The following is a 144179-nucleotide window of genomic DNA, read 5'->3' on the forward strand; positions in this document are numbered from 1 at the left end:
TACTCAAGATTTAAACCAATTTCTCAAGTATGATAATGCTGGTATCCAGGATACTTTACTGGTCTACTTATAGGACTCAGAAATGAACTTGAGGGAGAGTCTAAAAAACTCTCTGCTTTGCCACTATGCGTTGGAAATTGGAATGACGTCGCATAACTTCTACATCCGGGTTTCTGAACACCGTGGCAGGAGCTATCGTTCTAACTTGCCTCTCGCCAAGCCTCCTCATTCTTCCGTGCGCCTCCATGCTGAACACCAGTGAACAAAGCGACGTGGCTGTATCTGAGAGTGATTTCAGGATACTCGGTTCCACTTCTGGCTGCTCGGATTTGAGAATTTTGGAGTCTCTACATTAGTACATATCTTCAAACGAAAACCATGTCTCAATAATGCGTTTAGCTCATATAATCTGGAAATAGTAAATTGCTAGGATTTTATATTCTTGTCGTACCCCTAGGACTAAGTTGTTCATAACTAGTCCTGTTTATTTCGATATAATGTTAGGTCTTGTTTAGGTTTTATGTCTGTCTTTGAATTTTGACTTTTAAAGTGATTTTATTCATTTTTAGTTTAGTCGAACTGATGATGGAGCTGGACTCCGAAACGTTTTCAAAATCGATATGGTGAATTTTCTTGGCGTTTTCTTTGCTGTTAAATTCCTTGTGAACTTGCGATATAAGCAGACTAATGATATAAGTACTTATATGAGAACAAAACTCTGACAACCTCAACCTGTGCTATCTCAGATGCAACTGAAGTTATCGTAAATATACCACCGTCGCAACAGGAGAATAGCATGATTAGCATCGATATTGGTCGATGGTCGTCGCCGTACACGTAACACAGTGGTGAGTGGTGACCCACCGGGTCACTTTGCAGGAAACGTGTTAAACGTTTAAAAATTTGGTAGAGGGTTTATTGCAGCTTCCAATAACCCCCCTACCAATTTGTAGCCAAGCGGCCCAAGCCCCGCCGTTCGGAAATCGGAACAACAGTAAACGCCCCGAAAGGCGGAACGTCACAAATCGAGCCGAAAGCCTAGGTAAAAATCCTCCCCGCGCTTACCTAATCACTTTCCGGCGGTAATTGAAATTTGGATTTGGGGCGTGGTAACTCTGGGAACAAATACATTTCAGGGTCAGGCCTTTGCAACGGTCATCAGCGACGCATCGCATATTCATTTGTTAGTAGGAAGGAAAAAGGGAGAGCAAGTCAGGTGTAAGCAACATTAAATAAGAAGAGGCTAGACGTGGTTAGTTCAACCTAGGAAGCTAGAGGGGTGTGAAAGTTTGTGTTAAGGGTGAGATGAAAACAAGAGGAAATTCGTTTGGTTTATTATTGCTATATCCCAATTATTGCACTGTATAGTTTACATTTATATTAGCTATGGGGCCTCTTAGGCCATGAATGATTATTTATGTTATATAAAATTATTATGGTTTGGTTATTCTAATTTTATTACAGCTTTTTTATTGCACCCTTCCCGCCACGGGACGCCTGTCGGAGACCACCACTGCCGTGCTTCGAATGGACTATCATGATCTCTTCCCTGAAGAACGTAGCCTACAACACATCTTGACCGTACGTTATCAGCCGCACGCCACCAGACAGATCACATCCATTGAATTAGATCAATCAGCCCACAGGAAAATAAGCCTGGAGTCGTATGGCCCAGCGTCGTCTGCCAACACGCAAAAAAAATTTACACCACCCGGACAGAGCGCGCCGGAGCCGTCCGTATCTGTCCCGTGTGTCGAATCAGCCCACGGTCGAACGGCCACGCGCCGTACGACGATAAATTTTGGAACAGAACTATGCTATCTGGAACCTAACCCCAGATGCTGTGAGCTAAAAGTTACGTAATTTAGCGAAGCTGCGGAAGTCGCTCGTCGAAGGACGATAGATTTTGGAACAGAACTATGCTTTCTGAACCTAACCCCGGATGTTGTGAGCTAAAAGTGACGGTCTGGTGGTGCACGGCAGGATGCATGGGGAGCGCAACCGTGCACCACCAATTTTGTGCACCAATAAGCCCTGAATCGAACGCCTTGGATCTCTCCGGACCTACACCAATCAGCCGTGCACCACTTGGCTTTGTCCTCTTCCGGCCTTGACCACCACCTGCCGTGCACCACCAGGCCGCGGATCGAATCTGACTTCCGGGCATCGTTAAATTACGTAATTTTACGTTCACCGCATCTGAGGTTAGGTTTCAGATAGCATAGTTCTGTTCCAAAATTTATCGTCCTTCGACTAGTGACCGTTCGACCGAGGGCTGGTTCGACCCACGGCCTAGATACGGACGGCCTGAAGTGTTGAAGGCTACGTTCCTGAAGGCAGGAATCATGATGGTCCATTACATCCAGGGCAGTGGTGGTCTTTGGCAGGCGACCCGATGCATGCAGTTTCACTGGCGACCTGGGCTGGTTGGTCGCAGTCCGTTGTCCGCAAGTTACAGTTCGAGCTAAAGTCAGGGTATGAAGTGATGATTCGACGCAACGTTCAGTGGTGCATAACCATTACTCTCTGGGCTATTCGCTTCAGAATGTGGTGGCGTAAAGCTCCTAATATTTAAAGCAAGATGATGTCACGGGCTGGTTACCGACGGATGGCTTAATCCGCGGCTGATTGGTGGTCATCCGTAAATGTGCTAGGCGTTCCTTTCAAGGCTGATTGGTGCACAAATTTAGTGGTGCACGGCTGCGTACCCCCCGCCACCACTCATGCCAACCTCCTCCTCTCCCTCACCCTCCATGCACTCTTCAAAAATCGCTTCCCACTCTCAGTCAAAGCAGCAGCCACCCCCCTTGATAGGCCTAATATCATTGCAATCTATTCGTCTCCTGTTCGCTGATACCTCACATCATCACCCTCATCCCTCTCATCCAGTATCACTCTCATCATTTCCAGTCTCTCCCGCTCATATGCATCACACTATATCATCAGGTGCTCCACATTCTCCCTCTCACCTCTGTCACACATAAAACAAATATCCTCTCTTCTTTCATCCCACCTGTATGTTTGTGCATTCACACTGAAAACATTTGCTCTCACACAGAATATTTGGTCTCCACCTCTACTTCCGTCATATATATACTCATACCATGGCATCTCTTTCATAACATAACATAGTGTTCTCGACGCTGAAGTGTAGGCCTGATGTCGCCTGTCGCCGATTCTTTTCCTTTTCGTGCCTTGTTCACAGATCTAAAATTGTGTCATTTGACCGGGTCTTTTCATGACTGACGACAGTTTGAAATCAAATAGCTACTTGACTTCCACCGGGTTCGATATGGTGCTAGGCATTTCAAATCTGAACATATATTTTTCCATAGCTTTATCTATCTGTTCTTGAACGCGTTCATACTTGGAGCGCCAACCATGTCATCGGGGTGGCTGTTCCACATGTCGGCGATTCGAAGCGAGAAGAAATGTTGGCGCGTAGAGAAGTTGCAGCGCAGTTTTTTTAGTTAATAGCCGTGGCCCCTGGTGTTGGTTCTTGTTTCAAATTCTAGTAATCCTTCGGGGACCTTGTACAAACCATGAGTAAACTATTATACTTCAATGAGGTCCACACATCATAGCAGGTAGTACATCTTTCATCTGGTACAATCTCAGGCTGTCCATTCTTTCCATTCCTTGCTTCCAATCTCTTAAACCACACAATTTCACTCTCTCATCTATTTCTTTCTTCCATTCTTTGACATCCCATTCGATCCGTTACACCCTGTGACTGTTTTCATCCATACCTCTCTTGGTCTTTCATCTCCCACGTTTCGTGTAACTCACTCTTTTGTGCTATTGCACGACACTTACCCATTTGCTCACTCTTAAGTTCCACAGGTACGTCTTACCCGTGCCCAACGTACATCATCCATTCTTTCCAGTCGTTCTTTATATCTCAATGCTCTCTAAACGTACTCCATCCCATATCTCCTCTTAAAAGTTAAAGCCCCCACTGCAGTCCATCTGGCACCTCCAAGAGCCAGTCTAGCTTTCCTATTCTGTATAACCTCCAATTGATTCCATTCACCATCATTCCATGCAATAGCGTCCATTCCATACATAATCCCAATTCCCAGATACCGCCACACTTTTCCATACTTCTCGTAGAACGTTATATTTATTTGCTCTCACTCTTGCTGCACTGCCCAGTATTCCTAACCACTTATTTTCTTTACCAGGACTCAACGCTTTAGTTCTCTCACATCTTTTTTGGTCAAGTCATTCCCAAGTACCTGAAAGGCGAGATCTCCGTTCAAGTAATATGTATTAGACATTATTATAACTTAGCAAGTTGGCCAATTTTTTTTTTTTTGCATAACCAAGATTACAGCTGCAATTGAGATTGTAGTTTCGCGCCTACCTTCCTAGCGGCGTAGTTGCTAAATTAGTTCGGTGGCTAGCCGATCAGGACGGGCTAGCCGATTATCACATAATTTAGTCTTCTGCTGTTAAGTGAAATGCGAGAATGACGTGATAACTTCTCTATTGGCCCACAGTACCCCACACTCCAGTTACCATTTCATATAAGTCGACGCGCCCGCTCAATTTTGACACCAAGTGATGGTTAGCAGAATGGCTATTGCATTGTTCAACATTGTTACGTAGACGGGAGAGATTGTCGTATTAATTCCCGTCTTAAAAGTTGGATAAAAGCACTGCACTACCGCACAACAGGTTTTTTCTACATCTGCCTTTGCTACGTCGCTCAGTTCAACTAGTGCAGAATTCCAAAAAATACCCCCCACCCTCATGCAACGTCTTTTCTTCAAAAAAAGCCAGTTATGCAATATTTGACGCAGAGAGAACGTCCGCCGAGTGAAAATATAAAATACAATGCAAGTACAGAAACCTGCCAATTAACTTCATGAAACTAAATGGCTCAAGGTTAAAAAATGGAGGTTGCATACTCGCATCGGGCGATGTCGATTGTACGAGTACTGTATCCACCCTAGCACATTTTCCCAGAATGTACATTGTGTCGCTCCCATCGCATGCCTGATGGACAGTGGCAAGATTAATTGGTCGCAAAGGCTGAGTCTACCTTTTGCGACTTGATGGACGAGTTCAAATTAACAAAATTTGAGAGCTGCAATAAGATCTTGTTTCACAAGACATCCATGAACGTTTTATCCAACGTCTGATGGCCACTCTGACGCTGGTCATTTCAGTGCGTCAGACAATCTGCCATCATCAAGAGACATTGTGTTGCGAGTGGGGCTCTACGAATGAACGTTCTTAACCAGAAAATCTTTCCTAAAAAGTTGCTCATAGCACGTTGTGATATTCGTTTTCCAACAGGCCATCTCTAGTTCAATGGACTTCTAAAGCTCAAACTACCGTGTGTACAAAAAAAAAAACTATATATACAAGGGTAAATTAGAACGAGATACCAATGTATAATTTATTATAACGAAGTTCATACCAAACCAGTCATCCTGATTCGTTACCTAGAGGCTTGAACGCCTAATGCCGCATCTATCACTATTCATTAGCTGCAACTTAAGCAATGCTCAGACACTTTTTCCTTCTCCAGAAGCTGAACGAGGACGCACAAGGCTACACGATACGTGCAACAGTCTAAAATGCAATGTTTAATCATGAAAATTAAGGGATTCAGATGAGAGAAATATAAGCGCAGGGATGTCCTTAACTAGCTTAAAACAAGTCTACGGTCATTTCCTATAATTGCAAATTCAAACTACTCGACAAAAATCATGATATTCACATAGAAGATATAATACAAATTTTTTGAAACCCCCCAGTTTGAGGAAGCGAGATACCGGTTAACACAGCTGAATCAAACCACATAATCTTCAGAATTTTGGCAACAATTCAAATGGCAAAGATTGAAGAAAATGCACTCAAGCGAAGTTACTCCGTTTACCGTATCTGAAGTTGATGCATCAAGCTAGTAGTAATCCGAAAGCTACGACGAATCAGAGCAATGTCTAACCTTAAGCAGGAATGATATGACAAAAAGCCTGTTCCTTCCAATGAGATCCCACTAAATTTTCACAATCAAGTTCTGGGCTATAAATCTACAGTATTGAATATTTAACAAGATTTTTGCTCCTCCTACCATTACTAGCATATCATTAAAATAAGTTCTCGTATCAGATTAAAATGGTTAAGAATTAAGGCAGGTCTTAAGCTCGAGTTAGAGGGCCACCCCACCTCATTTCGGAGTATCAAGGCCGACAGTCATCCATTACACAAAAGAGCTTAGATGCAACAGATCTGCTGATTGATTTAGAGATATAAATAATTGGAATATCCTTTATCATTAACAAATGCTAATACTTCACTTTATAGGCTTAATGAGAGGTTAAAATACGAGGAACCCTGATCGATGAAGTAATCAAGAGCTTTGAAGCAGCGAGTCCTGACATCACAGCGTTGGCTTCCGCAAGTCGGGAGTGTACCCTATTCTACTCCTTGGGAGATTCCGTGGTTGTTTCCTCCTGCAAGAAATATTTCGAATATACAGATATTATAGAGGAAAGAGAAAGCACGGGCAAATTCAAGTTCGTGCAAAAACTTGACATACCACAATCACCTGGGAGTGGGAGTGGCATGAAGCGATTAGTACTTTTAGCGCAACACTATAAGCGTGATAGTATTACTTCTTGTACCAATAGTCATGTTCGAAACGGGGGCAAATTTACAAGCAACCATTTATAGCTTTGGGACCCTACCTCACTACTTGCTAAATATCGCATTTGACCAAGCTATCTTCTACCTCCTTGCATCAATACCAAGTTGAAGTAACAGGCAGGTGGAATTTCTGTACATTTTTGAAAAGAAAATCAACTATAACTTCAACGATTGTTATAGCAAGTTTATTGGCAAAATTATGCAAGATAATTACGCAAGATAAAATGAACGTTGAGAATTTTACTGGAAACTTTGCACTTCTAAATGACAGAACCTCAACCCAATCATTAGATACGTTCCAGAGAACTGATGTCTTCAGACAGGATTATCTACAGAGCCTCTTGGCAGCTCGGAATCAAAGGAAAGCACTCACAGACTTCTCTTCTGACTTAGCAGCTTCCTCCGACTTTGTTTCCGGAAGAGATGTGGCGACCTCTTCAACTGCAGCTTCCTTGACAGAATCAGACGCAGACTCTGCTTCGGCAGAAACCTGAAAGATTAGGATTGGCAACCTTCAAAAATAAATTGTCAGTGGAAAAAAAATGACTGGAAACGACTGAGGTGAGAGTTCGAATCTTCATAAGAAGATAGTCGCAAATTCATAGTAGATTATAGACACTTGAGAGTGGAGATACATGTCTATTCAAAGAGAAGCGGCTACCTGAAGACTGTTCAAGAATTAAGGGTGAATCGCAGGCAAGCAGAAAAAATGCTGAATAATTTTACAAGCAATTCGCCATTCCGTCCACAATATTCATCCAATATTTCCTGTCGTGAAGAAACTACCGCTAACGTTTCACTCGGCACGGCACTCCCAAGATTTTCATCATGAGAATCATTGTCTCACCTCAGGAACGGACACGGAAGACAGCTCAGGTGCAGGAGCCTCAACGGACGCAGGTTCGTCCACCTAAATAGTAAACGGCATTTAGAAACATGACACACTTCAAGTGTGTCATTTTAATGTAAATTTTAATGTAAATTTCAAGTAAATGTTGATTCATTTAATGAATTAACATTACGTACCGTACACATACTGTACGTTGAAATAGCTTATCGCCGAAAATCTTGGGCAAGCTATCAACGAGATGAGTACAAATTAGGCTCTAAGAAACTATCACGTCTTCAATAAGTCAGCATCTATCAAATCTTCGTGTACATGCAATGCATTGCAAGGTCCGTGCGAAATACATTTAGTATTGTCATCTCTACGACTGAATGCACGACATGAAATTTTAATATGGAAAGGTCTCTCTCTAAACCAATGAGCCCTTCAGTATACGAAAAAATTCAATCCACAAGTTCGTTAACCTAAGTTTGACACTTCATCATTGCACGACTCATTTACTTCGTGTTATTCGAATCTCACCTGTTCAGGTTCAGCGGGGGTGTCAGTGGTGGTCTTCGTTTCAGCTGCTTCCTGTTAGTGGTGTTCGAAAAAATTAGGAACTCGAGAATGGGTACGTCATTGATTTCGCATATAAATATAATCACTAACTTCTGATAGAGTAGCCAAGCATGCCAAGCGAAGAACCAAAAAGCCCCACAGAAATCAGATCAACATGAAATTTAAACGTCAATAGAGGAAGAATAATGTAGAGAAGTAACTGACCAATGCATCTGCGGGGAGGAAAGAATCGATGGCGGGTGCAACTTCGGGGACGGAGGCCACTTCGACGACGGGTGCAACTTCGGGAACGGAGGCCACTTCGACGACGGGTGCAACTTCGGGGACGGAGGCCGCTTCGACGACGGGTGCAACTTCGGGGACGGAGGCCGCTTCGACGACGGGTGCAACTTCGGGGACGGAGGCCGCTTCGACGACGGGTGAACTGAGACCGCTTCGACAACGGGTGCAACTTCGGGGACTGACGTCACTTGGACAACGGGGGCAACTTCAGGGACGGAGGTCGCTTCTATTACAGGCGTTACTTCGGGTAGGGGTGAAGATTCAATGACGCAAGTTCTTTCCGATTCCTCATGTTTCGATACGACGCAAGCACCACTTTCTAACGAAGTCTGCTCTAGATGTTCAGCCACGGTTCCATTCTGCAAAAGTCAAAGCCTTGTACTGCCTTCCGCAAAACGTAGGCAACGACGTGTTAGTAACGAAGTCACACCAACACAATTTCTGAAATGTTGAACGAAAGCCACATGTACAGCCAGCAAAATAAAACCGAAAATAAGCTACGGAAGAATTCGGCGAACGAAGTTTCTGCTTCAGATCTGTTCGTAGGCACTCGAAGTATGATCGTCGAGTCACGTTCACGCTTCTTCGGTCGAGTCGAGATGGCAATGGAGTATTTACAGGCGAGGTTGTTTATAACCTGGCTCACTCAACGGGCCGGAAATGAATACGCATGCAAGTTATTGGAAAAATAAATGAAAAGCAGGTAAACTGATAACCCAGGGACAGCAAGAGGATTAGTGCAAAGAAAAGCATGCAGAAGCAGAAGTAAATTATAAATGCATGACGAAATAAAGGCGGTTTTACGGCCAAGTCAGTTATAAAACAAATTCTAACCTATTGCATAATAAAATAGAACACCGAGTTGGGAAAATCTTCCAAGAGCTCGAACACGAGAATGTCAATTGCCACTCAATACTTAAATATTTCATTGACACGCACAGGTGAATAGTGCCAAACCATAATCGGTAAAAAAGCGCATACCTCCTTTGCGGGCTCTGGCGAGGCAGGTGTCTCCGTTTGAGAATTCTCCACATCGGCCTTTTCGGTGGCGACTTCGACCTTCTCTTCATCGTGTTTTGGTTCTTCGCTTTTGGCCTGAAAGAAAAGGTCAATATGTAATGATAAATTAAAGAAATCAAGCGCAAACACGATAATAAAAGTTTACACCTGGAAAGTCAAGCAGGTGCACATTTGCACCCAGTTCAAGCAAGGCCAAAAATTTAACCTCATTACGGTCACACCGACCATAAGGTCGTATTAATATTAGCTTGAGCAAGAATATGCAAGTAACAATTTCATCCACAGTTGCGATAAAAGCTCCTGGGTGTAACCTTTGAAGCTATACTTGACAATTTATAACCCAGAAATAACTTGCAAGATAATCAATGAAGGGATCCTTATCATGTACAAACGAGTTATCGAGAGACCTTATCGGCCATCAAATTTAAATAACCAAAATTGCACATTCTGAATATACACATTACAAGTGGAACCTGAAATTAATTCTCATTAAACAGTAAATAAAAAAGCATTTCCAGCACGTAGAAAAGGCGATTTCTAGCACAGCTCAACTGGAGAAAATTTTCGTGTATAGTTAATTCTAAGTTTCTTTCGAGTTGAAGGCAAATTAGGTTCTCGACAAGGTCACAATAGATCAATTACATTAAAATCTTCACATTCAGACTAGTCAGAGAACTTATGGGTATTAGACGTGTTGAGCGAGTCCCGCCTCGTCTTTCCAAATAACCTGAGGAATTGACTAACTAGGAATGTTCGTACAACCCATCACGCGAATCATCATATCGGGATTTTACTTGGCAAATCTAAGGCGCCAAAGTGTCGTGAAAATGAGTGAAGAAAGTATTCCTTGTATTAATGTAACAATGGACCTGCGTGCAAGGTGAGATGATGGCAGCCATGTCTGCTGAGGCAACAAGACAAGAGACTAGAGAGGTTAGACTTCTAGCACGCTCAGCGAGTGAATGGTTAAGGCGGAAGAGTTTTGCCCCCTGCCAGCGAGTCACGCTTAAATAGCTTTACCCAATGTAACCCACCGGTACCTGCGTACGCAGCGGAAACTCCAACCGATTCGCCTTGGCAAAACCGAGTGCATCAAGCATTGAAACCCAGCTGATATCAATGGAGCAAAAGCCGTGTCGCAAATGTGCACGTCTCATTGGAATAGTATAGACTTGAAAATGAGTCGAACTTATGACCCTAATGAATGACTTCTCAAATCCGCTCAATGGAAGTCATTTATGTTCAGCAATCAAGAATTCACGGTTAACAGAAGCTCTCCGGCTGTTCAATATTGATCGATTTTCAAATTTGATTGTAGATTTCGACGAATGGAGTTAGGACTCGGGGAGCTACGGAAGGAACGGCAGAAGCAGTTTACCAGAAGCCCAGCAGGTCTGCCGTAAAGCGCTTCCACTAATAAGCAAGCACGTCTAAGCGAGAATACAGTACACAGATTCCCTCTCGCCTAAAACCCCTGCACGTAAACGCACGGGGAAACTCAACTAAACAAAGTAAAACGAGGAGGCGTAGCAGCCGACAACATTTCATCAATCCAGTCCAATTCGTGCCATAATCAAGCAGGCATTCTATTTCGATTCATATAAATTTCGGTGATCGAAATTAGATATGATAAGTTTTGTAAATCTCAACTGTCAACTGAAACTTTAGCTTGACGCTGGCATCTCTCAGTCGATTCAATCAAGTGGACAAGCGTCATTTCTGATACAAAAGCAAGTAATAGAAATCATCAACAGTGAATGAGAAATCGTCAACAACAGTGGTTCAGAAATGAGAGTGGCTAGAGAGAAACGTTCTGCACAGGGAATAATTGTTATATTGAAGGATACACCGTGTCGGAACTCCAACTCCAATATCAAGACCTTGCTATTTAAATAAATGCAACAAAAGTTCCTTCGAAGCAAGACCTTCCTTGCGCAACTTGTATCCCGAATTGAAAGCAGTAATTGTTGAGGATCGGTTTGATTTCACTTATTGGCTCTCAGTAAAATTTATTAGTGCCTTGCATCGCATCACATGCTTGAAGTTATAAGTCATGTTGGTCTGAGTGACGTAATAGTTGGCCTCGCAACCGGTACGTGGTCTAATCAACTCTTGAAATATCAGTTGAAGATTCGCCTCCAACACAACTGGTACATAAAATTATCAATAACAAAGCCCTCTTACTAATCGGGAATGGTAAATTGACAAGACATGCAAGCATCATAACCAAGAATGCACAAAGTAATTGAGGAATTTCAACGATCGCGAAGACAGCCAAGATTAATCTCCACATCGACAAAACAATTGAACTGTCATCCGTATCATTCGAATGAAAGGCCCGGTAAATCGAGTTACAGTCTTCAGACACAGTTCAACTTGTCCACATCTCTCAATTGTAAATGGGGCAAGTGCATAAAACTAACTCCAGCTCAACTCGAGTTGGCGAGAAAGTTTCCCCATCTATCAAATGGAGGTAGAAGAATTTTTCGCTAATTTTTGTTCAGATCAAATGACTAATTTTCATACAGAACGATTCTCAACTTCAACTATAAACATCCAATTCAAATGTTTCTGTTCGCTCATCAGAGTCAACTACATTACTGCAATACTAATCAAGATGACAATTCCATTCAATGTAGCCGAATTCCATTGCAGTTTTTAGGTCGAATTGACAAGTCTCTGATCAAAACCATCGCTACCAAGATGCAACTAATTAAATATTTGGACGGGATCCAAGGGCGTGGGTCAGTTAAACCGTTAAATACGAGTGCACCGATGCCTGGCAAGAAACCATTACGCCAAACCTAGGCGGGACCAAAAGTCTGCTGCTCCAACGTACGAGTATTTTAAAAGATATCGATTCCAATGAACTCAACATCGCACTGAGGAACTTTGAGAACAGAAATTTACTCGCTCAAGTTAGGCTGTGCGGCCATAAGCTCTTCAGGACAATTGAGTAAATTCTTTTCGGATGCGAGTCAAGTCTAGCAAGATGACGCAAGGTAGTTATAATTCACGAGTGTCTGAAATGCGCGATGGCTATCTTCATTCTGCTCTTCATTTTTACCGAAACCTCGCCGAGCTTGAGACGATTAGCCCACCGTTAATTGAGCAATGAAATCCAATATTAGAAATCATCGATGGTGCCAGTAAGTAGCAATGAGAACGCTCAAACCGGCAGATGTGAAACGCAGTTGGGCGCAACTTCTGCCGAAACGATCATCTCTCGAATCCTATTCATAGCTGCGTATATCTTGGGTGGCGCCAGCAAGGTGACGTGCATTGCGCACAAGGTAGGCGAATGCATTTGCGCCAACAAGCTCGGCGAAAAAAAACTATATTAGTGCCAAAGCGAAGTTCTAAGCGGTGACCATAAGATCAGCAAAAAAGAACTAGGTCACTGAGTACCTACGTGTATAACGCAGCTAGTTGCGGTTCATAATGCAAAGTGACCGCTGAAATCGCTACCATTACAAATCACATCCTGCAAGTTCGAACAGTCAATACAGTGGAGGGGAGGGAGTTTAAAAGTTAATCGGGCTTCCGGCTAAATTACGTTCCCAGTTGATAAGACATGCTTACATCAAACGATTACATAGACTGCACGAGAACGGGCTTACATGTACCGAGGTCTCGCCAACATGGCACTTGCAAGATGAGCTGAGCTTGCAGGAGCCATCCCACGCACGCATTGATACTGCTTTATTGAACGTTGGTTGGGTTGAGCAACTGAATACCGTACGTATGTACATTCGTACCATCAATGATTACTCAATCAATTACTCAATCAATGATTACTCAATATCTGTTATAACATGCACGAATTCAAAGAACTTGTTTCAGGCGCTATCTAATTTTACTAGTTGAAACCATTGACATTTATCGTCCGATGAAGTCGGCAAGCCAAAATAGCTACCGATATAGATTATCCTCCGACTAGTAACCGTTCACCATAAATGCATCGCTTAAATCGTGGAATTTTCCGCGCACAAAAATTTAGCAAGTAAATGAAATTTCTAATACTTTCGAAGATGCAGGTATTCGGAAATTTTGAAATTTTTTCGCCGCATCAACAATTCTCTGGTATTACAGTGAATGAAATCAAGATTATCAATTCATGACAGAACTAAATATTGTGCTAAATTATACAGATTCGAAAAATTTACAATTGCAAGACGAGTTGCATCTCCCGAGAACATCACGAGCCGTATACGATGAAAAAAGTACGACTCGCTACCATCAACTTGGCCGGTGTATCTACAAATGCTTCAGTAAAATTCATTCAGAGCAAAGATAACTAAAGACAATTTGTCAATTTTGCATCGGCTGGTGACGCTGAGATCCCGGAGAAAAGCAGGAAATCCATCTTCAGATAAATTTCGTCTTCAACTACAAGAGGGCAACAACAATTCAGTTCTCAATGCTAACGTCGGAACTACCACCCCCCGATTCATAATACGAATATCAAGTTTAAGTTCTCCGGGCAGTCTTCAAATAATCTTCCAGGCAATTTTGAGCACATGCTGAATTCAGTGGCCAACTTTTGCACAAGGAAATGGTCATGACGAACATTGGCAGTTTGGCACATATCCGAGTGTTCTAATCAAAACAGGTTAATGCATAATTAATTCCGCCTGCGTTAGCGTGATAAATTCTTAGCTCACGGTTTTCGACCTTTCAATTCAATACAAATCGTATATGCGACGTTGCGAGATGGAGGCTAACTGTTCTCCATTATTAGAGTCCGTCAGGGCGCCGGTGAAATTCTATTTTCGGTACGATCGAGGCAGAACCAACAGCGGCATAACCACGAGTTTCCGTTGCGCACGCTATCGAAGTTTTCAGGAGTTCTTCAATGTCGGGTGTATCTATGATTTAAATTGTCAAATTACAGCAAGTCTAATTGCTTTGAGAGAGAATAAATACTACAAGCGAATCGCGTTGGTTGGTCAATTTACCCAACTCGAATGTCCTCATTAAATCGTTAAGTAGAGATGTCAAAAATTTACGTCAAACCAGAGTTCGTTTTCAGTAGCTATATATAACTTCTTTAGCGGAAGTTTGTTTCATGCCAATAAAATTCAATATAAATTAGGTCACAATTAATCAAAATCAAATGCTTACCTCAATAACGGGTACAGTTTTGCCTACAAGAAGGCCTATGATCCATCTTATACAATCCATCACGTTCTTTATTCTGTTCGTTAAGAATTATATTTTCCTTCAGAGGCTTGAAAAAAAAAATTCGGTATCTCGAAACGGTTACACGGAACAATCTTGCGCAAGAGACTGCGAGATATATTTGCTCAAAACTTTTGCAGGACATGCAAATAGGAGTCTTTCCTAAGTTGGCACCTGTGTGAAGACTGAGCGCGTAGTGCCTTCAGCCAGCTTCTTGGCTGGCATCTGAGAGTGGCTCAGCCACCGGCACATGCCACAGACAACAAGCAGCCTCTTAGGTCGGTTTATCGGTCAGTGTATGTCTTGAGATTAATGAAGAGCGAGATGACGCGTTTCACCACTGTCAGGGTTGAATCGAGACCCGCGTTTAATAACTCCGCGATTCAAAGCATTTTCACGCCCTGATATAGCACGTTACGAGCTCCGATCACGAATTATGAACCTACTGGAAAAGGTAGTCTTCTACGATCGCAAGTAACAGGTGCTCGTATGACGCCGAGAGCGGAATGCATTTTTCAGTCGGCCAGTGTATCGCGGCCTCGTCAGTCATTGGTTTCGTTCTGCACCTAGCACGGATGCAACTATACAAAGAATCTTCGACGACTGAGACAATATTGTTATAATATTTGTCGGTTATCCTCGTTATCCGGATCATTTCTCTCCACGAGAGCATAACAGGAGTTATAAATTCAATTAAAAGAATTGTTACGAAGTGTCAGGCTCATTTCACAGCACATTTTACGACTCCTAAACCTTTTTCAGGGGCCAAGCCAAGCCATTTTGTAAACAAATTCATCAATTAAATTTGCGAAAAAATTTCAATTCATCAGGTCGCTTGGTTCTCATCCTATTTTAATTGAGAGCAGGTATTGTGTTTAAAAGAGAAAAGCGTTAACGGCGATCTTACCAGTACACCTAGCTACCACAATGGCTTCATTTTCGTTTCAGAACTGGCCAAAACAATATCCCCTACCTCAATTTTATTCTCCCAGCCATTTGAATACAAGTTATTCCCTGTCTCCCGCGAAGAAAAACGGTACTCCTAATACGTGATACCCGAGGTCCCCAAACTTGTTCAAGCGATCGTCTCCTCACTAAAGCTTCAAAATGCTCTTCTCTATCAAAAAAATATTAAAATTAAAGGTATTACATAGCATATTTACTTAAATTTGGCATTTTCTCTAAAATTTTGAGCCAAAATAATGTGGGATTTGGCTATTTTGCGCGTTAAAAAAATATAAACGAAATTAAAAATACATAGCGTATTTACTTAAAAGAGAGATCACCAGTTATGTATGCATCAGAAAGTATAAACAGAAGTGTCTTTTCAAAACAGTTGAAAATTCAAAAAACCTTTGCTTATCTCGCAAATAGATAGGTAGGTACTCCACTTTCTCTAGTCTCCGAAGTCAAGTACTTCGCGAGACTAAGAGGCCAGTTTCTCGTTAAAGGTTTTCCTTTCGGGAAGAAAATTTCATATTCGACGCTAACTCTTGTAAATCGAATTCAGCTCGACGCGGACAAGATCCAGATGTCAAAAGTTTTATATTCGGATAAATTTGGGTTTGATTCGTGTTAATGCCGAACTTCCAACAAATGAAACTTATGCTATCTAGAATGCATCCCGTTGAATCCTTTCCAATTAGAAAGTGGCAGCGCGGCAGTAGTTCATGAAAAATTCCCAATTCATCTGGAGTTCTATGATAGCCACCGATTCAAAATATTTGAACTGCGCATAGAATGCTTGGTGAACTGGGGCAAGACCATTCTCAAAAGGTCTAATCGTTCATATAATTCAATTTATTACACGATCTCAAAGTAGTGCAATCCAGCCATGCTTAGCTTCAGATTTTACACGCTGACGCAAATACGTAGTCAACACTTGTCAGTCTGCGCAATAGCTCTGAGTGCGCATGCACTCCGCGACAGAAACCAGACTCGTTGACTGAACAAAAGGGTACACAGTGAACCTTACATCCGACGACTGTTACCCAACAATCCCATCACTGCCAACAACTTGTGAGCTAAAACGGTTTACAAGCAGGATGAAACTTCGTCATTACCCAGAAAAAGCCATTCGCAAGTTGGAACTCTTCCTCTTTTGGAAGAAAACTATCGTCTTCATTAATGCGCATATTAGACAAATTAACCAGCAGAGGTGGGCAGTAGCGCGCTACATGTAGCGGCCGCTACATTTAGAGCATGTAGGTAGCGGCAGCGGCCGCTACATTACAAATAGAGCCGCCACCTATGTTAACCAGACATGGGGACATGAACGTTCCATCTCCAAGTTATCTTTCCCTGCCATGGAAATTAAATGGTAGTTATATTCTAGTAGTTTTACATTTCGATGTTCTATTTTCTATCCTATTCCTCACATTAATGCCCATTTCTATATTTCACGGGATTTTAAACTAGCATCCATTATTCAATTCCGCAATGAAGGCCAGGCTACAAGTCCACAACATTAATTCAATCGTCTAATCTAAAGAAAAGAACCGAGCCAGCCATCCATTTTCTGTGCCGCGGAGCCGAGTTTACCGAGCCCGCTGGTCAGACAAACATGGAAGCCGCAGTTGAGCAGCTTGCCGGACGCTGGCCAACCGAGGATCAGATCATCGACCGGCTATAGTAGAATAGCGAGAACAGGAAGACAAGGCCGGTCTTAATCAACCAGTGTATGATCGAAAATAGTGTCATTATCAACCCCTGAAAAGAAAGTTCATGTCTTGTTTTCTACCCGAGCAAAATATCTACAGCGTTAATGGTCATAAACAAACTCGTGTATGGTTTAGCGTTTAGTAATGCCTACACAATTGCCAGCAGCAGGATGAAAAATTAGACAAACCCATCGCATTCTTCGATATAGATCCTAAGTCTCGCGCAATATGTTTTGCCTGGCCAACAGTTGTCGAAAGTCGACCGATCCGGGAAATAGAGATAAAATCTTGAAAGGCCAGATTCGCCTCAGGTTTGGATAAACACTTTCAAGACCACGACTTCCTCGTAAGACAAGTTCGTCATTCTTAAAATTCTAGCATGCAATAAATTTGTTTATTGAGAATATTTCAAGGATTGGCAACATAGCTAAGCATTCACTCTTGTCATCGTGAACCATGTTAGTTTGTAGGAAGAGGACCACCGCACTGAGCAACCCTAGGCCTCTGAGAATAAGTTGATGGATGACACGACGCACAATAGTAGTCACGCCCAAGTCGACTTCCATATAGGGACGAAAGGAGGTTTTGCGCGTCTACTTTCGCGACACTTCTCGTTAAGATATTCTTCTGGTAAACAAGTCATGTTAATAATCTGGTAATAGAAAAAGTCGTAATTCGACAACTAGAGTCGTTGAGCTGTAATTGGAGGTTACGGATTGATTAAATCGTCCGCTCAAAGAAAGTCAAACACTTTCACAAAAAACTACTCGTATTCTAAGTGTAAAATCTTTGCATGTGCGCGGCATCTGCTACAGCAACGCACAACGGCCAATAATGGCGAGTAGCTGCGGCAATGGCTGCTACTCTCCACTGCCTGAGGCATTTCCTGCAGCGTTGGTCAGAACGCTCCACCCGAGCGGCGGCTGCTGCGTGCAGCTGTTCTCTACTTCGTCCGTGTTATTAGAGCTCTTCTTCAACGCAAGTATCAGCGCAACATGCGGACGATGCACCTCTGCATACAACATCCTCACGCCACGCCAACACGCACAACTACACGTCACTTCGGTGTAGTTTCATGTACAGCTTCTACAGCAGAGCAGCACGCACCAATAGACGACACTTCTCAACGGCCATGAAACTGATAGCATTGACTGACTAATCTCACACGCTATTCAATGCAGTACGTATAGATTCCTGGTTTACCGTAAATTTAAATTTGCTTCAGGCCATTCCGGCGCTGCACACAATTGAAATATGTACGATTCAGCATCCAAGTTAATTTAAATTTTCAATCTTTAATTTCGAAGTGGACTTGACAATATCAGAATCTTTGTGACAAAGGCAGCAAAGGCGCATGTAAGTGCACAGAGCGAGCGAGGGCTGTGGAAGAAAGGGGAGGTAGGAACATTTAGGCCTACCCTTCAATGTTGCTGTAAGGATCAATGGCTACACACAGGCAGACAAGAAAAATTACTCTCCTCGCACATGAGGGCACCTCCATGTTCTACCACTCCAGTGGTCTTGAACTCGAGGCACTCGGAATGCTTAATTTCATCCTATGGAATAATAATGGATGCTTAATTGAAGCATGGAAGCACACTGTGTTGAAGACAAGATCAGCGAAAAATTGCTAGTGAGAACTGCCTTTAGATGGCTCTTCATAAATCTCGTTAAAAGCTCAGTACCAACTAATCACGCAAACTTAGACTGCAGTTAACTCGAAACTGCAGAGTCGGCAAATCAGACACGAAGATATCTTTGCTCGCGGAACGGGAATGTTTTGGAACTTCGTAATCGATTCTGCTCGGCAAAATCGTAGTTAAGTGCGGAAATTAGAGTTGCAGCTGCGTTAAACAGCAGTCGCGTCCTTCAAGTTACCAAGTCAACTGTTGGACGTTCAAGTTCATGATAACAAAAAACGTCAAAAATCTGGTTAAAAGTTATTGACCGATACTTCAACCCTAAATCTTCAAAATAAACACCAACAGCTTAAAAATGATTAAAAATCAATCTGCTAATTATCAAACCAATGTTAGGAGTTGAATTCGTAAAGCTGGAGCCTGTTTAACGAGTAATAGTTGAACAGATCTCATTCTCGAGAAAATGTTAACGGAACACTTGTGTTACTCAACACACCTGCAACAACTGTCAAGTCACGCAGGTAGCAGCTGGTTTTGTTCTGGTTCTGTAGGATTAACGTGCAATATTTCAAGAAGGCTTCCTCTTGGTATGGCATTCTTATTCTTCCATCACGAAGCAATGCACAGAATTTTGAAACAGGAGAAATTTAGTTCTCTACTATGGGGAAAAAAACGTCCCGCGAATTATTCTAGAGTTTCTTCGCCTTCGTTTAAATGTCAATTGTTTACGGATATAAAAATAAGTGTCCACCAATAAATAAAAACCAGATTCCAAACTTCACACCTACCCAGGGGGCAACTTCCCGATTTTCAAAATTGAACCAATTTTAATACCTCTGAGAAAATTGATTATTGGCGAGTATGAATCGTCAGTTCAAGCATGGAAACTTGAAACTACAAACTTTTCAGTTTCTAATACCAGGAATAAAATCTTCAAATTCATCTCTTCAGAAAAACCTCTATTCTCTATACCTTTCTTGTCAGATCATAATGGAAAGTTATCGACTTCCACAAACTATCAGGCCACACAACCACATCAAGTTAAACTGGCTACGAAAAGTTACGGTAGGCCTCGGTGAAACCTAGACAAATACTTTGAATGGAGGCAAAGCCTGAGATTGGACAAATATTCAATGTCAGGGGTACAAGAAATGTCTTTGCCTGCCAATTAATAACGCGGTCAAAAGAATAAGTATCAAAGAGCGGCCATAAAGCGGGTACTGGTCAGGGAGCTTCCCATTGGCATAATCGCCTCTGAAATAGCAGCTTATGTCGGGAGAAACACAGCCTCTCGCTCCCAGAAACTAGCTACTTTACATCGCTGCTGTTTACGGACAGTTACTCAGTTCAATCAAGCGCATCCCAAGTATCTCTGGGAAGTAAATATTTCGAGCTGGGGCATTTTTAATCCGGACACCTCTACTCCACTCTAGTCCAGATAATTTGTACAGACAAATGTAGCCGTGTTATGAAAGGCTTCGAACGTCGTCGGCTCACGATTCAAGTCCTAAAGTACTAAACCAATCATACTGGTGCGCAACATTCTTGCCTCATAGCATTAATGTTCGATAGAAGTTGCATAGGATAAACATAAATTAACATTTCAATAAAGCTAACGCCATGCTTCTACTAACGAAATCAATTACGAATGAAGATTACATCTTGTTTAGTTAGGGATTCAACCACCTGTCACAATTTTAGCAAAAGAACCTCTGCGCACAAGCTGAGGAGCGGCGCGATTCTAGCTAAAATCGTGTTCGATGGTTGAACGAAAGTAAGAAATTATGTGTCGGGCTAAGAGACATCTAGGGCCCCGGGATCAAATTTAAGATATCAATTAACAATTCCTTTTTCATTATAGCGGTTGTTGACGAGAGCTATCTTCGTATATCAAAGAGACGAGAGTGAGAGCGTCACCAAATTTTTCACTTTTTCGGCACAACAGTCTAGCTATTCATGGCCTAACTGGCACACACAGACCGAGACGGCTGATGCCGACCTTTGGCAGGTCCTGAACCACATACCACAGTACAATAGTCGCCTCCAACAGCTAGTGCCTCAGGCTAGCCTCGAGCCTGATGGACTGCCAGATTAAAACTTCTACGCAATACCAATTCATAGCAGCAACTGACTGCCAAGCGCAGCATCGACTAGCCAGTACTTACATAAATGGAATACGCGTACAGGTGTAAAGTGTAATAAAAATCCTCTAGAAAGCAGATCTTCAGTTTGGAGTTAACTGAAATTTAAATAATGCTATCGAGTGCAATTTCTGTCATTAGCGATAATTCAAAAAAATTGAAGCGAGCAAAAAATTCAGATTTGCGTTACGGCTAGGGAAAATAGTAAAAATAACTAATGATAGAACTAATCGAATAAATGCTTTCGATTAAAATCACGTACTGGTGAAACCCGAATAACTTCAAAAATAGTGAAGTTATTCGATTGGCAGCTCTAATGTTGCGAGGCTTATACATCGATCCCACGAAGGGAAGGCAGGAAGCCCTGCACGCGTACACCAATTATAATAAATAGCATTAGGAGTTCTATCAGAGAGCCATCTTCTACTCAGAAGAGTAAGTGTAAATTTAACAATTGTACCAATAGGATCCATAGACAGTTCTTTAATCTGACAAGAGTTTTATCCACACTATTAAGAAATGGGAGCGAGAAACTAGATCGTGTTGCACGAGTGACACGATAAGGAATTTCAGAACTGCATGGATATTAGAAAGTTGTTAAATTCTGTTAATTATATGGATCTTCCCAAACGCAAGGCTGTCAAAACTGATTTTCGAACGATTAGACGGCAAGGAGACAACATGGTGTTCTAGCTTGCAATGCATTAGCAGAAATTGCGCACCTTTCTTACAATGCAAGTAATGATCAACTAATTGCACTTTCAAACGTATAATGAAGCAAGCTTCTCGTTGTCACTGGTAAAGTTGCAGTTTTAAGTTGACACACTACAAAACATTCTGCTCGAGTTGAAGAATCCAAATGGTCACACTTAATGCTAATCCTTTTATCTAATCCAATCTGAAATTTTATCAAATGAAGGGTAGGTACTCACATCGTCCTTTGCAACTTCGCCGTTTGCGGTCTCCTGGCATTTTGCTGCTTTCTTCTCCCGTCGGAGGAACGAGAAGCTCCTGTTGTAACGTCAAAGATTGAATATTAAAAAAATTTAGCATCCAGATATTCAATTTCACAGTGCAATTGGTTATAAGGAGAAATAATTTTAAAAAACTACCAAGTATAATTGGATTGGACACCACCGTTGCCAAAATACGTAGTAAAATGATCAAGTTTCACATAATCTTCCCAAACTTTACACATCCTATTTAGAAACCTCAATACAATGAGAGCTAATACAAATCTAATTGTTTCAAACCTGCAATACAATATGGCAAAACATTTTTTTACATCGATGGAAAGTACATACATATATCCTATCCAGCATCAGCAAGTAAGAAAGCCATCGTGTCAAGAATCAGCGATTTAAGAAATTTGGGTTAACTTTACGTAAATCTAAGCTCATCACTATTTAATTACGACGTTGCCCACTGTAATAACTTCGACGTACACTATTTTCATCAACAGGAAAATCGAATTTTTCGATAAATTTACTTCCAAAATTATTTCATGAGAATGGAGTAGTATAATTTACCGAAATTCTAATTAGTTTCATTGGCTCATTCAGAAGTCACTAATTCAGTGAGCAGCTCACAACGAAGAAGAGATGAACCATTTTGCATGAAGAATGCGCTACCCAAGGTAAACTCTGAACAAACGCCCTTTCACAACTTTAGTATTAGTAAACACGGCCGGGCTAAAAAAACGTTATGCCAGACCTTGCGTAGCGGCACTGGGAGTGGGTTGTTACAGATTTTCAACCAAAGTATACATTGAATATTTCACTACTCTAAATTCCATATATGTAGATAGAGTACCTAAGAAACTTCAAAAGATAAACAGATTTTATGTGCAAAATGACATTTCCCTAGTATCATATGCAAGATTCCCTTCATAATACACAAAAAGAAATCTAACCTGAAAGATCTCTTCTTTTTCACTTTATCTTTCTTCTCCTTCTCTTCTTTCTCTTCTGGCTTCATTTCTTCCTTTCCGTTCTCAAGCGGTTTAGAATTCTCTTTGTCTGCCTCGGCGACGTCCTGCGGGAAAAAAATCAACTGCTTGTCAGAACACGACACCAACGTCATGTGTTATGATACTCTCTGGCTTTAGTACAGCTCGATAAATACCATCAAGACAAAACAAGTTAAGGCTATTAACTTCCAATAATGTTGAACCAAAAATACAGGGCGATCAATGTAATTTACAAATAAATTTAGCCATTTCAGCTGGTGCAACTAAATCAAAGTACTTAATCGTAGTAGGTATAAAATTATCTATACTGCAGGCAGAACACAATAAATTAAGGTCAATATGAATGTAAACGTAACCGACACTAATCAACTAGCTCAACTTATTCCGCTAGGAGCACGCAAATACAACGGTTTCAAGGGCAAAAATATATATATGGCTGCTTTATCGAACAGCGGCACCTTTTCCCCTAGACAACCACGTCTCAAAATTAATTGCAACATCTGCTCATTTAATGGAGATAAAAAAGCATGTTGGTACTTACACACTTTATATTATACATTTTATGGACGACTCGGGAGCACCCTGGATTAACCTTAAGTTTTTGGTTATTAGGTTTGGCGATGCATACGAAGAACGAGCGTCTAGCGCTAGCCTCTATGGCAGTCGCAGCAATAGTCCTAAATAGACAACTAGTTGCACGCGGGGGCTTTCCGGGGTTTTTAATTAGACAACTTTCTTTTCGATATATATATATACAAGATGTCTATTTTATTGCATCCCATCAAGTTCATCACCTAACACGGAAGTTATAGGATAATTATTAGCAACAGGTCACGCAGGTTAACCATATGGTGTTAACGGCCTACTATTAGATATGTTAAGAGCATTAACCTAATTTTGGTAATCATGACAAGGTAAAATGCACCCATTACCATCTATTTCATCAAGTTAGGATACTCTGCGATTACTTGGTGCCTGGAGGCATGTCGTGACTACAGAATTTCAAGTGGGGAAAAACTTTGGAAGCCATGGGGCTTAGATAAATAATGTGTGCTGTGATCGGGTTCCATAGAAAGTCAGGCTTTGCGAAACCTATGGATATAGCTTAGTGGCGGTTGTCCATTACGAAGATAGAAAATTAACAGCAAGGTAAGGTTAGCTAAATCTTCAAAAAAAATTAGGACAATTGGAGCTCAACTAAAACCGTTCACAAGCCAGTTTCCAATATCAAATGTTGATCTCTTCGTAGCTCTATCCTCGGACAGAGCATTTTTATAAATGAACGGGAAGAAGACCATGGATCTAGACGAGAACCCCTACACAAACCGGCTCCCTGAAGATTTGGCGGGAAACTCAAGGGTAGACTAATAGCCACAGGGCTACTACGCTGTCGACACTTCCTGCCGACGCCACACGATGACCGACCATCATTCAAAAATGGGTAAAACGCTGAAGCTCTGCATTTCTCTCATTGAAAACCTAAATAAGCTCTACAAGAAATGGTCAGCGTTTATTAATCCACCAGTAAGGCATGAATCTATACGGAGGACCGTCTTCCTCACAGTTCAAATAACGAATACGCAAATCGTGAAGAGTAAAGTCTTTGCAGTAGATGAGCCATTTCATTAAAACGATTGAATGCTATAAAAAGTAGAGGAATATGCATACTGAAAATATCAGGGATACGTCGCATCTCTCGAAACAATTCTAGCAGATCAATCATACAGTCGACCAATCTATTCTGTAGTAGGAGCTGGTCAGGGTTTGCATCAGATAACCAAGAACTATGATTAGCCTATAATCTAATAGGCAATGAATTTAAATCTTGACATTTTTCCTTCACTTCACCACTAATAATTACCACTAATAATAATAATTAATCCGCAAATGAAGTCTGCCGCCGTTCATATCCTAGTTTGATAAGAGTGTTGCCAAATTACATCCCAGCGTCAGGTGCAAAGCTGCATAGGTACCGCTCATTGTACTTGTCGAGAATAACTCTACACCACGCACGCAGTTCAATTCACGGACGAACGACGGTCCGTCAATTTTTTGTTAGTAAATACAAAATTTTTACATATAATCCTAGCAATTTTGCATCATTGAATGCAAAATATTTAGCCATCCTGACAAGGTTAAACTGACGAAAAGTCCTTCGGATCCATACGTGTCAATGTAGAACAAAAGCAAGCTCGCAGACATACAGTCTGCCATTCATAGCACATTAATGCACAAGCTAGATTAGATTCAAGATAATTCCCAGAGCACAGTTTCTGGAGACGAAATCTTTAATTTTTGCATCTGTTTGAATTACTATCGATATTCATGACAATGTGGCATGCTTATCTACTTGCTTCTGACAATTTACTGAAGTCGAGATATTCCTAGTAAAGTCTAGGCAAGGCGTGTTTAAAAATGCCGCTTCCCAGCCCAATACGTAGGAAGTCAAGGTTCTGTTAATTTCTTTCTCTACTACCGGAGAGCCAGACGGATGTGGTTGCGGAAGTAGGGAGACCGCCACCGTAATTATGGGAAGCTCATGAACCCGCTTCGTCCACCTAACTTGCTAGCAGCCAAATGCACAACAGCATAAATGTTTTTTTCAAAATCTGTTATTACCTCAGCGTCATTGCTGAAATGTGTATCAGTGGAAAATTCATTTTCCTTCAAAAAAATGAAAGGTTTCGCTCAAATGAACATGTTAAATGAATATGAATTTTCCCGCAAGATATCGTTATAATCCTAGCGTGTTCAATTTCAATGCGAGCAGTTTCACTTTACAGTAGGTGGCAGGCATAGTATCGTGACTGCCCATGGCATCGTTATGAATGCGAAGTGACTTAACAATGGGATGCGATGCTTGGGACGCACTCAGGATTCAACAACTTTTGTTTAACTGCTCTATTCATTGAGCATCAAGAAGCTCCATAGAACTCTCACCCGCAGGAATATGTCAAAAATTTGTGTAGAACGAGATAAGCCATTGAGTAAATTCTACAAATTCAACAGATTGAAAATACATCGATAGCTGCTAATAAAAATCGTACTCACTTCACCGACAGGAGACTCGTCCTCTTTCTTGGGGGTTTCACCGTTGGCATGGCCTTCTACTTTCGTCGAGGCTTCTACCTTGGCAGCAACTTCCTCGATGAGTTCTGTCTGAGGTTGACTTTGTCCGTCCTCAGCGAGATCTTTCACCTTGACGTCCGTAGGCTCAGTGCCGTTCTTCTTGGGAGAGCCTGATGAGGCAGCGATGTCTACGCTCTTCTTTGAGTTTCGTAATCCCATAGTTATAAAAAATATTAGCTATAGCTTTGTATAAAATTTCAAACTGGCGATGGCCCTGGAAGAAAAAGAAATGGTTCCATTGAAGGTGTTTCACAAGAAATGCATCATAAGTAACTACACATTGAGTAAAATTAAGGCATTTTCTAAATTCATCAATGCATCAAATATTTACTGTATTTCCGAGTTTTCGCTCGCGTGGACTAGATGCAACAAGTTCTGAAATCCAAGTATTACTTAAAAGAGAAGTTCGGGCTGATTTCCCATCAACACTAACAATTGTTCGTCTTTTAGAGTGCGATTCCAATGATCGAAACTTAATAGTTCAAAAATTATATTTCTTCCGTCAATAATTGATGAATGGTGACTGCGTAATGACGCGCAATACCATAAGAAACCCGTACAAACCAAATGATATGATTCATCAGTAGTGTTGAATTTTTCAGCAAGTCTCATTCGAATTAGTTTTAACGTTTGGTTCCATTGCTACAAGTCACAAAACTTCAGTAGGAATCCTAAGGTTTATTCAGAGTTACGCTTACGCCACAACGGGCAACGGATAATAAGCCAACCTAGAAATTTAGCCAATCGGTCTCTTGTCTAGAGAATTCAAGAGCGCCAAAACGGGTGACAGAGGCCTGCAGGAATTGTGGTCGGAAATGCCTGAATAGATGAGGCGATGTGATCAGTGGGAGTCCTGAAGATACCCCACAGGTCCAGACAGGCGCCCCCACCAAATACGGCACTTCGCGGTGCTCTACAACACGACTAGCAGACCATACACGACAAGTCCTAGCGGCACCTCCCTTTGGATTACCTTACCCAGCAGCCTTGTCATCAGCAACGCCGAAGACGGGTCTTCGATAACAATCACACGTTTGGGAAACCTAAAGGCTAAAGCCGAGATAAAACGGGCAAATTTTCCGGTACGTGCAGATAATCTGCGCAGTTTCCAATATATGCCACAGCAAAATCACGAATTGTGGGGATTGGGGAATTTGGAGAAAATGCAAACCCAAAGTATTAAAGTAGACATAACGATATTATTACGAACTACCGTGACAAAGATGTCTTTTATAGCGAGATTGGTTACCACAGAGACAACAGGCTAAGGATGACTGGTAACGGAACGCTTCCTATCTCGTCTCAAATAGTTTAAATCCTCCATGCAATGAGCCACTACTTTTTTAAAATTGGCCCAATTGTCTGACGTATGCGAGGCACTCAATTCTACAATAAATCAAGACCTGGCTTTTCGAAGTCGTGTCGCGAAACGGTGCTCCATCAAGGTATTTTGATGTTAGAGACATGGTGGCAGGGAATTATGTTGAGTACTTATCGGTTTGCAAAAACGGCGGCCGGTCCGGCTGAGCGGGGGGGGGNAGAGACAAGGACCACATCGCCGCCCGGGGCGACGCGTGCCGCATGTCCTCTGCAATTCATTTTAACCATTAGTTTTTTAGAATTCATATAGAATTACTTACTTTTTACTTCCGTACTTATGATTCCTTACCTTAAAACATGGATTTTATTAGGAAAATAACATTTTTTCAGTATGTTACATTCATACATTGTTGCTATATTTATGTCTCATATGTTCCATATAAACAAATAATAGCACTCAGCAAGTTCGATAAAAACTTAGATGAACTGCCTATGTTACAGGAACACAGACTTGACGGACGGACATTATATCCGCAATGTATACTGTTAAGCAACATTATACCTATGCTAGAAGCACTTACATTTGGTCTCTTCAACAGGGGGTACGAACGAAGGCCGGGACCTGGACATGATACTTGATGTTCATCAATCATCAGGGAGGACGTCCTGTCTGACCTGCCACGCGCCGGAGATTAGATTTGCAGGCCGGTATTCATGAGGAGTGGATGTCCATAGCAGAGACAGTTCACGTACATTATATCTGTAATATACTAATAAAACATATTATTGAATTGCCTACTTACCTTTTGCGGTTCGGCCACTTCCATGCTGCCCCAGGAGGGGTGGCCAACGGAGCCCTGCCTTGAGGTTTGGTTGGCAGAGCTCAAGCCTGGTCTCCTAGCTCGTTATAAACGAGGGAGCTTCAAAATTTTGTAAGAGATTGCTTCAAATAATATGAGAATGTTACATTTAATAACGCCCTAGGAATCTTCATCAGCGAGTCCTAGGGCAGTTCAAGAACAGCTGTGTAAAAAAAATTCCACGATTGCAAATTGCACTTAAACAGCAAAGTTTTCAACTTTTATGTACTTGAGTACTTTATAAGTTTATATTTAATTTATATGCAATATGGATTCAAATAATTCATTATTGTATTCATATTAATCATATAATTTTTAGAAATTTTATCTCTATTCATTCACTCAGTCAGTGAGTGAGGTGACTGACCTGAGGTCACCACAAATTACAAGTCAAAGTCAGCGCGCCGTGCTTAATTCTTTGCGAATTGCGAGTTTAATTTAATTATTTCAAAAGATATACAGAAAATTATCTAGACATACTAAAGTTACCGCTCAACTAATTAATATACTAAATCAATATACGTAACATACGCATAATGCATTACGCACTAAGTATAAGTTTGTCAAGTTACAAACGCATTTTCTAAAGCCATGGCCGGCTGGCCGCCATGAACCAATTATCGTCGGTCACGTAGGCTCGTAACGAGTGTAGGACAACAGACAACGTAACTTCGTAAGTGCGGCACTGCAGCGGCAGCGTTTAATTTTAGATGATGAAAATTTATTAGATTTAACTTAAAGTTGTATAATTACATTCAGAGATAGAAAAAAAATTGTGTCATTGTGTGGACTGTCGATGAAAGAAAATGAAGGAGATCATGAGATGGAAGAAAGTCGTCATCGGCCGCCATCTTTAAATGGTAATTCTTGATTTAAAAGGCAATATCACATGGTAATAGAAAAAAATATTCCTTGCATCGCAATTCGCAAGTAATCATGGTAAGTCTTGCACGATGCACTGGAAAAACTATTCATAAATAATCTTACAGTTCTTACTTACTTGTTACTTCCAAAATTGACGGTTCCGTTAATTCGTTCCAAACTACAAAAGTTCAGTCGAAAATCGCAATTGCGGTCTTTTCATAAGAATCGGAAAGGCACAAGTGCACACGGCAAATGTTAGCTCGACTCTAATGTAACAGAGCCCTGGGAGCTTCTCTCCGGTTGGCTCGAGTTCGTTTCCTGTAAATGTCAAACGGCTTAGGTTTAAAATTAATACCACTTTTAGTAATAACTTATAAAATTGACGTCATTTAAAGGTTATAGAACTGAAATTTTGTTCTCCTATTAGATAAAATATTATATAAAAAAATGTACATTAGAAAACTTTTAGAATAGAATAATTTTTTTAACTGTTTGTCGCATATGGTACCTGAACGATCTGACTGCTGGGCGCTGGCTTCAGCTGTTGGTTGCCAACTTGCCATTACTGCTAAATGCTACTTCTTATAATGAAGAGGCATAAAAATTCCATATCACAAAGAAAAACATGCAAAATCGTAATATAGTTAAAATCAGTAGACAATTGTATAGATTTTAACCTGCCGTGACGTCACAAGAAACGTAATGGCGGCCGGTAGCTACATCAACTGTGACATAAAAAAATGCAATATTTCGTAGCACTACAAACAAATAAATGTAAATAATTAGTAATGGAAAATATGTTGCTGTAACATTTTGAGAGACTGTGCCTAAGCAGAATAATATATTGTTATCATAGTAAATATACTAAAGAATAAAGTAGTTCCTTTGACACCACGCCCCACGGCCAGTGTAGCTGTCAGCTGACTTTCTTCAGAAGTGCAAAAGCTTTTGCCGGTGAAGGTCACAGAAGGTGTGTTTTACGATCGGTCCGTAAAAAAGCGTTGATCGGTTCAAAATGACATAAGAACAGGTTCTTTTGAATAACCTATGGATTGCCACCATGGTTAGAGACAAAGCGTATCTCGATAAGCCGATAAGCAGAGTAGAACAAGGACCCTAACGTTTTCAAGGGTGTAATTGTTACGACCATGCATTCGCCGAAATGAGGAAATGCATCGAAAGGGAAGAGCGCGCTCCAGACTGGTCATTGACTAACTAACGGCGACGGGCATGCACATTGCACAAAGTTCCTGGCAGTCATAGTTACGAAAGTAGTTTCTGACTTTCGCTAGTCGGCGCTCCAACGTAAATGAATTCAAACCAATGACCGTCCTTCGCAGCAGCACAACTCAAATTTTTAATTACCAAGCCATGTTACCGGCGGCGGCGTGTCACCGCTTCGGCGTTCCAAGCCTAGTAGTAGTAGTATATATAGGCTTTCTAAATACAGTACTAGTAGTTATATACAGGCAACTTCGAAATTAGCGGAAGCACGCCAGACACCAAGTGCTAGACACCAAGTGACTAGCCGATTGGCATTCGTTGAAACTCTTATTTCAACAATAGAAGCGTTGTTGCCAGTTTTGGCACTTTGGCAGGAATATCATTCCAAGAATAGTGGGCTTCAAGCCTTCAACTCTACGTATATATATCTACGATCAGCAAGCATTTCGCGGAGAATAAATTTGCCACGTCCATCAATGACAAAATTAGCGAAGACACTTAAGATAAAGACAGCAGTCGGAGCAGTGTACCTACTTCTAGAACATTTATTTCCGTACTATCCACTAGTTATAAAATATAACCCAATCGTAGGCTATGCGGAGTTGTGGACTTTTAGCCTTTCAGTTTCAGGCGCCTTCACATAGGTAGATAGCACTCCATGTATGATGTAGGGCTAGGTTTAATTACCGTTCAAAACTCTACCGGATTTCTAAGGTCTCAGCGTCGGTGCGTGAACGGACAAAAAACTTACAGAGCAATCTCCTCACAGCAATCTCTTCATCATCCTAGTATGTTTACTTTAATTGGAATAAATCTATAAATTGTATAAAATGTTTTCAAGTTTGCCTGGGTGTCGGGAACGGGAACATCACACAACGGCCATCGGCCAACGCAATCAAGTTAAAGCACAACTTCAAAGGCTAAAACTAAGATGTAAGGAGATCAATGTGTGATTAGAATCAATTTTGTCAAAACACGAGTTTTACAATGGGTGCAGGCGCAGTAATGAGTGCTAACCTGAAGACACTTCAGATACTAATTTCCACATGGAGTCGTTCCGAGCCTAGGCGTCTCGAGGGACATAGCGCAGAAATTCAAAATGAAGTCAGCGGCTCAGCCGACCCCACGCGCGCGCGTCTCTACTACCTTGCACGTTTATAATTCACAAATACTTACCACTACGGTTGCCGCCTGCTGTACCTATTCACCATATGCCCAAGTCTACTTTATATCACAAAGTTTGTGTCCGCTCATACTCTAGCACAAAATTAAATTCAAAGAAACAAGAGTTCCACCACGTAACTCTTCACACTCTCATGTCTCGCATACAACTGACTACAAGCGATGAGTCACCCTGCGTCGGATCGCCTAAGAGCGGAAGCCTAACGACCACAAGCTGATGGTAGGCGACTTTCACGGGACATGACGCCTAGGACATAGACATCTTTTCGTGGTAAAGCTTAAAGAATATATTCCTTTAGAGAACTTGAATGGATCTTCAAGCGCATCGTTTCACTAAGCACTCTTAATATGCCTGCAATAATGTCACGCACGTCCATAAACTTCGGTATATCGTACAAAGCACACGAACACGACCGTCAGGAACGTCTACATGACTGCACGCATAACTCCTCAATTATCCTCACAACTCAAGAGCTCTCTTCGCTGTAGTAAAATACTCCTCAACGTTGTGCGTGCGTGAGTAAAATGTAGAGTAGTTAAATGAAATGTCTAGCGAATGAATACATGCTAGAGCCTAGAAGTCAGGACCGATCTCATGGAGAGTTCTTTAATATCTAATCTAATACTGTATCAAATGAGATTACTGTACTATACAGAATTACAACGAAATAGCTTGAACCATATGATTTTAGTACGACGTTCTTCATTAAAAGTGTGCGCGAGCTCACGAGAATTTCAGCAATAGGAGCAAAAAGATTGAAAGCTTGAATTTATGTCAACTGAGCCCAGCAGTTCTTCTTGACGATTCTAATCCCCCAAAAAATACAAATCAGGTATGAAATACCATGTGTCAAAATTACTGTTTAAGAATTCCACGTAAACAAGCATTTCCTTACTGGCTAGTGAACCCGAATGCTCTGGAACACGTCGGACACAATCTTATCGTCCATTACATCGTTCACAGTCTCTCATTCTTTAAGAGGTAATCAATTTTGCATTGATTATAACTTCGAAATTAAAGCATTCAAAATTATGAAAAACAAAGTAACAACCACAAAATATATAGATTATTTAGCATGTGGGCACGCTACTATTTACTATATTGAGCTAAATAATCTAAATCTAATTGAGATAAATAATCTCGGTGGCTGATGAACATGTGCACTGATTTGATTTTTAGACTTCTTGAGGAGCAGTGTGTTGTTGCGGAAGCTGAATAAAGTAGATACAAAATTTCTCCAGAAATTCCAATGGATGTTTGGAAATGATGATGCATCGCTTCCTTCATTCTAGGCTGCGAGTCAGTTCTTTGCTCCAGAAAAGACCTCGAACTTCATGGTCAATAATATTTTTCCGGAATTCATTTGATATGTCACACCGGAATGGAACCCCTAGTAAAATTAATCAGCATTATTATACATTTCTACTTACGTGGAAGTATGAACGAACTGATGTGTGGTGATGAACAACTAAGTAAGAATCAAGTCATAAACTGGTAATTTCTGAGCCGAATTATTGACATGGGCCGCTTGTACAACGTTCGAATGCTCGGTCACTTATGGAACTGAGATGAGCTTCGAAATCTCGCTCCCTTCATGGAAATTTACAAGGCAGCCAGGACGTTGGCCCTGTGATAAACTATCTGAATAAGAAATAATATTTGTTTACAGCATCATTCTCCGCTGTCGTTTTGATGGGAAGCGATCAGTAGATTGTTTGCTCGTGTAATAGAAAATTAAATTTGCGATAGTTACGGTACTCCATTTTGTCACTATCTAAGTAAAAATGACCGCTTTTATCACGTAGTAGGGAAAAGCCTCCCCCACCCAGATACGAATATTGGTTGGCTTATCAATAGTTTTATGACGATTTTAAAATGTGAGTTCTATTTTTGCGGTTAGTATTTGTTCGGAAAAATTTTTTTCTTGGCAATCTTTCCCATTTACAATTTACCTTCGAAAGCTTAGCTACTATGATCTACATTATACATAATGGAAGAAGATGTGTATTTGATTGCCGTCCTATCCATTAATAGAACTTGAATTCTCTTGCTTACTTCAAAATTTCATTTAGATTACATTTCAAAGCAGCTGTATTCCACGGGTTTGAGTAGTTTATAATAATAAATTACGTCACCGAAAATTGAACTAAACAATTAATATTCTAAACTGTATCGCATGTCATGTAATACAAGTCATGTCTACATGATTGAGATATATCACAATTACCTCTTACTATTCACTTGACGTTATAGATAGATGCGATGAGAAGTTCCTAATGTGGTTGGTTGTACATAACAACCATGAGTTCAGAAGACATTGCGATTACACATGTTGGGGAAATTGAATAGCATTTCCTTTATCCACAATAACTAAGTACATCAGTGATAAGCGAATCTTGGGCAGGCAGATAGTAAGGAGTTATCTCGCCGAGACGTATCTGCTTCTTTACGACTATAGACTTTATTGTCGACGTCATACGCAGACACAAGAGAAGTAATGACACCTACATAAGAAACAATTCATAAAGATGATTTTATGACAGCTTTTTTCTTGGATTTATAAAGTGAATTTATCAATAACATCTCAAACTTTCTTGGTTCTCAGCAACCATTACGAAAAAATCCCGGGTCATGAAGAGAATTATTGTCTCGTAGATATCGCTTTTACAATTGAACCTACTTGAAACAGCAGCTGAAAATTCTCATAAATGAGTAATCGATAACTCCCCTCATACAAAATAACATTAATTATTGTGAGTTCATACGACTTTAATGTTTATCAATCATAAGGGGCTAACATAAATTGGATTTTTCGCAATTCAACATATAGGTGACCACACTACTATATCTAGTCGTTTTAAATATAAAGTGCATTGGAGCAGGTTCATGTACTTGTGGCAAATATGCGTTTCAACTCGTTAACCGTATATAGAGTCGTTTCAGGACATTTCAATTCTATAAACGATACATTCAATCATTCTTTTTAATTTTCAACGCCCATTCTCAATTAGAGATTAATAGAAATTACTAATATCAAACTATGGTGTATTGTAACCGCTTAGTCTTAAAATTTTCATCCACTTCATCATTCTAATCACATAATCAGTACAAATTTATTACTTTACTTTTAGAAAATGTGCGCCAATGCACAACAGCGGCTATAGAAGATGCGCAGTTAGTATCCTTAACTCGATCGGTCTCTATATGAGTACTGTAGTGTTCAGAGAACTTGAACCAATCTATGATCCATTTAATGCAATTATTTTGGTCCAACGTTTGTTTGTTTCAATTTTACGATGTCCTGTTTTCAGTTGTGCAATGTACTCATGTTCATGTGTATAAAAAGCTACAACTACAGGGAGAGAGCAGCGGCCGGGATTGTGTACAAGATAAGCTCAGTTGTTTACGTTTTCCTCCACATCTGAAGCTGCGGCCACAGCTGGTGGTTCTGTCATATAACATAAAACGATTTTAACCTTAAAAATATAACGGTGTTGGTTTTACGAGGCCGTATTCTTCCCATCGGTTTATCCAGCACGCCACATTATGTTGTTCGTGCCGACATGCTGCAGAATCAACGCCTGGCTTTCTATCAGAAGATACTCGATGTGATCTTTCAATCAGAATTTCAGCTTAAAAAGTAACGATAGTTTCATTGGTAGTGATCCAGCCGCTGTGAGAAATGAATGCTGGTATGAATTTGGTAACGCAAAGTCTCAAATATCAAGACACAATGAACACGGACGCACAATTAGTTCTAATTTACACTGGCAATATGGTGCGACTAATATGTAAATGGAAGGAATTCCCAAAGTCATAATTCAATTTTCGCTTTCATCAAATATTTTATTTCGTTAAGAACGTTTCAAACTATCGAACTATTCATCATTAAAACGATACAGTTTTTTCGTCAATTCAACAACAATCGTTATCGTACTTTTCGACGATGGAGACATTCTACTCGAACTTGCCCTGTACCACAAACGTGATTTGTGCTGCAGTCTCTCAGCAGCTACTGAGCTACATCAGTTTTGTGTAGATCTGATCGCGTTGCATTGCTCAGATCTTCAAGAGACAAGTCAAGAGCATTATAATAATCGGCGGCAAGTCAACAAAACCTAATCTTCAGCACCAAATACTACCATTTTTTGTTACTATGTAACTTTTACGCACGGACGACATCGCAACGGAACGTGAAGCGAACGCACAATGCTCCTCGCAACACATCTCCCCTCTAGCTGCGCACCCTTCCAGCCTGATTGACAGCTCACAAGGGCGCCGTTGCAACAATTCCTCAGATTACGAGGGCACCCCTTTTACCTCGGTAAAGTTACGGGATCTTGCAGTTGTTTAGAATGATGAGATAATGGTATTAGTCTCGCTTGCAATTGCGTTTCGTGTTCCGAATCTTTATTTAAAAGCTCTCGCCCGGAATTAAACTTTTCTACTTTATTATAACAATTTTTTTCGAACATGTACCTTTATGATTTATTGCTTTTTTGCGAACCCTAGCATAGATTAATAATAATTAGTTATCAGCATTATAAATGAGTACATATTCTATTTCTCTCAAGCTATGTAATATATTTATAATGTTCGCGTTCATTTCCTATCCATCATTATCTCTTGCGAATTATTCCAGCTGACGAGGAAGCGAACTCACCAGATAGCACAGAATCGCCGTACAGCTTCGTTCATCTCAGTTGACGTTCAGTATAGACTCGTTTTATTCATGTGCCTTCGAGCGTGTAACCTCCTTCTCTCGCAGGGTGCATTTCAAATGGCTTCATTCCAGAGTAATGGAACATATATGAAGGCAATTTATTCAAGTTAGTAATAAATGCTCGATATAATGAATGCCCAACAGAGGTTTCTATCGCTTCGTGGCGCACGAGTGCAAAATATTGAAATAGTTAAATATTATCATCTTCAATGGTCTAGCAAACAATTATTCAAATGTTTTCACATCATATGAACGCTTCACTGCAGCTGCCATGTTCTTCTATTATGAGTAAAGTTATACACTAATTCTATATAAGTTTAGCGATTCTAGATAACAAGCAAATATGTGATGCGGAATGCGATTATTTTAGAATGTGTCAATTCAAATCGATTAATTTCGGATAACAATTCACTTAATACTTCACATTAATCTACATACAAAACGAAGCCAACTTCCTAACAATGGCCTAACATTTTTAAGGTATAAACATTCAAATATTCCTGCTTACATTTGTTTGTGTTTTTCTTCGCGCCGGTCGCTCAGCTAATTAGTAGAATGTTGACACGTGCGTTGATGGCAACATCCTTCACGTGCGTTGATGGCAACATCCTTCACGTGCGTTGATGGCAACATCCTTCACGTGCGTTGATGGCAACATCCTTCACGTGCGTTGATGGCAAAATCCTTCACGTGCGTTGACGGCAACATCCTTCACGTGCGTAGATGGCAACATCCTTCACGTGCGTAGATGGCAACATCCTTCTGAAATGTTAGTGGGCGCTTATCAATTCGAGTGACTCGATTCTGGTAACAATGATAACAACGAGTAACTTGTTTTCCGAATTTTACGATGACTATCATTAGCATTTATTGACAACTCGCATGCAAATAGTCCCGATTGTCACATTTTTCACCAGTTCTGTGAAGCGATTTCCTCAGGAAACTATGCAAGCTCACAGCTTGTGCGTCTGTGTCTCACAAATAAGCACGTGGTCAGATCCGGTGCGAGTGTCAACAATAATATTACGGATGTCTTAGTCACATTTTCTTAAGCTTCGTATAGGATGCAGAAGTCGAAGATCCCATTGGTAACAGCGCACTAAACCTTATCGTGCATGTGACTACTACAGCACGTAAGCAACGGATGCATGAGTTATGTTTTGCACGTCCACAGCAATAATCTTTGGATCTTTAGTGAATAAAATAATCTGTTACAGCTAAAGACCAGTGAATAAAAACTGAGGCGATGGTGGTGATCGCGTAATGACTCAGTCAATGGACTGTGTGTTTGGTATTCTTTTATCATTTTATTTATTAACTATATTTAGAAAAAATGAGATGTATTTCATAATGAGATGAATGTGATTTTTTCTTATTCGATCATATGCGAGGTATAAATATATTCATTAGTAACTGAACAAGGAATAAAATGAAATTTTTTATTCCTTTGTAAAATGGACACTGTCGATTTTCTTTGAAACCTGAGAATCTCATAATTTGTTATAGACATCATAGGATTTTAATAATATTAATCACTAATTTAATGGAAGAGTTACGATCTGATCTTTAATTCGAAACCAAAAACGCTGAAAGCAATCAATCAGAAACGCATATATAGAAAAGTATCTAAATTTGGTTCGCGGATAACGGTTAATGTCAGCTGGTCTCATAAGCATATATGAGGAACAAGTAACAATCATGTCGAATTAGTTCGCGTGTAGAACGCGTTGCCTGGCAACTACTTTAAACCAGAAGTTAACATGTATGTGAGTCTCATAACCTTCAGTTTTGCTTGGGCAGACACATAAACATGACAAGTGCGAAGATGCACAGCAAACTGGTTTGTTATGAGGAGCGTCTGCCTAGCATACCTTGCAATTACGGCGGCTCGCCTAGTCTCAAGTGCAGTAAATGTGCACTACCCCGTCTCACCGAGCAGTAAGAGTCTGCATGATCGAGCTAGACGGCGGCTCGCCTAGTCTCAAGTGCAGTAAATGTGCACTACCCCGTCTCACCGAGCAGTAAGAGTCTGCATGATCGAGCTAGACGGCGGCTCGCCTAGTCTCAAGTGCAGTAAATGTGCACTACCCCGTCTCACCGAGCAGTAAGAGTCTGCATGATCCAGCTAGACGGCGGCTCGCCTAGTCTCAAGTACAGTAAATGTGCACTACCCCGTCTCACCGAGCAGTAAGAGTCTGCATGATCCAGCTAGACGGCGGCTCGCCTAGTCTCAAGTGCAGTAAATGTGCACTACCCCGTCTCACCGAGCAGTAAGAGTCAGCATGATCGAGCTAGACGGCGGCTCGCCTAGTCTCAAGTACAGTAAATGTGCACTACCCCGTCTCACCGAGCAGTAAGAGTCTGCATGATCGAGCTAGACGACTAGTAAATGTGTCCAGGAACGTTAGACATTGTAATTGAACTTTTAGCTAAGATTTCATTAACAACTTTAAAAGCAACTACCCTGTATAGTACGCGGTGCACATTTCAATCGAACATGAGCACGTTTGAGTCAAAAGATATAAAAAAATCAATGACTTGATAAAGACACGCATCTCAATAGAAGATAAATAGGTGCGAGTATTCAAGTCTTAATGGAATTCCTGAGACGGTGCCTACCAAGCCCAAGTCGAATAGACAGGAAGTGGGCAATCTGGGCAATTTACGTCCCTTAGAGGTTTGTTCGGGCACCCATACTGATGTTTGTTATCTAATCACGCTCATACTTAATCCAATGCTCTCTAGGCCTTCCCACTAACTCGCAGAGATGGAGCGTGAAAGATCTAGCAAATGTGCGCGGTGAATGACTTCTTGCCAGGATATGGGTATAGTGTGCGATACATATGTTGTCTAAAAGCCTTCTTAGCAGAATTCGTAGCATAAAACAGAATTATAGCAGAATTTATAACATGTGACAGATTGTTAGCCGAATTTGTTACATAAAATAGAATTATTGCAGAATTTATAACATGTGACAGAATTGTTAAATTTTCATTTACACAATAAGAATTCATGATCGAGCTCACGTAAATGATATATTAGATCCAGTTTGAAAAAAAATTGTTCACGTAAATTTATTTACTGGAAAGTTAGGTGAAGTTTTGAAACAATCCATTTACAAAAACACGAAAAAGGTTTGTACAAATCTTTCATTTTGTTGGAAGAAAACCGAAATAAAAATAAAAATGAATAAAATGAAAAATGAATCGCAAGAAATTACAAACCACATTTCGGAATTATCAAAGAAACCATGAAAAATTGTATCGGTATGGGCTTCATACTAGTGCTTTGACGTTAAAAAGACAAAAAGTTTAGAGACTATTTAGAGGCGCAACGTAACGTTAAAATATATAATATATAATAGCGGTTTCAGCGTTTATTTGGCCGTAGGCTCTGCGCCAATCGTGCTACTCAGCCTACTGCTCTGAACTGTAACCATTGGGCCACCCTGCCTTTGTCATTTAAAATTTAAAAGACTTTATCAGCATTTAAAAAAAAGTTAAAATACTTTTATCATTTAAAATTTAAAAGACTTTATCAGCATATGTATGTCTCCTTGCGATTTCAGGAATTGTTAAGTCTCACATGCCACTAATCTTATCTCGTGGCAACTTAGTATGTGAGGTCTGTTCACACTATCAGTTTTGTTATAGTTATGCCGGTTTGAGAATTTATTTTTAGAACAATCCGCGAGCATTACTATGCGTGGAACGCATCTGTACTGAGATGCATGCCGCCAGAACTATATTGTCACTCCATTTGATTAATATCACTAATTGTAAACTATAATGCCAGTATGGGCAAAGGAGATTTGTTTTAATTTAGTTCATAACTAGTTTTTACAACACTTCTCTTTAACTTCACTTCTTGTTTGTCTGTCTGCTACAAATCTTTTAATCGATATTTAGCACACTTCTACCTCTCCAATCGATCTGAAATTTTGCAGATTTGCATAAAATAGGAGACAATGTATGAATCAATTGACAAAGAAAATATAATTTAAAAAATTGGAATTTTTTCAATATTAGAAAAATTGAAAAAATAATTTCGTCAAGGACAAATCTTATAATCGATATTTAACACACTTCTACCTGTCCAATCGATCTGAAATTTTGAACCCTTGCGTGATTCAATCGACAGAAGAAGTAATTTTGAAATTTTCTTTTATGTATTAAAAATTGATTTTTTAATATTCGAAAATAAAATTAGAAAGTCATTGTACACGTGTAACATTTGAGACGCTGGATTCTTTAGAAGTGTTGTCTTTAAAAATTAATTGTAAACTTATATTATTTTAATTTAGAATCGGGTTTAAAACAAAGTCGGCGCTTCAGTTGCAAGTGAGCGGATCGCGTTGCAGCCTGCAGATGCCGAGGTGTGGGTTACGTTCGCACGACATCGTTCACTGAGTTGATACACGTCTGCTGTTGCGTAACATAGCTGTTCAAAAGCAACATATATGATAGTAACATAGCTGTTCGCATGCAACATATATGATCGTAATATAGCTGTTCACATGTAACATATATGATCGTAACATAGCTGTTCAAATGCAACATATATGATCGTAACTTAGCTGTTCACATGCAACATACATGAGCGTAACATAGCTGTTCATACGCAACATATATGATCGTAACATAGCTGTTCACAAGCAACATATATGACCGTAACATAGCTGTTCACATACAACATATATGATCGTAACATAGCTGTTCACATGCAACATATATGATAGTAACATAGCTGTTCACATGCAACATAGATGATCGTAACATAGCTGTTCACACGCAACATATATGATCGTAACATAGCTCTTCACATGCAACATATATCCTGATATATGATCGTAACATAGCTGTTCGCATGCAACATAGATGATCGTAACATAGCTGTTCACATGCAACATATATGATAGTAACATAGCTGTTCGCATGCAACATATATGATCATAAAATAGCTGTTCTCACGCAACATATATGATCGTAACTTAGCTGTTGTATGATGAACTTAGGGGACGTTCTATGGGCTGTTTACCTATTTAGTGCGACGCCAAATGACAAATTTAATTTATTTATTTATGAACTATGATATATTACCATTAATAACACGAAATAGTGTTTAAAGAGTTATTTTTAGAGAAGTTTCGACCGTTGCCGATTTCAAAATATTTACAGTTAATATTTCAAAACTTACGGTTGAAATAAATGTTGCTTAACCAAACGGTTACTTCGACTGGTTTTGATAAAAAATTTCGCAACTTGAAGCCGCGGGGTTCGAACCCCGCAATCAGTCTAGTTTGTTAAGTTATCAATTTGCTAAAGTCGGACCTGCTTGCTAAGAAAATTATATTGTACAAAAATAGTTGAAGCTGCAGTATTAAAACTAAACAATGAAAGTTTTTTGTTTTAAGACTGAAATGATCATAATAGCGTTGTATTAAGATCGGATCAGTCAATATTAGTTCAACATCTAGTACCGAATGCTATCTAAAAAGTATCGACGCTTCTATGTTTGTGAATGTGTTCTTTCAACGCTACATTCAGGCTGTGAATATATTCTATTTGAACACTCCAATATGAAATTACAGTGTAGCAATAATTAGCATACTGCTCTCAACATTGAATTCGGGCAGCTCTACAAACGAAAGTACGAAACATTGCTAATTCCGCATCAATAGATTGACTGCAGCCAAAAAGATGTAACTTTTGCGTTTCTTCCTGAATCAGATAAGGAATTACTGACTATTCAAGCAGAAACTAAATAGATGTATTGTCCGGCACCGTGGGAAACCTTGGTCAGGGCGGATCGAGGCCGAATCGGCACCTCTCCGAACTTGCCTGCGGACTCGGTTAGATATGCACAATGAGAATCTAGTAATTACTCTTAATTAATTTCACACATGAAGATTGTTTATAAATTGCTGCTCTGAATGAATAAAATGGAATCAAAATTGGTGCAGAAAATGCCATGAACTGAAAAAAACAGTCCATTAAATTTTTTTAATTAGTTACTAAACTAACTACTAATTAAGCTGAATCTGAATTTGTGTAAATGCATCTGGACACTGAGTACAATACTTGAGGAATATACAATATACATACAAATTTACATGCATAAACCATCGAAAGTTTCTAAGGAAAAATTACACTTAGATAACTCAAATTTACTTTAGCCAATTGAATTGGCCTAACAAAGTATAAATTCTAATTTGAAGAAGCGCATAAATGTTTTATGGTACATAAATGATGAACGATACAAATTATTCTTAACAAGTTTATTGAAATTGTTCGTTGAGAAAATTGTTTTATGCATGAATGGTTCAAATTTGATGTCTAACAGCATTAGGAATTTAAAGTATCTGATACTTTAAAAATAATACGTCACACACTAAGGTATAGAATTTCAGTATTTCAGAAAGTTTATAGTTCCAACTTTGTTTACTATTAGAACAGCTGAAAGTTTCGCACATTCCAGTAAAATTTTAGTGTTGTGACTTGTGGTTGGGAATAGTCAAGTAAACTATGCTGCAGCTCTCTTCAATTTAGATAATTCATCCTGAAATAATGTTAGTGGGATGCCGTCAACCGTGACTGCCTCTCGTAGGCACAGCGAGAGTAGCGACGACCAATTGAACAATGAAGAGTGTCCTTCACAAATACCAATTGATGATTCGCGCGCTTTGGATAGCGACACCTGCTATACAACTAGTTGTGGCCGCAATTCTTCTGATGCATCATCTGCAAACAGTTCTTCATTTTCTACTCCTGAACACTCAACAAGGCTGGAGAAATTTGATGAAAGAGAAAACTGTAACGAGCTCTCTTCACAGTCAACAAATTTTTCACAAGACAATGCAGAAGAGAGCACATTCTTGTTTTTTAAATTCAAAAGAAAAAATAGATTGATAGCTTACCAATTTCTCAAGAAATTACGCATACATCTAATAATGTGGCTCAAGTTTGTATTATCTGCTCTTCTAGTCCTTGCCACCATACAATTTAGGTAAGTACCTACTCAAGTCAGTCAAGTGTAACTTTTGAGTTGACAATATAAGTATTATTATCATATTATGTAATTATTAACTAACATGAATTATTGATTCATAATACAAGTGTGATCTTGCTAAATAGAGCTTTTTAAGCATATCAAAAATCAATGGTATTTTTGGATTTTGGTTACCTAATGGAAAAGAAAATGATTTTTTGAAATGTTGTATTGTCAAACAGGGTAATAAGGGACACTGGGCTGGGACCAGGATGGAATTCTAATTTTGTAGGTTCATATATTATTTCGATCCACCAAGACCACTTTTTCTATCCAACATTGTTATTTGAGGCAAAAAATGAACTTCTTAAAGGCATAAAATACATAGGCTAACTTGCTCAGTTTCTATAAAGTACCTAACCACTTGGAAGTTTTATGCCTGCACCTTTCACTCAATAATTAAACTTAGACTTATATAAAGTATTAGTTAGTTAAAAGTTTGTCTCTTAAGTTGACTGCAATGAACTAAACTTCATTATGTAATCATTAGGCAGGGATTTCCATCATGCGACACTAAACACGCAATTCAGAGTTCAGACGATCAGAACTACATCACATGTAAGCTATCGTGATACTGAATTGAATACCCAGCGGGATGATTCCCGCTAGGTATTCAATCTAGCGGGATGATCAATGAACTAACATTGATCATCCAGAGTCGAACAATCGCTCATAACAGAGTCGAACTAATCACTCGTATACTAAGTGCAAGAGAATGAATAATTATGTTGTTTCTAATCAAATGAACAAAACCTTTTTCTCTTTCTGATCTAACGAACGAAAACAAATTTTTGAAGATAATTCAGAAATATGGCAACACGGGATTGGATTTCAAACCACGCGCGATTTCGGAAGAGCGGCAGGCAGTTTCCAATGAGCTCAGTTTATATGATTTCACTGCAGTGGAAGGTGAGGTGGTGTAACGCGGTGGTAGGGTTGATTTTTCGATACGTTTTCATATATTAACATGAGAATATATTAACTATACAGAATTCCACACTGGCTGGGACAGTTCTCTAACATTTTGTAGAAATGTTTTACCTAGCAGCTAAGCAGCTAAACTAATTAAAATATTGCAAAACAAAATAATAGCGGCATAAAGTTACACATTTTTCCTATCTATGTTATAGCATAAAGCCAGGGTGCAGAGGGTGGATGCAGCATTGCCATTTGCCAATATATGGGTTTTTAAGCCCTAAGCATCGCCGGGTAATTTTAAGATGCGTCGCCGGGTAATTTTTAATGAAAAGTCATTTACACTGAGTAATGAGAAACTATTTACAAGCCATGAACTTATTTACAAGGTTGCATGCAGGTGTTACCCCAAATAACTAATTTTATGCTATAAACAGTCCGATTGTACAGCAAGTGTTAACTGAACATGTGATAATGCAGTCTGACTGCTCTAATGTGACCGCAAGTCCGCAACTACGTAATCGTAAACTTGATGTTTAGATTTTTTGGCAGGAACTCATTGCAACTGATTTCCAGACAAGCTTCACTGCATCCTGATCCATCCAACATACCGGAAACCTTACTTTTTTTTAAATGGTTGGCCAAAGACTGACAAATATATTAAATGCAAGAATTTCAATCTAAATGTGTCAGCAAGATCTTCTGAAGGCGTAAATTTTGCTACAGAAGCATTGCCAAAGATCTTGCAATATTCATCCACTCTCTGTACGGTGGGCACAAAGCAAGTTAAGAAATCACACGTTTACTATCTCTAAAAATACTTGAAAAAAAGTGTGAAAAGTGAGATTTTGGAAAAGTACCTTTGCTAAGGTCTGTAGCAGTAAAAATATTCATTGTATTAAAAAAATTTTCTTGCATAAAAGTTGCACACAGGTGTTGGCTTAAAAATATGATTGATGGAATAAGCATATCTCATTCCAGAAAAAAAATGGCAGCCATTACTGCATGATGTTAGTTAGTAGGGTTACTGCAGTTAGTAGGGACACCCACCTGGGGTAATAAGGACATCTCTAAAAATGCATTTACAGTAAAGCCTTTGTTAGCAAAGGCTCCAGTTAACAAAAAAAATCAATCAACAACGTATAATTTTGATTAGATTTACCTTGCTTAGCATAAAAATTCCACTTGACAAAAAATTAGTGCATCATCGGTCATTGCCAAACTGTGCATAGAATGTCATAGATAGAATTGTTCATGGGGCAACATAGAATGAAAAGTAATTAACCTAAACTATGATTTTTTTTTCTCAAAAAATAAGATGGTTGTCACTAAAATAATTCTTTTGTGTTTCAGGTATGTTTTTACAATCTTTTATGTTATAGTGAATTCACTTGATTCAATTAAAATGGTGCAAAATTACAAGCTGTCCTGGAAGCTTACCTATGGAAGAAATGCTACATGGCTGCTGATATGGAACTTGCAGTGCACAAGGTTGTTGTCAATGTTCAGTGGCATGTCCATGGATTAGGTAATATCACATCAATAATAAGGTAATGTATGGATAAGGTAATGTCATATCAATAAAGGAAAAACGAGTAAAAATCACAGAAAATTTCATTTATTCTACATTTACATCATCTACAGAAGAAGAGGGGGACTTCAGAGTGCTGTTAGTAATGGATGAGCATACTCTGCATGCTTCAAATGTTTTAAAATTGAGTTTTATTTCAAGTGTCCCTTATTCCGTTCCCAGGGTTGGTTCAGGAGGCTTTTATTTTGCATCTGGCATCTTACGAATAGCATATGGAAATTTTCAGAGATGCCATACAATAGCCCTTGCAAATAGTACCTTTAAAATGAGTCCAAACTCATTTATATGAAATGTTTCATGCTAAGAAGTTATTGAGGACAAATGCTCAAAACTGTCTGTCCCTTATTACCCTGTTTGATGGTAGGTGCAAAGCTACGCTTATTCAAGTATTTGAGTACATATTTGATTTGTGGCTCTATCTTGGCCTTGAGTTATATTAATATTAGTATTGCAGTTAAATTATCTAGCAGAAAAACCAATTTATGAAAACTAGATCTAGGTGCTGTTGTTCAATGTCGAATATTTTGGAAGTTTGTAATCATTAAAAATCTTGGATGTGAAATGCTAATTGCTAATGTTAGTAGTAATATTAATAACATTTACTTATCAAACTGCAACTGGTTTGTTCAAAACCATGAGTTTTTAGTTTAACTGTAAAATATTAGTCTAAGCTTTAGAATCAATTTTCAAGCTGAAATCTCATTTGACTAGGTGCACAGTGCAGATACATATTAGGCCAAATTTATTGCCAAATTATATATTTTACCAGTTGTAGAAAGGATAGGTTCAAAGCAAAATCTTTGAAAGCCTTTAATTTGTGTGTTTATTATAACAAAATTGTTTGGAAATTCGTCTCCATCTGCTACAAAAGTTTGGCAAGTGAAGCATTATAGTTAATGTTATTGAAAATTTCCAATTATTTCTAAATATGAAATGCATACAGGAGTGAGGTTTAGTAAATGTCTCAATAAATTTCTTTGATTTTTCTAATTGGGTTAGGTCAAAGAAAGGAAAATTTCTGCTAATACTTAGCTGTGAGACCGGGCTGAAATTCTTAGATAGTGTGTAAACTTTGTTATTTTTGGAAAAAATGGTAAAATAGTAACAAACCAGATATTTTTTAGAATAAGTTCATTTTCAATTTCCTTATTTAGTCAAAATTTAAACCTATTTCTTTTCCTTATATATGATAGGGCTGGTATCCATGATAATGTACTTGTCTACTTATAGGACTCAAAAATGAACTTGTGGAAGAGTCTAAAAAACTCTCTGCTTTGCCACTGTGCCTGGTGAATACATGCCCCTTTTCAGCTCTGATTGGTTGAGATGTCATCCTCTCTAAACTGTGATTGGTTGGTAGGATTGTGATGTCATCCTCTCCAGACTGTGATTGGTTGTGGGATTTTGATTTCATCTTTTCCAGACTGTTATTGGTTGTGTGATGGCCTTTCCAATATGCTAGGTGTTTAAGTTAATTTACTACCCTCTAGATTTAGGCACTGTGTGGGGTTAGTGTTGAAAATAGCTACCGGAGGCTTTCAGGTGGCTTTTCACCGTATTGCATCTGGCATAAATCATAGCCTGGATTTTTAGTTTGTCAATAATTCAGTCTTGAGAAAGTTTTAGGCCACAAGTGCCTTTTAAGGAGTGCAAGTCCATTTTCCAAGCATTTGCAAGAAAAAAGTTTTGAGCTGCTAACATATATGGCACATTATGTCAAATCTCTAACTTTTTCCTAAATAAGGCAACAATAACAAATTGCTTTGAAGGCAATTGAGCACATGATATTTTGTTGTCCATGATACACTATACTGGTAGTTCATTTTTGCTATACAAATACTGCTTTAGCAACCTTTTTTGAGGTCAAGTCAGGCTATAATGCATAGGTCCTGTCTAATGAAGTAATAAGGGATGGTTTTGACGATTTTTTTGTTAATAACTGCTTACTACAAAGCATTTTAATAACAAGTTTAAGCTCATTTTAAAGGCATTTTTGAGGGCTACAGGGTCATCAATATTTAGCGTTACAACTTTGAGTGGTTAGAACTATGAAATGAAACACAATTGTGAATGTTTGAAAAATGTATTTATGTAGGCAGAGGTTCAGAGATACAATTCCCACAATTTCATTCAATATGTCCACCATCTGCATCAATAACGAGCTGTAGGCGCTTAGAGAAAGCCTTACACAAGCCAAGAATGACACTCTGCGGGATTTTGGCCCACTCCTTCAGCAGTTTGACCTCTAGGGTGTCCAAACTGCTATGGTGAACGGTAGAGACCTTGCTCTCAAGGTATGACTGGATCCCAAAATCCAGAGGATTCAGATCAGGTGACAATGGGGGCCATTCATCTTTGCTAATGAAGTGGGGAACATTCTTGGACAGCCACTCCTGAGTCGATTTGGCCCCATTGGATGGTGCAGAGTCCTGCTGGAACGACCAGGGGTGTTTTTTGAAGTGCTTTCGTGCCCAGGGCAACAATGCACCAACAAGGATGGCATCTCGATAGTTCTTCTGATTCAATTTCACCCCTATGTCAAAAAAAAAAAGAGGGGACTCGTTGAGGACTGTTACTGCGGCCCAGACCATCACTGAGGTTGGGCATTGCTTCCTAGTCACCACACAGGATACTTCATCCCATTCTTTGACCAAATTCGATCATTTTGGGAGTTGAAGTGGTATTCAACATTGAATATCTTCTCATCACTGAAAATAAGGTTTGGCAACATGTCATCATGAATGCAGGAAAGAAGAATCTTCAATCTGTCAACAATTTGAGCAGACAGTTGGTGTTTTTTGACATGCTTGAATGGGGGACAACTTTAGGTCCTTCCGGAGAACAGTCGACATGGTTCCATATGACACATTTGACTGTTTTGCCAGGGTATTGATTTAAAAAAAACAATGTAACGCTAAATATTGATGACCCTGTATTGTATAGCATTTCCATGAAAATTCTATATGCTGTTCGTAAGGTGCCAAATGCAAAATATAAGCGTCCCTAATTACCCCTGGGAACTGGGTAATTAGGGACTCTTAAATGAAACCTACCGTCAACCGAGGCTACTCAGGACTGGCGGGGCTACTCGGGACAGTCCTCCAACACGGCGTAAAACTGTTATAGTAGCAAAACTAATCGGAATATTGCAAAACTAAATATAGTGGCGTAAACGTCAACATTTTTCCTATCTATGTTGTATAAAGGAAGTTGAAAAATACTACATTTACTAGCTTTGAAAAATTCCTGAAAAAATAGTGAAAAACGCTATTTTGAAAAGTTGCTTCTGCTAAGGTCTGTAGCAAAAAAAGTATTTGCCGTATTAAAAAATTTTACTTACATAAAAGATGCACCCAGGTGTTGGCTTGAAAACGTAATTGACAGAATTGCCCTATCTCATTCAAAAAAAAAAATGGCGGCCATTTCCGCATGGCGGGGCTACTCGGGACACCCCCCTGGGGCTATTCGGGACACCCCCAAAAACGCAGTTACAGTAGAACCTCAGCAAAGGCTCCAGTTAAGAAAAAAATTGATTAAAAACAAAGAATATTTATTACATTTACCTCGCTCAGCAAAAAAATTTTACTTATCGAAAAATTAGTGCATCATAGGTCATCACAAAATTGTGCATGGAATGTCATTTATAGAATTGTGCACGAGGCATCATAGAATGAAAAGTAATTGACCTAAACTATGATTTATTTCTCCAAAATATATGATGGTTGTCACTAAAACATTTATTTCTGTTTCAGGTATGTTTTTCACGATTTTTTTTATAGTAAGTTCACTTAACATAATTAAAACAGTGTGAAATTACAAGCCGTCCTGTAAGCTTACAGATGCAGAAAAAATGCTATAGGGCTGCTGATATGAAGCTTGCAGTGGGCAAGGTTGTTGTAAATGCTCAATGGCATGTTCATGGATGTGGTAATATTGCATCAATAATACGATAATGTCACATCAATCATATGGTAATTAATATATATGGTAATATCATATCAATAAAGGAAAAACGAGTAAAAATCACAGAAAATGTCATTTATTCTACCTCTACATCATCTACAATGAAAGAGGAGGACTTCAGAGTACTGTTAGTAATGGATGAGTAAGCTCTGCATGCTTCAAATGTTTTAAAATGAAGTTTTATTCCAAGTGTCCCAAGTAGGCTACTCGGGACACTCTTTTTTTTGCTTCTGGCACCTTACGAATAGCATATGGAATTTTTTTGACAATGCCATTCAAGAGCCCTCACAAAAAGCTATAAAATGAGCCTAAACTTGTTTATGAAATGTTTCATCGTAGGAAGTCATTAACAGTTATTAACAAAAAATGCTCAAAACTGTCCCGAGTAACCCCGGTTGACGGTAATTTTAAAACGATTAAGTCCTCTTCTTCCTTTGTAGAAAATGTAAATGTAGAATAAGTGACTTTTTTTGTGATTTTTACTTGTTTTTCCTTTATTGATATAAAATTACCATATCCATGGACATGCCATAAGCCATTGAGCATTGACAACAACCTTGTTTACATCAAGCTTCAAATCAGCTGTCGTATAGCAATTCTTCTGTTCTACTGTAAATGCGTCTTTAGGGGTGTCTCTTATTACCCCAGAGGTGTGTCCTTTATTGCCCCATCTTGTGGAAATGGCTCCCATTTTTGGGGAGGATGAGCTACACAAATTGCTTCAGTCATGTTTTTAAGCCAACACCTGTGTGCAACTTTTATGAAAGTAAAAATTTTTAATATACAGCAAATATATATATATTTTTTGCTACGGATCAGCAGAAGTACTCTCACAAAATCTCACTTTTCACACTTTTTTTCAGTGATTTTTTAGAGGTAGTAAATGTATGATTTCTTAATTTGCTATATGCTACATATATAGGAAAAATGTTCAACTTTATGCCACTATTTTTAGTTTTGCAATATTTCAATAAGTAAGTTGCCACAACAGTTGTACAAAATGACAGAAGACTGACCCAATTGGTACCCCATTTAACAGTACTGCTGCTGTGCTGGGTTTTTATCAAATTGGGAACAGGTTCTGACTTGGACCCTCCCATATATATATTACCTACTATATAAGTAAGCTTATATTATCAAACGGGGTAATAAGGGACTGGCGGGATAAATGGAGACAGTCCCCCATTGTGGCATAAAATATTATAGCAGCAAAATTAATTGAAATGTTGCAAAACTAAAAATAGTAGCGTAAACTTCAACATTTATCCTATCTATGTAGCATAAAGAAAGTTAAGAAATCATACATTTACTGTACTAGCTCTAAAAATTCCCTGAAAAAATGTTAGAAATGATATTTTGGAAAAATGCTTCTGCTAAGGTCTGTTTGCCATAATAAAAACCTTAAAAACCGTGATAAAAATATATGCCATAATAAAAAATTTTGCTAAAAAAAACTTGCAGACTGGTGTTGGCTTTAAAATTGTATTGCCAGATTTGCGTACCTCTCTCCATTTTTTTTTGTTAAAGTGAATTAATTCACCTGACCCAATTAAAATGATGCAAAATTACATACCCAGTCCTGTAACCTTATGGAGGACATGCTATTGGGTACTAGTACAGGGGCTGGACAAGATAAGGGAAACACCTGATATTTTAATGTAGTAATTGTTTTACATAGTAATATTGAAATTGTTATAAATAATGATAACTCAATATATTTTCATTTTTTATATTATATTGTTTCTGCACAGATACCATGTTTTTAGTAAATTATTTGTCTATGACCTAACCTATAACCTGTAACTGGCAATTCTCCCTGACTTTCAAAGAGGCCAAATTGTTGGTGCCCATATGGCATTTGCTAGTGTAACAGAAACTTCCCAAATGCTTGACATTTCTTGGAGTACTGTCTCAAAAAGTATGACTGCTTTTGAAAGAGAAAGAAAAACATTCGCGGCACAGCACAAGTCTGGCCAAAGTTGAAGTTGTCTGAGACAGACTGTTGGCATCTGTTGCTGTACTTACTGAAGACCTCAATGGACACCTTCAGAACCCAATTTTCCTAATGACTGTCTGCCAAGAGCTGCACAGATCTGAATTCTTTGGAAGAGCTGCAATTATAAATCCTCTGGTTGCAAATGCTAATACTTCAAAACACTTAAGAGTGGTGTAAAAATCTCTAGAATTGGTCCCTCAATCAGTGGAAAAATTCATTTTTTTGTACACTTCCTCTTTTACTTTATTTCCAGCCTCTTGCCGAGTTTATGTTTGAAGACAGCCAAAGAGTCATTTAATCCCAAATGCCTTCTCCCAACCATAAAGCATGGCAGGGGATCTGTAATGATCTGGTGTGCTATTTCTTGGAAGTTGGTGGACCAAGTATTTCTCTTCATGGGAGGATAAGCAGCCATGACTAATTAGGAATTTCAGAGGATCACGTTCATACAATGGTTCAAGCACTGTTTCCAGAGGGGAATACCATCTTTCAAGATGACAATGGCCAGATCCATATGGATGAAATTGTTGAAAATTTGGCACAAGGAACTTTCTAATGAAGTTGATTATCACCATTGGTCACCACAATCACCTGACCTGAAATATTATTGAGCATATACGGTCAACTTTAGAGATGTAAGTCAGAAGTGAATTTCTGCTGCAATCACCTTTAAAAGAGCTGAAGGGAGTTTTTACTGACGAATGGATTAAAATTCTTTTGGAAAAAATTCACAATTTATATTAATCAACTCCTTGGAGAGTCCAGGCTGTAATTGCCACAAAAGGTGGACCTACACCATACTAAAATATATTTTTTGGATTTCTCAGGCATTTTCTTATTTTGGTGTAACTCCTGTATTTAAGTAGGAGAGTCCTTCATTGTTATTGATTACGTACTATGCAAATTGTGTCAAATTAAGGTGTAAATGTCTATTTGAACAATGGAAATGTAAACTTTTAATGCATTATTTGCAGTTTCCCTCAGTCTCCTCATCAAGTGGTGCCCCATCCATTCTTTCCATCACACACTCTGGTCAAGGATTTCTACCAGGGTGACCTTCAGCTGCTGGCAGAGCATCTCCAGTACTCTGACTTGGCTCTTGTGATGTACTACGCTCCATGGGATCGTGAAAGTCAGCTTGCTAGGACGCAGTTTGCTCATGCTGCTCGCATTCTTCACAATCAGGTTTGGCCTAGTTAGAAAATATTTACGATACTTTCCAAAAATATACTATTCTAGTATTCTGACTATTCATCTAAAATGTTGCATTCATGAAATGGAGAAGCTAAGTAATGCTATTAGGAACACCCTTCCAAATCAAAATGAAAATTTCTGTTGAAGGCTCTGTCTTGGCAAATAGTTCCAATAATATTAATATATAATATAATACATATGTATTAATAATATTATTATTATTCCTTAAATTAAATTGTATCTAAATAATCATACATATATTATAATTTTACTTTGAGTGTTCAATTAAAATTGCACTCATATTATTGTAAATATGCATGTATATGTTACTGTACTAAACTACCTTATTTGATTATCAAAGGCAACATTTGAGAAAATATCCAATGTGGGATTTTTTTCAGGTTGTGTTCTGTGCAATAAACTGCTGGCAGCCAGACAGCTTTTGCCGTCTGAACCACAAAGTAACCAGCTTCCCAGCTATTGTGTTACATGTCAACACTGGAGCCCTAAAAGGTACCTTGTATAATAAAAAATTTTAGTGCCTAAAACCTGCTCTTTCCTGTATTCTCCCATGACTTCCATGCTATTTGGTTAAATAGTAGGTACCTACCTTGCATTCTCTTAAGCTGACGCTAAGAACTTCTTTTCATTTTATTCCTATATCTTTTAGGTATAAAAGAAGAATTAGTGGACTTACAATGAGTAATATTTAAAAAAATGAAAAGGTTTGAGATGGGGGCTATATGCATTCCTTTGTAAGGTAATGCATAACTCAAGATTCAAGACTTCAATTCCCTTCGTCATTACTTGCTATTCGACATTCCAGGACTAAATTTCCTAGAGAACTTTGTCAGTAGAAAAGTTTGTGAACAGAATCTGCTTCCATAAGGTTGAACTAACTTTCCTATCTTTTTACAACTTGGCAGGTTCTATTCTGCGAGAGAGCCGTGCCTTTCCCTATAATGGCCCTATTGTCTCTGAACATTTAGTGAGATTTCTTACGGCGGCATTAAGGCCTTACCAACATGTACCTGACCGCAAGCATCTTGCAAGTCTTCAGCTTACTCATTCAGTAAGTTATCAAGTAGCCATTTCTTTTCAGGGCAAATAATTTCCTGAAATAGTAATAAATCTGGTGTGTGATACATCGAACATCTTATTTTAATGGCAAACTTAAAGAATAAAGAAGAATAAAGAAGAATTAAAGCTGAAAATATCAAAGTGCTACTGCTGCATACATTGGTTATGTTAAAATCAGCTATAGTGTAATATAATATTATTTTTGAGGCCGTGATGCTGACGTACATTCACGGAATCTATGACACTGAGTATCTGGGGTCTGATGATGCGGCCACATATCGCGCGGAGCAGCAATTTGCGTTTTGGTATCGAGCATCACTGCACTGGCTGGATTATGACAAGCGAGCTGAGGTAAGCCATCTTGATGCTATTTTATGTTATCAGCTCAATACATTTCCTCAGAGCTATATTACATAGTATTTCCTGGATTTAGCAAGCTTCACTGGAATTGATACTGATAAGAAATCCTGTTTAAATATTGCTATGCATTACATTCTTTACTTAATAACATCCTTCTACTTAAGATTTGTCTTCACTAATAATATTAATATTTTATGATAACTCATTAATTCTTCAAATTTCAACGTTTCTGTATCAATTGTGAATGATCCTATATATTGTGGATGTGCTCAGGTGACCTGGGCTGTGATCACGACCCCTAAGCTTGCAGGCGAGCTCGGCATCATCAACTCCTCAGCATCTGAGGACGTGAGGCCCACGTCTGGCTTGCCTCCCATTCGAATGTTGATGGCTGATGTCAACTATGTGAGTCACTCTCACCTCTCACTCTTCAGTGACTCTCACCTCTCACTCTAGTCACTCTCATCTCTCACTCTCCAGTGTCACTCTCACCTCTCACTCTCCAGTCACTCTCATCTCTCACTCTCCAGTCGCTCACTCATAACATTTGAGGTCACTTATTCTCTGGATATTTGTTTCACTTTGCTCCTTATATTCACTATTTAAGGCGTCAGTTATTTAAAAAGCTTTATGAATTTCTATAAAATGTTAAGTGAAGAAATTAGAGTCAGCCTGGACGGATTTGAATGAGCAAAGTAATCAATTTAACCATTCTTATATTAATTATATTGTTCTCACAATTGCAGGAATTTAATGGTACATTGAAGAACTCAAGGGAGCCAAAACCTCTTCTAGAGTGGGTGATGAGCCAGCTGCTAGGCACTGCTGGCTGGCTGGAGGTGTCCGGCGCAAAGAGCTCCGTGTTGAACGCATTCTTGCACCGTGGACCTTCGCTGCTAGTCTTCACTCCTGATTATCCTCAACAAACTCACAATTCCTATTTCGATGTTGTCAGTAATATTTTGTCCTTTATCACGTCTGATTTCCGTTGCATAGTTTTATCTATCCTACAACTGAGAGAAGTTCAACTTCATCACTGATATATTTTTAGAATGCCCATGAATTTTTCTTGCTGTTTAGGTGTATATAACTTCTTTTTGAAATTGTGTAATACTATTACTTAATATTGTTTCGGAAGCACGAAACACCATCTTAAACTAACAACCAGCAAATAAACCAGGTGCGTGGGCTGTGGCTTCAGTACAGCACTTGTGCGCCTGTGAATGTGTCGGTTCAAGACACTCGGGCAGGCAGAATGGCTAGGTTCTTATTGGACAGTGCGACGCGACACTCCGCTAACCTCGCCATTGCCAGGGCTGATTGTACTCGTCATAGCAGCTTCTACACTTACGGTGAGGATTGGTTGGGTGAAAAGAAATCGTCTCTTAAAGATAAGGAAATTATTTCACCTGGAAGGATTTATTCTCTTCCTCACACTTTTTAAGGTCTGGTGTAAGATGTTTTATCTTCTTCCAGCTTGCTGCCCTCTTTCTTGCCTCGCATACGTCTTTCTTGTCAGTTTGAAGTCAAGACAATCTTTTCTCAACAGTGTCTTCTTTCTACAGAACTCTTTCTACTCTTGTGAATCACTCTTTTCTTTCTGTGCTGCAGGTTTGGGCGACACTCTAGCAACCGAAGTTGCATCGTCCGCTGCTTGCTCTACTCTCGACAGCCCTGATACGTCCAGCGTGCAGTCTGATCACTGTCAAAACGGCCACTTCACGTGCCATCCTTTCATGCCCTTCTTCGTGAAGTGAGTTTAACAATTAACAGCGGTGGTCTGTGGGCATGTCTTGAAAGTGTATGATGTTTTTCACATTAACACTTGTATGAATTATCTTCTTCAATGTATGAATTATCTTCTTGAATGAAATATATATCTAACAATTTCTAATTTTTTATTTCCATCATGCTGAAACTTACACAGTTTAAGCAGCTTATAGCGGTAAGTTGGTTCTACACCGCTATAAGCTAAGTCAAACGCGATGAGAGATTTAGAAGAAAAACTAAAGAGAAAAACTAGAGACGCGTGTTTGGAGAGTGTATTTAAGTGTATGTATCCGTGAGTTGCACCTGTAGAATGAATACAATACATATAGAATACAATACATATTAAGATGAATACATATTAACAATACACATTAAGATGAAGTCAATATTAGGTACAATCAATATACAAGGAAATATTACAAGTTTGAGGAACAATCTAGGAGCTATTTAAGAGCTTACCCCAAACGTTGGAGGACAAGGCAGTAGTGAGGTTACAGTTAACTGAACTTACGAAGAAAGAAAAAGTCAATTTAGAAGTAGTTCGGATGTTTACGTAAAGATTGATTTTATTGGAAAATTTGAAGATTTAACTACTTACAACTAAGATTAACATTGGATGTCCCTACAAGCTATTCATTCTCGTCTTAAATTTCATCTTTCAATTGAGGTCAATAATTCTTGAACGTAGGTATTATTGAAAATTCAAATACATCTATCAAAAAGCTTTAGGCTCGTGTATAATTTTGGAGGCTAACTATTTTATTTCCATTGGAACGTATATTTAGTATATCTTTGCTAATGCTGGGCGCCCTATTATAATACTGAATATTGCGCTCAAATCTGATCCTGATTGTATTATCTGACCGCAGGCCTGGCAGTGGAGGCGTTGGTGAGCTTGTGTGGTCGCTGGTGGGTGATGCTTGTCAATCTCTATTCGGGTTCAATGCCCCTACTTCAAAACACGCTCCACCGCCATGCTCATCCAGCTCCCTGCGCCCCTCCAACACCTCAAACCCTACTACCTCTCCGCCCCTCGTATCGCCATCGCTATTTGTGAGCAATTGAATAGAAATAAAAGCTTCTGTGTTGCTGTATTCAAGCGGTTTTTGCTTACATCCAAGTGGGATGGGATATCAATATTCAATATTTTCCTACGTGAAGTTCAAGTCAATTCTTCTGATCATACAATTTCTCCCCTAAATATAAGTTTGCAACTGAAGAACTTTTAGACATGAAGATGGTAAAGTTTCCTTTCATTTTAGCATAGTACGTATTATGTTCAAATAATAGTGGATAATTTTGTGTCTTGTGATATAGTGTGTAACTTGGAGGATGTTGTCAGTATCATCCACCTATTTTAAGCAAATAACTATTTTATTATCATTAATTTGTGGGAACTTTTTTTTTGTTGAATCTTTTATGCGAAGCTTTCTATATTTCATATATATTTAACTTTCAATTATAAGTGCCTGCTTTATGTTGCTATTTCCAAGTGATATCATCTGAACAATTTCTTGTACCGTGCAGCAACGGTCAGAGGGCGGCGTGGTGGACGAGCGCGTGCAGGAGCTGCAGCAGTGGCAGCAGGAGGAGGCATGCAGGCGCCTCAGGACCTCTCACCACCACGAACCTCAGGCAGACGCAGCACCACATGCCGCTACCCTCGGCGTCTTCGCCGGTATCTTGTGTTCTAGTTATTATCTAATTACTTGTGAGCAGAAGTAAATGCTTTTGGCGCTATAATGTTACACATTATCGTTAGGTTTCATGGTACCATTGTTATTTGTTAAGGTTATTCATAATTCCGTTTACATGTCCAGTTTTTGCATGAATTTCTATCTAGTCTGTTATTATTTAATTATTTCCCTATCCTACTTGACCTAATGCCTCTTCTGCAGTAATTATACGAAGATTGTTAACTTTCAACTCTTCAATGATTGCTAATTTGATTCCTCAATCATCCACGCTTATACCAGAATCAAAGACTTGACTAAACTTTACCATCATTATGAAACTGGAAGCAACACTTGTTATGCTTGTAATTGTAAAATGTTGTTCATTAACTGGAAACAAAATATTGAAAATGTTTCCACACTCTTATCAAAATGAATCACAGAAATATTTCAGCATAACACTTTTCCACGTAATAATTTGTCCTCTTCGTACCGTCTTGCTGACATCCGTTCACCCGCAGGTCACGCGTGCATCAGCAACAGGACGCTCAAGTTCGGTGTTATAGACTCGAAGCTGCACGCTGACATGGCGGTCCGCTGGGGCCTTAACAAGACAACGACTCGGCAGGTGATTTGTTGGACTACTTACAAGTTATGGGAAAATAGGTTCTCTAAATTCAACTAGCTTCTTTACATAGCTTCGAAATCTCCACAAACTCTTCGCCATTCCAGAAGAATTAACGTGTGTAAAATAATCGTTAACTTCAAAAAAGCCTTGCTGTTTGAAAATTGGTTCATTGAGCGCATCTCACTCATTCTTATTGTTATTCTCTAAGAATTTTTATTGGGTATATCACTATATCTTGTCTTGAACAAATTTTATTTTCTAATAATAGTCTGTATTATCTATTTTTTTGTGAAGAAGAATGGCGCAGTGCTGGTTGATCTTGAGCGAGAGACTCACTATGTGCTGGACGCCGACTTATCTGCAGCTTCTCTCGCGGCCTTCGTCGCTAACTTCACTCAGGGACTGTTGGACAGGTGAATTGGTCAGAAAAGCCGAATGGAAAATTTAATTGTACCTAATGGTACACTTGTTTACAAAAAAAACTGAATTTCCATTACTAAGAATTATATATTACCATATAATTATCTTAGAATTCTGATTACTGTATATTTGTTACTGTATATTTGTTAATGCGTGTCAACACTGAATTGAAAATAAACATTTGTTCCGAATTTTTTATTGGGCTCATTGGTTGTAGTAATGCTCGTGAATTATTGTGCCTTACTTTAGCGAACGATTTGTTGAGGGCGCGTCCTGAACGAGATTCCAATTAACATCGACGCATTGCCACTAACTTTGGTCGATGGCAATACAGCTTACAGTCAATACATAGTCTTAAAGTCAAATACATAGGTAGTCTGCTTCTTTAACTCCCCGGATTCCACTCCCTATGCGCAACGCAAGCAACCTATGTTATAATTCCGTTAATTATATGTTGATACTGTTTATTGTTAACGCATTAATAAGGTAATTCATCACATTGGTGACAAATTCTTGAAATAGGTATGCTGTGAGCTATATTGCTTCCAAAAGTTTCCTGTGTGTATTTCATTCTCTTGAAAATAAATGGCACAGTTGTAGTGAGATTCTCCATCCCGTCTGTAAACAGGTTAATATTGTCGCCAATTGAGCTGACCTAATATTTCAGAGTCGAGCTCACCCGACCTCCGGTAAGCCACTACCGTAGCGACTACTCAGATGACTTCGCTCCTGTTGCTGTGTCAGTGGAGCAGTCGGTGTTGTCGTCACTGCGGCGGTACGGCCGTAGTTCCTCTTCTGGTAACATTGATGATGAAAACGAGAGTGAATTGTCGCTTGATGGCAAACTGCAAGGCTCCGTTGTATTGGATGCAAGCGTGAACACAGCATCTAAACGTTCGACGGCCGGAACAACGGCCGATAGTGGGACACGTGTGCTCGAAAAACAAGATGATTCAATTGTTGAAGAAGAAGAGAGCGGGAATGGAGCAGAAGCATACAAAGAATGGACAGAAGCTTCGTCGAAAAGCATGAGAAATGACAGTGGAGGCCACGGTCAAGAAGTTTCCATACGCGAGCTCACGTCTGACACTTACTTGAACTTCACACATACGCCTGGCAAAGTGAGGAAGATAATCATTACTTTGGTAGAAAATAATAATTTATATTTTCTTCCACTAACAGTATTTTCTAAATTACCTGTTACATTAGGCAAATTAATTTCAGATTTTTTTTGTAGGATTTAAATTCAAAGTAAAAATTTTCATCATTAACTGTAAAACTTGATACTTCTGAGGGCAATTCTGATTTTTTTAGTTTTTTTTTTTTGTTCTCTCATGGTTATGCAACTTTCTGTTTTGCAGGGAGTGTTGGTACTCCACTACAGCCGCAGCTGCGCCTTTTGCACATCAGTCTCTCACGTCCTCCTGACCGTGGCGACGCACTTCGCTGATCTAGCCCTGCAGGCAGGATATATAATTTATTATACATAACACAGCGCTAGATGTTGACGCTTGATTGGTAATCCTGAATGCTCTGATGCAAAATTCATAGCCCCTAAAACTACTAAAATTATTACTTATCACTCGACCACCTGGAAAATTTCCAGGAAAGCCTACGCCAGTTGCATCATTGTGAGTTCCACTAATTTGAGTTTAATTACATTCATGTGGCAATGATTCCAGATGAATCTCTCTGAAATTATATTGATAACATGGCTGTGAACCAGACTATTTCTTCTACTAGTCCTTACACGTTTCTCTGTTGGGTTCAACTTTGCCACAGTTCTTATATCTATTTTTGTACTTAAACCGTGGAAAATAATCTCAATCTCACTAATCTGTGTATTTATGACAATTTATTCTCTTCTTCACCATATTAACGTCATAAATTAGGAGTAATGAACTCTGTTTTTCTCAGACGAAGGAAAGCAAGTGGAAAGGGATTAGCTTCGCTCGTATAGACATGTCGTCTAACACATTACCGTGGCACCTCAACTTCGATCTACTGCCCACTTTTATCTATTACCCTCCATTCACGTAAGTTTGTGAGCAAAAATTGTACGCAACTTGACAATTTTGCAATCAATCGCATTCTATTGAAAAACTTTTCAGCTCGCCAAATTGGTCCTGAATTAATTTTCATTGTTGAGAAGAATGACATTCTACCTGTGAACTTGTACTAAAGACTAGTATTCATGAGAACGCCGGTATTCTGTGACTGAATGTATTCGTGTAACATACAGTAGTAGCCTAATTATTGCACAAATCTATATTTTTCGCTGTTCTTGCCAGCTTATCAAATACGGTTATCTATTTGTATTTGAATCCAGTTTGATGTAAGATTTTTCAGACCAGTTTAACAAAAATACCCTGTAATATCTATCCACTTTATTACTGTACTCAATTGCTTCATGACGCGTTCAGCAAAAGCAGCTCGCGTGTGCTGGACGCCCGCGTGCCGCTGACGGTTGGTAACCTCATGCGCTTTGTAGCAACGCAGCTCAGCCCACGTCTGCGTACCAGGTCATTAGCCCTAAGTTATCTACATTAATTGATAATATCAATACCGAAATCTGATTTAATACATTTGTTCTTACATCCATCATGACTAGTATTTTCAATCTGAACAATACCATGAATAATTGGTGCTTTATTATTCTGTATAGAGCTTATAGGAAAAGGTAACTGCTTATCGTAGTTTGATCGCAGCGTTTTGATAGTGTGTATGTTCCACAACTCGTGTTAGAAGTGTTTGCTTGGGTAAAGTTCGTGATTAATTTTATAATATGATCCCATTGCGGTGTCTCCTTGTTTTTTTCAGGCTTGCATTGACCGGCTGCTCGTCGTCGTGTTACGAAGCCATCGAATCTCAAGTTCCCTTTTTGAAGTCTCATCTAAAGAATCGACTGCGCAAGGTGTCGGCTCGCTTGCTACGGGTCACTGAAGCCTTGACTCGTGCCCAGTTAGACGCAAGCCTAGAGGAAAATATACCAGGAATGTCATCATGGGATGCCCCAAATCCCATAAATTCTCCTCTTAATTCCGTTGTTGGCGAATATGGAAGTGAAAATACATTAGAGGAAGAATTGCATCAGGTACCAGTTCAAAGCGAGAATCTTAATGCAGCTCAAGCCTCAACGCCCCTCAATCGCTTGGAGATGCTGTACCTGACTAGAGCTGCTCTCACGGACGAGCTCACATCACTCAGGTCGCGCGCCCAGTACCTCGATATCTTGCACAAGTCGCTGGAGCAGCGCACTCTTGGAGATGGGAGCACAGATACACCATGGTTTTTCTGGGCCTCATTGCCGCTAACGTCCTGACGGCATATAGTCATTGGACATCATCGAGTGCAAACCACACTCAGTTCATCATAACGCTATGCCAATGCTGATATTTTTAGCGTTACCTACATTCGAGTGGTAATGGATGCTTAGTTTTCCTTACTGGGAGATACAAAGCCGTCCTTGCCCAATATTTCCAATAGCTCATTTGGACAGTTTCCCTAATAGAGATCCATTACGAGTCTGTGATTGAACTTACGGTTTCTGGCTTGATGCCCGTAAATTTCTCTTCTTTGTTTTGACTGAAAATCTTCTGAGTGAAGCTGCCACAAATCATTGTGCAGTTGTATGGAGCACGAAATATATACTGACATACCTCTAGATATTTTTTCTGATTCGGATGCTGCTTCTTCTTGCTATCGGCGGCTGAAGGATCAACAATCAATTTATGTTGGAAAAAATATTTTTTGTTTCTTTTATATTCTTCAGTTTTCGTTGTCAATGGGTGTTTTTAGACAACGGAAATTACTCGTCTTAGGCTGATTAATAATGGTAATCTTGAGCAAATTGAAAGATGTTATATTTTGAGAACCAATGTTCGTCAAACTATTCATTTGTGGCGTAGTTTTTGTCCGAATTGCTGAATCTAAACAATCGTAGTCGGTTAACCGCTTGCTAATTGTCAAATCGATAGTGCCTAAGCGGTGAGTGTCACCGCGCTTCTTACGTCCAATAAATTCAAATTCGGTTTGATTCAAATGAATATTTGCCTCTGACTATTTTCTTCTGTTTGAACATTTGATTGTGTGCTGGGTGAATCTTCCTCTACTATGATTTAATATGCATGAAAAGCTACGAAGTAATCGCATCAAGTTTCACAAGAATTGTCGAAAACAGCACAGTGCTGCAGTAGGAATATATGGTACTCCAGAGATAAGTTACTTGGTGCTACATTTTTCAGTATCATGTATTCATATTTTTGAGTTATATTTATTATCCATTCAGTAGTGGACATTTATAGATATTATTTATCACTTGCACTCATTTATGATAACGGTACACGCGTAGTAACCTCTCTGCCGCTTTCTTGAAACATCTCCGAAACCTTCTACCGTGGCGTTTTAATAATGTAGTCTTAGCTTCTTGGTTTTGTCAGCTTTGAATTCGCTGATACATATTTTTGCAACTTATTCGTGTTCAAGTTATCGTTAGCAAGAAGCTCGTGTCGAACTTTTCGTTGCTATGTTGCCAATTGCTATCCTCAAACCAGCTTTTTCGGGAATATTTCGGCATCATTAACCGTCATCTAACAGCAGAATTCTCCCGCGCCGTCGATTAAAATCTTCATAATGATCAGCCGATTTTATTATTAATAGAAGTTACAGGATTTAAACTACAATCTTGTGAAATATTGCTTAATAATTTTAGTTGCATCCACTGTTTTAGCAACTTTTGTCATGTTTGAAATGCTCAAGAATTCGGGGAATTGAACACTATTTTCATGCTCTAAAAATGAGCTGTGGTAGCGTGCTACTGTCAGCAGAAGAATCCTGAACCTTACAGTAGCGATAAACTGTACAGTTTGCGTCGGAGTAATTCTTTTCTGTATCCTTATACATCCTCAAACTTCATGGGTATCTACTAAGTATTTATTCGTAGAGGAAATGATGTTTATGATTGTTAAGTAATCGGCGACATACGTCATGTCCTTCGATGTAGTGGAGTGAGTTTTATATTTTCTTAGTCGTTTATTGTTGAAGAAAATTTATGATTTTTATTTTGTTTTTGCGTGATAAACTGTGATACGCACCGTCAATATAAAGCCTGAAGTCGTAGCAGCCTTCTTACCCTTGCTTGTTACAGTGCAGCGGAAACGAAATGTCGAGGTCTGGCGATCTTGGTACGTATCTATATAGCCAGTGAAAACAAGTAGAAGCGAGGAATCTAATGGCAACAGCGAGCATGGATGCACATCGCGTTGGCATTCACTTTACGGCCAATAAAGGACCGTTTTTCTCATTACTGGACATATTCACGTGCAGCATAGCAGTCTTTATTGGTTTAAAGTTCATGGAAATTGCTGAGTACGCTGTTCCTTTGTTTTGTGTCTTCGACTTCATGTAACCCACTCAAATGATAGAGTTAATACTATATGCACGTTGCTTGATTGTAACTCCTCACTCCTTGAAGTTTGATTTCCTAGTTTAAAATTGAATTTCCAGAAGCATTAATTTTAGGCATCGACAAGAATGAGAAAACTACAGTGCCCAGTTATATTTCACATCGTTTGACTTTAGATCGCTACTCATCACTGATTTACTGTTCTATGTAAACTTTCGGTGCGAGATAGCTTAATAGCTGAAGCGCTAGTAAACATTTGGCCACTAAACTAACTAACTAACTATGTAAACGAATTTCTTAATGGGCTTAGTTATATCTATACGATATTTTGAGATATATACGATACAAATACCGTATATATCTATACGATATTTGTCTGCCTTTTATATTCATTTGTTGGAGGAGGTTCAGTTTGCGAACATTGGAGCTTATTTATTTTTATGAATCATTGTGTTAACAAATGTTTTTCATGTGTGTTGTCATATTCAAGGAAAATAATTATTTTTCAATGAGCGTTTTATTCGCATGATTCGCAGGTTAACCATTCGTGAAGGCACTTTTCAGTCCTTTTTTATAATTTAATCGTATTTAAAATTAAAGTTGAAAATTAATTATATAAATTAATGACCTGAAGAAATGACCAGGAATGCAAGTCAATCCGTCTTTTTCAACTCGAGTTTTTTTGTTTGTTGGTCTGATCGGTTGAAATTACATAACTAATTTGGAGTTGTTACTTTGTTTAAATATTTAATGGGTGCACTAGCCAATGAACGTAGCAGCTAATATTGCTATTCAAATTTCAGCTATCTGGATCGCTTAAAAGTTTCCTCAATACCCAATTACGTGACTCAATTTTTCTAACTTGTCTAGGCCTCGTTTTTCATCTTTGTCTTGAAATTTTACCTCTGTGCATCATTAGCGACCTGAAGATAGGCTCGAATAAGTGCAAGTAAAGCCGAAGCTAATTATTGATACCAGATCTAAAACTAATGCTGAACAAATATTATTTTTATGACAAGCTGAGTTATGACAAGCTGAGCGCAAGTGAATCATAATCTATACATACTATTCTATAGTATAGTTGGATCAGCTAGAATTTGGGGTGTCGCCATCGATTAGTTACCGATTAGTTGGGATTCCTAAGTTCCACCGATTCCTAACTTTGTGATTTCGTCCAAAATTCTCACGACTATTGGCAGGTTTCGAAACCCAACAATCTGCTCTAATCATGGTGATCACAACCACTCGGCTCCCTCAAGGTCGAATGGAGTGTCATGATTGCGAAAATTCTGACCCTGGACTCACGACTTCTTGAAATCAATACTCTGCTGTCTTGCGAGTATCAGTTTCAGAACACTTTTTGTGTCCGCAAATATCCATCGTGCAGCAAGACGAGAAGCAATCCTCGTGCGTGTCACACTCGTCGTCTCTCTCAAGGCAGTACTTGAGAGGCACTAGGAAGGCAGTTGCAGGATCCACATAAGGGCAACTGAGGACAGACAAAAACACAATCGACTCTCCGTCTTGTGAGTAAGTAGACTAAATACATCACAATAAATCTATATTTACATAAAAACAATGGCAACGAAGAGGTAATCATAGCAACGATTTTGATAACAAAGAAAAAAGAGAAAGTTACAAGTTCACAATGGCATTTTTGTATGTACGTAATAGCTACTGCTCGATTTTCCAATAACTCACTCATCATCATTGCCATAGGCTGCAGGTGCTGGCGCAGTAACAGCTTTGCTCAAAGTTTTCACGGGAGACAGTAGAATCTGGAGATAAATATAATTGAAAAAAAAAGTATTTCCAGACAATATACAAACTATGTGGTTTCAGTTTAAGTCATTCTGTCGTGTAAAAATTAATAAAAAATATTAAAATATCTACCACTGAGAAGTGTAAAAAAATGTGTATTTACTTCATTAATTTCTAGAAAAATACATAAACATTATTTTTAATCGATTTACATACCATATTTGAAAGAAATGCTTGTAAATCAATTACCATGACATGCACATGATTAACTGCATAAGAATTGAAGATGCCAGGAGTTACTATGTAATCATTCGATTAAAATTATATTGTCTAATTTGACGAGACTTTCATTAAAGCAAAAATGATAAATGTTTTTTTTACACCATTGCTCTCGCGAAAGGATTAGAAGGCAAACAGTACGCTACGCTATCCTCTTAAATTCTTCCGGTACTAAACCGCTTCAAAAATTATACCAATCAAATGATAACTTCCTAAACTTGATTTAAGTAAGCATCTTCATTGGACATCAATAACACATCATGTTGATTATGCAATACCTTGCATACTCTTACAATGAAAAATTGAACTTACAATGCAAGTTATGACAGGCAGCTGAGTGGTCTTCATTGTTGTTGGCATAGAGACATATGAAGAACTCTGAAATCTGGTTTAACCGAAGAAGAGATTTCTAATCAAATTAAAACCCGTTCTGGTTCAATTCCTTGTGATTTGATTTTCTATAGAAATTTCCTTGTATTGTAGTTACTTAAATTACAAGAATTGAAAAAATTAAAATTAAATAAAAATGTATTGTAATTACTTAAATTAAATGGATTATTTTTGGAATTTAAAATATTCCATCGATGGGGTGAAAAATGCTTTGCAGCGAAATTCAATTTAATAACTTTTTATGAGAAGTAGACAGTGCGGCAAGACGATGCTTAAACCGTAATTTTAATATGTTAAATCTCGCAAATTTACTCTCATGACATTAAATAAGGTTGATGGGTATTTAAAAGATTTAAAAATCGAACAGTTTACTAATCAATCCCATTTAGTGCCAGATAGATCGTTCCTGTATTGTGGATGAACTTGAATGAAGCCTATTATGAAGGCCGGTTCGTAATTCATTGGTTTCATTTCATTAACAACATACACATCCAAGTCGTTTATGGGACATGTCGCTTGAACGTACTTTTTCTTTAGAACATTCAGGTCGAGGTACAAATTGTGACGATAACAAAGAGCCCTGCAATAATACCGAATAATACGAATCAATTTAACACATTTTCGTTTACTGGTTTCGAATAATATACGCAAGTGGAGAGTTTGAGCTCACTCACTTGTAGAGAAGACCGGTGTCTGTGACGGCCAAGTTAGACTGAATGCTCTGAATTGACAAAAAATCTCGTCGGATCCTCGTACACAACTGTTACTTCAGGTCTCGGCAATGAATGGCCAGTGCATCTGTCTGAAGAACACCTGCTTACTTGAAGAATGTTGACACTTGTGACTGGTCAAGTGTTTATAGGAACGAGATTTGCGTTTCAGCGTTCACGAAAATATTCCTTTGCAAACAGCTTCACCAAAAAGAATCAATTTGAATAATAATATTATTTATTCTGAGGACTAAGTTCTTGTGGTCTGGCATTTGGGCGTTAGGTGGTGAAATAAATTTAGCGCTTTTGCCACTGAAGTTTCAAACATTTACTTTGAGGTTTGGACTGCGTATATAACCCATATGCGCGTATATAACCCATACGATTACACGTGTTTTATAGCGCATTTTCTCATTTATGAAAAAAATGCACTATTGTGCTCGCCATGTCTGTCTGTCTGTCTGTCCGTCCGTCCGTGACCTCAAGTTTTCGTCGACGAGAAAATGCGCTCTCTGTCACTCACTGCAGTGAGTACTGAGTTATGTTGTTTATTAACGCATTCGTCTTTTACGCTTAATTAGAATAATAAATTTAATCTAATAAATTTCAAAACTTCACGTGTTAAAACTGGGAATAAAAAAATTATCGCAAATATATATTGCTTTTATTCAATGATTTCGAACACTTTCTTCGAAATGTGTTGTTGAATTCATTCAAGGTTAATATGACATGCAACAGCATTAGTCGAAACGAAACAACGTCTTCAGTTGGAACAATCCTCAGGCTGAATAAAAGCATAAAATTATAAAATTCGATGTTCAAAAACATAACTTGCAAATACTAGTACATTTGCCTTATTAAGCAATGCACAATCTAACATTGAATACTTTTTGAGTGGCACAAATATCGCAGCAGCACGAATGCTCGCATCAAATCCATGGTTATATATGGCCTCTTGAAGTAAACAATGAATGGGAACGAAAATGGCTGAGTGAGATTTCTAAATCTTTCATCCGATATGTCAGCAATAATTTTGCCAGAATAAGCGTCCGGATCGTAATCAGCTTCTGGTGACGGAGGCCTTTAAAATGATCCAAGTCCATTAATTATGGTGACGGGGGCTTTTTTTTTGATCGATCCAAGTCCATCAATTACGCTGTCAGTTCACTAAATCACTTCCGTAGAAGTAATAAATGCTTGCAAAATTTTACTACTTAACATGTTTGCAAAACCGACCGAAGCTCCAACTCGTTCGTAACTAATTATTGTAATACTATATATAGGGTTTTACCACTTCATCAGAAATTTATCTTTATCAATTTAAGACTCGACAAGTTTATTTAAATATACGGAAGATTTTGATTATGGTAAAATTGCAATGGTCGGATTTTGGAAGGAACGGAAACTTGCTTGTTTTTTTTTGCATTTATAGTGATCTTTCGCACATCATGAAATTTGTGTGAACAATACGTGCATATTCTTTTCATTCTGGATGAATTTACTTTCCTAATTGTGAATATTTTCAGTTCGATTCATCGGAACTGACTACTTAGTCCGTTCTACTAAGGAACATTCTACTTAGCTAGAAAATTATCGTCTGTGTGATCAATTCCTCGACTCTGTAGCTTGAGCTCAAGCGCAGCCCACTTCTCCCTGATTGCCTGAATTTACTTTCCTAATTGTGAAGATTTTCAGTTCGATTCATCGGAATCTTGCTGTTTAGCTATACAATTATCGTCCGTATGATCAATTCCTCGACTCTGTAGCTTGAGCTCCAGCACCGCGCATTTCTCCCTGAGCGCCTCCAGGTCTTCTTTGAGGCGCTTGTGATCCCGCAGCTGCAACTCCAGCGACCGCCGCTTCTGCCGCTCCAGCTGGAACTTGCGCTCGTCCGCTAGCCGCACGGCTGCGCTCAAATCTGATGATTGCATGCAAGTATATTATACTATGTTTATTAAACGTAAACAATTTATCGACAGAATTTCTGCCTCTAATTTTATCACCAAGAGAAAACTAGAAGGAAAAAGTTCTATTTCGTTGTTTCGTTTTGCCATTTTGGATTTTCATATACTTATAATTGATAATTTAATCTTCCATTAGCAAACAATTTTATCACAATTAGCGTGAGCAATTTTGAAGCGTAATTTGCATGGTCTCATCAAAGATGTTACTTTGATCATATTAGAGAAATCATATCAGGGGAATATAAAGAGTGAAATAGAGTAGAAACAAATTCCGCGAGAGTGTATGATCACGCGGTGAGGGCTCACTGTTGAGAACCCTGACGACCCTCCACAGCCTGAGTGTGATGAGCAGACCGGCGGCCTGCGTAGCGCCGCGGTGATGGTATGAGAAGCTCTCGAGCGCCGTAGCTGCCACCACCACCACCCCATCTAGAAGCTCTGCCTATACAGGAATGTGTGGCTCAAGAATTTATTGAATAGTTCATAAGGCATTCATAAGCATAACTAGATTTAATTATTAATCGTTAGGAAGTGCACGATTATACACCTCAAAGTACACTGTTAGAAGAGGCTCTTGATGATAATTTGTTTATATTATTTTGTGTATTGCACTTGCTCTTACCCAAGACTTGATTATTTCCAAGGGAGTAACACAGATCTTGAAAATCAGTTCAGCGAGGAATATGGCCAGTAGAGAAAGAGACGCTATGTGCAGACCAGAAATAATTGCTTGATGGCCTTCTTCTGCCTCCAATGCCAGCTCTGCCACCACCAAGCACGCTTCTACCACCACCAGGGATATCAACACCACCTGATGAAATATGACAGGGTTAATAAAGCTCTCAAGTACTAAGTACTTTATCAACCCTAATTGGAGAATTAAGACTTTTAAACTCATATTAGTTGCGCACTTTATTACTAAAATTTGGATTCACTGTTGAGTACAAGAATCGGCGACAAAGTACAATAATCGGCGACAGGTCTATCCAGGCCTATTCTTCAATGCCGAAGATACTATACTATACTACTATACTATTCGGTCTAAGATCGGTTTTGCAGCAGATTTTCAACGAACATTCAAATTTTCTTCATAAAACATTGAAAAAAATTACAATGGTATCAATTTAAGAGTGAAATCCCCCATATATGGCACCGAAATATATTATTTTATTTCAGTCAATTAATCTTCATAGAGCAAAATATTTGTAAATCCGTAATTTTTGAGCCAGTCCATGGAATTGATGCAGTTTTTCTCGAAGTCAAAATTTCATCTATCCAATTCGTTTGCTTGCTATTCATACTATAGTATTTATTCAACAGCATGTGAGAGACAAATCTGCTATTTCAATGGTGGTAAGAAATAAATGGAAGCGTTTTATTAGGTCACACAGTCACCTGGTATGGAGTTGAATGAATGAGTAGCCGGAGACGTTGTTTAAAGTTTGGTTTAGAGGTCACAAGATTCATTGTAACGTCAAGTTTGATGTTTCCATCGCTTTCTTGCGCTTCTTCTGAGGCGTTTTCGTTGAAAATAACTTGCATTGTGATTTGTTTGATACAATTTATATTTCAGTGCATTGCATGTATGTATTTATCATCTCTTTGAAAAATAGATAAGCTAACTTGAAACTTCAATTAGGGCAACAATGAAAAATGTTTAGTTCTTTTCCATTGTTTTCGAGAAAAGACTCGATGATTCGTATTTATTTTATTTCTCGGCGACTTACATGATTGTGTTCTTAATTATATACTATTTTACTCTTTTGATACCATGCCTAGCTAACCAATAATAGGAATCATTAAGAACTAGTTACACGTTGTTATTATGTCCCAGCATCATATAGAACTTAATTAACGTAGTATTAACTACCTATTATTAAAAGGAGCAAAATATAATTAAAGAACGAATCAAGCCTACTGACACCACAATGGGAACTCGATGGCATTGAAAATCTAACTTGACTTTAATATCAAATTCAAATCTTAAGGTTGGTTCATGCATAATAAATTGTACTACTTCACTGGATTTATTGACAAATATCTCGGGTAACGAAACATTTCAAATTATCCTTTCCTGAAACTTTACACCAATAATGTATAGTAATATCAATACCAAAAACACATGAAAATGGTTTCCAGATGGCAGATAAAAGTTTCAAATGATTAACAAGAGAACACCAGCCCTCCCCGACGCTGGCAAGTGACTTGGTTTATGGCGAGCAGCAGCGCGACTGGCCACGTACGCCCTTCGTGCGAGTGCACTGAACGATACTCGATCCTTGTAACTGAGTTACTGCTCTATTATTGTACTCATTTTAACTTGTTTTATTGTGCACTTAATTGTTTAATGATCAACGTCGGTCTTTTACTTAATTTTAATTTGAACTCTTTTATTGTGCACTTAATTGTTTAATGATCGACGTCGGGCTTTTACTCAATTTTCATTTGAACTCGTTTATTGTGCACTCAATTGTTTAATGATCGACGTCGGGCTTTTACTCAATTTTCATTTTAACTTGTTTCATTGTGCACTTAGTTGTTTAATGATCGACGTCGGTCTTTTACTCAATTTATGCTGTTTTTTTCTGAAAAATAATTTTGTTCTCATTTTAACTCGTTTTATTGTGCAATCATTTGTGTAATAATCGGCGTCACTCATTTGCTCGATTTCTGCTGTTTATTCTGAAAATAATTTTAGTTTGTACAATGTTTGGCATTGTACACTAGTTAGAATTTTATGATGAGTGGGATAAGATAATTTCTTGTTGTTACTTCGCTATTTACATACACTCTTACCCTCATGATGAATTCGGGTCTCTTCTATCTTCAACAAACTGTTCAAATTTCACAAAATTCTATTGACTTTCAATGATATATGTTATCAGTACAATAAAATACTCGCTTTATCACTGGGTATAAATTAAAGAAAAGGCACGTAGAACAATGTTGTCTTGTCATCAAAGAATAATTGTAGTATATTTGAAATATTTCAAAACCAATTGCATCCTATTGGATGTAATTGATCACTACCAGCAACCGGGTATGTAGGCGTGAAGTTGATAGTCAGCAAACAATGATCTTTACCTTTTAAATTTATTTATTTTCCATTCATTTTTCAATTCCCTTATCGATGTTTGCGTTAGTATTCAGTGAGATGATTTTGTCAGTGTGTTATATTATATAATAATACATACATTAAATAATAATGCTTTCATTCGCACTTATTTGCAAACCATCACATCTTTAAGCACACCGAACTGCATTAAGGTCCCGGTATAAATATTTGTTTTGGGGTAATATGTTTTGTATTGGGATAACAAACTTAGCTTATTACCTGAATTATGCGGTGCTCCCAATATACGCTAAGAGGCAATGTTTGCGTAATTTGTTAAGTATAAGCAGATTTTTCTACCTCAAAAGTATGTGTGAACATTCAGCAACGCGCATGCACGATTGTCTTCTTAAAGCGACGAATTTCAGGATAGTTTTATTATAAAGACAGAGAGAGAAAACGTACCCGAAGGTATTAGAGTTATACAATACAATTTTTAACAAAGTGTCCAGGATATTCCGCTAAGCTCAAACTTTTCTTGGTTCAAGTCGATATAGTGACAATTTTTGGTGGGAAAACCGCAACCGATCCATGAAAAACTGGACTTTTCTGAAAGCTAACTGCTCCGTATGATTTGTTTAATATCGTCTGACTAGAGGCAGTTGTACGTGTCATTAAAATTTATTAAATGAAAATATTGATGTTTCAAGTACAAGTGAGAAGTAATAAAACTGACCGTAAACTTGAAGAGAATAGAGCAATAGCATCTGATTCAATCTAATTTGACTGAGACCAAGATAGTCGACGGAGAAAGTGATGGATGAATTGCTTTGAAAATACTGTATGCATGGCATTCCACTACCTAGCGTTATCTTATTCAGTAACGAATTACACACCAGAATTTGTTTAGAACTGATCAAACCATCATGTATGAATGGATCCCCGATTGAACTATGCAAAAATTTGTTGTCTAAAAGATCCGGACGATCACCGTAGAGTTTAAGTAACCTCTAAGCTCCTCAGTTTTGCGTGGTTTGATGAAACTTTGATCCCACGTTCTAGGAATTAATATTTATTTATCAGTTGAAGCTATTGATATTTTGCGGCCCATTCAGAACAAAGAAATATTCTTTAGGGCCCCTTAAATAATTTAACAACGAAAAAATGTGAAAATTTGTGAAACCTAGCATTATATATAAGGGGTATTATGAGCTTTAGAGATCCATGCATAGCTGTGCACCTATTTAATCTACTGCCCTATTATAAGTGTTTGGACGTTCCTATTTTCGATTTTCAATGCGTTACTATTTACCATTCTTGCATTCAAATATATAAAAATAGGCATAATTGTATAATAATTGCATTCAATAATAGGTAGTGAAACAGAAAATATTGACAAGTGGTGCAGAGATCTCGGTATAGGCTCGATTTGGGCTCCTCGGGGCATCAATTACCCTACATAAGCTCTTTTGGGAGAGCGTATTTAAGTTTAGTCGCACCTAGCTGGTCGTGTCTATTAACCTTATGATGGGGCCAATTAATATAATCTGTTTGCAGAATATAGAAAGATATCGTCGGTATATGACCGAAGAGCTGACGAGGTCAGCAATCACCTAGCTGAGCTGACTAACAGTTGGATTGGTAAGCCATCGTCTGCATGATCGAACAACTGGGGACCGTGAGCCACCATGGATGACCCTAGATTCTAGAAGCATAAAGGTCGCTGTCAACTTCAGTCGGCCGCGCGCTGTCATGCTGTAAGGTTGTGTGTGGGTAGGCAATGTAAGACTCAGTGCCAGTGAAGGTGTTCATAGCGTTCATCTTCTCATTTGTTTCAAGGGTAGGAAAGCTGCAGAGTTTGATGGAGTGAACCGAAAGTTGGGGAAGCCTTTAACTGAATAATTTTATTCTAAACATAATGAGCCTTTGAGTTAATGGGAGTAATTTAGATTCGGCTTGAATAAGCTTTTTTTGGCCTCTAGTGATTCCGTCTTTTCAAATAAGCTTCGAATTTTTAACTTGAGTTTCCTTCATAATCGAATCAATTGATTCTAAATTTTATACCCTTTCACTGCACGGCAACCGGTATTTTGAAGTGAATTCAGCACTGCAGGCTGCAATTGCACCGGATATGGAAGGTTCAAATGAAAATTTATTATTCATAAATGCCTGAATTTCCGTAAATAAATTCAGGCATTTATGCATAAGAAACTTTTATTGGAACCTTTCACTTCTATTCCGTGCAATTGCAGCCTGCAGTGCTGAATTCACTTCAAAATACCGGTTGCCGTGCAGTTAAAGGGTATAAATATTAAAATCAATTGATTCGATTATGAATGAAAATCAAGTTAATAATTCGTAGTTTATTTGAAACGACGGAATCATTAGAGACCAAAAGAAAGCTTATCGGTAAATAAATAAAACCAATAAGTTTACAGATAATTTTGAAGTCATCACATGTAATTACCCATAACGGGTTTCTCGTATGAAAACCTACTTCATCGATAATTATCACGAAATTAAATTAACATGCATCGCGGAATCTAACTATACTTAAATTCATTTGACTGTAGATGAGCATCAGCATCATCAGCATCAAAGAGTATATAATTACTCAGAAGCATTAAAATAATTATCAAATCAATGAACATGACCATCCTTTACCCACTGACCTAAATTGCATAGTTCAATAATTTAAACAATTTTGAATAGAAAATGAGAGGCAGACATCCGGACAAATACTGTGATTTACATTACCAACTCCATCAGAATTGTAATATGACTCAAATTTCAATTTTATTGCGGGAGTGAGCTTGCCAAATTGCGTAGATAATAATCAATTCTTTGAAATCCTATCGTAATTTTTGCAACCGAATGATGCTGAGAAAAAAATAGTCTATTTTAAATTAGAAAATATTTTTGAAGTGTTGATGGGCTGTGAATATTCTGTTTAATAATTAACGAATATTATTAATTGCGATAAAGGAAACCATGGAGCATGTGATATGAAGAGTTAGTATAACCATGTTTTCAAGACGGAAAATATTTGTAACGATGAGCGAAGGTTTTCTCATCTCAAGTACAAGACTATATGCTGGAAACATCTGTTCACAATCATTAGGAGCGGAATCTCATGAGTGAGAGTTGAATTGAGGAACTGACTTTTTAGACTGAATTAGCGCAAATGTTATTTTATAGATGAATAGCGTGACCATAAAATTTGTAGTCATGAAACGCGTGGCCATTAATTTTCACATGTATTTATAATTTTTTAGCTTATTCCTTGTATAATTATAATTCATCAAAACTTGGTGTCTTGCAAAGATTTTCTTCTTCTAGAACCCCCTAAAAGTGCCTTTGTTGAAAGAAATAGCTGTTAATATATTTGCTTCGATGTTTTAAAGGCAAAAATCCATCAGTATAATGCCTAGTATTTTGTTCTAATATGATTAAAAGAATTTGTTTCATTTTTCAATTAAAATTTTGAGTGATGAGCATTTATTTAATTAGTAAGCACCAAATGAACAAAATTTACTGTTACTGGATGATCCAGTTTATATTCATTAAGAATATTGCATGCATTTTTTTTAACTATTTCATAATTTAACTACCTATTTCTATAATAAAAGCCTTTGTTATACAAGCGGCAAACCACATATTTCGAACATGAATTAATATCAGACAAATAATTTCTCCATATTTAAATTTTTCGCTTTGATGTATTGAAAACTGGAAAATATTTATTGGTTCATAATTTTTATTTTTTTTTTCTAGACTCACACCGACAACCATTAACAGTGACAACAAATTATAGATAATTCCTACTAAATGGAAAACAATTTTCAAAAAATAACAGAGCTTGAAACTATTGCTTTTAAACAAATAAATATGAAGTATCCTCATGTCAAAATGGGTAATCGGTTATCCGCTTGAACTGAATAATAAGAGGAATGTATATCGTACTGCGCCGACCCACTTCTGAAGACACTTGTCGAGGTCCCACAAGGATTGTACTCAAGTGCAAATCATCAACGGATTACTGGCCACACGTTTATAATTTTTATGTGGCCACCAATAAGACGCCCAATATTCTTCTCAGGGAAGTTTAGAGCGTTTTAATCACTAGGGCAAGATATTTGCTTTAATCGAATGGCTTCGAATGTTCAATTTGATGACATGAAGCATTCGCTCAAAAAACACTGTTTTTCTCTCTATATAATCCTTCCTTGTGTTCAATGAAACTGCAATAAAATATCATTTGGTGAAAGTCGGCTTGCAGGGTTATAATTCGAAATAAAAACTGACAGAATTTAGAGTCTTCGTCAAATTATTTTTTAGGGAATTGAAAATTTTTACAGCTTAAATCATGTGATCGATATATGAATTTAAATAGAATTATACTCTATGGGAAGTTTTTTCAGATGCGGATCACATTAGGATTGTTGACTTCTAAAAGTGCACGATAGATAATTTTCTGAAAGTAACTCATCCATTCTTTCCAGAATAGGATTTTGTAGAATGTCTATAAATTTGATTCTATTCGAATAAATGCTTCGAGGCGGAATTCAAGCATGCGTTCTTATCGCTACAAGATACCGGTTCATGGTTAATTAATGGTGTTGATATATGCCTGGACCTTTTGAACTGAAAGAGAAGCGGGAACATATTTTAAAGCATTCATGCCTGTAAAAACACAGACGCGTTTCTCAATAATCGCAACCTAAATATTTCTCCCGAACCTTACACCTGGCATCGCAGCATGCGGCGTCCAGCAGCGCTTCTCTTTGCTGTCACATTCTGCTTACAAATCCTAAAAGGTGAGTTAGCGAATAATAATTTTTATATAGTCGCTGTTTCAACAGCGACTTGTAAGGATAGTTATGGTCTACACCTTGAATGAGATTTTGTGAGTTTAATATGGTTTTTTAGTCACGTTTTCTTTTGAAAAATATGAAATTCGTCGTTAGCATAATTTATTCACCCGTGATAAAAAATCCCTAACGAACATCATAAGTTTGCGATAATTTCTGGAGTAAATCTTTAGAAGATGAGAAGCTGAGGAGTGAGAACTCGTCACTTTCTACAGGGACATTACTGAGGGGTCACATTTAAGGAAAAAAATTATGAGGAATCATGTTCAGAACACAAACGATAAGGAGTCACGTCAAGAACAAGATTTAGGAGTAGTATCGTTAGGGAAAAGAATCGTAAGGAAACATGTCATGAATACGAACTATAACGTTACAGAGATTAATTATGAGGGGTCTGGTTGAGAATAAGAATTAAGATGGGTCGAGTTATGAAGAACCAATTATGAGAAATCGCGCCAAGAACAACAATTCTAATTTCACAGTATTTTAAAGGGATAAAGGTATAATTTTAGCAATTAGTACTGAATAATTAAACACAGGCTTTTCTCCAACTGCAAAATATAAAACAAATTATGGTCGTGCGTATTTATAACTAAAAGATATTAATTTTGTTAAGCTGATATTGAATGGTGGTAGAAATCAAGTCTGGTCTTGCAGCTCAAACACGATTTTCAGTTAGCATGCAATTCTCTGCCACCGCCTTAGTCGCAGTGATTGGAGAATCAACTGAAGTGCCTCCTTATATTTATTTCAATGGAAGTGAAGGGGATGGAAACAAACAAAGAAAGCTATCCAATGTATAGGACATTCAAATGCCACTGCAACGTCGGTCCCGAGGTCACTTTGATAAACCTAGAATTATTTGGAATTATTATTCAACCGAGTAAAATGAGTCATTTGTTTGAATATAAAAAATTTAACTTATTGATGACAATTTTTAGCGCATTTTCTCATTTATGGAAAAAATGCACTATTGTGCTCGCCATGTCCGTCCGTCCGTCTGTCCGTCTGTGACTTCATGTTTTCATCGACGAGAAAATGCGCTCTCTGTCACTCACTGCAGTGAGTACTGAGTTATATTTTTTGTATTTACGGAACTGCAATGCAGCAAGTATTGCGATAAAAATTACGTGAATTCTTGGGCTTCAAGATTTATTGCAAATTCACTCTCTTCTAAATGAATTCCAATTAATTACCGAGGATTTTGAATTCTGCTAGAAGTAATCGAAGATTGTGAATAGTTTTAAGAATAATGAAATTGTTTACTTAATTAAATAGTATTGCAGCTGAGACTTAATCACTGCAACTTAATATCAAACTATTCCAACGTGCATATGTCGTTGATCAATTTATTTTCAGCGACCAACTGCTTTCGTTCTGATCGGTTTCTATGAATACTAATGAGATGTTATGACAAACTCACTGGAATGTTGTGACGAACGATTCAACTCAGAGTGCATTGTTACAAGACTTTTACGCTAGCTCATAACTTGAGGTTGATTCCGGTTGCGACCAATGTAATTTTTTGATGAATGTGAATGCATTAATTTAAAAATTAAACATGTTTTCCCCTCTCAAATTTGACATGTCACCGCTCATATTTATCTTCATATTCATAGTCTACCTGTCTGTTATGTCTATCGTGCACATAAGGCTTGGGAGCTCAAAATAATAAATAAAATGTCGACAAACAACAGGAAGGGTGGCAGTTACGGTACCTGAGATCGATCTGCTGCCTGAGCTGGCTTTGAGTGACACAGCAGAGCCATCTCTAATCTGGCCCCGCGCTGGGATGGAGTGGCTCGATCATCTCTGTTTGAAATCGCTCATTTGTGATGTGAATATGGAGAAATTGCCTTAATTTTTGCACTTCAAGGAAAAAATACTGTTGCAGCAAATTTAGAATTTATCAGCTTCAATCGGGCATTAAACATTGGTACAACTTTTTTTGCAGTCGCCGTTTGAATGTATTAGTAAATTTGGTATCCAGTGTACTAAACTCTGTCCTAAACTTGGTTTTTCTTATGCGTCTGCACTAATTGATTAGTTTGGTGGCGGCGCAAGCTTTTCATATCATGACCAGAGATCAAACTAATATATTTCATTGGTGTTCTGATAATGGAAGCACTTGGTATGTACTATGTTTTATCCTTATATGTTTCTACAATGTATTTTTTGTCGTTTATTTAAAAAAAAAGCACAAGATAAGCACTCGCTTGTTTGATGCTCTGCGGCTATAGTGCGTCTCACAATATGACTGGCAAGCTACAAATATGTATTATATACAAGGATGTCTTTTTCCTCTGCTAATAATAACGAATAGAATAATTTTCTCTAAACTTTGTGATAGTTAGAATGACAGCAATTATGTTTTAAAATTATCTCACGCTTTGTAACAAAAAAGATGACAAGTTACTCCCAATATCAAGCTTATATATTTCAATCTCGAAGAGTTACTTCTCAAATTCTCAATTAATGTTAAGCATCAATGCAGAGCTGCTATCTTGTCAACATTTTCTCAATTAGACTGCAGTAATAAGCGCCATTAAAATTTATGTTGCAGTTGTGTCCCTAACGATAAAAGTTTATTAAATTTGGTATGCAGATGTCGTAGGTTTATTGCAAAACTTGGCGTGACAGAGCACGGCTTTAGGAGCTGCATGGCGGCGCCTAGGCTGTAAGCAAACCAAACAAGGCTCGCGTAGAGTGAAAATATTCATAAGCAAACACTATCCTCGAAACAAATAAATAAAATTGTAATTATATCACGTTCTTCTTAAAACCAAAGCCTCTTTAAATGCATAATTTTTCATTTGAGTATGCAAGTAAAATGTTTGAAAATGCAAATTCAATATCTATATGTTGATAGAAATTATAGCACGTAAACCGGCGCTTCAATAAAATAAATGAAGTTCAAGTTGAAAATTAGTAATTTTCGCGGAAAGCAATTGATTCAGACCCTTTTCGTGTAAGAACCCGAATAATTGAAGTCAAACGGTAATATGAGGGCAGAAGCTTAACTCAACTAGAAAATTAAACCGCTGTATGCTTTTCAATATTTCGGTAATATCACGAGAAATTTCAAACTTGAAAATCTCGTGGAATTTAAAAACTCGTCGATAACGGAGCTGGTAGTGAGTGATTCCAGGTTACTTGAAACGTTGTATAATTTGTTACGCAATATAATGTTACGGAAAATAATTATGTGAAGATTACGAACACATGCCCATTTTACTCATGAGGTTTCTAAAGTTTCCATCGAACAATTCAGTAAAAATAAATCCACGGGTGTACCTGAAGACGACTGTCACCGCTGGTCGGAGCATGTCTGTGACAGGAGAGTTGCTGTCGAAGCAGCGGAGCCCCGTTTTTCCGAGGCTGATGGGAGATTTACCTCAGTAATCCTCTGAAGCCTCAGTGTAGAAGCTTCAATTTATTAAAACTACCAGAGGGTCCGATTGCTGGCAATTCCCAAACGAGGCGAGTGTTCGCGAACGTTAACTCGACACACGTTGGAGTTACTGCCAGAACTGACTGGCACTTCCTATTTTTTCTCTGCAGTAGCGATGAACTAAAATGGTCTCTCAATGGTCATTGGAGCTTAGCTATATTGCTATGCCTGAGAATTCTCTCTGTTATTTCACAAAACTCATTATTGCATAGTAGGAAAGATAGAAATAACGGGCAAGAGGATTAAGTATTAGGTGGCACTGTGTTGCAAGTTTTATTTTGGATGAAAATTGTTACGTAATGTGTAATTATTGATTGAGAAGTGAAACTAGTGATCAATGATCTCACAAAGTCAGTGCTAATTTTAAATTCTAAAATTTCTGTGCATTTTTTCAATATCAATTATATGAACTTTGTAGTTAATAATTACATAAAAAATCATTGATCATACTTTTCGAATTTCGAGATTCGTTCATTAATATCGAACACAAACAACGCAAAGCATTAGGATATTGTGGGATTTATAACATAAATTTAATGTTTTGTACGGGACTTAACTGAATTTACAAACTATTTCTTACAAACCTAGACCTGCTCAACAGTTAGATTTATATCATTAAATCACAGCATGCAGAGAATGCTCTGTAAATCAGTGTTGACTTTTCCGAAGGATATATTCACTTGCTGCATGAATGACTAACTCTAACTTTAAATAATTAATGGGATTGAACTTTTTTCGAAATAAATTTATGAAGACGGCTATTCATGCATTTGGTTGCCAGTCATCCAATTTTGAGGCTATAGTCGTCAAGTTTTGAGGTTCCAGTCGTTAAATTTTGCGGCTACAGTCGTGAAATTTTGCGGCTACAGTCGTCAAAGTCCACAGTCGTCAAATTTTGCGGCTACAGTCGTTATATTTGGAGGCTACAGGCGTCAAATTTTGCGGCTACAGTCGTCAAATTTTGCGGCTACAGTCGTCAAATTTAGAGGCTACAGAAGTCAATTTTGCAGCTACAGTCGTCAAATTTGGAGGCTACAGTCGTCAAATTTGAAAGCTACAGAAGTCAAATTTAGAGGCTACTGTACAGTCGTAAAATTTGAAGGCTACAGTTGTCAAATTTGGAGGCTACAGTCGTCAAATTTGGAGGCTATAGTCCTCATGAGGCTAATCGTCGTCAGCATCGCAGCCGAGTGACGGAGTTGGTAAACAGCCCCCACATATTGACCTGGAATTTGAGAGGGCCACATCACTCTAGTTTATGGCGCTTGTTCGTCCTGGTTTTTTGTTTCATGTCCTATGGGACCTGTGCCTTCATTGACTTGAAAGCATCGCAGCTGCTGCTGAAAGCAACCTCTTAGAAAATTGGACCAATTTCCTGTTTGGCTCTCAGAACAAGAGATTTTTTTAGTGGAAGAACCTTGCTGCACGTCATTGGCTTTACTGGCATATTGTAGCGGGAAGAATCTTATATATACGTCTTAAACGCTTAAGGTTCTCTACCCGTAGGCCGCACGATTCGTGGAAGATTAAAACAACTTAAGACGCGATTCAGGCCGGAAGATATGCTTACGACTTACAGTAATTCTCAACACTGGAGTGGTCTAGAATAATTGGAACTTCTAAATACGAATCAGTGGATATACAGTAATGATTGAAACGATCATGGTCACGGTGAATTGGATACCAATTAGAACGAGGCCAATACCTGGTTCGCTACAATATAACTTGGAAATTCAAGCAATTTCTTTCAGTAGTTTTCTGACGTGGAATGAACAACGACATTTCTTTCACTTGCGCACACGTATGGATATATTTCGTCATTTCTGTCTACAGTTCCGATCATTATCCGATCATATAATTGTGTAAAGAATAATTTAAAATCCAAACCTCTCAACTAATTTGTGACATTGTCCATTATTAAAAAAAGCACATTCAGAGAACTTTGAAGTAAATTTATAAATGTTTTCGAAAATTCTTGACAGATCACGTAAAAAAACCTGAAATTTTATTTGAAGCATTCTAACAACGATGGTATAAAAAATTGCGCCCAGTTATTAGAAGGCATTTAAAATTTTATAAAATGTATTTAAAAAGGCAATATCTGATACAAATTATTCTAATGATATTTTAAACAACGTGCGAGTCATGTGTTTTTATCGCCACAAAGTAAGATCGTGTAATCATAGAAATTTTTTATATTCTACTCAAATTGGAGGAAACGCCATCATAATTTTATTATGTAAGAAATTTGTTACTTAAGGTTTTATTCGCATTCAATATTTTTTATATTTAAAATTGGCTAATAGCAATAATATAAATTTTTAAATTAATGGCACATTTTACTATAAATATTTTCACACTAGAGTTAGTATTGTATCTAGATCAATTGCTCTAGTTGTAATTGAGAGTTATTTTGCTTTCTTATGTATGTTTTAAAAATATTTCACCAACGTGATTGCAATAATTATAGTGGTCCATCACAGTACTATAGAGGAAATTTTTGTATCGAACTCATTGATAAAATCATATTTGCATCAACGAACTCGGTTACGAACGATAGCCGTGAGATGCGACGGACTGGGAAAAGATATGCATTGTAAAAACCATCAGTGGAGTATAAAAGATTCCGGTTTGGAAGATTCGACTACACGTTTTTATGATTAAATGTATCAATTAGGACCAGAGAGCTGTGTAATTAGTCTATTAAAATTGATCTTCATGGAAACACGACGGAGTTACAAGGTAGCTAGCACAATAAAATGATTCCTGTATTGATGGACATGTAAAATTCTGTCAATGTTATAAAATGCTGTTAAGAAGCATGAAATTACTTCCATATTAGCATGGTGTGCCCGCCACAGTTATGATTAGTTAATTTTTCTACACTTAGCGAGGTTCTGATCTGTTTTCAAACATTTATTGGTTTCGAAGCACATTACATGCAGTTGCTAGATTACTGCTTAGCGGATATGATAGTGATGCATTTACTTGGAAATTACTTTGTATAAAGATTTAATAACCAGATATATTTCAAATTGAAACTGGATAGTTGAATCTTTGTTGCTCATGTCATTTACATGTGGTATTACCGACACTCCAAGAAGAAATGTTTCAGTGACACTCGACACTCTCAGATAACGACAATTAAGTAAGACGTGTTTCAGTGACACTCTCAGCTACCGACAATTAAGTAAGACGTGTTTCAGTGACACTCTCAGCAACCGACAATTAAGTAAGACGTGTTTCAGTGACACTCTCAGCTGCCGACAATTAAGTAAGACGTGTTTCAGTGACACTCTCAGCTGCTGACAATTAAGTAAGACGTGTTTCAGTGACACTCTCAGCTGCTGACAATTAAGTAAGACGTGTTTCAGTGACACTCTCAGCTGCCGACAATTAAGTAAGACGTGTTTCACTGACACTCTCAGCTGCCGACAATTAAGTAAGACGTGTTTCATTGACACTTTCAGCTGCCGACAATTAAGTAAGACGTGCTTCACTGACACTGTGTCAACCAGCGCCACCATCGAAGAGCCTCAGACTACCTTGAGTGTTTGCCGGCCTTCGCTGGAAATTAAGGTTGTCTTCTCCGCTGACTTTGCTCTCTCCGTAGCAGAAGTTGAACTTTGTCGGGAATATTTGTTCGGTGAAAAAGCAGGCGTGACCTAACGTGGTATAGATAACATTATCAAATTATTTCCTATTTCTTAATTTGATTCATTTTGGATTTTGTTTATAGTCATCATGAAGACAGTATCTTAATATTCATTTTATGTTGTACTCATATGCATTCATATAGTTTTAACATTTTTGAATAATACAATACAAAATTAAACAAATACAAATTACTCGAATACAAAATTAAACAAGTTTCCTTTCCCGGGAAACAAATAATAGGAAAATATCTGTTATCGGTCTTTCGTTTGGTCTTGTCTGAAGACGTGAAGACATTGACAGATATTAATATCTTGTGGCTCAGGAACGAAGCTGTTTCTTCCCGCATCGGAGCAATCATTTCCCAGCACAAGGTGAGTTCTGGGAGTGATGCAGGGGGCAGTTATCTCGGTCACTCTCTGTCGGCCGCGGAAATGTTCCTATGATTTCATCTCCTGAAGAACCATCCACCAAGCGTCAGACTGGAAACGCTGTATAACTGAAAATGTCTAGAGCCTTTTCAGGAGAAGAGTAGCTATATGGATCAATAATTTTTCCCAGTGAAACTTTTCTTACATCTCTTTACTCTTACTGTATGGTTTTTCCTTAATCTCGCTTCTTCTGCGATTCAAATCTCGTGGTCTTAATCGATTTTCGACACAGTTTTTCGTATGGAACTTGAAATATACGTAGGAGTGTTGCGAATGTGTAGTATTGTAAACAACTTCTGGTGACAGTTGATAGTCGGACTTGGATGCATACTCTAATCAAGCTCGGTCGTGAGGTGCGAGTACAGTACAGTCTGTATGTACTGCGTCGGTTGGGTAAAAAGTATAATAGTTCTGTGCTATTATACAGTCTGTGTACAGCGCATTTGTTAGACACGAGTATAGTCGCTCTGCACGAGCATATAGTCTGTATATCGAGGCTTTGATTAAGCAACATGTTAGAGATAGTTCTGTGCAAGCACACAGTCTGTATAAAAGCTGTTTTTAAAGAAACAATTAAGATCGTTCTGTATGAGCATACAGTCTGTATACAGCATGCCTGTTAGGTACGGTAACAAGTACAGTCATCCTGTACAAGTATACAGTCTGCACACCGGGAGGTTGTTAAGTAATAAGACCGTTTAGAAGCAATAGAAGCAATTGAAGGAATTGTGTGTCCGGTACAGCCACATGCAGTGCCGACTGATACAGTGTAGGATTCTAAACTTCGCCCGCGTCATTTTAAAAATATTTAGTTTTATTTTGTGCCAGCTTTTGAATTCTTTTCCCTAACGGGACTTTTTTTTTGCTTTGGAATCTAATTGAAATGATGTCATTAATATTTAAAGTTTAATTTGCACAGAATAAATAAAACAGAACATAAATCAAGGCTGATTGAAGGCAAATTTACAAGAGGAAGACATCTCCAGTTGGAAAAAAATATTAAATCATACAAGGTTACTAGGCACGTGGTGAATCCAAGTGTTGAAATCTATGATATCCAAATGATTGAATTAATTTTGATGATTCAGAGACTCCAGATGGTGCTTAAAATTTAGAAGACTAATAATTTACTTATGAAAAATTCGAACCAAAATATACGCATGAAATCAGAAGAAGACGTTTCATCGCTATCAAGCGTGCTCTGAAGAGACTCACGGCGACGCTGAGGACTCGGGGCTCGCTATCCCTGCTAATTCAATTGCCTCAACAGAATCGTTCCATAATGGGGTAGAAAACAACAACAGCTCGTGTCCGGGTAGAAAACAACGTCATTTGGGGCAAGAAAATACCCTATATAAGAGGTTGTTGAGTTGGCTTAAAAGATTAGGAGGTTCCACTGCAGCTTCCATCGACAAAAATTTTTTCATTCGACTAAATATATAAAACGAGATGTCAATGTTTTAAATTCATAAAATCCGACTGAATTAGTGGTGTGGCTGTAAGTAATCTTTAACTATTTACGCTTTTACGAAAATAATATTTTATTATTACCTGTAAGTGCATATAATCTATTACTTATGAATAAAATTTTTAACTAATTTATAAATTTCGCAATTTCCCGGACATGATTACGTGAGTAAATGAAAATTCTATAAATATTTCATTAGAGCATTATGCCGTTTGCGGCTTCAAATCATTTCAAATTTCGATAAAACTTCCCAACATGTTATGTAACTAATTGATTAAATCTAACTTGTTGTTCATATAATTGCAAAATAATCATCATTTATAAACAATGTTTCATATTACTAATATTCAAGATATGCGGAGCAGATATCGGGGAGGCTTCTAAGTTCAGGTGACATTTAATTTAATTAACCTGTGGATGTGATGAACCCGACACAATAATTCAAATTTTGCTGAATAGATCTTTGAGCAGTGAACATGCAGCTTCCTGAGCGTTGCCCAGCGCTGCTTCATATGCATTCCAGTGACACAATACGGACAGTTCATTTAAGTCCATCAAACGATCGATCAATGAGTGTGACATCAACTGTGGAACGGCCATGTTGGGTAGTCATAGGCAGGTAACTCAACAAAACGTTATAACTCAAACAAAACGTTATATAACTAAACTGTGGTAAACAGGTTTAAATGAATTTGAAATGATTATTCATATCTTTGTTTGTAGCTATTATAGCCGCACAGAGGGGCTTAGATTTGTAGAGGTTACGAGATAAACATATTTGCTTCGTACCTTTGTTGAGTGTCTTTAGAACCATGAATAAAAAGCAATTTAATTGGCTACACGCTTAAAATTACTTTCTGACGCACATTGCATGCTGTTGAGGGAGTATATTCATCCAGACTTTGTTGTGAAGTTTTTCGTCTCAAAATAAAATATTGTTATTAATAATTTTGGAGCAAAATTTCATCTAAACTCGCGTGTAACTCGCATGTAAAAATTCCTACAGTAATCAAACTTGGCTTCGTTATCGGCAGGGAAGCTCCTAGAAAGCAGGGTTAACTATGGTAAAGTGTACACAGCTTTCAAGTAGAGCTCATCCTTACAAGCAATGTTCAGGAAAAAATGAGAATTAATATATTAAATTTAACGAATTAGACTATTAGATATTGTTATTTGTAACAAGATAGTTTAGCTACTTGCCTGTTGAAGAAATATGCTCTGATCAGATATAAAATGCTAATGATGAAGCATATTCAACTTGTCCCAGTTGGTCATCCACACTGAATATAGCTGGTGTAATCTAAAAAATGACATGCTCCATTATTTAAACGCATTTTTGAGATACTCCGCAGAATTATTCACGCGGCTCAGCGGCACACAGCAAATGATTTTTCGAAGAGATACACTGCAACTGATCTTAAACAGGGATATATGTGTAAAAATTAAGTTTAGGACTCTAAATCACATTGTTGCGCTCACGTCTTGTAACAGATGAAGCGGGAGTTCTTTCCAACAATAAAATGCCTTTTCCCGACTCCTCGAGCGTCTTTTTTCAATTATATTTGGAGAGACAATTGTTTTTTGTGACCGGCTTGTTCGCTTCCTCAGGAAAGTTTCCTTCATATGTCAGGTGAACTTTAGAGATATGAACAATGCTAATTCTTTTGGACAGGTTCTATTTGCTGCAAATTATGTTGATTTGATCTTCAGTTCTCCCAGCTACTTGTAAATTTTTGTTCACAAGTTTTCTCTTTCTACGAGGCGACCTTTAGTACGAACACTCAACTCTAAAATGCGAGTTTTACGACGCTTAACTAATTCTTCATATAAAGTGTGCTCTTCTACGAAGAAAATTGTTTTAAAATTCGGCCGCTAGAGGATGTAGTGTAGTTAATTGTTTTAAATTTGGCTGCAAAAGTTTCAAGTACTTAAAGCAATCATCCTCTTTAGCTTTTTTATTTTGATTTTTTAGTTTAAGGTTTAAAACTCAATGTCGGTAATTGCGATTAAAATCATCGTGTAGAACATAGTGGTAGTAAAACGATGGAAGTTTTTGGTTAATTTTGTTCAACATTTTCTCTTTCGCATTATCGTGAAGCATTGCATGAAATTTCGTATGGTGGATTTTAAGAAACATACTCGAGCCGTATTTGCCAGGTTTCTTCGCACGAGGCAATCTCGTAACGAGCTTCCAGAAGTGTTTTTTAAAGGCGCTGCATGCAGCATTCTCTCCAGCGAGCCTCTTTTTTAGAAAGCCAAATCGTCCTCCTGGGGCTTCTTCAGAAGCATTGTTCATTTTTACAGGCGAGCAAAGTTGATTGGTAATCGCGAGCCCAAGAAGCGTTTCATCATCGCGCGACACGCTATATGAGCGCTCCCGAGCGCTGCTACATTATAAGTTTATAGTACTCGTTAAAAACTAACGAGTTTTCTAGTTTTAGGCATAAGGACTGAGTTGTCAATCGGTTTTATAACGAGTTATATTTGACAATTCAATGCACTAGTACTTAATAAAAAATTTACTTATTAAATCAAAAGTTTCCTTGTCGATTGTGTGTAAAGCGTAGGTAATTCTGATTATTTTATTCTATAATATTGAAAATAGCTCTTGTGAAGTGTGAGAAGGCTCTAGAAATTTAGGTTGAACTGTGTAAAGCATGTATAAGCATGTATCTCAAGACCGCGAGACCGTGGGTCTGTTTATAGTTTGGAATGGCGAGGGTATCAAAGGTGCTGCTTTTGGGGATTTCGAAACTGTCGCAGCGTCACTTCGAGGGGTAAAGGCTTAACTGTGGGTGACACCAGCGTATATAAGGCCCCTAAAATTGGTGCCAAGGGTTGGTTCTACTGATATGACCGGTCGGCAGTCTGCGGACGCTCGACGGCTCCGGCCGTGAGGCCGGCGCTTTCGTCGTTTTCGAACATCGGCGGTTGCGAAACACCTAGACCAATCAAAGCAGCTAAGATTTCTGTAAGTGCGTCTATAATCTACAAAGTACGGTCGACATCAACGCTACGGCTGCTACTCGGCTGCGAGGCAATGGGAGAGGCCGCAAGACGTTCTATAATTATACCGTCGGTAATAAGATGATTAAAGTTTCGAGCTCTGCGCAAGAATTATCATCGGTACGGTCATCAACACAGTACGGTCAGAACTCTCATCAGAAGAAACGGTACGGTCACAGTCATCAACCGCAGTACGGCAACGAGCTTGGAATAATATCATCGATTCTGAAGATGAACTTCACTATTCACAAGTACGGTCGTTACAAGAAACCTGCGGCCAGACTGACCGTGAGATATCTAGATCAGCGAGACACGACGGTTATGAAGAACTGCGACCGCAGTGACGCGCGGCTACAGCTGCGTTATGGTCACTGCTGCAACATGCGCGTGAGATATGGTTGTTTACGACAGTCATATTACTCAACGGAACTGCAAAGGATCAACGTTTTTTTGTAGATAGAGTGATTTTAGTGATGTTAATTGATAGGTTCTCAATTTTGATTGTGTTCAAATTATTGTTTTCATGTACTAGAGATTTTTGTCAAATTTTTCAAATTAATATGAAATGTACCAGTGCTTCATTGCAATCCTCTCTCTGTACGATTTTTGCCGTAAACCTATTCATGCGAGGACTTACAACGTGCCGCTAATGAATGCGGACCCAACCTGACCGAAATTAAAGCGGTTGCCGATATAATAACAGTATAAATAATAGTAAAATCTCAAATCTACCAAACATATATAAACCACTATTTATTCAACTGGGCGTAATAACGTATCACGATCTTCAACATTTAGCTGCTGCACCAGTAATAATTATTTCTTCTACACACACAACTTATATCGTACCAGAGTTTGGTTCAAGATCTTGTCACGACTCATTCATATATATTTGAGTTGATACATCGCTAACCGGATAACACTGGGCATTGCTTATGACTTTTCAGACAAAAAATGTGGTTTTCTGAGACTTAAACAAACGATTTTTGCTGTCAATAAAAAAATTCTGTCACTAAAAATTAGTAACAAGTCCTCCAACAAGAGACCTGTTAACGCTGACCAGCCCTCAGCTCGGTGCTACAGTCAATGGCAGGGCGGCCGTGACCTGACCAGCTCGCAGCTCTGCGCTACAGTCAATGGCAGGGGCGGCCGTGACCTGACCAGCTCTCAGCTCTGGCGCTACGGTCAATGGCAGGGGCCGCCGTGGCCTGACCAGCTCTCAGCTCTGGCGCTACGGTCAATGGCAGGGGCGGCCGTGGCCTGACCAGCCCTCAGCTCTGCGCTACAGTCGATGGCAGGGGCGGCCGTGACCTAACCAGCCCTTAGCTCTGCGCTACAGTCAATTGCAGTGGCGGCCTTTGCACGAGATTGCACTGTTTATCCACGGGCGCTGATGGCGTCGAGGCAGGCGAAGCTGACGCCACTACACAGAACGCATAAGTCATCATGAGAAAAATAAATGGCTTTTGTTTAAGTTTCAAATACATCTAGTTTTTAATTTATTACCTTAGAATTAGACTTGGAAAGTAATAAATATGTCGTTAACATAAAATATTAAAACTTAAAGCGACGGTTTCAAGTGAGTGGCTTACCAATAAGAAAGAGGTATATTTGAAAAATCTTTACCAGAAGAGGAGAAAGAATCTATAACTCATTCTATCGAATTCGTCCCCTGATATTAAGTATCAAATTTATTACAGTTTAAAATCATCCAATCCTTGATTTTAAAGACCAAAGACATTCTAACAGAAGTGGACGGTAGAAAACACGACGAACCATCAGCGCATAAAACATCCGACATACGTGGAGCAGAACTTGCCAAACTTGCGACAGTGCGCCGACCTCCCCCCCGCCTCCGGCATCATCACGCGAGTCAACAGAAGGGTGCTGTTGACTACGCTAGTTAGCCCTCCAGACGACACTGGGCAGTGTGTGGGGAAGTGCACTGATAAAGGTCCGGCAAGCGATCACTGCTGTTACTTGGAATTAACAGTATTCGGTATTCATTTGGTGAGGGAAATTGTTTCTGAATATTTTAAATTAGAAAGTCATGTAGGTTTGCCTTTCAATTCATCGTTAGTATTTTTTAATAAAGCTGGGTAATAGAAATCAGCAGTGAATCAAGATTAAGTGGTGCTGAAACATGTCCTAGATATAATTGGCTGGCCTCACGCACGGACCTTGGTAGAGGCAAACTCAATTAGGTTCACCAACGTTTGCTTCGTAATTGTTTCGCAATGCAAGCAGGGCGATAAAGAGTAACGAATACTATTGTGCGTAAAAAAATCCTCAGCATGAAATGGAAATGAATTGGAACTTGGAAAAAAGGAATCACTAAAACTCTCGAAAAAAAACGCTTATTGAGTATAGACCCGAAGATTTGTACTTTCAAGTAACTTTACTATCGGTGATGTTTACGGGACCATAATCAACATTGAAAAAATTATTTTTTGGGTATCGTTCTAAGATTTGAGGTGGCATCAATAATTTGATGGTGATCCAAAAAATATTGCGTATACAAGGCGAACGAACGCTACATGCAGGCAAAAAAAAAATTAATCGCTCAAATTGTCAAAATAGTGACATACTTTCTGCAGATTGCACTAATACGTCCTTTAACATGGCAAAACAGGATCAGGATTGCCCTCACATAGGCAGGAGGTGCATCGAGATTCGAACGAAGAGTCGCAATGTTGTGTGAACAGCTTGCGAGTCTACGATGCGGGTAATGCCCGCAGTTTTCTGTCCGTACAACTAAACTATAATAAGCTGGTGAAGACTGGCAATTGAAGGTTATTGTTATTTATTATAATTTATTATTATTAATTAGGACGTCGAATAAAAAAGTTGAAATATTTACCTTCTCAAGATGGGTGAATGTTGAAATAATAATATCTTATCGCTTTTTTTGCGCACGTTATATATCGGAGTCCGAATGAAAACAAATCTAATCTACGCACAAGAAAACGCGTAAAAACGGCAACTTTCGGTGCACGGAAGAATAGACAAAATTGCCTGCCACGAATTTCAAGATATTATTAATAGAGCGCTAAAAACTAGTTACGAGTGAGTGGGCGGGTTCGCACAATTAAATTATCCTTTCAAGTTAGAAAAAATACTGCGAATGACGTAGAGCGTTTCTTCTATATTTTACATTGTTGGCCGGCAAAATCTTGCCTTCTTTAGAGAGTTACATCGCAATGTAAATCAGTTCATTTGTGCCCCAAAATTTTTACAATTTTAAAAAGTTTTGATAATAATAAAGATACTATTTTTCAAGTGTTTCGTTGTTTGTCAAGCGGAAAATATTTTTTCCATCTAATTTAACAGTATCGCCCTCGAATTTATCAGTTCATGGAATCGACTCAGCAACATTGGGGGAGCGTCAAGAATCGGGTAGCAAATTTTGCTCTTATTTTGTCACAATGTTAAATTGTCTTCACGATTTTGTCACAAGGAAAATTTGACGTCACGAGTTCACAGTGTATAATTGGAAAATACAGTATAAGTAGTTTTATTTAATATCATCTCATCATCAGATCATTTAGCAGTGATATGAAAGGTCTCATTTTGCCTGTAACAACTCCATTCTCCCTCTAGGTCCTTCATCATAAATTAATTAAAAGAAAACTGAAGGGACCATTCCTTTCAGATTGCCTGGAATTCTCACCCACAGCGGTCCTCTTTATAGTCCTCTAATGCAGCGGAAAATCTTTGCCGACTCCAAAGCGCACCGCCTTTATTACAATAACACAACAAAAAAATCATTATTTGTTCGTAGACAATACAGAAGGAAGGACAAAACTTTAGCGCCCAGACTACTTTTGGTCTCAGCGTTTTGATTTCCCAAGCTGTTGGCTGAGTCTCGCTTGGCGACAATTCTCTTCCCATTATTATAAGTCCTGGATAATAATTCTTCGTTTTTCTCTTGAGAATAAGAAATACATTGAATCAAATTACGCTAAGTTTTTACTTTCAAAATCCTACTTTTTCGCTATAATTCAATTGAACATAAGATTTCATCTATTTTATAGCCGTCATCTCATATGAGGTTATGTTTGGCAAGCTGCTTGTAAAATAATTACTGAGCGCCTATTGTAACCGAAGCAATTACAGTTATGAGTGTTCAGGTAGAAGGGATGAACAAATTTTGTTATCATAGCAATTAGTATGGTCATCGTCATTATAATGCAGAATGGAGATATGATTTTCCTTGCCGTCTCTTTCTGCTCTCATGAAACGGCCAAACGTGCTCATTAAAAAAGAACTATTTGATTATCGTTGGCCGTTGAATGGCCATCAAACGTTCGGCCTTAATTCAACCAAAATATGCCATAAGGTGAGGCTGCGCCGCTAACAAGGCTGTGTGAAAGGAAGTCGCTATTTGGCCTACGAATGTAAACTTGTCTAACTTGGGCACAGCAAACTTGTGGAGGACTTGGACCAGGTACCATGCAATGGGCATGGAAATCAAGAACCTGGCCTACAAAAGGATCCAGGATCATTAGAGATTTGGCAGCATATGAATGGCCTCGAGTTTGCCTTTGATGGAATCTTACCAAACGAATATTAAAGCCGGAGCTCCGTCCTCCGTGCAATGCTTTGTGGTAAAAATATTGCCATTTACTAATCACAAACAAAATTACACGCAGAGAACTACGATTGGAGTTCAGATTTTGTGATTCGCCGTAGAAAACTCTCCATCCGATCAAGCCAAGTGATCCAATTTAGCCGAGTTACCCCCTCAAGTGCTGTGGAGTTTTACCTTAGCTCATCTCTGCTGGATCACTGCATCCTGAAACTGTTGAATAAGTGTGCTCGAGTGCACTACTTACGTCGCATAGAACGCTCTACATTTAAGAGACATTAAGTGAGAACCTTCTCAGCATCAATAATTTTACAACGGAATTGCGTTTGGGAAATTGATGCTTAGTTACAATTTGGGAATCAATCAGCCAGGTGATTAAATAGCGAGCGAAGCAACTTTAATTACGAACGACAGTGCAGGGCTGCACTGAGGATCAAATGAGCTTAGTTCCGCGTTATGCTGCGATCATTGGAGTTTATTCTGGTTTTACTTATTTTGGCTTGGGAAATTACATTTTACTTAATTGGATTCGTATTGCTCAGATTGAAAGTCAGTTTGCAAAAAATAAATTATGGAGCGAACGTTGAAATTCATAAAGAAAATGTGTCAGATGAGCATGACATTCATAAAATTGAATTTTAAAAATTTAATCGATTGATAATCGAAATTACCGTTACTTCCACCGTGAAATGCAGACGAGTTTTCTATTTTCAATTTTATTTCCTGAAATATTCTCAATACGCTTTGATTCTTGAAGCTGTTATGCACAATTATGGCGACTGGCTTTTTGATGCTGGCGGAATGGTTTCCTTTTTATTTTTTCACAATTGAACTTTCAAGTTTCATTTTTATTTCTTCCGCAAAGTTGTTGATGCATGAAGATAAGCGCGCCAACCTTCAATTATATGTGAGAAGTCACGTTTCATTTAACTTTTATGGCTTTACATAACATAATATTTCTTTAAATTTCAATGTCGAAATCGATCGAAACAATTAGCACTGGTAATGAATTTTTACTGTGCTCCACATTTTGTTTTGTTAAAGTTTGTTAGATAATTTATGAATCCAGATATTCTATCCGTATTTGGCTTTGGTTTCATCACTTGTTCATATTGACTGACATATATATAATTTCACACCCTTGAATTTTTGAAAATAATTTGAAACTAATTTTTAATATCATTACATTCGAGTATTTTAATAAAACATTACTATTCCTACTTATTAAAAATCCATCTATATCCTACATATTTTTGGATAGCTTTAGCAAAATACCGTGTAAAATATCTCGTAATTTTATAAATGTCTTCATAACTAATTTTCTTATGTACAAGGAAATTACAATGATTTTTTAGCTAAATATTTTGCATTGAGAAAAACTTTTAATCACATCGGATGTTTATTCCGCCATGCCAAAGACCAAGACAAACTACGAGAATTATTGCTCGTATAGAGCAGGAGTTTGAAATAACTAACGACCCACTACGAGGATCCATACTGTAAGATTCTTCATCCTAAGTAATTTTTGTAATAGAAGAACATCCGTTTTGTATCTCAGGATACAATCATCCAATTCACGCTTTTAATTGAAAAATCTCAATATTTGAACGTGGCCCTAACCATCATTACCGAAGAAGAAGATAGTGTTTATTTCACAACGAATGTTGCAGCCTCCAACATGTAACTGCCAACATCTTGCAACACAGACTGGAGAAGATGACCTCATAGAATAAGGGGAGGCCAATTACATCTTACAATACCATCGTAAATCCCAGTGCAAATCGTGTGACAGAATTTTGTTTTGATAAAGTACTGTTTGAAATCCAAATTGAATTGAAAATTTTAAATCCGAATTGATGATGGCCATAATTTCCCAAGTCGCAACGTCCGTCTTTCTACATTTTAATGAAACCAAGCGACGAATATTTGTTGGATTTCACTTCCTTGGCCAGTTGCCTGGAATCCTTCACATCAGTAAGTCCGAAAGGATCTCACGGGAGGCTATAATGGAATCTATTTATTCTCTTTGGCCTCCAAGTATTTTTAGGTCCTAATTTTGAGCTTCTCGCTGGACGAGCGCCAACGCTCATCCAAGCCACAAGTGCCCAGTGACCTGGTGGAAACAAATTTATAGAAAATCAGGGCATGAATTGGTTTAGTTTTAAAAATAATTTTTCTTCTCAGCTGGTTGCTTTTGCAGTTCACTTTACACAAGAATTGAAAGTTTCCTCTTGAGACATGAACGTCCAACAATAGTCAGAGTGAGTCGATTTTTCAAATTCACTCAGTGTTGCGTGGATATATATAGGGAGTCTTATCTATTTGATCGAATCGATTAGCCTAAAATTTACTGATGCAGGAATTATATATAATTCTTGACTTGTATAATTATATATTTATCCTCGTATAAAAGAAAAAAACTGTCCATTTATATAACTTGTGCAGTTGATTCATTTATTAGGAATTCAGGATGTTAACTATATATAAGTGAATCATTATTTTACCCATCAATGGAAGCTGTCTTTGTGTCCACCCAGAGATAAGTCGTTGAAATTAAAATAATTTACTCACATAGATAGATGTATCATGTAAATAATATGGTTTCACTTAGTCTAAATGAGAGCTCTTCTCTGCTGTAACACACATTGACTGAGAACAGCGTACTTAAAGGCTGAATTTTATGAGCTCGTGTGACAACGTATGAGCTCGTCAGACAACGGGAGCGCGGCGCAGCTCTGGGATGTTGATACAGATTCTGCTCTGAATAACGCTTTGTTATTCTAAGCCGTCCAACCGGTAGGATTATAATCAATTAGTGTAAAGATTATGGCTCTTTGTTCGGGGATTGTTCGGAATGAAAACTCGTTGTGGATTTTAACGGTTTCTGAAAACAAAGAATGAACAATCTGAACACAAAATTTAGGTTATTCGAGATTATAAACAATATTGAAAAAACCAAGGTTAACAAGTAATAAAAAGGAGCATAACATAAGTAAATGATAACATACCAAATTGCTGAACAATCTCGGGCAAGTTTGGTTCAAAATGAATTTTGTCTGAGCTCATCAACTCTGGTCCTACGTAAAAGGTCCCAACCTTATGTACACAGGAGAAGTATGTTCAGTAAAATTCTTTACAATTAGAAGATTAAGAATTCAAATATGGACTCAAGCCTAGCCGCCTTGGCTTCTATAGCATACGTCGTAATTAAATTGGATGTAAGGGAAATTTTTGGATAAGTACGCACACGGATGTGTTTATGGGATCGAATATTCTGCATTTATTACTTAACTTGCGGTGACAATAGTTCTGGTATAGTAGAACCTAGTTATTAAATATATAGTATATATGGTATAATATATAGCATAGTAGAGTATAGTTATTAAATTCGATACTTAATACGTGAATGCGAATGTTGATTTCACGCTTTTCAGCGTTAAGTATTCACGATAATCACAAAACAATTTTAATTGATAACAACATGAGAATAAGTTCTTTGATTTGAAGAACAAGAGTTGCCATGAGGAACAAGTATTGCATGAGAATGCGAAAGTTTGCGGAAATTATAGTTTGCGGTCTTTCAGTTTTTCAAGTCGGCAATTATGTATTTACTGAAGTGAATATCAGGACGGTTAAATTCCTATTTTGCTGGGCGCTTATAACATTTCTTTGCAACGTAAATCACATGCGCAAATAAAAGAAATGAATGTATTTCAGTTCAATTGACTTTTGGATTAACGATTTGCAATTCGTTTTTATGCTCCGTTCTACATTTAAAAATAATTACAAGAAGATATTTCAGATGGTACTCTAGCTTGAGAGCCAAAAATTGCAAAAAAAAATTTAAAGTAAGTCAATGGGTGGTGATCAAATATTAAATTTTGTGAAAAAATCGTGATTTTAATAATGTGATTTGGAGACGAGGATGTATCATTACACTCATAACATCCTTCCTGAGAATCGGGAGTGTTGCAGTTTTTAACAATAATATTAAATACTACCTTACTTATTAATTTTGTTTTTAAAAATACTAATATTTATTAAAATTTTAGATACAATATTATAAAAATTACCATTATTTAGTTAAGTGACCAATTGTAAATTCAAAGGTTCGAGCTTATAAATTTAATTACGAAAAACCTTGTTTAGGATAAGCTGTGAGGCCCTGTGATATCACAGCTCAATGGATAATATTTTTCGCGTTAATGAGTCAAGTTTTTCCTAGACAAACGCGCTGCTATTCTCCTAATGACAGTCCGGCCATCAGCGGTGGCTGTTCTGAGCCTGCGTCGCCGGTTGCAGGGATGGCAATCTTGGCCTTTGTCGCTGTCTTCTTTTGCTCGCCAAGAGTCTCCAGTGACTGGAATGGACACGCATTTTGCAACGATAATTTATCAGTAATATTAATCATTTAATTAATCGTCACTATTATGAATTTTTAAATTCAGTGAGACGATATTCTGTTACCTGGTGACGCATTCGATGAAATTGATAATGTCATTATGACCTCCTTTCGTTAAAGAGGACTTCTGGATATTTATGTGCCATAGGTCACCGTTCTGAGGGTCTTAAAGTTTCCATAATATCATTTAATTTATCAATTTTAGTTGGTAAATTCTGAAACATGTCACACGGAATCTTAGATTTGTGATTTTCAGAGTAAGTTCGGGAAAGAATATAAATTCTCCTTGCCCAATTTCAAATGCCTATAAGGTAATTTCTTTTCAGCTTTTGTTCAATTTTTGCACTAAGCCGAGTCCCGATGATATGCTTATAGACATGTAATCGCGTTCCGAATAATTATTTATTTGAGAATACATATTTTCAGTTGAGCACTTAATTCACTATTTACTTTGAAAACCCTTATGTTGGTAAATATTAGATTAAGCGCTGAAGAATTATATAATTTTTAATATGATCTGCATCATTCGAAATTTGACTAAAATTCAATTGAAATAAATTAAAATCGCAGTCATTCAGTGATTTTTTTCTGATTTTAAACTTATTTATCGAAAGCTTTCATGAAAATTCATTACGTTAACCGAGCAAACTTTGATACTTATGGGAAAAGACGTGAAAATTCATATGTTAAGTCGACGATGAACAAGATTTTTTTTCGGCACGAAAAAGAGAGCCAAAATATTCTTGTGATCCGTTTGCATAAAATTTGGGTTACATTTTATGTATTGTATCGTGACGTTATTACTGTAGCCCATTACGACGTTTTTATCAAATGCTCGTGGTGGCACAACGAGACTACTTTCGTTGATGTAATTGCAGGTGTCATTCATCAACATGAAAGTGAAATATTAAATGTGTAAAAAGTTTAAATTTAATGCAGTGCTCATAAACTAGATAGCAGCCGTGGTTTTAGGATTCTTGTTTACCAATGTGATATCAGGCCTCTCGATATTTTAAGCCATCATTTATTGCGTACAAATATATTCACATATTTTGTAGTAAAAATATTTCAATTTCAGCAAATTCGACCGATATATGACCTAGTCCAATGATCACGCTTCACGGACGCTTCATTGTATAATTAACTGGGCTCGAAGAGCAGAGAATTACACCTAAGGCATCGCACTAACAAGTACCTGAATTTAAAAATAATCGATTTTGATTGATTTTCGTGAAATAATTTTACCTTTGGGGCAGGAGAGCAGATTAATGGAACATAAAATATATTTTGGATTGAATGAAGTTCGATGATCGCTATATCGACAGAGAACGAAAATTGCGTTACATCTTCATTAATGTCTAATTGCATGAAATACAGGCGTAATTTCCTATAAATAAAAGCTAGCGCCGTAAGATGAATATCAAGTAAACTTCATTCTAACCTTATTCAGGCTCCGATTACTCCTTGCGCTGAATAACGATGAAAAATGTTTTCATAAATGAATGGTTTCCATTTATTGCCTACCATAGCTAGGGAAAAATTATGCTAGTCATGCTGACGAGTTTCGTTTTTATGGATCTTGTCTACCACAGCAACACATTTTTACCCTTTTGGCGAAACTCGCCATGACGGCATCAAAGCGATTTTCTGCCGAGTGCGAGACACATTTTAAACCGTTTTTTCACATCTCTTGAAATGGCTTCATTTGCGGAATTCTGCGAAATGTACTGTTCCAGAAAAAGGTGTTTCTATTTTTTGGATGCAGCCCAAGCGCAATTGGTCAGATACTGGGATATTTTTAAGAGTTCACGCACGACCGAAGCTTTTCAGTAAAGTGTTGACATGAATTGATTGCCTCCGGTCGTCCAGCCGCGACATGCGTGGGCGCCCGTGTGGGTAACTGGGCTTCTGCGCGTCACTCGCACCATTTCTATGATGAAATAGTGATTGATTCGATGCTTCACGGAGGATCACCATATCGTGTTGTCAGTCATCGGCGTGTCACTATATGATGTTGCCACATCACGGCGTGTCACTATATCATGTTGCCACATCACGGCGTGTCACCATATCATGTTGTAATTTTACGGTGCGTCACTATATTGTGTTGCCACTTCAAAGGGTGTCTGTTTAAGTGTTATTTGTTTTTCTGAGCGGTAAATGGTTTTACAAATAAATTTGAGCTCAAAATCCTTGATTCGATAGAAATTTTAAAATTTTATTCGCTGATCTTTCACGAGCTTATTGCGCTCTCTACGATCATTCTTTGAACTTTCAACATTCGAGATTCTTATTTTTTTTGGAAAATTATGCGTTCGTCTATTGAATCGAATCTCTGAAGAATAAAAAAATATACTCTCGACAGAACTACTCGGCCGCTGGCGAAAATGTCGTCCTCTGTTTTTTTTAATAAAATTTCGTTTGAGAATGAATCCAAGAGAGAGTGATTCATGCTTCGCGATTTTGGATTCTTAAAAAATCACAACATAACTTTTTCATAATTCGTGAGATTTAACACTCATGATACGTCCTAATTGGCTATTAGTTAAGCGCTTTTTGCATATGCTTGGCCTGTAACCGTCTTTGCGTGGAATTAAAAATTAGCACTAAAACTGCTTACAAGTAAATTGGCACCTAAACGCCAGTCTCTGACTCCATTTTATTTATATTAAGCATTGCAATATTAAAAATAACAGTTGATATGTTTCGTACATTTTATTCGTAGGCCAAGTAAGTATTGGAATTGAAAGAATTGAAAGCTTTTAGATTGTGATTTATTGCATAAATAGTTTTTTGTCCGCCAAGTTGCTTTTGATTTCTTTAATTAATTACATTATTGACAGTTCAAATGTACTCTCCTTACAAATGGATTGACTTTTGCATGATTTTTCACCAGAACGCAGTCGTGTTACAATGCATTCTGGTTCTTTTTGAGCCAATGCGATCGATGAAGTTGAGCCAATGCGATTATTATTGAGCCAATGCGATTGATGAAGTTGAGCCAATGCGATTATTATTGAGCCAATGCGATTGATGAAGTTGAGCCAATGCGATTATTATTGAGCCAACGCGATTGATGAAGTTGAGCCAATGCGATTATCATTGAGCCAACGCGATTGATGAAGTTGAGCACATGCGATTATCATTGAGCCAATGCGATTGATGAAGTTGAGCACATGCGATTATCATTGAGCCAACGCGATTGATGAAGTTGAGCCAATGCGATTATCATTGAGCCAACGCGATTGATGAAGTTGAGCCAATGCGATTGACGAAAATAACGACAGTGATGACGGTGGGAACTTTGAAACAAGTCCGGGTGTGCGAGCAAAGACGAGATGATAAGGATTTACAATGCAGTAAATATATTAATTACAGTAAATAACAAATGGGATATTTCAGAGCGGCGAGCCAGGCCTTCATTTTTATTCTGGCTACAGTGAGATCAAAAGATTATTTATCTTATGGGCAATTATAGAGCGATGTTTAATTGTCAGCACAATTTCATACCAAACTTCAAGAGTCATCCGATGAAAGGCAAAATATTTATTTCAGCTATTTTAATTATGAATACAAAAGTCTTGATTCAAGATTGAATTCTATATCGTCCGACACTAGCAACAAATGCTTTTATAAATTTTGAAAATCTAACTTAAATAAGCATAGAAAAGTGTAGACATCAGCGTTAACTTTCCATACTCAAAGTTTAAAGATTGAAAGGATCCCGGTTCCTAAATAGCATGACTCCTAACACATAACGACATCTCAGCAGCAAGGTCTGGGCAACGAAAGTTGCCCTAAAGTCCGGGACCAGGGAAAACTCTCGCATCGCTCAAACATGACTAATGATGGAAGAGCTAAAGTCATTGAAAGCATTCGGAAGTCGTCAAGCTCGATTCATTTGTCGGAAAAGTCAGGTGACAGAGGGTATTTTGCTGACGACAGTCCTGGGACAGTCCTGTCCCAGTCTTCTGCTGACATCCAGTCTTTTGCTGACGACTGTCCTTGGAAAGTCCTGTCCCAGTCTTTTGCTGACGACTGTCCATGAAAAGTCCTGTCCTAGTCTTCTGCTGACGACTGTCCTGGGACAGTCCTGTCCCAGTCTTCTGCTGACATCCAGTCTTTTGCTGACGACTGTCCTTGGAAAGTCCTGTCCCAGTCTTTTGCCGACGCCCAGTCTTTTACTGACGACTGTCCTGGGACAGTCGTCATATTAACTTTTGTTTATTCCGTTTGAAACTTTTAGAATGCAATCAATGAGAAAGGAAACGATTTTATGAAAGCAAAGGGCGGCTTGCGGTAAGCATTCCCTAGCGGTTCACGGAACATTATCGCGGCTGAGCTGTCCAATTTTCTGATTGCGCCATCGATCTGAGCAAACTTTACGGAGGGAATGGGGGATGAACGATATGTAGGTGTGACTTTGACTAGCGACATGAGAGCTGAACTATATTGATGAAAATTTACTACCATTTTAACGGAAATCAAGGGACTTAGGAAATCAATGCTTTCAACTAAATAATACAAGGAGGACGAATAATAATAATTATGATGATAATATTAATATATTTATAATGTTAATAATAGTAATAAAATAATGATAATACCAATAATTGAACAACATTTTGTTATGAAAGGCTTGCCTGGTAAACAGGGTGCAGCAAGTACTTAATAAGGTAATTTTTTAGGTTTGCAATGAAAATAAGGGTTTTCTCTGTTTTTTAATAGTGATTACCTATATTATTGCATATTTAATACCTTGAAAATTTATGTAAATATCTCTTCTAGCGATTTATAAGAGTATGATAGAGAAAGTTGTCCTTTTCTGGAAAATTTATTCCTCCGAAAAATTACAAATTTCGAATATTTTGTGAATTTTCAAATTATTTTAAAACTTATAGTCACTGGGCGCAAATCGAGTGACCGAAAGAACAAATTTGTTCCAAGTTTTGTTTGTTGTTCAAGTTCACTGAGTTTAGCTTGCGCCAAGCATGCGGATGAGGCGCAATTGGTAAATACGAGGATGTAGACCTCGATTGCAGGCGTTTACAAACCCACGTTGTCCAAGTTAGATGATCATTGCTCCATGTACGGAGTCTCATTGAAACTTTTGCGTGAGCTTTCGCGCACGATATTGCAGCCATCTCGAAATTGTCTTGAGTTAAATTAATTTTCCGGGCACTGCGTCGCGCATAGCGGCTGGAGAGCTTTTGAACCTTCAGAGGTAAAGCGAAGTTTAAATTCTAATTACCGTCCAAATGTCTACTTTCCACAATGCAGGTAACACACTTGGGCTTTTGATGGAATAACAAAGATTGAATGTAGCATTGTCGTTATGATATTAATTTTAACTCAAATAGGAGTTTATTCATGCTCCAGTTACAAATGCAACTACATGAAACTGCTCCCAGCAACGTGGCTGTGTTTTCTTTCTAATATTAGAACCAAACCATTTTCACCCACATATTTGTGTGGCGTGGTTTGTCTTTGCCTCTGTGGCTTCGGGGATTGAAAATAATTGTAGCTTACGAGAGCATTTTTGTCTATAATGAGTAATTATGTTTAGTTTATTAATTGGTTTCCTTCCTCAGATAAGAATCGTCGAAAGAAATAACATTGAGTATAATTGTTATTTAACATTGAGGAGATGAATGGGTTTTTTAATTATTATTCAGTCACCATTGATGCCATTAATTATATTTGCGCAGAACTCTAGCATCTAGTGCAACTGGCGCATCGCAAAACAATAATACATTGAAAGCATTGAATAAAGAGAGCCGCGTTATTCCTCTTCTATTGTTGACTGAGAGCTGCGTCGGCAGCTGTGTAAACCCAGGCGAGAAAGGATCTGGCGCGTTTACGTCATCACGCCTTTTCAGGCAGATTCTATACACAGTAAACAATGCGAAATGAAGTCAGTGCTCAAAATATATTTATTTTCACATTCCCTCTTTCATTATATTTTATTCCCACAATTATTCATACATGTCTCTTTCTTGAGTAGGTTTCGCTAAGGTTGGTATTTTGAGTAAACTATTCATATGTATTCTTATATCGCTATTTTCTTATTGTACTACTGGCCAATGTGTAAACAACAACTAAGTCATGACGAACTTTATCAAGAAATTCTGCAATAGAGGTTCAAAGATATATGGGGTATTTTGAGTCGCTTATAATCAAAATTTATCGGCGATGGGGAAAAGTTAACCACAATTGTACAATTCGTTGCAAATTCTGAATGGGGGCAACGTTATTTCTCAGGAATCTCAATTGGGAGGTATTTGTAAACATGTCAGAATTTCCGTATATTTTAGGATGTCATTGCAATATGGACTTTAGAGCCTCGGGAGCGGAGTACAGCTAATTAGAGCTTTCAAAATACAAATGAAATAAGAACTTTTCCTCGAGTTCGGGATCTACGAAAAACGAGCAAGTATTTTGTAATTCAGCTTTACCGCTATATCTTGAAGGAAAACAGCAGGAATTTAAATTTGGAATATGTATACTGATTAAGGTTAATATTTTACTTTTCCAGCTACCGCTGGAGAGAGTGTTGGCGGGCACAATTCTGAATTAAACACCAAGGCTGTAAATATGTGAACACATGTCAACGACCACGCAATATCTGCTGAGATCATTTAAAGTGCAACGGCGGTACACATTGTACAGTGTATACTTGTTGACGGAGACCATCTCTGCTGAGATAATCTGTCATCGGGACTCGAGATGGAATGCGGATTGAGTTACTTGCGCTGATGCGATTCAGAAATGTGGCACCAGCTGTACATGAACAAATTCCGACAGCTTGATGCATATGACCTTCTATGAGAGACACGACACCTTTCTATGAGAGACACGTTTCCACGACACCTTTCACCTTCTCGGACTTTTCTCTTAACGTTAAATCAGGGTAGATATTGATTGCAACTTAGATAAATTGACTGTTTCTTGTCTTCAATATTTTTGGGATTTTTCATCTTTTGTTATGACGATACATGTTTATGGAATGAGTGCTCCGTTAACAGTTAACTGACATGTGAATTGAGCAACAATACAGTAGGAAGGACAGTTGATAAAAAAAGATTCAGCTAACTCAATTAAGAACTTAGCGTCATATAAACCTATATGATCTTGATGTTCTTTAGGCGAATCTCGAATACAATCTTGAAATGTTTGAGACATATTCTCAAATATTTAAAGCAATATGTATTTCAAGCTCCTCATGAAGCTTCTACTCAGCACGTCAGCTACTTAGCGATATGAGCCGTTCTGAATACTCTTAGAATTGGCAACGACGCAGTTATCACAATAACTATAACTAACTGATACAAATTTCTAGTAACCCTATAAGCACTGTTATTGAGAGAGAATACCACTCAAAATAGCAGACTAATAATTAAGCCACTCTTTAAGATGGTCATTTGAAGCGAGGCCGATGTCGCACTAAAGAGAAGAAAGGCCATGACAACACGGCGATCCTCGGAAGAACGGCGTTACTCGGACAGACTCATTCCGTGTGTCGTCTAAATTCCTCAGAAAATAAGTTTCGCAGCAGTCGAGATTAAATTATACTTGTAGGTGCTTCTCTGTGCCTTGAATCCAATGGGCCACGGTGCAGTATTTACTAAGCGATTTAAAAGCTTGGTCTTAATTTGGCGCTGGATTGTGGCTTCCCGCTAAATTGCAACGCGATGCCTGATTGAAAATTGCCCAGCAGACCACATAGTTGTAAATGGAAGAAAAATTAATGTCTGCGAGAGATTTAGAATATCCTTTGTATATGGTAAATTCATTTGCAAAATTATCTTGAGGATGATGGATGAATTCAACTCAATCCGTGGAAAAACTACATTGGAAAAAGATTTAAAGATCCTATTGAACTAAGTTTCTATACCTACTGGATGTGTGGAGACTCAATATTTAGTATAAAACTAATTACTTTCAGGTAAGTGAATTGCGTTTCTCCAAACTCATTTCTTGCCTTTTTTAAATGAATAATATAGCAACTATATATCAATCCAGATTAATGCAGTTTAATAATGCGCAGACTTAGTATTAGATGACATTTAAATGTTTTTAACTCGTTTTTCTTTTTTCTTATTCCGTGCTGATATTCAAATTATTCTATGCATGATTTATCAAACTTTTAGCAAATTCTTTTGTTAAATATTAATACGAGAAGCAAAAAGGCACTCGAGATCGGAAATTCTAAGAGGCCCCCGTGGTTCTGCAGACGTGACAGTGGAAATGCAGGACTGATTTGGTGGTCCTAAGCCATAAATATTCCTGCGGCCCGACCAATAAAGTATGAGCAATAGACCAAGTCCTCGCCGGTATCCTGGCTACTGCGGATTACGGAACTCTTGGCACAGCTTTCAGAGCCACGACGAGCAGCAGCTGAAAGGATGCTGGCTGCGCATGTGGGTAATGAAAAAAAATTAACTCAGTACTCACGGCAGTGAGTGACAGAGAGCGCATTTTCTCATGCATAAATCAGTTTTCATTGCGATTAGTACAGTGCATTAGAGCTAAAGATGTCGTATCTTAATTGATACAGGCATGCCCGCTTCTTAAAATCGACGAAAACGTGAAGTCACGGACGGACGGACGGACAGACAGACATGGCGAGCACAATAGTGCATTTTTTCCATAAAGAGAAAATGCGCTAAAAACAATCCTAGTACAAACGCTCAGCGTTTCAGGAAGATCGGAAACTGTTTTCTACTACAAATGCAACGAAATAGTCATTTTAATTTAACTGAGTGCTGATAATCTTGCTCAGACTGCGGTCCTAATGATCATTCAAATGCTTGCTAGCCGGAACCCTTGAATTAAAGTAAATCGACGTATTCTCTCCGATTGATGGTGGTCTTACAGTGAAACATATCCGCATGTTAAGCTGGATAATGGAGTGGATGATGAGCAGAGTGATGGGCGTCTGCCAGTGAATCATATCAATTAAAGTTCTGGCATGAGAGACGAATTAAATACTGCAGGAAATATGGTTAGAATTATCTCATATCATTTTAAAACTTCGTCCATTGTGCGTCGTTGATGCGATTCGTGCCTAACATAAAACTGGGGAAACCCTATTGACAGTGTACTCCCGCTTCTTATGAGCTTACACTTCTAATTAAGGAAGCCATAGATCAGTAGGTAATCTATCTCGGCAGCGGCTCTCATATAACGTTCCTGCACCGAGATCTAAAGATCCGAGACTTCATCCATTTTGAGGAAAATTCATTTAACTGAATTTTGTAGTTGGCATTTAATAAACGTTAGTAACCACAAACTATAAAACTTTATATAAAATATTTAAAATGCCGTGAAGAAATGAAATTCAAGCGCATGCCGTAAAACAGGTTAATTATAGGCTTATGAAAAATTACACGTTTTCTTCACTGCGAGTTTTGCATTGCCAAGCTCTGAATAATTTCTTATTGTCATTGGTTAAAGTTAGGAGTACCAAGATTGGCGCAGCAAGGCGCGGGTTCGATCCCAGCTCTGTGCGCCAGTTTCTGGTCAGAATCGGCAAGGAGGCCGGGCGGTTACAGCACAGTAGAATTTGAATCAGTGAGTTGTGAGTTCGAGACCGCAACAAGCTGCGGATGTTTTGCGATGTTAAGAATCGGCGACAGGACTATATGGCCTAAAAAACGCTGAAAGCGCTATTATTATTATTATTATTATTATAATTATTATTATTATTTTTCTCCCTAAAGCTGAATCCTCTCCGCATGTAGAGTGGCACGAACAGACGAGTGCAGCGTAGCCTGGTCTCAAATGAGCGTACAATCAAAGAGGAATATTGAGGGCAAATGAGGGAAAGTCACGGTAAATGAGGAAAAGTCAAAAAAAGTTAATTAAGGTAAGTCATGGCAAGTGAGGGTAACGAGCCCCACCATAAAAAAACTGCTGCAGCAGGTGTAAAAGTGATTGCACTTGGTTTGACTTTTATATAACAGCCAAATTAATTGTCGGTGCCTAAAATGTTCTCGGGGCCGATGAAATAAATACTTCTATAAACAGAGCCGTCAATTACTACAGATATTTGTGAACGTCCGGTAAGCCAATTAATTGACAGAAGAATATATTGATAACAATCAACGTATAATCGATATAATAGAAAATAACTTAGTATTTCAGAAATATCCTGACGTGCAAAAGATATTCATGTTGCACATCGCCCTCTTCTAAATTATTTTATTATGTCGGAATCTTGAGCGGAAATGCAATTTTCGTCTAGAAGGTCAATCACGCATGCGGGCAGCGCTATGCGTGAACGATGTTAGTCAATGCGTTTTTCTCCAGTTGACATGCATGCAAACAGAAGCTCATTGGCATTTATTGTCTTATTTATTATCTTGATCTGGATAAGCTTGTGAGGAGTTATAGGCAGCTGTAATGAAAGAGGCTTAGTGGAGCCTACGGTGCTCCAAGCGTCGAATATTGTCAGGTAAATGTTTGTTAACAAAATATCAAAATATGAGATGGTTTTAGAGCACGAATTTTTGCCATGACGGTGCGGCGTGGATGTATATAGGTATATATTGACTTACTAAAAACCGAAGCGAGGACAATAATTTTAGGTTTAATAATCGACATATTTTATTTTAGGTTGAATAAATTGCAGACTAGGAACCAATCTACTTGCTTCTTAATTAGTCTTTAGAAAATTGGGTAATTAATTAGTAATGCATATGCATTCGACAAGAAATGAAGATAAAGCCTGAAAAGATCTACCCACTCTCTTTGCTACAATTGCAAGCAAATTCTAAAAAATTACGAAACCATTTTAATTGACAGGAATTTTGCTCCAAAACTGCTTCAGTTGGAATTTCAAGCCGTCGTAACTGACCAAACTTTACCAAAGGACCACGACTGTACGTGCAATGTAGAATGAGGCAATCAACGACGATGTTGGAGACACCTTTTTATCACCGCTTTTTCTTGGAACGTCCATAAGACGTTTACTGATTTCTCTTTTCAGTGATCAACCAATCTGCTGGACCTCAAATAATGTTTTTTGTTCAATCAGTTCGTTTTAACATCACAGAGAACTCCGATCGGTCGATGTATCGCTCGCTGGTTTCATTATAAAATGTATAGGAGCAGCCAAAAATGTTCATGGCTTTCTTTTTTCTTTAACATTTCTCCGATTAATCAGAAGAGAGCGAACGATGAGCGCAGTGTCTCCGGATTCTTTTCTCAAGTCTTTTTCTCTGCCCTGGTAATTAAGAGAGTCCTCTGAATGGGGTAAAAAGAAGTTTATTTTAGGCGAATTACTGGGGCTAAAGAAGAAATGAACGCCGGCAGGTGAGCCGTGAGTGTCCTGGTCTAATTTGCCAGCACCGTTCACGATAGCACTTCAACCAACTAGACTAAATGAGGAACCTGCGCAATGCGAACCTCTGAAAGAACTTTCTCGTTCTCAGTGCTACTCCGCCCTAATATTTTGTCCTGCAGGCCGGACACCTTTTAATTCATATCACTGCTTGTGAGTCATTTGTCTGCCTTAGGAAATTAAGTTAGCCTGTGCCGACCAAGTGACTGGATTATGCTGAATGTTCCATTCATTTTAGGGAATCTGGAAACGAATGAGGGCGTTGATCAAAATGTTGATCAGACAACTTTTAGCAAAACGTAAATTGTTTAGAATGGTAATGTGTGCTTCTCGAGATGAGTGTCGGCTATGCATTAGCGGAAATGTTAACCATTCAATTATCTAATATGCCTGTAACACATTCTGCATTAAAATTATTAAAATTTTATTAATGCAATGACTACAATGAAGTGTGACATATAATTGACCAGACGAATACACTTGAGAAGTTTAGAATACAGACTGCGTTTGAGTTTCCGAGTTTGTCTGAAGTCCGTGAATGTTGCTTACGTTGCAGGCAGCGCGGGCAGTTTGCTAAAGTCTCTGGAGGTGCCACAGTTCACGTTCGTGTCAGGGACGGTAACCCTGCGCTGCGTCTACGACATGGGCAGCAGTAAACTTTACTCCCTCAAATGGTATCACAACAACACCGAGTTCTACAGATACGTGCCTACAGAGAGGAATGGGCCCGTCAATATAGGACCAACTAATATATTCACGCTACACGTGAGTAGATAGTTACGGCACTTGAATTATAATTATAGAAGAAAGAAGTTTTCAAATATATTGCTAACCAACAGAAGTATCTAACACGGCAGTTCACACTCCATAAAGCTATTTTTTCGATAACAAAGTTTTTTTTTTATTTCTCCTGAGGTTGTTGATATTTCTGTCAATAAAGAAGCAAATTATAGGTTCATTTTGACATCCAGAATTGATTTTTAGCTATATATTTTATCTTGAGCAATTCTAACATTCGAATGTAGAAAACTAAAACTCCGATACTGTCACCAATTTTGATGACGGCTTCTCTGCAATTTTTTCTTGTCATTTGTTATGACTTTTAATTCGATAAAAACAGCAAAAACTGTCATATAGCTAATATACTAATACTACTATATAGACTATAGAATAGAAAGTTTAATGATAATTGTACATATCACCTGATATTCCGCCCCGTCGTGACAGGAGGTGTCGCGTGACGATCGCCACGTGACGCTGTCGCTGAGCCGCGTGACGGCAGCGGCGACAGGCGCCTACAGGTGCGAGGTGCTGGCTGAGCATCCTTCCTTCAGGACGGAGTCCATGCAGTCCTACATGACCGTCCTCAGTGAGTCCATGCAGTCCTACATGACCGTCCTCAGTGAGTCCCTGCAGTCCTACATGACCGTCCTCAGTGAGTCCATGCAGTCCTACATGACCGTCCTCAGTGAGTCCCTGCAGTCCTACATGACCGTCCTCAGTGAGTCCATGCAGTCCTACATGACTGTCCTCAGTGAGTCCCTGCATTCCCACATGACCGTCCTTAGTGAGTACGTCCGCTCATTTTCGACTGCTTGGCTTGCATTATTCACAACAATTGATGAAGCCGCTGCCCGGCTGATAGAATCAGGCACTTGATCTACGTCTAGAGCCTCGTCCTGCGATCTGAGGTTTGTTTGGACGCGCGCAGACAAATGATTCTTTTGGCGGCCGAGAATGGAACTCAGAAAAATCTATGATGATGAAGCTATGCACAAGGGACGAAATTGAATTTCTTTTATCTTAGCATTTATAACGCTTTATTTTATTTGGAGTTATTGTTAGTGAACATGGGGTTGTTGAACTTGAGAGACTAATCTAGCTTTTCTCGACTTTTGAATTTTTCGCGGAATGTGAAAATTTGGAGGCCGCTAAAAAATATATTAAAACCAAGGACCAATAGAACCAAGGCATGCGTTAAGATACGGTTTCAAATTATTTGAATATCTTGTCTGCCATCGTCGTCGAACATGAGCCGAATATACGTTACTTTGCATGAACGTAAACCTGTCTCTCACCATACACACACGCGAGACATTATTTAACATTAAATTAAATGAAGAGAGCCCGGACCGCGTTTTCTAAACAGTGCTATGGCATTCATAGGCGTGCGACTCGGGCGATATTTACGGGCGCAGTCACAACGCTCGGCTTTGATAGGACTCAAGATGGCACAGCAGCTGCTCACCACTCATCACCTTGAACAAAAGCTTCTAATTATCACGAGTACGAGCTTAAGCGACAAGACTTGCCATAATGAGCAGCGCTGCACATAAACACAGAACTGCTAGACCGGACACCCGCGCCACAGTCTTGATGGTAGGGGTTCTCTGATTTGCGACTGCCTCGCTTCTACACTATGGAAAATTGTGCAAATATGCATGCAAAATGAGTTCAGGCCATAGCCTTAGCCCGCCTCTCATCAAAAAGGTGTGCGAAGTAGACATGATGAGTTTTTAAGAAATTTATTGTTGCGACAAAGTAACGGGTATCTCGACATTACGGTCAACTGTATTGCGGACCGGTTCTTACCAGGAATTAATTATTTATTGTATTAGGGGATTTACTCTGAGCCATCATCCTTTTTAGATGCTTCCCTTTGATCTATCTGTTATTTGTACAAACTGATTACCTTTAGTTTAATAAAGTGCTTATTAAGTTCTAATTAGCAGTCCATGATCTGTCTCCTGTGGATTTGTTATAGCTGACGTGGAAAACCAAGGAAAGTATCACAGAGTTCCCTTGGTGTGTGTGCAGGCCACAGCCTCAGTCCGCCGCTCATCAAAAGGGTGCGCGAAATATACGAGCCTTCCGATCAGATCACCGTCGGCTGTCAGCCGCAAAAAATGGAGAAAGACGAGCCTATGCCCAAAATACTTTGGTTAATAGACGGTAAACAGGTGAGTTCTCCATGGAAGCATTGAGGTACTTACAAAGAACTTAAGTTTATTAGCCCTGTGTAGGCAGGAAGAGACTTGAGTGTTGAATTTTTAGAGGTTAAACCTGCAGCACTATTAGAGGACAAATGAGGATCGTTGTTATGTCGCAATGGCTAGCTGTTACTCTTATATTATTCTAAAAAATATCATCAATGCAGTGTACACAATTTTAAAAAAGAATTGTTTCATTCTTATTGAGAATAGATAAGTCTTGAGGTAAGTCCATTGAACTAATAACAACTGGATTGACTGTAAAAAAATCACAAAATGATCCGAAAAAAACGCGAAATGGTCAAGCGCCTAAATTACTGAGGTCCTTATATACTTAGGAATGCATTTCAAATCATAATGCACCTGATCACAACTCTATATGATGGCTTTATTGAGGTGTCTGGTTAACGCATACTATTCTAGTTTCTGCGGATCAATAACTCATCTGCTACTTATTGGCGTGTGTAACAAATTATCATTTATTCAACGTAGAAATTTTTTGTAGTGTTATCCGCACAGAACTTGCATTTTTGGTGGTGACTGTTAGTCTTTAAGTCCAGGAATGAATATAAGGCATGCATTTTAAAAGTGTGTATATTAATTTCTCTAACATAGGCTCCTCCAGCACAACAAGAAAAATACGGACGATCACTAGACGGCAGCTACACTGGCGTCTCATTGAATATACCCGGACAACAGGTATTCAACGTGTGAAATAATACACGAAGATAATGGCACCTGTGATAATGCGACATATCTATAACTCGATTAATATTTATTACTAAAAAGTAGTGACGAGAGCCAGCGTGCAATTGGTCGCCTAGAATGCATCGGATTGTATTGACACATTTTTCATGAATGTACCGGCATTCAAGAATGTATTGACTTCATTCTCTTATTGAATGGCATTCCTTCATCTCCCAAATGTTTACTCATCGTTGTAATCATTTAGAACTAAATCCGGCAGCTGCTCGTTTAAAAAAATGTATTCACGGTAAAAAATCCTAATATTTCGAAAATTCAATAACAAACAAAAATGTCCCTACCGCGCGTGCAGGTGGTGGACGCGGGTGGCAGCGTCCTGGTCGAGTGTCGCCTGTCGCTGGGCGAGTTCGAGGAGCGCGCGTCCAAGACGATCCGCGTGCGCATGGAGCACAAGTCCTTAGCGAGCGCGCCTAACGCAGGTGAGGGAGCGGCGCATGGAGCACAAGTCCTTAGCGAGCGCGCCAAGCGCAGGTGAGGGAGCGGCGCATGGAGCACAAGTCCTTAGCGAGCGCGCCTAACGCAGGTGAGGGAGCGGCGCATGGAGCACAAGTCCTTAGCGAGCGCGCCTATAACGCGCTTGCTAAGTAGCTGCGTACTTTCTCACATTTGGAGTTTTTTCCCTGGGTAAGTAAATGATAGGTAAAAAAATAGCTCTCAGTTTCCCCTTGTTCTGTTGGCAGGGAGCGCAGTGGCGGTGTTGGGAACCTCAGCGCTGCTGGCCGCTCTGCTGCTGTCAGCGGCCCTCTGAGGCAGCGCCGCCCTCAGGAGAGGCTGATGTTTCTACTGCCTTCACTCCAGCCTCAGTTAACACCTGGCCTCACGCTGGGGGAGTGCTGATGTTTCTTTTGCCCTCACTCCAGCCTCAGTTAGCGCCTGGCCTCAGTCTGGGGGAGTGCTGATGTTTCTATTGCCCTCACTCCAGCCTCAGTTAACACTCGGCCTTACACTAGGAGACATGAAGTGATTATTTTATGAAGATAAAGTGGAATGTGTAGTGGCAATCGTTGTAGAAGAGTAGAAAAAAGTGACCGTTGTATGTGTTAATTAGGGACGGAAAATTTATATGAAATGTTGAAATTGCTTGATCGAATTTAATTGTTGTCTGTCTAAACTGGTGTCAATATGGAACAGCGATGAAAGTACAACGGGATTGAATTTTAGTGTATGAATTATTGGTAAATTTGAATATTTTATGCTGGCTTGTGTTGAGTATTTGGGGGTGATTTCTATTCCTTTTAGTTAATATAAATATCAAGAACGTGCCGAAATTACTGCCACATCATTGCGAAAAGAAAATATTCATATTCCCGAGCATATTCATCATCTTATGAGTGTCGTTGTATTATTATCATAATTTTTTTACAAATTAGCTATGATTACAACAGCAACAATGATTACAAAACAGCTATGATTCAGCTGAATTTTGTGAAACTGTGATCCTAGTGAATTAGTTCTTAAGCTTAGAGTATAATTAGGCGGATTGGGCCACGTGCTTCTATTATGTAATTTCTCAATAGTCGCAATTTGAAAATGAAAAGAAATTATTATTACTAAAAGATTGAATCCTGAAGGGCTGTTAAGAGTTTTTACAAAGACTATAAACTGTGAGAAAATGACAAACCGCCAAATAACTGCACAGGTTAGACAATAATTTAGGATCTTTTCGTGGTCTCTTATAGGCTCTACGAAATGCCTAATACTAATGCCGATCTGTCCTCTATGTTTGTGACGAATGTTGTGTGTTAATGTTTCCTACGTAATGCCTGTTATCTTTTTCACTCGTGTATTTTGTTGTTCTGCGCGAAATAACAAGTCTCTGGAAATCGTGCATAATGTTGCATGTATAAATTACGTGGGGAGATGAAAGATAGACTGTATAATAGCTAAAATTTTATTCGTCGACCGTGTGTTAATTTTTGAACAATATCCCATTGTGTAGCCTGAGCGTCAAAGGAGATTAATCTTATCTATTGTCTTAAGACAAATCAAGTGTCTATGATTAAATTTAAAATTTTTTATGAATTCTCATAACTTTTATGGAAGAAGAAAATATTAGGGATATATTTTCTGCTCCTAAACGACAACTCTGACTAAAATGCCTAGCATTTCAGTTGGAAATTTCACAGGCTATATTTTTTATATACAGTAATAGTAAATAATTGGTAACTTCCTGTGAAAAACAATAAAAAACCTCAGTCGGGGAAGTTTTAAAACTTATTGGGAAGTCTGCTCGACATGCTTATTGTCATTAATTTAATGAAAATAGACAAAACTTCTAACATTCAAAAGAAGAGAAAATATTATTTGTAAAAAATTCAATATACTTCACTGAATGAAGACCTGCCTAGCATTGTAAACAATGTCTCGTCAGATATTATTGTCGTTAAAAAAATATCGAGCCACACGTTCCCGGAATCGGACGACTCGAGATTTAAGATTCTTGTGCATTTTGCCGGATGGCATCAGAATCTGAGCGAAAAGATAAATATTCCCCCAAGAACAGCTGACGCTGGGATGACAAAATGTCTTGTTCTGACAGGCTTCTTATTCAAAACAGATACATGAGCGACGCTGAGCTGTGCCGTAACTTTGATGTCTAGGCCAGCTGTCGCAGCGACGTCTGAAGCTTTGCAGTGTACGGGGACATGTTGCTACCAAATTGTGAAGTGAAGCAATACGGGTAACATGTTCTCCCAAATTTTGATGTATGTAGACTCTTAGAAGAAACTGAATTCATAACATTATAATCCAACGTAAACGTGAATAATGTCGGAAGGAAAAGTAAAACGTAATATTTAAATGCATTTGGACGAAGAATAAATTAAGTTGCACAGGATTTTACAAATTTTGGCGCCTTCTTAAGGTAGCGAGTACCGCAATATCCCCGGAAATGTTGCTGGGTAAATTCTTGTGGACATTTGCTACGTGTGCGTCCCGACCAACTCTCAAACCGGTGATTGTGGGAACAAAAAGTTTCGTTGTTGTGAACGAATGTTGTTCAATTTACCGACCTGCCTTATGATTAATGGTTCATATAAAACAGCAGACAATCGGTCTTGTTTCATTGACCTGTTATTACTTACACGATTTCAAGTTTTTGGAAGTAGCAAAAGCTGTGCAAACTTTAAACAATCTCTAACAAACGATAATTACGATGGATTACAAATTGTACAAAAAGTGAAGACACTTCACTTTATTGACAAACGTAAAATTGTAAAAAGTTTATTACCGCTGAATGTTATACAAATCTATTTTAAAAATTTATTTCATTTTCAACCACAACTTTTCTCACTAATTTCAAATAGGAATAAATTGAATCCAAATAACCATGCAATTGCGTCTCTTGACCTGCACGGTCAACGTTCTTATAACATTAGCGCGCTAAGATCATCGGTCCAGCAGACGCAGCATCATTATGAGATCTTTCCATTGATAACACAATACAATATAGGCGGTAATGCAAGAAATTAGCGAGGGGTCAATTAACTTTATTATATTATGATTGTTTGCTCTGCTAAAACCTTATCCAAGCACTCGAGATCGGAGACAACGGGACATCGAGCAGAAGGCAACGGGACATCGAGATAGGGAGGCAACGGGACATCGAGATAGGGAGGCAACGGGATATCGAGATAGGGAGGCAACGGGACATCAAGATAGGGAGGCAACGGGACATCGAGATAGGGAGGCAACGGGACATCGAGATAGGGAGGCAACGGGACATCGAGATAGGGAGGCAACGGGACATCGAGCAGAATGGACAATAATTAAAACCAATACAGCAAACAAGGAGGCTGAGTTATCATTTACGCATTTGTACCCAATTCTTGAATTATGACAGCCTTTGCAAGTCCCAAGGAGCTCTCGCACCTCGTAAGTTTTATGAACGACTTAATAAGGATCATTACTGCATTTAATCAGAATAGTCAGAATAATGAGGAATTTAAATATATAATATACATTTTCTGATTATTTTCAGTGTACTTAAGTTGATTGAAAATTCGATGAAACGACCATGCATATTAAAATTTATTCGGAATTATTGAATTCAGACATTCATGTATGTGAAATAATTAACCATTTAGAAACGTCACTAATTATGAAATCACTCTTTAACCTCAAAGTACTGTAAAATCAATATACGCTGCCATTATTTCGAAAATTTTGATAATCGCGTGAAATTAATGTTCTTAGAATCTTTATACGTTCAAATCTTTATACGTTTCAGTTCAAATCCCGCGTTCAGTTTTTGTCGTCATAAAATTGTAAATAGATGGGCATGTTGGTTACGCTTATTTTTTGGTTGATTTGAATTTGTTTTGGCAATTTAGGTATTAAAATCTGCAATACGAATTATGGTTCGCTAATCAAATGTACTTTCATTCATGTATTGTCGAACTGACGGTGGGGATAGATAGGGTGAGTCTTTGCTTAATTTTCGTCACTTATAAATTTTATGTTACTTCTGAAATAGGTCATGCGATGCGATTCTTTTCATACTGTGAGCCAAGTTGATATACCTAACATCAGTCACGTAAGGTACGATAATTTCCACAAACACCCAATTTCAACAGTAAAACTAATGTCCACGTCTCAATGACGTCAGAAAACCAGCCTCGACATTTGAGTTCACCGCAGCTCATGAGAGCCTGCCAGGAAATCCGACCCAGAAACGAGCACGGACAATCCCGATCCGTGCCAAGGCTTCCAGTGAAGAAATTCCTTCCTTTTCCGCAATAATGAGCCTGTTTTTCAAAATGCAGAGCATTGGGTTTACTTTCAGGCCAGCGCGACTAACATGAAGCCGTATTTTATCTGAAGGTGTCGCAGGAAAACTTTAAGCTTTTACAATTGTAAAGTAAAGGACGGAGAAAGCAGGAGTGTTGCATTGACGTAAGTAAATAAATCTTCACAAGTCTCGCACTTTATGAAAAACACTTCGCGCTGCAGTTGAGATAGAAATTTGGGGAAATTGTTAGTGAAATATAATGCTACAGATAATTAAAAAAAAAATTTATGAAAAAATTTGGACGATTTCGCTCATCTAGATTGCTCTCGCCTAAATTTACATCAGCAACTGCTATATCATTATAGCTTCCATTATTTCTTACCTTATTATGCATGCCCTTGCATAGAAGCGTTTCTTAAGAGTGAATTTCCTAAAGATATGTGGTATAAAATAGATTTTGAAAAATTTGTCGCTTTTATCAGTGTCACAATGTCACCACGGTCTCCGGCATAGATTTCCATGTGAAAGATTGATTGGTTTCTTTAGAAGCAACCTCTTTCAAATAAAGATCCTAGATTGTTCCTCGGCAAGTTCATCAAAACTAGATCGAACAATTATTATAACTGAAATGTGGGAAGATTTATGCGCACAAATAAATTTTCTGTTTAAAAACAGAACGGAGTGCGCCTGATGGCCCATCAATCGGCAGGTTATACTGGCCTCCGCTGTGAGGTGTTTTTGGGAAACGTCACCGAGTTCGGCGCTGCATGCACACCAAGGAATTGCCGTGCCCTCGGATGAGGGAGAACTGAGCGTGATTTGAGGGGAAAATGGGAATGTGGTAAGAAAATTGAGAGTATAATATGAAGAAAGATACGGGAAGAAGAGCAGAATAAATATGGCACAAAGCAAAGATCGGAAAGAAAAACGTGTAAGACGTGATAAAGTGTAATGGAAAGGGTGTTTAACACGAAAAATGGGGAAAACAGTTTTTACTGAAAAACAAAACTTAATGCAATCATGTCACAAATGAACCAGTAGCAATAGTATAATAAATGCCGGATTGACTTTTGTTTTTAACTCTGTTGACGAGCATCGAAAATACGGGCAACGCAGCGATTCAACTAACTTTCTTTCCCCCATCTGTGTGTTTTCTCAAGCCAAAGTGAGTAAACTCTATCCGTAGTTAATTAAGGCAGTTACACTGTTGACGTCATGGTGGTGCGCATCCACGAGATATGAACACAAGGGAAATATGAACAATAAGTTCATGAGTTTTTGGTATTAAAGTAATTTGAGCTACGAAAGGCCTAGCGGGTAATATTGTATATATAGAACAAAATTCTTATAACTTGTCAGTATGAAAAAAAAGAGATAACTATACATGGAAATATTTTCTCGTGCATAAATTTATTCATAGGACACGAACACATTTCGTTACTTCATCAGATTGCATTGATAAAATTATTAATTTTGAAGCAGATGAATCCTGATAAATCCCCTTTGCACAATCTTAGCTACAGGATTTCAAGAGGTGTAGCTCTTAGCTACACCTGATTTCAAGAGCAGAGAGGGTGCAGAATAATTTTCAGTGCTAACATTCCGACAAAAAAAGTCGTTATATTTTTCAAAAAAGTACTTTTGAAAAAGAAAAAGTACTGAACGAGCTTGGAAAAAAATGAAAGATGTCAATTGTAGGACATGAATCCTAACCAATCAAAGCTGCCTGACAAAAGGCCAGGAATTCGTGGAATTTTTTTATGCAATGCAATTTCTACGGTTTTGTCCATCACAATATGTCGGTGTTTGAATCTTAAAAAAATCTTAATCCAACCTTGATGAACACAGTTTCACCATGCAAAGAGCTTTGATTTTATACGAAAGAAAATAATATGTGAACGAAATGTGATTTCGAGATATCCATTCAGTAAACAATTTTAAATTGAAACAATTTTTCAGTTTCATTCACACACTAAAGCACATATCGTCGGTATGAAAAAAAGTTCATTTGATAATATTTGTATGCACAAATAGTAAATCTATGATAATATTTGAAGTCGGAGAATGTGAACGGACAGACACGCTGGAGAGGACATAGAATCGATCTAAAAATTTTACTCCTGAAGCACAGAAGAAATAACACACGGGTGATTCGGCAAACTGAAACAAATCTAATTTTAAAACCGTGTTCCTAGCTCCGAACACGTTTGATCCGAAGAAAATATCCTCCGTGACTTTACCCGCCTCCGAAAGTTATTTTTTTAAAGCAGGACCTAGGCCTTTAATATCAAAGTAACATCGACAAAGGAGAATAAAGAAATCCCTAGTACGCCAAGCAAAACTTTTGGTTGGGTTCGCTTAAAAAAAATATTCGCAGATGCCGGCGTTTTTTGTAAAATTCGTTTAAATATTTCGCAATGTAGATAAATTCTCACTTCTTTGTACCGCTAAATATCAAATAAGAATTTCAGAAATCATCACGACAGACGAGGAAAATACACGACCTCGCCCGGAAGTCGAGCGTCCTATTATAGCGCACTCTGTCTGCGCTGACTTGTTGTGGATCACCTCTAGCGACGGCCCTGGCCATGCAGCCGGCCATGTTACATCAAAGATTAAACGACGTCTTCACCCGCTGAGGAGTTCCTTTCTCTTCCATTGAGCAAGTTTTGTCATATAACTTGATATGACAAAACTTGATATGATAGATATGACATATGATATGATAGATATGACATATCTATCATATTCACAGGCGCAGTGACGTGCCAATGTTACGTCAACCAAAGACAATCATCAAAAGTGATTTTGCATTGTTTAGGATCAAAAAGATGACTGCAGCAGCTTGTTTTAATTAAAATTAATAACGAAGATTTTTTATAGAATCAAAAAAATTATGCGAGTTAATTCAGAAAAAAATTCTTCCGAAAATCGTACCTCGCAACTATTGGACTGTGGTGAACCAAGTCAGTAACCAAGCTTGAATTATTCGTAAGCCTTTTTTAACTATTATTCCAATAGCCCACATTTACTATAAAATTAAGAAAGTAATTTACTCATTCCAAGTCATTCTTTAATTTATGATAATTTAAACAATGACACTCGAAATTTTCCTCTCCTATATCGAATATGTAATTAAAATATTCACAAAATGACTTAAGTAGATAATCGCAGATAGTCAAGCTAAAGAGTTTATCGTAGCATATGCATGGTCAGCACTGCTTGTTTGACTGTGCTTGGGCACGAAGTTTTATCTCGATCCGTAAAGACTACTCTACGGCAAAAAATCTCCTCACACAAGCCCAAGCAAACTCGCTGAGTCGTCTGCTGGCCACAACAGCGGCCAATAAAGTCGTTGGCAGGGCCTTAAAATGATGCGTATGGCAGCAAACCCCCCGCTTGCATAATGAGTTCAGAAGACAAAACATTGTTTGATGTTCTTCTTCCAAATAAACCCCAAGTTTGGTCGTAAGACTTGCCTGAGGAGCGGTGACATGTTAATGCAGAGGAAGCAGAACTTGTTTGCTTCAATTCTTCGCCAGTTTAGCACTGGAGCCTCCACATGCAATGAGCTTCAGTAAAACTACTTCTCAAGCTCGTGTTACTCGATCTCACTTATTGCCTTGTGGATTAGCTGAGCGAATTTCTTTATATTTTTTTATTATTTCCAAGCTGAACCTTGGTAAAATGCCTCGAACAACGAAAAAGATTTTACAATAATTCTGAGAATTTCATTCGTAGGAGAGATGCGATTTTAAGGCTTCGCACTAACGTTTCTTTATTAAAGTCGTACCTTGCGGTAAAGAAATGCACTAACGCGCTCTTCATTCTCAGCCGTGGTATCATCTTCTTATATTTATATATTTTCTAAACGCGATCACTAACAATATTCCAATATTTCTTAGCTTTAAAAAGATCATGGCTGTATAATGTATAGAAGGAATCTACGTATATATTTTTATGTGTAATTACAAAAAATTTATACCAACTAGAATCGAACTCGAGGAAACATATTTTGATCGACCATTTATTAGTCTTTCATTCGGAGCGGTAGAAATGCACATGGTAATTCATATTAGTCCTGATTTAACATGCAAGCTCTTATCAATTTGCTCTAAAACATGAAAACTGATGTTACATGTGTACATTGTTTGCGCTTCGTAGTAGCAGGAAAAAGAAAAAAAAGCCTAAACGCTAGCGAAAGAAAAAGCGAAGAAACAGCCTAAACGCTACTTTCATATTTGGCCTGTTAGAACCTTGTCCTTCAAAGAGCATTTGAAACAAACATACTACATTTCAGTGTTGATTAAGCCGTTAGACCTGTCACCGATTCTTAACATCGCAGAACATTCACCGCTTGCTGCGGTCTCTAATACGCAACTCACTGCTACAATTCTGTTATGCTTAACCGCCCGGCCTCCATGCCGATTCTGACCAGAAACTGGCGCAGAGAGCTGGGATCGAAACCGTGCCTCTCTGCTCCAATCTTGGTACTCTGAACTTTAACCAATGGGCCATATTTTGTCGGGTACCTAAATTTCAAAGCTCCTCTGTAGGTGTTTCATAACTACAAATTTAATTGAAGTTTTCAAAGTGAGCCACTAGGCCATACAGGCAAGTTTTTTCTCACATAAGATCAATATTACAATCCAATGATATTTGAAATACGAATGGGAAACAATTATACCAAACAAGGATATCAAAATCACTTGCGGCTGAGAGGCTCTGCACTTCTCATGGAGAAATTCCGCCTCATCAGAAGCGTTTAATGAAAGCGTTAAATGAGCCCTTGTACAGCTCCTAAAACGGAGTCCTAGTGGCAACTATAGGACGCCGTGTTGCGGGAAGCGCTTTAGGGACACCAGAAACGTTTTGAATTTTTGTAACGACCACCAAGCAAGAATTCAAGTATAACTGCAGCTGCCATGTTTTAGCCATAACTTGCAGTCATTTGTACGTAAAATTCTAGCGCGTTTTTACCGTGGAAGAGCCATTCCTTTTAGATTTCATTGCCGGCAGACTTGGAATAAAGATTGACAATTCCAAAAACGTGATGCAATATAGTCAATGGTCATGGGACTGCAGGTTCACACGACTGTGCTGCACACGGCTCCTCTGCATACGGCTTTGCTGCACACGGCTCTGCTGCACACGGCTCTGCTGCACACGGCTCTGCTGCACACGGCTCTGCTGCACACGGCTCTGCTGCACACGGCTTTGCTGCACACGGCTTTGCTGCAAACGGCACGGCTCTGCTGCACACGGCTTTGATGCACACGGCTCTGCTGCTCACGGCTCTGCTGCACACGGCTTTGCTGCACACGGCTCTGCTGCACACGGCTCTGCTGTCTTTGTAGAAATTCGTATATCCATTTGCCTCTGGGAAAATTGCCTTTTTCAGTTAGTTGGTTCACGAGAGCTTGCTTCTCCGTTTCAAACTGTTCACTCCAACATTTTTCTTTGTCAAAAAGTGCTTTATTTCCTGTCCTTGAACTTGATACCGTAGCTTAACCATCATCCTCTTGACAAAATAGGATTCGAACATCGAGATTAATCCGGGATTTAATCGAAAGCGTGGATCGAGGGAAGCACTTGGTGGGCTGTGCATGGGCTTGAGGGCCCTTGTGCCATTGTTCGACGCAGAGGACCGGACGATTTGTTCACCAATAAAGATTTGCGCGAAAATCATCGCTGAAAGAGCGTATTGGTTTCATTACAAAATTTTTAAAAATTGAAGGAGTGAATGAACGAATGAATATATCAGTGGCAAAATAGATGACAGCATAGGCACGATAAGAAGTTTCAAAAACGTTTGTAATGGTAATCGTTGTTTTTAGCTAAGAATGAATGTTTGGGAAATTGAATGTTTAGAATTTTTGTGGCAGAATAATATTTGATTGTCCATATCTCCATCATGGTAATATATATACAATGCATCGATGAACTTTCTAAGCATAAAAAACAGCCAATTGCATTCGAAATACATGTTTATCCTATTTATTTGACCGTTGAAAAAAATACTTTACTATTTAGATGTGAAAGAATAATAGCAAAATCTACTTTGATATGATCATCAGCGCATTTTAAATATTGGTATTTTTATATAGCAAATTAATATTTCGCACATATTTGTATAAAGAGTAAAAATGTAGGCGTAATAAGTATTTACTTTCAGCAAAATGCAATGAGAATCTCAAGCATTATATGAAGACATTATGTGGCGACAGGAACATATAACGTAAGGCCCTCCGAGCTAGTTTGCAGCCATGCTATGAGCATCTGAGGTGTAAACTCGTCAAGCAAGTTGACGTCGCAAGCTATTTAATGGCAGATGCCCTCACCAAACTTGCGGCCCTCGGTCCGTCTGTCTCATGACATTCGACATGTTGACGGTCCGTCTGTCTCACGACATTCGACATGTTGACGGTCCGTCTGTCTCACGACATTCGACGTGTTGACGGTCCGTCTGTCTCACGACATTCGACGTGTTGACTGTCCGTCTGTCTCACGACATTCGACATGTTGACGGTCCGTCTGTCTCACGACATTCGACATGTTGACGGTCCGTCTGTCTCACGACATTCGACGTGTTGACGGCAATCTTGACGATGTTTACGGACGATGGATGTTTTATATACGGCTGTACATAATCGTTTAACTTCACATATATCCAAACAACGAATGATCTAAATTTTTACGCATGGGTAATCGAAAAAATTTCAGAATAAACCATAGATAAGGTGACAATATTCCGGTAAAGTCTGCCGAGAAAATTCAATACATATGATAGAAATTGATGAAGACAGGTTTCATCCCTGAATAAAATGGAAGCAATACATGAAATTCATGAAGAGTTTTTCCAATTTTTAGTGTCATCGCAAGGAGATCTTGAAATGCTTAGCCTTCACTTATAACTAAACTCATCAATGAAGTAATTCTTAATAAATGATTGTTACATAAGTTTCTCCATGAAATAGTTTCTTAAGTTAAAAACTGAGCTTTTAGAGGCTAGTTCGGTTACCAATTGTTATCTAATTGAATCTTACTAAGGTCGGTCAAATAAAAACTTGTAGCCTGATGTTCAATTACATTTTAAAATATCCTTTCATGTTGACAAGTTTCCAACGTTTCGATCAAAGTCATTAATTAAGGAGCGGTTGACAATATTTCCGGTATCCGTTCTTACTTTTCACTGTACGATATAAGACTTGTCAACAATGAATTTTTTAGACCTCTTATATCGAAAAAATTTAATTTTTAATGTTATAAATGCTTTCTATCATACTGCTACGTTTTTCGAGGAACTTTTCTCTTTTTTTCTTTAAAAGCAGAAGCAGGTATATAGAGTTAGAGGCGAATCTGCCATGGCGGCGTGGTGGGTTGACCATCGCCATAGTTCACGTCAAGGATCTGAGTTACGACCATCTTTATTGCTGGCATTGTGGCTCATTAAGATGATGCATCGCACTTTTCTGCTGCTACTCATTCAACATCATATCATTTTTAAATTTCTGATATGAGGGCAAAAATAAGTCCGAAAAAACTGGTTGGGTGTTGAATTATATTGTATGATGGAGCAAGTGGAAGCAAACGATCGAACATCATCAAAATATTGTAAATGTGCGCTTGATTTACTGTAGCCTAATTACATGAAATAATTTACCCAATGCAGGATAGTATAAATGAAAGTTGAAAATTTTAAATATTTTTTTTAGAAAATCGTTTCCAGTGCAATTATTTTCCAAAATCGGAAGTCCACTGAATCCCCATTTTTAGTCATTCATATTTTGATGAACGAGTATGGTCAAGATGGCTGCAAAAGCGATCATCTCGGTCAAGAGCGATCTTCTTCAAAAGCGGTCAAGATGGCTGCAATAGCGGTCAAGATGGCTGCAATAGCGGTCAAGATGGCTGCAATAGCGGTCAAGATGGCTGCAATAGCGGTCAAGTTGGCTGCAATAGCGGTCAAGATGGCTGCAAAAGCGATTTCCTCGGTTCTATAGATAACATGAGAGTTCGTGCGTACCAATGTGAGCCCAAAGCATAGCACATCGTATGGAGGGCTAGATATGTGGGCTTGAGAGAGGGGGAAGTCTGAGGTGACCATCGGTCTAGGAAGTAAACGATAGCAATTATTGTTTATACAGAACTGGTATATTCAAGGAATTCAGTTATTATTTATAGATAAAAGCTGGCATGAGCCCGAGATATGCACATTCCGATCCACAGTGCTAAGAATTTCATTTCCCTCGACTGACAATTTATGGAGTAGTAGATTGAATGCCTGCTTAGTTCATCTCCGCAAGCATGACCTCCGCGTAAAATTCGCAAGACAGTCCTCTTTAGTTTGCTTCCCAAAGACGGCGAGTGAGACAAAAAAATCCCCATTATGGGAATGTACATCAGGAACCCGACAGCTCTTCTGCATGCGTTGTATATTACGAAACCTCGGCAGAAGGGCGCTCTATGTCTGCCTTCTCCAACGAACCCCAATTATTGTGAATCACGACTCCTTAGTAGTGTCACATTACATATTTAATTATTTGAATCATGGCTACTTAGTAGTGACTTATTACTATTTAAATTACTGTTACTCATGAAGGTTTTGTAGTGTCACATTACGGCTTCAATTGATATGCATCTGCAAGACTGCTTAGCGGGTATCGTGCTACGGTTTCGATTGTTGCGCATCAAGACTTCAAACATCTCTCCTCTTCTATTTGAATTTGGCGTCCTTCATCGAGTTGACTTGCATGCAATAGTGTGTGCGACGCAGGTCGAAGGCGATATAACTAAAGGAGGTTGGTTCTTTAATTAAGAGGACGATCAATTTAAATACGATTAATTACGAACCCCGATTTTTTAAACTTGAATATCAAAGTATCGCTCCCTTCTATAGAAATAAAATTTGGATGACTGTTATCTTCAGTGCTACTTTAACAGTTCGACAGATTTACAGATTTAATGGTGTATGTATGTTAATTGTTTTATTCGTGCGGTTCGTTTCTTAATCATAGATTATTCGAACTAAGTTTTAAAATATTGTGATTTATGTAATGACGCTGTTTGCTTTTCCCCACTAATTATGGACAGTAAAAATAGCTAGGTTAAAATGATACATAAAGATTTCTTTATTTGCTAAAGCTTGGCATATGTTTTTTTAAATTCAAGTTTCGTTGCAGATCAAAGAAAATATCAAATTACCATCTTAGTTGTTCTTCCCATTTTTTGTAAATTCAACATTTTGCAGCCTTTGAAATTTCGAAAATGAGGTTTCTAATTGACAATTTCATATAATATTGCGACTTTTCGAATAAAGTTTTGAACTATGAACATAATGAAATTCATTCATTATCAAGTAGATTGAAGGTTTAGTAATGCTTAAAAAGGAGATTTGTCATCACGCAGGTTCAAAATAACGTCTACTATGTGCTCAATGTACTCACCCTACAGTCGATAATATTGAAGGCTATATACCACCCAGCGAGCTGAACGCTTGGCAGCGCTGCCAGCAGAGGGCGCTGTGGACAAGCGCACTATATCACTAATAAATAATTAAAGTAACACAGAAAAATCAATCCTATTGTACAAATAATAAACAATGAATTTCACATAGCCCAGACGCGCTATTTGCCGGGCAAAAATTTTCAGGATGACCCAAACCAGGGAGAAAAGTACGTCGCTATTTGGAGAAACTCTCACTCATTTTGAGTCAGCATGCCAATTGCGGTAGCTTATGTGCTGTATTATGAGCGTCAGCTGCGACGTCGACATATTAAGCTCGTCATTAACAACTGCATTTCGTATCAAGTTTACTGATCTGACTTGAGGACTGGGTGCTAACTTGCTACGTGATAACCTAGCCGGTTATTGAAACTAAAGTTTGCTGAACTGACTTGAGGACTGGGTGCTAACTTGCTACGTTATAACCTAGCCGGTTATAGAAACTAAAGTTTGTTGAACTGACTTGAGGACTGGGTGCTAACTTGCTACAATATAACCTAGCCGGCTATTGAAACTAAAGTTTGCTGATCTGACTTGAGGACTATAGTGATAACTTGCTACGTTATCACCTAGCCGGTTATTGAAACTATACGGCATGTTAAGGAAACGAGTCAGGAACAATAAATTAATGTGGCCATGTGTTGTCAAATTTGGCTGACGCAAATTGAGAAGAAATGTATTGATAATTAAATATCTTGTGATTTAACTTAATTGACAGTAAAACTGGAGGTTTGTGTTCACGCCTGTGACGACGTGTTCATGCGACAGAATTTTGTACAGGACATACAACGGTACTACAGTTAAAATTTATTCACAATTTATCATTCACCGGACTAATCGAAATGAATATTTTCCTTGTGCAGATCTAGTGGGCTGATTATCATATATATATATATTCACAGTTACCAATGGAACTGGATTAAATATTGGCAACAGATATGTACTCCCAGATATGCACTCTCAAATTTCTTTCGTAGGGCAATGCTTATCATCTTGATTGATTATTTTGCTCGTATTCTTAACGCGTTGAACTAATGATTAATCTGTTTTCCGATACTTTTTCGATCAAATTCTAGAGAATTTACATGTCATTTTTATTGATATTAAATTATGGTTAGCATTATAATTAATTATTATTCCCAACCGGCTGAAATTAGTAGCATGCAAAAACAATTAAATAAAATCATGAAATACAACAAACAGGACCATAGGTTAGCCAGCTGATAAAACCACACTTATGTAAAGGTAACCGGCTGAAATTAGTTGCATGCAAAAACAATTAAATAAAATCATGAAATACAACAGGACCATAGGCTAGCGAGCTGATAAAACCACACTTATGTAAAGGCAACCGGCTGAAATTAGTTGCATGCAAAAACAATTAAATAAAATCATGAAATACAACAGGACCATAGGCTAGCCAGCTGATAAAACCACACTTGGCAACCGGCTGAAATTAGTTGCATGCAGAAACAATTAAATAAAATCATGAAATACAACAACTTGGACCATAGGCTAGCCAGCTTGTAAAATCACACTTATATAAAGAAAAAACTTCTTCCCAGCAGCCAGTAAGCTGGAAATTTACCTCACCCACGTCCAAAGTTTTCCGAAGTCGGTGCCAGAAATCTAAATCTTGAGCCGCTGCAGCTTAGCCATGAGAGACGCAATGGCCGGGGACTTCCTTGTGTATTTTCCGACTTTCTTGTAGCAAGTTTGTGTAGAAAATAAAGGTTTGGTATCATTGAAGAAATACAAATGAAGTTAAATCTTTTAATTTGCTTGAATTATGAATTCACAAGATTAAAAGATTTCACAATTAAATATGTCGGAAAAAGATGTGTAGTAGCCTTCGAAGTTGTTCTTTTCTCGTGAGATCAAAAAATGCCTATCCGTGAAGAAGTATAATTATATAATTATTGAACTATGTAAAATATCTATGACAAAATAAATAAGAACATAAAAAATATATTTTATATAAAACAACTATTTTTAAGCAGATAAATTGCTCAGTGGTAACAGTTCAGGTACCAAGATTGGCGCAGAGAGGCGCGAGTTCGATCCCAGCTCTCTGCGTCAGTTTCTGGTCGGAATCTGCAAGGAGGCCGGGCGGTTAAGCACAGCAGAATTGTAGCAGTGAGTTGCGAGTTCGAGACCGCAAAATGCTGTGAATGTTCTGCGATGTTAAGAGTCGGCGACAGGCCTACGGCCTAATGACCGCTGAAAACTGCTATTATAAATATTATTATTATAATAAATTTGCCGCCATGGAGCCTTTTCTCGAGCAGTGGGTCTGCAACATTTACAACTTCTCAAAACAACTCATTTTCTCAGCAGAACATTTCCCTCGATGTGACAAACTCAAAGCAAGTGTCAGGCTGTCACTCACCTGCGCACTGAAAACTGCTTTAGGACAACCTAATGTTGAACTATAGAAGCAAATAAATCTACGGAAGTTTTAAACATTGCTTTCTCGATTTTTACCGCCTTTCTAGCATAGAGGACGCCGATAGTGAAAATAAGATGAATTAGTTGCAACCATGAAACAACGCCGCTGAAGTTTAAAGATGTAAGCGGAGCTGTCGCATAAAAGAGGAGGCGGGAGAATGAAGCTCTAACTAAGACTATCATTTGGCTCACTAATATTAAGATATTTTGTGTATTTTGCTCAATAACATTTCGCAAAATCTTTTTCGTTTTTAATAACATTGCGCAATATATTATTTTTTCAGCAATCCAGCGCAATATTTTATGTATGAGTTCAATGATATTGCCCAATATCTTTATTGTTCAACAATATTGCGCAATATATTATTTATTAGTTCAATAATATTGCGCTCATTATTTTATTATTTCTGAATTACATTGCACAATATCTTGTTTTGTGCTTAATAATATTGCGCAATATCATGTTTGTGCTCAAAAAATATTGCATTATATGTTATTTTTGTGCTGAGTAATGTTGCAAAATATCTCATTTGTGCTCCACAAGTATATAGAGCTTAATAATATTGTTCAATATCTTATTTAAGCTCAATAACATTATGCATTATCTTGTTTATGTTGTTCAATGCGACTCTCGACAGGCGATATATTTTACAATGACCTCCTGAGCGGCAATTGTTGGAAAAAGTATAACTCAGTACTCACTGCAGTGAGTGATAGAGAGCGCATTTTCTCGTCGACGAAAACTTGAGGTCACGGACAGATGGACAGACGGACGGACAGACAGACAGACAGACGGACATGGCGAGCACAATAGTGCATTTTTTCCATAAATGAGAAAATGCGCTAAAAAGCGACCAATCTCTTTGTATGCTCAGAAGCTCGATTTAGAATTGAATTGTATTAAATTTAAATTGTATGTTGTATTGTATTGAATTGAAAAATAATTCAGAATTGAATTGTATTATAAAATATATATATTTTTTAATTTTAGAAGACTATAGAGGATATTCACCTGTGTTATAGTCTCGTGAAGACCTACAGGAGAATAACGAATATAAATATTCAAGTATGCGGAACTGCTAGCCTGTTAATTATTGCTTCCACTTATCTGGAACGATGAAAAGCCTCTGATTGCGTAGGATCCCATGCCCACACTCTGCAGACATGAGTTCATTCCCCAATGTCCAGCATTATCGCGGATGAAATCTTGTACGTAAGAGAAATGCTGACCGATAGCTCGGCAACAGGCTGATGAGCGCCGCTTGTTCCTTTGTCTCGTCAGGAACTTCAGAAATGCTGAGTCGATGCATCTTTTAGAAGAGCAATGAATGCCGTGGGCGGAATTTAGGCAACTATAGGCGAGGCTTGTCCTGAGCCAGACAACCTGGGGACCTGTGCAAATTGCTTCCCCAAAGCCAGCCGCCATTGCATCAGTCGCTCCAATTTCAGCTCAAGTCACTCCCAAATTAAAAGAAGCCGTTTGCCCCATTTGCGAATTCTAGTTTATTTCGTTGTGCTTTGAGAATTACAGGGTCATAGTTTATTCTATTGTCTTTTGCTTAAAAAAGCTTATATTAGTCAAATTTGTAATGTACTATAGATCATAATTAAACACTCGAGCAGAGCAAGTCAACTTTGGACGATGGAAGTCTGAGCTGTAAATAGGCAGCAATCTATCGAATGCATTATTTATAACAAAGAAATAACTTGGTCATTTTTATTCGCTTTAATTATGTGCGATTTAGTACTTCTGACAATGATCGGTACTTCTGCGAATATAATTAATTGACCATTTCCTGCATGTTTATATTGTGCAGTTCAATGCAATAGTTCGGAATTACACAATACATTGGCCTATAGAACCGTCAATGGATTATTCCGGGAGGGTTTCATGCAAGTTGCGAGGCAAGCGAGACTGTGTTTCGAAAACTCATTAAACTTGCCTCCTGAGGTTGAGAGGTGTGAGTTAAGCCTCTACCAATACACTATGTATGATGAACTATATTAAATTGCCTACAACAAGCCGATCCTCTACCAATGCATTATCTAGCATGTACTATAATTAATTGCTTGCTTAAATCCATTGTAGGAAGTTGTACTTATGTACAAGACTTACACTGTTTTCATCATTAATTATTAACTACAATTTTAAAATCAGTTATAACACCGAAAGTTGTAACAACGGGGGCAGTCAATAGTCATTTCCTACACCGGGCTGTCAAAAAAGCACAAATTGGCGGTCGGTTTGGTATCAGAGAACAGGATGGATCGAAGCGTTTATTGTAATTGATATATCAACCTCAAATATATAAGCGAAAATTAATTACCGAGTTCTTTGCCGGAGAATCAAGCAGCAATGATGTAAGGATATTTTATATTATTTATATTTTTTTAGAAATGTAACCGTGATCTGGTTCAAATAGCCATCAAATCTTGGAGTAGTTGCTGCAGGAGGGAAAATTTCATGTAAAAAAACTTAAGCCTCATCCCCGCATGGTTTGTAATAGTGCACGATGAGCCATCCTGGCCTCGTCGTCAGACACCTCAGCTGATGTACAATCAATATTATTAGCAATATGAAGACTTTTAAAAATTGCAATTCGTCTCATTAGTGAGCCTCAACTTCTCTTAGCTCATCATATCAAGAAAATAAAAGTGTGCTTATGTTATGTGTGCCATGACAGTTAAATATGGCTTTTAAAACTTCTCTTAAGCGTTCCACTTCTGCACTAACATGTTCTTTGTAATACTTGATCTGGCATGAAAGTTAAAACTTTTAAAAGTTGTTCTGGCATGAAAGTTACAACTTAAAGCGTTATAAACAAAATTATAAACACGCTTGCAATTTAGGATAGTGAGAATACCCAGCATCATTGCGGAAGCATACAATTTCTCTTTCAGCGATTAGAAATGGATGATACAGAAATGAATTTGTATGTACATGGTTGTATTTATTTTACTGCTCCTTCTTGCATGAAATAGCTAAGCAGTTCGGTCGATCACAAACGAATGACTTTGAGACTCAAATTATGCGTGGTATTTTGTACGCGTTCGAAACGAGCAAAGTGCAATTGGGAGAAGCCTGCGGATTGAAATTGCTTTTACTGTTTACTAGGTAAGTCCATTTATAGAACGATCGCTACAGACCACATCGGATCCTTTTTGACTGCTTTTCGAACGCGCCGAAGCAAAAAGCCGAGCAATTTATGTGACAGCCATGCTAAAGCTACGGGAGAACATCTTCCCAGTAAATCATCGAGCTTGAGACGTTTCTGAAGAAGATGACCGTGAAGCAGAAACAGAGCAGATTTCAGTCGGTCTTCAAGTGTAACCAGCTCTGTGAAAAAGTATATTTTACGGCCTTTCGGTAGAACATGTTTGCGAACAAGGTTAATATATATGCAATTGTTTCAACTGATATTTTACTCAATACAAATCTTCTGTACTACTTGTCAGTGAATATTATAAATTTGAATCGTGTGCTCCAAAGCAACTGGAGTGCTCCGTTACACAATAGCTATTCTTCACTATTAAGAACGCTAATGACAAAGAAAATTTCTCCAATGAAAATTCAATTAAATTTCATCTCCAATAAAAATTCAATTCGAGGGTGCGGGAGGCGATGATGAGTGGAGCGGCGATAGACGAAGTCGCCAAGAATGAACTTGTTTAATATTGTTCACCAATGATATAACTGAAAGGAAATTTACCTCTGCCCAGCAAAATTTTGTAGATGATTGAAGTGTGTTCAAGAAGTAACCAGTAACAACAATTCCAAGATTATAAGGAATATAATTAATCAATCTCGTTGGTACCTGATCCTGGCCGCGAGAATATTTTAAATTTTGGCTCCTGGATATTCTAAATTCCCAATCATCGAAAGTGCCGTTCAATATCTACCACACGATGTAAGCTGGACTATCTATCAATTATACGTTCTAATTTAAGTGGAAATCGAAGCAAAATGGCGAAATCCAACATATTACTGTAAGATAAACTGTAAATTGTACAAGTCGATAAGCCGTAAACTTTTTCTAGTCCCTGAAAATTATTCACGTAGACTTGCCACCTTGATGAAAGGTTAAACCGTGTAACTAAACAGTTCAACAAAAGTGTGAATGAAAGTTGGACGTCTTGGTGTTGGGGCGCATGCCGAAGGCTAGCTTTGCCAAACTTCACATCAAGTTCATATTTCTTTCCGTAGGTAAGAATGCTAGAGGTCATGACAGCCTTAGAAGTCAAGTGCTCAAAGCCATAGCGCCGGATATCCACAGCCACAAAATAAGCTAGCTAAAGGTAAGCATGGTCATACTTCATCTGGCCAAACCTCTTCCGGCCTAACCTCTTCATGCCTAACCTACACAAGTTGCTACATTTCTCCACCCAAAACAAACCAGAACGGACCTAGCCAAACCTGATTGGCTGCAGGAAGTTAGAAAGGCGGTCACGGGTGCTGGTAGAGCCAGTCATTGGTTGCAAGAAGGTTGTGAGCCGGGACAGCGTGAATAGGTTAGGCCAGAAGAGTTTAGGCCGGAGTAGGTACAGCCGAATGAGGAACCGCCTGCTTATGAGCTAGCATGCTTAATTATGCATTGGCTGAATAACTGCGGCGCTATAGGCAGCGTGTAGCTTGTCTGGATTACGGAGTTCAAGCGTAGTCTGCGGCTTCTTGCTCTGAGGCTGAGTTAAGTTAATGCATGATGAAGTTGGGCGTTGGCTCCAGGGCTTATTTAATAGTAAAATTTGTGGCTTACGGTTGCGCCTCCTTGGTGTTCAGGTTGTTGACATCAAAGCAAAAATCTTTGATATGCCAATAATTAAATATATTTTTAAACCCTATTTTGCAACATATACTTGCAAAATGTTTGCATGAAAGCGTAATTGACACCGCCTTCCAATCAGAAACGTATGTCATTTAATTGTCGGTCATTAGGTGAGTCTGACTGACCGGTCAGAACCACTTCAATGATTTAGATCCCTAGCTTCTGCACAAACAAGGTTAGTTCAATTCTGCAGGTGTTCATATTACATATCGATGCACAAGAATAAAAGTATAGTATATACCACAAGCTAAAATTTCTGATACAAAACTCCCTGAGCTTCTCAACTGATACAGTGCCTACCAAATCTGAATGTATTGGCATGCGATAAGGCAACCGGACGCGCCTTTGCAGCAAGTTACACGGATTATCCTGAGCAGAAGAACCTCGATGCTTAAAGCTGTTGTACAGCTGCCTTCTTTGCCGCCATTTCGATCAAATCTTACATCATCGTTGCCTGACAAGCACCGATATGCAGGGCTGAAGAGCAGCCCTTCAGAGCAAAGCGCAACCAAGTTTTCCGATACCAGAATGTGATCGCTACGGCAAAGCCTGCTGCACGTGATAGCAAAGCGCGACAGATTCACGAGCGCTTTGGCCTGTTCGCCCTATTGGCAATTCGCTGCTTAGATGAGTTATTGTTCCCAGCGGCTCTAACGTCTGATTTTTTCGTTTTGTAGGCCGCGCGAGCATGAAGATATCGCAAGTGTGTTGAAAACGAGCTGTGCTTAAAAGTATTTGTGAATATAAAAAGTATGACAGTGTGAGTTAGATTAGAACTGGCTTCAATAAGATTCGGATATACTTTGGGTCTGACTTGGTGTCAGAACAATAAACATGATAATTCAGGGGTATTTATACAATGCCCTTCAATAACAAAGTTAGCTATTAGGAGTTCTAACCCTCGTTTTAAGTGTGATGAAACTCTTAGAACGTTTTTAAATTTAGATTGAAATGCTTCAAGTTTACTCAGTGGCAATTTCTGAAATATAAATAAAAAAATTGTGCATCATTATAACTCGTACACAATGCAATGGGAGATTAATTTTTGAGAGCATGTGATGAAGTGGAATTCTATAATGATGTAAAATTGGTCCAATTTAGGAAGGTATTAAAGATCGGCATTAATTGTAACGACAACATCCAGACTGTCACTCAATTAATTAGTGGCAAGTCTAGCAAAAATGAATATGAAAGTCTTGTTGCGTTAATTAATATATATGTTACGTTTCCCAGAATTGGCAAATTTAAATGCGCAAATACAACTTATTATTGCAGTCTAATGAATCATGAAACATGATTTTATTTACCCCTTTATCAGGTTTACTGTCTGAGCTGCTTCTACTGCAGGCGGCTGTTATTGTCATAGCAGAGATTAAAATCATCGTCAAAAATTACTTTATTTTAATTTTCTGTCTCATTATTAGCGGATGGGACAGAAGCAATCCTGGGCAGACAATGCCAGACATGCTGAATTTTTAGATGCTTAGAATTTAATAATTTCTCTTCAGAGATATATATTTTGAGAGCCATTGTAAACTTGATCTTCGAACGATCCGGTAAGCTGGAGTGTTTCAGTTAGATTGACTTGCTGGGATCTTTTATTCTCCCGTGTTGTACATATAATGCAATTAACAATAGTGAATCTTCTGCACAAGTTAAACTTTTTACAAAGGGAAATGGAGCAAATGTTAGTTTATATACGTGTTCCACCGCAGAATATTTAGCTTATGCTAATTATTCTGTTGCTGATTTGGCATCACGCCCCATTTTTCTATCACCAGGAATTACTGGTATTTTTGTTTTTAATTTATTTGTTGGGGGTGCACCGGGTTCGACTGAACCGTTTATGAAAATAAAAGTCTTCTGAAGAAAAATTTCTAACTTGATAGTGACACCAATAAGTTCTAATAGAAGCTGGCGAGCAAGCCCAAGCGTAAAATTCTGAGCAAATTCTCTTAAGATTAGAAGCGTAAAATTCAGAGGCTCTGTCTCGGTCCACCCGACCGTTCCAGCAAGGTTAAAATTCTTTCTAAACTATTTTAAAAATCTATGCTTAATTAAAACATATCAGTTTCCTATACATTTTACATAAAACCTATCAACCATTGAATTTAATAATCCTAGCCCTCTACAACTTCAGCGCCCTCCAAGGAAACCCCTAAAGCCCAAGTCTGGGCTTATTCTCCAACGATAGGCGGATTAGGCTTATAGGCAAAGACTCGTCATTCTGATAACGCAGTCGCCACCGCCTCACATTTAAGAAGTTGATTTTCTGATATTTTAATGCCATTGACCTAATATTTTTATCTGAATTGAGAGTGTGTGAGGTATTGACACAAATACAATTCTTAATTGATTGAAAGAATTTTAACACAATAAACAAGTGATTTAGTAATTACCAGCAAGAAATCTAGTAGCAGGTATACTGAATTCTATCAAACAAGTCAATAATCAAGAGTAAATTACAATAAGCCGTAAATATGTAATCATTTAACTGCGCACTCTTCTATTTAGGCTTTCGCATCCTACATGTATAGAGACGCTTGGTTATAGTCTGTCTCACTCACTACGTTAAACCATGCTTGGCTTGCGCGATTACACTGTAGACAAAAACTGAGGAAAAGGCTTACTGTGAAGCAATCGTGTTTAAAGAAAAAGCTTTGTGTTCGAAGAAACATTTCAAAAACGCAAATTAAAATCGTACACTGGAGTTAAGAAAACGATTTAGCGACATAATATTTAACTATTGAAATCACAGGCATACCAGAAAATTAAACATGACGAAAAGTCTCAGATTTTTTCCATCAGATATTTATAAAGTTTGTCCTCATGTTTTAATCGTCCAACATTAAGTTGGGTAGAGGCGGTGCAGAGGATATTTCTCACAAGTTCCTTTCTCTGCTAAATGCCCAGAAAATTTTAAACTCATTAATAGTTGGAATGCCATCAGCGCTACTTTTGATTGACATTTGTTTTTAGTCTACGTTGTATTATCAATTGAATTTACGGCGTAGCAATCATTTCAAAATAATGCGCTTTTCTACGAAAATTAATTTAGTTCCGCCTTAGTTTGATGTCTCGTGAAAACTAATTACTCGTTGTGGAGGCGCTTCCTAATTAGGAAATATTTCATACGCATAAGAGAGCAAACATTTTTTGTCTGTAGACAAATATTTTTCTGTGCTGGGAAACAATAACATCTTTGCGAATGCTTGACACGAAACTGAGGCTGGAGGATAAAGCCACAAGCAACTGAATTTTTGCACACTACATCCGGTTGCTCATGGTTGAAATATAAAATCTACTAGTTCAACCATGCGGTTGCTTGTATGTGCTGGACGGGCCATGTTTCTTGATGAATGTCAATCATATGAAATCTCAACTTTTGATGAATCAACGTGAGATTTTTCTATGGAAAACAACAGCGAGCCAGTATATTATTTATAATATATAACCTGTTAAGTAGAAGGAAATAATCGTGCTAAGAACGACTTTAATTATAGAAACTCAAGAGTGACCTGACGTAGAGCTATACAACGTGCTCGCATTCGAGCCGTCATATACTAAATTGCAGCGACACATAAATATAAAGAAAATTTAAATATTCATGTTCTTGATTTTTCATTTAATTTTAATAAAAAAAGGTGTCATTACTAAGCATACCATATCTTGGGTAAACTTGTAAAAAAGTGCCAGACACCATTTCGAATCGTTTCAGAAACATCGCCTTAAAGAACTGAAATGACACGCGGTATATAGAGTTATTTTTTTAGTTATGGCTAAACATAGGAAAAAATTATTTAAAAAGATAAAAATATGGAAAAATATCAACAGACTCGAGAGTCGCCGATTTTAAAACGCTCAGAATATTGATACTAGAAATGAACTGCAAGAAACATGTGGTCACATTCTTCATGAGCGGCGATGCATTGCCATCTCATATGTCTCGTCTTTATTGCTACCCTTGCTCGTTGCCTGTAATTATAAGGACCCTTTGCGTGTTGCCTGTAGGGTTCCTTCGCGTGTTGCCTGTAGGGTTCCTTCGCGTGTTGCCTATAGGGTTCCTTCGCGTGTTGCCTGTAGGGTTCCATCGCGTGTTGCATATAGGGTTCCTTCGCGTGTTGCCTGTAGGGTTCCTTCGCGTGTTGCCTGTAGGGTAATGCCACTCCCTCTGACCACACTCACCCTCTGGCTCGAGTTTCAATTTGTTTTGTGCTCTCCCCTCTCTGTGTTTTCAAGGGAATTGGTTCTCACTCATGATATAATTTTACTCGTGTTTTTATTACTTTGAACAGCCAGACTTTTAAGCACCTCTTCCCTTGTGCGTCGGATGTAATTATTTTATGACTTTTCATAGCTTAGGATGACGTGACAGTTGTATAATTTTCAAATTGCCATCAAATTCATTGGTTATATAAACATCGTGTTCGGTGTCAGCTTAATTTGATCCTTCTTATGAAATGACTGGGATCTGGGGTCGTCATACCTGGCTCGACTCCCTCGCTATTTATCGTATAACACATTTCTTTTATATTGATTCTTATTATTGCATCGCACATTTAGTGCTTAATTTCTGAACGTTTTGTTCGTATCCAATTAATCTCTATGAGTCTTTGTCCAACGCCCACAGTTGATTCTGACGTTGAGGATTTCGTTTTCAAATTTCATAATTAAAATATAATTTGCTATGAATACGAGCATTGTACGTGGCTCTTTTTCTTCGCATTCTCCATTTAAGTGTGGATGAGCAAGTTTACAATTGTTGTTGATGGATCAAAGCTCGAAGACTAGCCATCATTTCTGTCAATTAAAGCAGCCCACGCAGCTGCTTGAGCTCAGACGAGGCAGGAATCTCCGCGCAACATTATGAAATCAAAATATTTTAACCATATAACCTCCAGCTGTATATATATATAACCTGTACGTATATAACATTTCTGTACGATATAGCATTCGAGCTGTACGTATATAACATTTAAAAATTGTGTTTTTTGTTTATGTATGAAGCCCATTCGTTCAATCAGACAAATATATGGCCGTTAATTAACGCTACGCTAAAACAAGATGGTATATGTCGCCTGCCAAATTTTTTTCAATGGACAAATCTCTGTTTTTTTTGTGTGGATGTAATGTGGTATTATGCACCCGCAAGTAGTGAATAAGACAAATACTTTTAGATATTAATTTGTGAGTACTACTGCGATTCAATAATCAAATTCACTATAAAAGAAATATGTTCCTACGATGAAGGTCGCTAAAGGGTTAAGTGAATAAATGGTGTCGTTCATCAGGAACGAATTCGCGCCTAGGCGAGCAATTTAATTAACGACTTCATCGATATTAAATTGCGTGTCACAGAATTTCCAACTACCTCGAACTTTTGTAGGAGCCCTCAAACTTGAGCGATGGAGTTGCTTGAGAGTTGCGCGAGTTCCTGGACAACAGAACACACTTTTCAGGCGAGATTTCGCCTATGGCGTTGTGAGAATATACATGTTCCGGAGAAGATAAGTGTTTAGTGGTGTCTTTAATTGTGTTAATGTAGCTACATAGGAAGACAATTCATTTTTTTTCAACGAGTGAATAATCTTCTTTTAATATTTGTTTAACTTCCTAATGCTTTGAAATTTTGAGTTATATGATGGTTATTGGAGTTTGCATTCCTTTCAGAAACGATATGATTGCTAATTTGTTCGTTGCGGCCACGCTTCGTTCTCACCCATGCAGCGTTATGGCCTTGGGCTAATATTTCCGCGCTAATGCGACACTTATAACCAATTTCTTGAAACTTCAACGACGTTATAGCGGGCTCCAGGACATGTGGCCGCTGTCAAACATGCTAACTCAGGTCTAGTACTTGTCTATCAATCTATTCCAGGGCCTATACCTTCAAAAAAAGTTAAGAGATCGTAAGATCATCAGCCAATCATTGACGCCTATCGAGCAAAATCCACCAATCATAGGCAATAAAATAGGTCGTAAGTACTTACGTCCACTTAGCGAGTTTTGAAAGTATGGCCCCAGGTCTAGTGAATATTACGTCTCAATTGCAGATGATCTAATTTTAGAGTATAATTATAATGAATAGAATGAGACGCCAGATTGACACCGGACACTTGCCTTGTTGCCATGTGATTTGTGATAACTTAACAGAAACTTTTGATTTAAATGAAGAACATATTATAATATGGGAATATATGTGTTCTCCTAGAACTAAAATCTAGATGATTGTTTTATTGACAACACAAACGAAATTATTTATTTCCATTCTAAAATAACGGATAGGCAGAAATATACCTACAACAGATCAAACTTTTGTTTTAAAATTAAGCAAAGTGAAAATAGTAATCAATTGCGTGAAAACAATCTTAACGAAGCCAATCAACGTCGACTGATCACACGAAATATTTATGCCCTCGGCAAAATTAATGTCACTGTTTCTTTGATACAGGCAAATTTTTTTGGGGAAATATGTTTTTCTTCACGCCCTTTTGATATTTACAGTATTCAGTTTATAGAAAACATTGATAACTTCAAGCAATATTGAAGTGAGTTGTTAGGTTGTAATTAGCTGATATATACCAAACCTAGTCAACTACTTTATACAGGCCATACTTTTTATACAGGCCATACACTTTATACAGGCCATACCTAATTACCAGCAAGAAATCTAGTAGCAGGTATACTGAATTCTATCAAACAAGTCAATAATCAAGAGTAAATTACAATAAGCCGTAAATATGTAATATACGCTCTATTTTCTTGTCTATGATTGGTGGATTTTGCTTGAAAGGCCGTCAATGATTGGATGATGAACTTACGATCTCTTAACTTTTTTTGAAAGTATAGGCCGCACATTCGTAAATATACTCAATGACCGAGTTGTTACCAGGCATCGGCATCAGCGTTTCGTATGGACGCTTTTGGTGAACGTGTTACACGAAAACATATTAACTTGGTAAGTTTTAAATTTATACTACATGCTTGATGAAGGATGAGTACAAGTAACTTTATTTTTTCGTGTGAACACGAATTATTTTTAGCGTTTTTAGCTACTTTTTAGCTGCAAGGATGCTCATAACCGTTAGGTCGATCATGAGCATCCATGTACTTAAAACATTCATTCATGTAAGATGATCGGATTGGATCTAAAAAAAAAACATGAAAACAAGACATGCGTTATGCCCTTTGCTTTGCTATATTGTTTGCAAAATATTATAATCGTATTTTACTAACGCTAATTTCTTGTCCTGAAAAATCATAGACTTAGTCGCCAACAAACCAACTAACTGGGCTTGGTATTATAATGCTTTACTAACAATGTTATGATTTATTGTCCAGTCCTCCGACAGATGCTAAGCTTCTATCATACAGAGTTTGATGCTGATGCGCGTCCATGAATAATGAAAACAAATCCATTAGTGCTTCTGAATAATTGACATTCGCCGATAGTTCTTCGAGCAATTATCTCTGGCTGAGTGCATTGCGTTGTGGCCGAGACTTGTTCCATTCGTAGCGCGCTCATATAGCGATGAAAGGGATTAATATTTCCTGCATCTGCGGTCAATGTAATTGGAATTTGTTGAGCCAGCACAACTGTAACATGTGGCTGCACTCTCATTGCGGAGAAAAACTCGCAAAAACGAACATTAATTGGATTAAATCATGAAAATTTCGGGGATTTGCTTCTGTATTACTAGTCTGACCAAGTAAAAAATTCTATCACGCATCAATTAGTCCAACTGATTTATCATAAAATAATGCAATTACAGCTGTTTCAATGCATTAGTTTTTTCCCCGATCACAAGCAGCAAATGATTCCATTTTATTCGATGTAACGCCTGTAATTAGCGTGCTTGTCTATATTAACGTGCACATTGATGATCGGTTATGCCAAAATTTAACATTGTTCTTATAATTTATTAGACAAGTTGAGAAAAAAAGATATAATACCAGATAACAAATAGAGCAACGATGTTTTTTCACTCCTCTCGCGCTCGGTTCTCCTTCATGTACGCCGTAGGCTCAAGGTGCAAGACCCATGGTCGCGAACCGTCATAAAGCCGACGCTGCAGTTCATCCTCGTCTGTTGCTGCCTCTTTGAGGAGGTCAGTAGTCCTGAGCAGGTGTGTGCAGTAGGTCGTGGTGTGTGCAGTAGGTCGTGGTGTGTAAAGTAGGTCGTGGTGTGTGCAGTAGGTCGTGGTGTGTGCAGTAGGTCGTATAGTGTGTGCAGTACGTGTTAGTCCAGCTATTTTACTCATAAAGTAATTCTAAAATATCTCATCTATAAGATCGCATGTATTCCCAACATTGGAATACTCAAAAAGTTCCCTTTAAATGAGATTACACAAAAAATCGTGCTAAATTCTATCATCGTGACCACTGTCAGTCTATAATGTCGAAGGCTTTCCTTCAAAATCCTTTCATTCACAAGGCTGCTATATAATATTACAACCATAAGCGGAAAGAGTCTCGTGGCTCCCGATCCTAAGTGCGGTTTCCGAGAAATATCAGACAAAGCATCTGAGTATTGACAGCAATGGCTTCATCCCTCGCTTGTTCGTTGCACCGTACGGGAAGCACTGATCATCGTGACTTGTAAGGATTCACGTCCTAATTGGCAAAATGGGACGAGTAAAGGCACTAATTACGCCTGGCAGCTCTAGGAGTTCTCTAGCTTGACTGAGAGTCAGCTAATAAGACAACAATACGCACTGCCTGATGTCTGAAGCTATTGTGCTCGGCGGTCTGTAGAATATCCTTCAGAATAACACATCCTTCGGAATAACTGCATCATTATAGCGCCAAGATGAGCAGCTAAGTGATATGACGAGGCAAGCCGTCCAACTAACGAACTTACGACGTACAGTTTGTGTTCGCATGCGCCTGCCAACTGCCACGAGGGCGCACCATGAGAGAGAGGCTTCGTGATCACGGCAAAGATGGATTATTTTAAAATTTCTTCATAACTCATTGCACAAATTTGAGGTCCTCGTATGATTCAAACAGCCAAAGAAACTTACATGCCACAACAGTTTTACATTTATTTGCTTCAATAAGAGCATCTTGATATTGTTTTCCAGTTGTATGACCACGTGAATGTAGTGAATTTCATTAGCAACTTAATTTCTAAGTTGAATAATTTTATGGGGACGCTAGGCTTTATGTTTGTTCAAATATTACACCACACGTTCGCACGCAGACCACATGCACTGAGGGTAGTTGAGTGCACTGCATTGTCTTC

At 38.3% G+C, this 144179-nt stretch overlaps 4 protein-coding genes and 1 long non-coding RNA gene across 7 annotated transcripts; 2 read left to right on the forward strand and 3 right to left on the reverse strand.

The window, feature by feature from the left end:
- Window positions 1-5393: 5393 nt before the first annotated feature.
- Window positions 5394-31703, reverse strand: LOC108673016 (cilia- and flagella-associated protein 251). Of its 2 annotated transcripts, XM_047881315.1 has the most exons (10): window positions 31535-31703; window positions 26013-26304; window positions 22905-23026; window positions 21925-22003; window positions 9332-9445; window positions 8273-8709; window positions 8030-8080; window positions 7508-7570; window positions 7034-7150; window positions 5394-6467 (listed from the first exon to the last, which is right to left on the reverse strand). In XM_047881315.1, the coding sequence occupies exons 2-10, from the start codon at window positions 26247-26249 to the stop codon at window positions 6395-6397; spliced, it is 1293 nt and encodes a 430-aa protein (XP_047737271.1). In that variant the 5' UTR covers window positions 26250-26304; window positions 31535-31703; the 3' UTR covers window positions 5394-6394. The 2 variants fall into 2 exon arrangements, with proteins under 2 accessions (XP_047737271.1, XP_018016271.1); XM_018160782.2 differs by lacking the exon at window positions 8273-8709 and having other exon boundaries at window positions 31535-31697.
- Window positions 31704-42701: 10998 nt separating this feature from the next.
- LOC108673018 (thioredoxin domain-containing protein 11) lies at window positions 42702-64019 on the forward strand. 2 transcript variants are annotated; one of them, XM_018160783.2, is made up of 18 exons: window positions 42702-43269; window positions 52751-52961; window positions 53372-53483; window positions 53897-54042; window positions 54258-54401; window positions 54684-54815; window positions 55157-55360; window positions 55591-55762; window positions 56022-56163; window positions 57050-57233; window positions 57708-57858; window positions 58375-58481; window positions 58776-58894; window positions 59569-60022; window positions 60263-60364; window positions 60819-60937; window positions 61325-61423; window positions 61722-64019. In XM_018160783.2, exons 1-18 carry the CDS (start codon window positions 42842-42844, stop codon window positions 62221-62223), a joined length of 3528 nt encoding a protein of 1175 aa, XP_018016272.1. In that variant the 5' UTR covers window positions 42702-42841; the 3' UTR covers window positions 62224-64019. The 2 variants fall into 2 exon arrangements, with proteins under 2 accessions (XP_018016272.1, XP_018016273.1); XM_018160784.2 differs by having other exon boundaries at window positions 58779-58894.
- Window positions 64020-64792: 773 nt separating this feature from the next.
- On the reverse strand, window positions 64793-67435 carry LOC108673019. Its single transcript, XR_001930948.2, has 4 exons — window positions 67410-67435; window positions 66658-66831; window positions 66007-66083; window positions 64793-65794 (listed from the first exon to the last, which is right to left on the reverse strand). It is a non-coding gene; the product is annotated as an uncharacterized LOC108673019 (long non-coding RNA).
- A 665-nt stretch (window positions 67436-68100) lies between these two features.
- On the reverse strand, window positions 68101-71197 carry LOC108673014 (voltage-gated hydrogen channel 1). Its single transcript, XM_018160780.2, has 4 exons — window positions 70805-71197; window positions 70032-70220; window positions 69716-69851; window positions 68101-69363 (listed from the first exon to the last, which is right to left on the reverse strand). Exons 1-4 carry the CDS (start codon window positions 70949-70951, stop codon window positions 69137-69139), a joined length of 699 nt encoding a protein of 232 aa, XP_018016269.1. The 5' UTR covers window positions 70952-71197; the 3' UTR covers window positions 68101-69136.
- A 5683-nt stretch (window positions 71198-76880) lies between these two features.
- Window positions 76881-114794, forward strand: LOC108673015. Its single transcript, XM_018160781.2, has 7 exons — window positions 76881-77278; window positions 110233-110441; window positions 110904-111045; window positions 112494-112636; window positions 113282-113365; window positions 113724-113850; window positions 114112-114794. Exons 1-7 carry the CDS (start codon window positions 77221-77223, stop codon window positions 114177-114179), a joined length of 831 nt encoding a protein of 276 aa, XP_018016270.2. The 5' UTR covers window positions 76881-77220; the 3' UTR covers window positions 114180-114794.
- Window positions 114795-144179: the final 29385 nt, after the last annotated feature.

The sequence above is a fragment of the Hyalella azteca genome, unplaced genomic scaffold (genome assembly GCF_000764305.2).
Source record: "Hyalella azteca isolate HAZT.00-mixed unplaced genomic scaffold, Hazt_2.0.2 contig7618, whole genome shotgun sequence".
In the NCBI taxonomy this organism is placed as follows: Eukaryota; Metazoa; Arthropoda; class Malacostraca; order Amphipoda; family Hyalellidae; genus Hyalella; species Hyalella azteca.

What these genes read in the sequence shown, in the direction of transcription:
- LOC108673018 (XM_018160783.2), top strand. Translation starts at nt 42,842, where the DNA reads ATGCCGTCAACCGTGACTGCCTCTCGTAGGCACAGCGAGAGTAGCGAC. An exon ending in ATCTATTACCCTCCATTCAC is followed by an intron (nt 60,938 to 61,324) that starts GTAAGTTTGTGA and finishes TGACGCGTTCAG; the next exon opens with CAAAAGCAGCTCGCGTGTGC. An exon ending in AGCCCACGTCTGCGTACCAG is followed by an intron (nt 61,424 to 61,721) that starts GTCATTAGCCCT and finishes TGTTTTTTTCAG; the next exon opens with GCTTGCATTGACCGGCTGCT.
- LOC108673016 (XM_047881315.1), bottom strand. Translation starts at nt 26,249, where the DNA reads ATGGGATTACGAAACTCAAAGAAGAGCGTAGACATCGCTGCCTCATCA. An exon ending in CCCCCGCTGAACCTGAACAG is followed by an intron (nt 7,571 to 8,029) that starts GTGAGATTCGAA and finishes TTTACTATTTAG; the next exon opens with GTGGACGAACCTGCGTCCGT. An exon ending in CTTCCGTGTCCGTTCCTGAG is followed by an intron (nt 7,151 to 7,507) that starts GTGAGACAATGA and finishes CTAATCTTTCAG; the next exon opens with GTTTCTGCCGAAGCAGAGTC.
- LOC108673014 (XM_018160780.2), bottom strand. Translation starts at nt 70,951, where the DNA reads ATGCAAGTTATTTTCAACGAAAACGCCTCAGAAGAAGCGCAAGAAAGC. An exon ending in TTCATTCAACTCCATACCAG is followed by an intron (nt 70,221 to 70,804) that starts GTGACTGTGTGA and finishes ATATTTCATCAG; the next exon opens with GTGGTGTTGATATCCCTGGT. An exon ending in GGTCGTCAGGGTTCTCAACA is followed by an intron (nt 69,364 to 69,715) that starts GTGAGCCCTCAC and finishes TGCAATCATCAG; the next exon opens with ATTTGAGCGCAGCCGTGCGG.
- LOC108673015 (XM_018160781.2), top strand. Translation starts at nt 77,221, where the DNA reads ATGCGGCGTCCAGCAGCGCTTCTCTTTGCTGTCACATTCTGCTTACAA. An exon ending in GGTTAATAGACGGTAAACAG is followed by an intron (nt 112,637 to 113,281) that starts GTGAGTTCTCCA and finishes TCTCTAACATAG; the next exon opens with GCTCCTCCAGCACAACAAGA. An exon ending in AGCGAGCGCGCCTAACGCAG is followed by an intron (nt 113,851 to 114,111) that starts GTGAGGGAGCGG and finishes TTCTGTTGGCAG; the next exon opens with GGAGCGCAGTGGCGGTGTTG.